At 44.8% G+C, this 118,680-nt stretch overlaps 1 protein-coding gene and 1 long non-coding RNA gene across 3 annotated transcripts; one reads left to right on the forward strand and one right to left on the reverse strand.

Annotated features, from left to right (window-relative positions):
- The first annotated feature begins 1,432 nt into the window (after positions 1 to 1,432).
- Positions 1,433 to 111,071, forward strand: FIGNL2 (fidgetin like 2). 2 transcript variants are annotated; one of them, XM_077328612.1, is made up of 3 exons: positions 1,433 to 1,555; positions 15,314 to 15,482; positions 100,477 to 111,071. In XM_077328612.1, the coding sequence occupies exons 2-3, from the start codon at positions 15,344 to 15,346 to the stop codon at positions 102,645 to 102,647; spliced, it is 2,310 nt and encodes a 769-aa protein (XP_077184727.1). In that variant the 5' UTR covers positions 1,433 to 1,555; positions 15,314 to 15,343; the 3' UTR covers positions 102,648 to 111,071. The 2 variants fall into 2 exon arrangements, with proteins under 2 accessions (XP_077184727.1, XP_077184729.1); XM_077328614.1 differs by lacking the exons at positions 1,433 to 1,555; positions 15,314 to 15,482 and adding an exon at positions 41,281 to 41,520.
- On the reverse strand, positions 5,367 to 21,907 carry LOC143833149 (uncharacterized). Its single transcript, XR_013229540.1, has 3 exons — positions 21,747 to 21,907; positions 16,975 to 17,087; positions 5,367 to 5,516 (listed from the first exon to the last, which is right to left on the reverse strand). It is a non-coding gene; the product is annotated as an uncharacterized LOC143833149 (long non-coding RNA).
- Positions 111,072 to 118,680: the final 7,609 nt, after the last annotated feature.

The following is a 118,680-nucleotide window of genomic DNA, read 5'->3' on the forward strand; positions in this document are numbered from 1 at the left end:
ATCAAATTACAATTGAACGCTTTTCTGATCAATGACAAAGATTGGCCATTGGCCATAGTTTTTCAGCCACCATATAATTTCTGTAGCTATTATTTGAATGTCCTGATTTCTGTTCTAATATTGGCGCTACTTTAAAGGAAAGCTGTAGAGGTGTTGAAGAGGCAGCCAAATGAGACCACTGAAGGACTGGAAGTTTCCAGTTATATTTGTGTGGGTGGATCCACCTCTGAATACAGGAGTCAAAGAATAAGGTGGGGAAAAGACTAGAGAGCCATTAGGTTCAGGTTGGTGCTCCTTGGAATTAAACCCAAGGGAGGACAGAGTTGCAGCTGTTCCACCATGTTAAGAAACCGGGGAAGCAGTAGACTCTCAACACATCTTCAGTATCCTACCATGCATTTCTGAAATCCTCGTTGGCAGCCAGTCCTGCCTTTGAATTGCTCAGACATTTCCTCCCTATATCAGCACACATCCAAGACTGTGGAAATAAAATTCCTAACATCTAATTATTTCTCTCATTTTCATGCTCTTCCCCATTGCATTTTCTGGCAGCATCTTACACTGGGGATTTCTCTGCTTTTTAGAAGTACAAAGTTTAAAACTTTTGAAATACAAGCCTCAGGACCTTTAGATACGGCCAGTGTTTTTAGAGTTCACAAAATTATATGTTTGTTTGGTTTCAATATTTCCAAAAGCAGAAGGCTTGTTCTCATGAGGGCATGGTGATTAATGAACCAGCTCCTGGCTAAAATCTTGTGAACAATGGTGACTGATGGCTGGAATTCGAGGCTTCGCCAGCCTCCTTGACACCCAAGCTCAATTTTCTGCAGCAAATTAATAATACCCATTAAAATGGATTGATTGTCCTTGTCAGACGTTTTTCCTCCCGTGCTCCCATGTGCTCTCTTATCAATGGCCCATTAGGTGAGTTACCCAAGGCATTTGTGTCAGCGCCAAAGAATTTGCTCCTCTTCTTGGCCAGATGGAGCTCTGAATGATCTTTCCATGCCAGGGACTGATAACAAGCTTGCTCATCAATAGGTCCCAATGTGAAGGTGTCTACAGGATTTGTAATCATTGACTGTCAATAGTTCCTCTCCCTGTAGCATTATTTATTCCTCATGGCTGCCAACTCTCATTTGGTGCAAGGAGAATGTCGCTCTGCTAAGATCAACAGTGTTGATTTGCAATCTGCAGGCTTTAAAATGAGCTAATCCACAGGCCCACTCATAAAAAGCCCGAGAGAAGGGCTGTTTATTCATGTGGTTTTAATCTCATGTATGTTTTGGTTTGGGGAGAAATGCATTTTATGGGCCGGCTTTCTTTACCAACAAAGCAATGAACTGAAGGGTGGGAGTGGAGGACTGTTTGCCAAGAACTAAACTCCCCTTCCGTTGAAGTGCTCCAGGGCTGCACTGTCCGCTCTTTCTGCCTTCTTAGAAGGGTGTTGGCTTCTGTGGTTGGAACAGAGGTGGAGGAAAGACACTTGGAAAAGCTCTGTACTTGGGAGTAAAAGCCTAGTACAAGGGTGCTGGTAGCAAGAGCAAGGGAAGAGGTAAGATTATGAACAGCACAGGCTGTTGTATTTTCTCCCTTCCTCACTTGAGAGAAAAGGGAGAATTAAGGGGGCAAGGAACTTGTTCTCAGCAGCTGTTACCTGAGATCCTTTAAAGGAAAATGGTATGAACTGAGCCTGGGGTATTCAGTAGGCAAAGCGTGTGTTGAGTCTCCCCTTCATCCCATCTAATGCTTGACCAGGAGAGTGGCTTCTATTGTTCTAGGATCAGAGTACTCACCTATCTTGCTTGGCATCTATATAAAGCCAAAGAAGAGATCATCATGTTGTGATCGTGATGCTGAGGCTTCTGAGGGAGAACATATATATGTCTACCTTGGCTTTGGCTTTTCCAAACAACTGTGAGTCAGTTCAGTCCCATTTAGTTTCCCCTCCCTCTTTATTATTTTTGAGCTATCCTAAACAGGAGTTGAATTTGCCAGAAGTATGAATAAGAATGCGAGGACTTTGTGCATTTGATGGATCTTAAAAAAAAAATCTTTCAGCACACAAATCTTATGAATGTTTAAAGTTGACACATGAGTCTTTTACTTAGTCATTTGTAGCTTTTTATCCACTACTGCCTACCAAATAGTCCAAATAATCCTCAAATGCTCCCCAAGTCACAAATTAAAAAATAGAGACTTAAAAACATCAGATAATGCAACTGGATGGAATATTTATGGATATGAATGTGATCGACAGAGCACAGGTCTTGTGGCTGATGGACCTCTTCATGTTAGGCTTGGTTTCTGTTTACCGTGTCCCACCTTTTTACAGATTTATTGGAGAAATCAGGGATCTGGAATTTCATCCCCCAAGTCAGATGATCGGTATGACAGCTCTCCTCAGCTGACGACCAGAAGCTATGACACAAATAGTCTGCATACTTTTAATTCACAGAAGTGCAGTCTATTAAGACAGCAGTTCAGTGGCAACTGGAAGTACAGTCGGTACTGGGAATCCATTAATAGTACCTATTTATTAGAATTGAACCTAATCTTAAACTTGATTTTCTTTCTTCTTCTTATCTTTTTAAAATCCATCAAAACTAAGAAAAACGGGCCAAGTAATACCATTTTCATTTATGCCAGAGATCTGTCTGGAGATCTGGACATGGAGCCTTTCAGCTGGGTTGTAAGGCTTGCCGTGAGATCTGTGGGTGGCCAAGTCCCTTCCATATTCCTCCTGTTTAGCATTAGGGAAGGAACCCATAAATGTTCTTCTGGGGGTTGTAACGGAGCATCTGGTACTCTGTGACCACAGGTCCCAGCAGCTGACATAACAGGTAAAAATTTATTCCATGGCTGACTGGGCATCTGTCTTTTTTACTGGGGTGTGTAGGAGACAGGCATATTTCTGTAGTCCCCAGTATATTTCTCATGGACTCCGCAGGTGGGCTGGAAGAGTGTTCTTGGATGCCTCAAAGCATTTGGTAGGTCTACGTTCTCATTGTTTTGGGAGATAAACACATTGAATTCATTTTAGGCCAAAGGGTAACCATTCACTGTATAAAGGGTTTTAATTTAATGTATTGCACTGTTAGAGTAATTCCTCCTAATTAAAAGAACTAGTAGATAATTTGTGGAGGCCATATTCATCTGCTGCGAACCAAGCAATACTGTAGCAAAGACCAGGTTGTCAAGCGGTAATTATATCCAGAAATAACTAAATAAATATGCAGCAGACTTGTATTATGAGAGGAAAATGAAAATTGTGTTCAGATAGAATAAAGGCATTCATCTGAAATTCTGCGCTGTATTTTAGAAGCTTCTTCTCATCTCTGTGCTACTACAATAGCAGCTTAGATGGCTTATAAAGTCAAATTAAAACGGGACGTAATTAGTACAATGCAAGATTAGAAATCCTATATTGCAGTGCCAATATCCAGTCGGTTCTACAGTATAGGGAAGAAAATAAGGCCACACCGGTGGAGGAAGCAGGTGCAAGGGAGATTAGTTTATTTGACCTTTTAGATCCCAACATGTTTCGTGATGAGCTTCATCAGGGAACCTACTAAAATAAAAAAAATAGATACAACCACATTGATATAAATACTACGTAATACACAAATTGTAATACAAATATTTCATTATATCAAGAACAATTTAAAATAAGCTTATAGATGATTATTCCCTGCATTTTATGGTAGTGGTTTTGTAGCAGTTTCCCGCCTTGCTTCACTTCCAAGGCTAAGGTAATTCAAAAGCATCGCGCTTTCCTCAGATTTTCCTTCTGCCCTTCTCCCGTCCCTCAGAGGCCGTTCCTCCACCACCCACATTGTGGAACATGGTTGGTCTCTTCTTATTGGTCAGTTTTGTGCTGGGTGTGGTTTTTAAAAACAAAAATTAAGAAGGGATTCTTCAAGCTGTACATACCATCTGGTAGCCTTCATAAGAGAAGGTCCCCCCTTGCATTGGTCTACAAGCTCCAGTATTGCTTTCTTTTCCCATCTTGTCAGGTTCATTTATTTAATTTAATGGGATAAGTCTAATGATATATGGGTGCCTCACCAGACTTGGATCCCTGATGAAAAAAAACATTGTAAAGGAAAGGAAAGGTCCGTGTGTGTGCTGTTTCAATTTTAAAGAGATGTGAGCCCGCTTTGAAGAATGCTTATTGCGAAAGGGGCAACCTACAGGAGGGAAGGGAGTGAGGTGGGGGTCTTTCCCCTGCAAGCATCTAAGCAGCAGCGTAGAGGGGTAAAGCCGCCTGCAGCCGGACGCCTACATCTTGGCCTTGAAAGGCTTCAGTGCCTTAGTGACTGTTTCCCTCCCTCCCGACCTGGCCAGCCTCCTCTCAGAGAAGCCATCCCAGTGGTGCAAAACCCGTGTGGCTGCTTGGGCCTGCTCTAACACTTGTGCATGTGAATGAGTCATGATGCAGCTCGTAAGAGGTGCCTGGGCATGGCCTGCTTATGTTCCGAGAGACCATGCCCTGCCTAAACTGATTGATAAGGAGAGACCAACCATGTTGCCCCCTCAAAAAGCCCTCAGTGCTACAAGACTATCTGCTTTTCGAAAGAGGAAATAGGATTTCAAAAAAGAGCCGAGTGCAGGCACAGGACTCCAATTAGAGGCACCCTGACTTGAGTTCAGTTAAAATCGAAGGAGCCTCTGTCTGAGCTGCGTCGGAGAAGGGGGAGCGAAGGCACTGCCACTGCTAGAGGAGCCATGCAGGCAAACAGGCAGAGGAGAAGGGGAAGTTGGAGCCATGACGATCCCTGAGTCAGCCATGAAAGCAGGCGGAGGAGGAGCTAGAGCCAGTGCCCCTTGAACCAAACAAATTTAAGAGCTTATTTTGGGGGGAAATATTCTTAAATGGCCTGTTCCTTCTCCCCCTAGCTACAGCCATGGGAGGCTGGTCCTGAACCTGAGAAACTTTATGAGGAAAAGAGAAGAAATAAAATGCATGTCAATTGGTGGCACATCTGGGCCTTCTTGGTCATTTTTTTTTCATTCCAAAGAATTTATTTTAAATTATTGCACTCTATTGGCTCTGTCCAGACAAAGACCTTTCAAATGAAAGGTACATCAAGCCAATATATCAAATCAGGGGCTAGGACAGTATATAGTATGGCTGTGTATTGGTATTGTAATGGAAGGAATAACAAAGCCACCGAAGCACACTTGCTCCAGGCCACAGAGGTATTGCATTGTGTGTGTGTGTGTGTGTGTGTGTGTAATCTCTCCTTCTTTTGTCCATTTTTAATTCTTATAAAAAGGCATTTGACCCTGAGGCCCACGTGTTTTTTTTTCTTTGCAAAGCAGGCTAGCTGCTGAGTTAGAAAAATTACCATCTTACTTCAGAAACCATCTCATATTCCTGTTTGAACAATCTTCCTTATTTAACTGGAAAAGTGGTATATGACAAAATCCTTCATAGTAATGTACCGGAATAACTGTTTTATGGATCCTTTTACATTTCTTTCATAACGTCCAGAAACAAAGTTATTTTATACCTGTGGAAAGAGAGAGGAACTGAATTTAATTTGGTATGAATGGTCAGTATGGAGCCCAGGGGCTAGTTGATATACACATAATGCTTAATATGGGATTTCTTTGGATGTGAAAGACAGTGGAGTCATGCAGTCCATTCTGGGGTTCAGGGGCCTCAATAAGAGGCTATACATAAACGAGCATGGCCAACCTAGCTGGGGGGGGGGGCAGAGGCTTTTTACCCAGGTGGCCTGAGGTTAGTCAAATGAGGTTGGCACTCTTTGCTGCCTCCTCCCCCCCACATAGGTCACTTCCTTTTAGTGATGGGCTTCAATAGGCAAGGGGATCCACGCTCTTGGCTGGGAACAGTGGTGATCCCAGGGTGCCTCTGGACTCCAGGAGATTTTGTGCAGTTAATGGACTGAAGAAGAAGAAGAGTTCTTATATGCCGCTTTTCTCTACCCGAAGGAGGCTCAAAGCGGCTTACAGTCGCCTTCCCTTTCTGATCCCTTTCTGACCCTGTGAGGTGGGTGAGGCTGAGAGAGCCCTGATATCACTGCTCGGTCAGAACAGCTTTATCAGTGCCGTGGCAAGCCCAAGGTCACCCAGCTGGCTGCACGTGGGGGAGTGCAGAATCGAACCCGGCATGCCAGATTAGAAGTTCACACTCCTAACCACTACACCAAGCTGGTAGGTCAGACTCCCTCTCCCATACAGCGGAGAATAAAGCTGTGGCCATGTTAATGCCAACCAGTGTGTTGCATTTTATTCCAGCCAAAATGCCCTCCTACCAGTCAACCCATGTGTACAGAATCAGGATAACCATTACAAAATGATGAAGATTACTTAATACAGACCATGTTTCAAGGCATAAATAATATGTGTTGACAACAAGATTACACACACTAATTTGGGGGCATAAAAATACATTTCTCAATCAGACCAAGGTTCAGCATTCTACACAGGAATCCTAGTCCACTGCAAAATGGTCAGGGTTCTCCCAACTAACGGTGGTCTATCTTACAACATCCTCTGGTACAAACTGTTGGTCTCTGTAAGGACCTGCCGAATACAATTTACTACATTTCTTTTCAACAGACTCTCTTGCCTGATGAAGAGGTTCTGAATGTGAGTAGCCATACAGTCACATACTTTGTGTTCCCAGCACATGTAAATTTATTGTCCCTTGAGTTAAGCATTGACCTCAGCTTTGACTTGGTTAATATTTACCTCTCTGGTCAATCAATATTGATGTTCTCTTTGACAGTTGTCAATACTTGCTTAGTGTTTGTCTATTTTCCCTTGTTGCTAATTTTCCTGAAAGCTTTTATTTATTCTTTTAAAGTTAAATTAGCGGAAATGGCCTCATTCTTTCTGGGGAAGTAGATGTAGGTGACTTTCTTCTACCACTTAGCATAATATACATGAATGTACTTTTCTGGAGAAAGAAATAAGCTCCACGAGCATATAGTTACATTTGTATTGTGTTTCATGTATATTAGTGGATGTCCTGCCCTACTTTTTCATCAGTTAGGCCCTTCAAAGAGCTTACAGGAAAACTGTAAAAACATACTATTAAAATATGCGCCCAACCCTACTTGGCATGCTACAAAGCATGACCTGAACCACATTTTACCAATTCATACTCATCCCTACAATCTTTGAAGGCCCTGTTCTGGGTGCCCATGTCTTTTGGGATTAGGCAGATGGCAATCTAGTAGAGTGCCTTCTTGGCCATGGCACCAAAACTCTGGAACTCTGTCCCCTTCTGTCACTATCTTCTGTCAGCAGGTGAAGACTTCTTTGTTATTTATTTATTTATTTATTTATTTATTTATTTATTTATTTGGTTTGTATACTGCCGCTCCCAGCAAGCTGGCTCAGCAAGCTGGCTCCCAGCAAGCTTGATCTGGCTCTCTTCATATGACAAAAATTTGTGTTAGTCTGGTTGCAACTATGTCAATATCACAATTTCAGGTTCCATTTTCTAGTCTGATCTTAGCCTCTATAGAGTGGGAAAGAACAGGCTTCCCATAACCAAAGCAGTCTCTCAAACATGGCATCCAGGACATCAGATTTCTTTCACTGCACCTCATGCATAGCAACCACCAAATCCCCAAGCAAAAATTCCTTAAATACACCCTAATGTGCCTGTGTGCAAGCACACACACACACACACACATACAGAGAGATACCCAGCCAGCCTTTTCACCTCCTACAGCACCTTCAATTAATCTTTGTCAGGGGGTAATCAAAAGGAGAGGGGACATGGGTGAATATAGATGTGTCAGCAATTAATCTAACTCAGTTTAATGGAGAGGGGGTGGGAGCAGTGGGAATGAGGAGGTATGGTTGGGTGGTAACAGGATGGCCTTCTTTATTGGGGGAAGGGGGAAAGGAAGCGAGATTATACATTACAGGAAAGAAACTATTCAGGCTGCCATGAGGATCCCTTGCCAGCGCCAAGCTTGGCCTGAAGAGCTCAGTTTTTACAAAAGGATTTCAAGGGGGAGTATCATCTTTTGGGAAACAGAAATCCTGTTTCTGCATAAACTTTCAACATTTGAAAACCCCAGTTGCTATTTTAAAGTTCCTTCCCCAGGCGAAGACATCTCATGGTCCATATATTGAAAATAAAGCCACTGGAATGCAGTCTGCTGTTCTTGTGTTAGGATTCACTGTGACTTTGAGGGCTGGTTCACACATTCAGAGTCTATGCAGGAGACGTAGGTTGATGACAGATGTAGTCTGAGAGTTCTGTGCTGGGAGCTCATTTGGACTGGGACTGTGGCCTGTGGGGAGAGGGTGCTTGAGCCTCTCTCCACATGCTAATTTCCCAATCTGAAAGGGTCCCCCCCCAAGAAAGGAAATAATATAAAACTAATGACAATACAGAAAAAAGAGAAATACCAAACAGAATACAAATAGCCTGAAACTTCACTCATTGTTTGAATTCCTATAAAAACATCATTTCAATTGCAATTAAAATCCATTACTTATTATCTCAATTCTCTGAATACATTATCATTTAAAATACATTACAGTCTGAATTTTTCTTTACCATGTTAACCCAAATTTTATTCGAATCTTCATTCAATCCCTTGAATCACTTTAACATTATTGGTTAATCTTTATTCATATGTGGTGGAAATGTCCAGCAATAATGACATTCTGGGAGTTCCTTAATTTATTCTTGAGTGGAAATGCTTAGTCTAAGTAGATAACATTGGTGAACTTCCTTATTGTAGCAGACCGATTTAATAATTGCCATAAACTAGAAAAATGCAGAAAATATTTCATTAGATAAATGGCAAAATAAAATAAGGCAATTTATGATTTTGGAAAAATTACATCTGATTGCTCTGGTGCATAGCCTGTACTCTGGACAAGAGGCTACAGTTAGGACAGTATATGGAGAAACTGAATGTTTTCCAGTTGGCAAAGGTGTCTCTTTTATGTATTCACAGAACATATGAGGAAAGCTGGATTCGTTTTCAGTTCAGGGGGAGTGAAAACTAGGAGGAGGAATATTAAATGTTTGAGACATGATACCACATTACTGGCAGAAAATATGGCAGTTTACAAAATCCAACTAATACCCCATTAAAACCCCAATTCCCCCTTCAAGGATCGCTGCCTTGTTGTGGCAAGGGGGCTTGCGTAGTTCAGTGAAGCTATGAGCTATGCCGTGCAGGGCCACCCAAGACGGACAGGTCATAGCTGAGAGCTCTGACAAAAGGTGATCCACTGGAGAAGGAAATGGCAAACCACTCCAGTATCTTTGCCATGAAAACTCTATGGACAGTTCCAATAGGCATAATGATATGACGCTGGAAGATGAGCCCCTCAGGTCGGAAGGTGTCCAATATGCTACTGGGGATGAGCAGACGGCTAGTACGAGTAGCGCCAGAATGAATGAAGCGACTGGGCCAAAGCCGAAAGGACGCTCAGTTGTGGAAGTAACTGGTGGCGAAAAGACAGTCCGATGCTGTAAAGATTTTTATTCCATAGGAACCTGGAACGTCAGATCCATGAATCAAGGCTAGCTGGATGTGGTCAAACAAGAAATGACAAGACTGAACATCGACATTTTAGGAATCAGTGAACTAAAATGGACAGGAATGGGTGAATTTAATTCAGATGACCATCAGGTATACTACTGTGGACAAGAATCTTGCGGAAGAAATGGAGTAGCTTTCATAATCAATAAGAGAGTAGGAAAAGCAGTCTTGGGATACAATCCCCAAAATGACAGAATGATCTCAGTTCGAATCCAAGGCAAACCATTCAACATCACAGTGATCCAGGTCTATGCCCCAACCACTGCTGCTGAAGAGGATGAAGTTGATCAGTTCTATGAAGCCCTACAACACCTTCTAGAAGCAACGCCAAAAATTGATGTGCTTATCATCATGGGGGATTGGAATGCTAAAGTAGGAAGCCAAAAGGTAACCGGGATAACAGGCAAGTTTGGCCTTGGAGTACAAAATGAAGCAGGGCACAGGCTGGTAGTATTTTGTCAAGAGAATACAATGGTCATAGCAAACACTCTTTTCCAACAACCCAAGAGACTACTCTACACATGGACATCACCAGACGGTCAACACAGAAATCAGATTGACTATGTGCTCTGCAGCCAAAGATGGAAAAGTTCTATCCAGGCAATAAAAACAAGACCAGGAGCTGATTGTGGTTCAGATCATGAGCTTCTTGTTGCAAAATTTAGGCTTAAATTGAAGAAAGTAGGGAAAAGCACTAGGCCACTCAGGTATGAACTAAATCATATCCCCGACGAATACACAGTAGAGGTGACAAATAGATTTAAGGAGTTAGATCTGATAGACAGAGTACCTGAAGAACTATGGACGGAGGTTCGCAACATTGTACAAGAGGTAGCAACTAAAACCATCCCAAAGAAAAAGAAATGCAAGAAATCAAAATGGCTGTCTGAGGAAGCTTTACAAATAGCTAAGGAGAGAAGGGAAGTGAAAGGCAAAGGAGAAAGAGAAAGATACACCCAATTGAATGCAGAATTCCAGAGAAAAGCTAGAAGAGATAAGAATGCCTTCTTAAATGAACAGTGCAAACAAATAGAAGAAAACAATAGAATGGGGAGGACCAGAGATCTTTTCAAGAAAATTGGAGATATGAAGAGAACGTTTCATGCAAAGTTGGGTATGATAAGGGACCAAAATGGTAGGGACCTCACAGAAGCAGAAGAGATTAAACAAAGGTGGCAAAATTATACAGAACAACTATACAAGAGCGAGCTTAACATCACTGATGACCACAGTGGGGTAGTTACTGACCTGGAGCCAGACATCCTGGAATGTGAAGTCAAATGGGCCTTAGGAAGTCTGAGCAACAATAAAGCTAGTGGTGGTGACAGCATTCCAGTTGAACTATTCAAAATCTTAAAGGACGATGCAGTAAAAGTGCTACACTCAATATGCCAGCAAATATGGAAAACTCAACAATGGCCACAGGATTGGAAAAGGTCAGTTTACATTCCAATCCCAAAGAAGGGCAATGCCAAAGAATGTTCAAACTACCGCACCATTGCACTAATTTCTCATGCTAGCAAAGTTATGCTCAAAATCCTACAAGTTAGGCTCCAGCAATATGTGGACTGAGAACTTCCAGAAGTACAGGCAGGATTTCGAAGAGGCAGAGGAACTAGAGATCAAATTGCCAACATACGCTGGATCATGGAGAAAGCTAGGGAGTACCAGAAGAACGTCTACTTCTGCTTCATTGACTATGCTAAAGCCTTTGATTGTGTGGAGCACAACAAATTGTGGCAAGTTCTTAAAGAGATGGGAATACCAGAGCATCTTATTTGTCTTTTGAGAAATTTATATGCAGGTCAAGAAGCAACAGTGAGAACTGAACATGGAATCACTGACTGGTTCAAAATTGAGAAAGGAGTTCGGCAAGGCTGTATACTGTCGCCTTGCCTATTTAACTTGTATGCGGAGCACATCATGAGAAATGCGGGATTAGAGGAGTCACAAATTGGGATCAAGATTGCAGGGAGAAATATCAACAACCTCAGATATGCAGATGATACCACTCTAATGGCAGAAAGTGAAGAGGAACTAAAGAGCCTGTTGATGCGGGTGAAGGAGGAGAGTGCAAAGGTTGGCTTGAAACTCAACATCAAGAAAACAAAGATCATGGCATCTGGCCCTCTCAATTCCTGGCAAATAGATGGGGAAGAAATGGAGATAGTGACAGATTTTATTTTCCTGGGCTCCAAGATCACTGCAGATGGGGACCGCAGCAAAGAAATTAAAAGACGCTTGCTCCTGGGGAGGAAAGCTATGGCAAATCTAGACAGCATCCTAAAAAGCAGAGACATCACCCTGCCAACAAAAGTGCGTTTAGTCAAGGCTATGGTCTTCCCAGTTGCAATGTATGGCTGCGAAAGTTGGACCATAAGGAAGGCCGAGCGTCAAAGAATTGAGGCTATTGAACTCTGGTGCTGGAGAAGACTCTTGCGAGTCCCTTGGACTGCAAGGCGAACAAACCGGTCAGTCCTAGAGGAGATTAACCCTGACTGCTCTTTAGAAGGCCAGATCCTGAAGATGAAACTCAAATACTTTGGCCACCTCATGAGAAGGAAGGACTCCCTGGAGAAGAGCCTAATGCTGGGAGCGATCGAGGGCAAAAGAAGAAGGGGACGATAGAGAATGAGGTGGCTGGATGGAGTCACTGAAGCAGTAGGTGCAAACTTAAATGGACTCCGGGGAATGGTAGAGGACAGGAAGGCCTAGAGGATCATTGTCCATGGGGTCGCGATGGGTCGGACACGACTTCGCACATAACAACAACAAAAACCCCAATTAAAATGGACACTCACAGCGTCAAACAACAGCAACAATAAACATGGCAGAACCCTCAATTCCCCCTACCCTTCTACGAATTGGCATTCATTGTTAACATCAGGGGGATCCAAGTTGCTCTTCCTGCACTATCCTGGCCTCAACCGTAGACCTGGTGGAAGAGCTCCATTTTGCACGCCCTGCGAAAGGTTGAAAGGTCCCGAAGGGCCCGCAGGTCACCCGGGAGCTCATTCCACCAGGTCGGGGCCAGGACTGAAAAGGCCCTGGCCCTGGTCGAGGCCAAGCGTGCTTCTCTGGGGCCAGGAATGACCAGTAAATTCTCACCTGCAGATTGTAAAGCCCTGTGGGGGGCATAGGGCAATAGGCGGTCCACCAGGTATGCGGGGCCAACCCACGTAAGGCCTTAAAGGTTAAAACCAAAGTCTTGAACCGGATCCGGACAACAACTGGCAACCAGTGTAGCTGTCTCAGCACAGGCTTGATATAGGTCCTCCATGATGTTCCAGTGAGGACCCTAGCAGCTGCATTCTGTACCAGTTGGAATCTCCGGGTCAGGTACAAGGGTAGGCCCTCACAGAGCGAGTTAAAGAAATCTTTTCTGGAGGTGACCGTCACATAGATCACCGTGGCCAGGTCTTGGAGGGGTTGAGTTTCAGGCAGCTCAAGCCACTCAGTCACTGCTTTCAAACATCTGGCAAATGGCTCCAGGGGGTAGTCCAGGCAGCCATCCAAAAGGAAAGCAGCCAAACATGGGAGGGTCTGATGAAAAGGGTTGCCTAATCCCTCCATCCAGTATGGCACCTGTGCCTTTGCAGGCTGTCTGGGGGGGGGGGATGGGGGGCAGGCTGAGCTGTCCCTAGCACAGCATTAATCTGCGTGAGATGAGGGAGGATTCTCCAGGAGCCAGGCTGGAACAGATGACTAATCAGAGTGGCAGGAAATGCACCAGTCATGCTCCCAGGTCTCCCTTTTGAACCATCACCTGGCAGAGATGCTAAACTTACTATGCCCAGCCATGACAGTGGAATCCTGTAAGAACCTGTGATTCCACCCCAAGGGGTGGGTGCTCATTTGCCAAGAATGCCTCCTCCCAGGCTTATGCTGTAATCACCCAGATAACGCTTCCCAATCCCATGAGGAAGTACTCTGCAACTGCAACTCTCCATTTACGGTTGCTGCTGCATAAGGTCCTAATCCTGCATGTCTAGGGGTCCCAGGTTTGCATGGCCAGCTGATCCCCAGGACAACTGCCAGGCACAGCGAACAGCAGGGAGAGAGGAAGAACCCTGGCAAAGGGCTATATTAACAGCCAGTTATGGAGGCTGCCAGGGTCCCTTACCTCCCATCACAGGTGGTGTCTTGGACACACTTTCCTGGGGGGATGCCAAATTGCATGACATGGGTCATAGTGAGGGTGGTCCTCACTTGGCTTGCCTCCATACATACATACACACACACTGCTGGCACCGCCAGGATGATGGTGTTCCATCACTTCCATCAAGTTTCAGATAGTACTGAGAGAGAAAAGTCAGCTCTGGATTTTTATCACAAGCAACATAATACCATTGAGCTGTTGGAATTATTTTAGTTTATTTCTCTCCTGCTGGTTGACAAAACAGGAGTGGGAGTTGCTGGGGGAGGTCTCCCACCATAACTGGAGACCTGCCAACCTAATTATATCATGTATTTGCTCCCCTACAACAACCTTTTCTAAACTTTTGATTGTGGAGGATCCTCTGAAATATTCTTCAGACTTCGTAACCCCAGAAGTGATGTCACGTGTCCCTGCTAAGCCCCGGGAATTCACATGTTTACAGTGTGCATGGCATCACTAATAGAATAAAATGCTTGTTAAATAAGAAGTTAGTTTCATTTTTGTGTGTGCAGTATTCTAAATAGCAAACCTTGTCTGAGCAAAATAAGGAAGACTTTGTCTCAGCTGACATAAAGCCTACCATGCAAAGCTCCAGTTCTCAGGGGAAATGATCAGTGTGATTTGGAGATAACTTGTAACTTTGGGAGATCTCTCAGCACCGCCAAGAGGTTGGCAATCCTAGCAAGATCTGAGAATATATTTTTCTAGGGGTGGAAATGGGTGCCAGAGCAAGGGGAAACCTGGGAAGGAAGGAATCCTTGTGTAGGCTGCGCACAGTCCTTGCATTGGACCCAGGTGTAGTAGCTCTCAGCTAAGGATGCCAGCCTCCAGTTGTGACCTAGGGATTCCCTGGAATTACCACTCATCTCCAGATTACAAAGATCAGTTCCCCTGGAGAAAATGGCTACTTTGGAGGGTAGACTTTGTGGCATTAGATACCGTCCTCTCCTGACTGAATATCTGAATCTCTTTGCTTGCAACAGCCTTCCTCCAGCCATTTCCTGCCAGGGGGCTCTGGGAGGAACCAAAGGAGGTGTCCAGCAGATCCATCTCTTTCCTCTTACTCCTTTTCCACTGTATGTAAATTCAACAAGGTCACTGCAGAAATTCCAAAGGACCTCCACCCATCATTGGCCACTTTTGGAGGGGGTGAGTTGACCTGCCCGAATAAGGAGAAAATTTACCCTGGTAATTAAAAAAAAAATTAAAAAATATATTTTAAAACAATTAAATCGCCCCCAACTGGAGTAACTCCTCTGGGGCTCTGGAGCAACCCCAGGGGTGCATGGAACCTTGGTTGGGAGTGGCTGCTCAACAAGAATGCCCTCCTGAGCAATTCCGTTTTGCTCTGTTATTGACTAGGTGCTGTTTATAAGCCACAGAGCACTGTGATCCCCAAGAGTGTTCTCCCTTATGAGACTCAAAACCAATGGCGAGCATACACATGTAATTCAGTAATGTGGGACAGAATATGAAGGGGTGTTCTACAGCCACTTTTATTATTTATTCAGATTGCATTTTGATTTTTCCAAATGTGTCTCCACCTTTCTTTTGCCTGTCCTGACATTAAATCTATGTTGCCGTTGTCCTCATTTTACAGAAGGCACCCTGGGAGTGGAATGATCATCTGATGAGTCCCTGGCTGTGGAGAGTTCTGAACACCACACTCCCAAATTTCAATCTGTTGTCCAGTGGACCTCACCACCCTTTCCTCAGCTGCACAGATTCTATGACCAGGCTTAAAAATGAAAGACAGCTTCCGTTCAAAGGTAAGTAATTGTACGTATTGAAAACATTAAAGTACAAAAATGTCTTGGAATGTCACTTTTTGGGTCCCCAGCCAGTGCAGTGTTTGTGGCAAAATGTTAGTGGCAGTCACACTGTGCCTTACATTTCTGGCATGATTTCAGTCTTGGTTTTGTGTAGCTTCTAGACAGATTGATCATTTCTCATTGCATAAACCAGCTGTTTTATATGGCTCTGATATAAGGGCCTGGCGACAGAATTGCATGCTTGCATGCATGTAACAAAGGCCCCATAACTGGGTTTTTTTTCCCCCTAAGGAAAAACAGACACCCCACTGCATGGAGTTTCTTCACTTCAAATTGCCCTTTCCCAAGAATAGAAAAGCAGCCCCCAGGCTTTTGCCATTCGTGTGTGTACATGCGCACACACACAGAGCCCTTCGTCAGCCTGTTTGGTTCCTGTAAGCCTTCCCTCTCTTTCCCTAACAAACTCCTACCGCAATATTAACTTTCCCTGATATATTTTTATAATCCTTTCTTTCTTTGATCTCAACTTCTCTCTTCCAGAAAGGGAAACTCGGGTTTTCAAGAGAGAAAAGGGCAGATTCCGACATGATGCCAGCAGTGATTTTAGCATACTCAAAAAATTTGCACTGGAATTCACAATTCTGTTTGAAAATATTGACCCTCCAAACACACAGTGCGATGTGCAACAGTAAATCCCACCGACCCTGGGCAACATTTGGTCCTCTTCCTTTGAAATACTGATGAATATGATCTCCTGGTGCTGGTATACCCACAACGAATTTCGCGTTTTCAGTTAATGTTGGCTGAAATCCCACCTCCACCCCACCCCCTTGCAAAGCTTATAGGCTTCTCCCCCCCCCCCCCCCGCCCCGACTGCCAGGAATGCTCTCGTAATCCCTAGTTCCCCCCACACTCCCTGTGTGGAGAACGATGCAAGATTTAGCTCCCATCTCTGTGCTTCTGACTTGGACTTTTAATATTTTAATTGAGTGAATTGGCCCGGAGTAGTCTATTGAACTCTAGCTGACCTCTTAAATAACAGGTCAAGGATTTAGCTTTTGCGGCTTTGACCCTTTCCCTTATCTGCTAATGCTGCTCCTCTCTCAATTAGCTGCCTGCCCCGCACTCAGCAAAAGTTTGAACCTCTTTGCAGGCGCCTGAATGGCTTCCCATCACTTGCACGTGGGTTATGGACAACTGTGGCCCTGCAACAGAGATAATTTATGGAGCTTGGGCTGCGGGTTGCTGCCTCCTAGCTTTGGCAGGCTGCATCTCGCCTTGACTGGTGGCTGCCAGAATCAGTCAAATGGAGACTCAACGAGAAAATCACTTGATTCCTGGAATGTAGCCAGCTGTCCTTCGCTTTTGGCTGGCTAGGCTCCATGCTGTTAAGACTGCTCCCACTTATCAGTTACGGAGACCGAGACTAGCTTTGGAACACTCATAGTCTTGAGTTGCAAGTAGCAGAATGCTAGAATTAAACAAGTACCTTGGTGAAGGTTTCTCCTTGCTAGTGGTGCACCCTCCTACTTTTGCAACCAAAACAAGTTGCTCAGTCCTCGGCCCTGAATCAGTTCTTTGGCAGTTTCTCGAACTCTTGACCTGTATTTTACAGTGATGGAACACCTGTTGTCATTAGTCACACATACTTTGCCTGCAGTATCGTATCGTATCGTATTGTATCACGTCATCATATCTTATCATTTCATATTGTCTCTGTCTACAGTCTGTGCCCTGGGAGGCATGGTGTGGCATAGCAGCCTGTGCTTAAGAAAGCCAACAAAGAAAGGAATTCAGCATCGAATCCCTGCCCCCACATACTACCTATATGGAGGCTTGTTGTGGTTTGGGAAGGGTAATGAAAATACTCTCTGCACCTGCTCAAATGTCCTGTCTTAGATTTCTAATAGCAATGGGCAGCCCGCTGTATGGATTAAAGGCCATGAAGCAGGATCTGTTTTTCCCCGGGCCAGGTTAGAACCAATATATCAAAAGTTGAAGAAAAATAATAATTGGGTCTTTTAAAAAAGTCCAAAGTAAAAAAGCCTGGCCTGTGTATTGGGTTGCCTAGCGCACCATGGTTACCTAGCAGTCCAAAAGGCTGTGTAGTTTTTTTTTAAATCATGGAAGTATGGTTGAGTGAGGAGAACCAAGAAATGGAGCAGGTTGGGAAAGGGGAGGGGGATAAAAGATGATTGGGCAGGCTTGTAGGGAGAGAAACCCGGGAGATCAGGTGGATTGGGGAGCAGAGTAAAAGAAGAAGAAGGAGCCAGAAGGGATGAAATTTCCCCATACCCACTGGTCCATCCTTTAGTGGTATACCTGCCAGAAGGGCATCTGTAATGCAACAACAGGCCATCACTGATGATGTACAAATCGGTGGCGAGTGTCTTCCATGGGGGGCGTGGGCATCCGATCTATACCCTACACTGGGCTCATTTGTAGACCTGACAGAAGAGCTCCATCTTATAGGTCCTGTGGAACGCCAAAAGCTTCTGCAGGACCTGCAGCTCTTCCAGGAGCTCACTCCTTGAGGTAGAGCCCAGGACTGAAAAGGCCCTGGCCTTGGTCGAGGCTAGGCGAGCTTCTCTGGGGCCAGGGATGACCAAGTTGGTACAATAAAATCAGAATTCAGTAGCACCTTTAAGACCAACAAAGATTTATTTCAAGGCATGAGCTTTCGAGTGCAAGCACTCTTTGTCAGACAAGTTGGTACTAACAGAGCACAAGGCCCTGGGGGGGGGGCATAGGGTGACAGGCGGTCCTGCAGATATGTAGGTCCCTGATCGCAAAGGGCCTTAAAGGTCAGAACCAGAACCCTGAACCTGATCCGGGCTGCAACTGGCAACCAACACAGCTGCCACAGCACAAGCTGGATATGGGCCCTCCAAAATGTACCTGTGAGGACCCTAGCAGCTGCATTTTGCAGCAGCTGCAATTTCTGAGTCAGGGACAAAGGAGTTTAGTGAGATACAGAAATCAGTTCTGGAGGGGACCTTCACATGGATCACCATGGCTAGGTGTTCGGAAAACAGATGCGGTACTAGTAGCCTTGCCTGATGAAGATGTAAGAACACCTGGTGAGCTACCTTCTTGACTTGTGCCTCCATGGTCAGTGAAGCATCCAAGGTCAACCCCAAATTCCTGGCCAGGGGTACGGTGGTCAGTTGCATCCTGACCAGGATGGGTAAGCATGCTTCCTGTTCTGCCCTCCCCCCCCCCCCCCGCAACCATAGGACCTCTGTTTTGGAGGGGTTGAGTTTCAGGCGACTCTGCTCAAGCCATCCAGCAACAGCTTCCAAACATCTGGCAAATGATTCCGGGGGAGGGGTGGGGAGTCTGGGTGGCTGTCCATGAGGAGATAGGGTTGGGTGTCATCAGCATATTGATGACAGACCAGCCTGAAACTCTGGACCAGCTGTGCCAGAGGGCACATGAAAATATTTAAAAGAGTGGGGGAGAGCACCGCCCCCTGAGGAAGCTGACAGGGACGCAACAGCTCATCCCCCACTGCTACCCTTTGGGTCCGGTTTTGGAGAAAGACTCCTTTGCTGGGCTGAGAGCCACATTTAAATGTTCTCCATGACCAACCTCTTTGTATTGCTTTAGAGCAGGGGTAGTCAACCTGTGGTCCTTCAGATGTTCATGGACTATAATTCCCATGAGAATGGCAATTGTAGTCCATGAACATCTGGAGGACCACAGGTTGACTACCCCTGCTTTAGAGGACCCAGGTTTAATCTGTTCTCTTCCACTTTGCAACAATATGCTGCATGTTGTGGGCATGCCAAGGACTTTGGCAGCTATCTTGGGTTTTCCGCTTAGCGTAAAGAAACACTTGTAGAAACTTCATTGTGGTTGTTTACTAGACTGGGGGGACTAGATGCCCAGTTAGTGAAACCGCGGCATTAGCTTGACCAAAAAGTCCATGTCATATGAAGCTCATAGAACTGTGCATGCAGCCAGAGGCCAGGGTCACAGAGTGACATCATAGCCCCTCCTCTCAAAAGTCATTGCAGCTTCTACCGTCACTAGTGCTGGTACCATCCAGACAGGGGCCTATTCTGTGGCCTTCCAGTTAATCTGAGCTAGGCCAGAAGGTCCCAGGTGACCTCACTGGAAAGGCAGCATGTAACATCTGCAGCCTGCTTGCATGCAGATATTTTTGCAAATCGAATGCTGCATCAGCTCTCCATCTTCTTCCTCAACTCCAGGTAGGCTGTCTTTTGAAGGTTTGATGTCAATGCTGAACATGCACTTGGTTCATTTATACACACATACAAGAAAGAAAGACGGATTCGTACAAAACTGGTCTGGGGTAATTGTGTGGGATGTATCCTGGTGACATCATCAGCACTAGACAGTTGGCAATTATTCAACCTGACTTTGCACCCCATGTAATGGAAATCTATAAAAATGTGGATTTCCCCCCCCCAAAAAAAAAAATTGGGAGGAAAACCCTATATGTATATGGATAAAGCTGCCTTATACTGAGTCAGATCATTAGTCTATCAGGTTTAGTGTTGGCTACTCTGAAAGGCAGCGGTTCTCCAGGATATTAGTCAGAGGTCTCACACATCACCTCCTACAGTATCCTTTTAACTAGAATGTCAGGCTGAACCTGGGAATACAGCTCATGTATACAGGGCATTTCTCCTACCACTGATGCATAGCATTGGGTGGTGAGCTTGAGATTGTTAAAAGGACATTCCTACCCCTTCTGCCACATTTAAAGTGTAACATGTGTCTCCATTCTTAACAACTTGCCTAGTGACAAGTGGATGGAAAGCAGAAGTAACAAGGAAATAAGATGTTTCTTTTCTGAGCCTGTATAAAGGGGCCAAAACCAAAACATGTATCCTGTAATCTGATCATGCCTAACAGTGTTCCCCCTCCCTCCCCCCATCATCTTCCTACACTGGATAAAGAATCAAATTTGGGCCATGCTATTGTGTAGTCATGTGCACAAAAGATGCTGTAAAGCAGGGATAGTCAACCTGTGGTCTTCCAGATGTCCATGGACTACAATTCCCATGAACCCCTGCCAGCATTTGCTGGTGGGGGCTCATGAGAATTGTAGTCCATGAACATCTGGAGGACTACAGGTTGACTGCTGTAAAGTCCTCAACATACGGAGGCAAGCTTATAAATTCCATGTTTCTCTGATCCCAACATGGAGACTAATCTGGTAGGTAAAAGCTCTTGTTGGAATTTAATTGTAATTTAGTTCTCTTGTTCTGAACTCTCTGGAGTTTTTCCAGTAGAAAATGACCATAGTATTAGCCATGCCTCTTCCTAACTCTGAGCTCTTTAATTTCAAAGTGGAAATCCTCTGGCCATCAGATCTCTCTCTCTCCCCCTCTCTCTCACACCCGCCCTCCCTCTCCCTCCCTCCCTCCCTCCCTCCCTCCCTCTCTCTTGGTGTAGTGCTTAGTGGTTAGGAGCAACAACATTTACTCTGGTGAGCTGAGTTTGATTCCCCGCTCCTTGTCCATATACAGCCAGCTGGGTGACCTTGGGCTCGCCACAGCTCTGATAAAGGTGTTCCCACTGAGCTGTAATATCAGGACTCTGTTGGCCTCACCTACCTCACAGGGCCCCTGATCCCTCCCTCCCAGAAATTCATCAATGCGTTCTGCCCCTGGACCTGTTTGCACTGTTATAATTACCATTGTTACAATTATCAGTGTTAATAGTATTAATGTTATGGTTATCAATATGTTATGGAAAAACTAAATTCCTTATATAGTTTTCTACCTCGGGAGAGGGTGGTATATAAATATAATGAATGAATGAATGAATGAATGAATGAATGAATGAATGAATGAATGAATTGAGATATTTTGAAAAACAAAAAGATAGAATAACACATCTGAAATATGGGAGGGGACCAAATGGACAGGTGGCCAAATGGCAGACTTGTTAGAATATAAGTGAATTGGCCATAATGTAGGGTTGCCAAGTCCCTCCCCCCCCCCCAACAGCCACCAGCAGGGGATGGGGGTAAGGGTAGGGTTTCAAGATCCAATTTGAGAAACTCCTGAAGATTGGGTGATAGAGCTTGGGGTGGACAAGACCTCAGTGGAGTACAATGCCCTAGATCCCAACCTCCAAACCATCCATTTTCTCCGGGGGATCTGATCTCTGTATTCTGAAGATAAACTGTAATTCTAGAGGGATCTCCAAGTTCCACCCGGTTGCTCACATCCCTAATGCAAAGCCAGAAGAAAACTTGGGTCAACCAGAAAGCAAAGATCTTACTGTGATTTTTGTGAACAGAGGTGGAAGTTGTTATGCTCCATCATAATTTTTCTTATCTCTGTGGAACTCTGTGGTTCTGTGGTATGTTCTGAGCAATAGTTCTGATTTTATGTCCTGAAAGAAACTACCCTACCCCCTTGTTATGAGAGGTGTTTGATAGTGCAGGTTCTCCAGGTATGAACTTTACCTCACAAATGTCTCCAGTACTTGTTGCTCGGTGTCTGTGACATCACAACTGGAACATCTCAAGCCCTCTTCCTCCACTGCTGCTGTTGACTGAGGGGATGATATCGTTTCCGAAATGGGAGGTCCTTTGGGGAAGGGAATGTGGAGGCTCATCCATCTTTTGCGTTTGGTAAACAGACCTTGCAGGATTTGTATCCTATTGTTTCAAAACCTGCAAAACCTATGGATCAGTGGTGACAACGGGACCAAGGAAGCAACGCCTCTCACACATTGCTTCCAACTCACAATTGATTGTCTGTCGCCAGCATTTATTTCTTAGATTGCCTTTCTTTCCTCCCTAGCCTCAGGCAAGAGAATTATCAAAGTTGTGTACACTTTAAATCCCCACCCCTGGCAAATGATAAAAAAAATTCCAAATGTATTAAATTTAAAATTCAGTAACTATATGGGATTGGATGTGACTGACAATGGATTGAAACGCATACTGCTGGAAAGTGCCAATGGCTGGGCAAGCCTACATTAAAAAGAGAAAATATCTGGGAAGGCAGAATTGCTTCCTCTGCTCTCATGGCAAGCCAATTGGCCCATTGGCTCTGTTCAGTTAGCAGGACTCCCATTCCCGCTCTGAAGAGGCAACAAAGAAGAGCTGCTGTGTAAGCAAAGCAAACTCTCATGGCACCTCTGTGAGAAGAAGCTCTCTCTCTCTCTCTCTCTCTCTCTCTCTCTCTCTCTCTCTCGCCTTCGGCTGTCCAGTCATGCCACAACATTTCCAATTTTGCCTCCACTGAGATTCGCTGCCATTTCACATTTCTCATTAGCAGCAGCTGGCTTGTCCATTCAGGTGGCCAGTGAATTTACAGGGATTGTCAGCTCTGCTTTTTATGAGAAATAGAAGGGAGAAGAAAAGGACAAATGCCAGGATTTGTAACCCCCATAAAACCTTGCCCAGCTCCAGATTTATCTCTGCTCCGGCCCAGTGAAGAGAGCAGCTTCTGGTTACCACAGGCCTGTTAAATTAGCACTGGGCCCTGCATTCCAGGGTATAAATATCTGCCATTGTAATGCTCAGGAATGCAAGCATGTTGGGGTCTAAAATTAAAGAGGCAGGAATAAGGCTTCTCAAGTTACCAGAAACAAGACTCCATTGTGTTCCCATTGGGCTCCGGCCTGGTGCAGGAAAGTTGCCTGTTAGTATTTAGAGACCACTTCAGGTTAAATGCATGAGCCAGGCAGGCCATTCAGTCGAAAATTATGATACCCTTCTTTAATTGAAACCCTCTTGACTGCACGGTTATCTTGCGCCAGAATTCCAGTCGCTTGGCTTGGTCAAGATAGATTCAAGTGGGTAGCGGTGTTGGTCTGAAGTAGCACAACAAAAATTGAGTCCAATAGCACCTTTAAGACCAACAAAATCTCTCTGCTAGTAAGACAAAGAGAACCTGGAAAATATGCTTGAATAAATCTTTGTTGGTCTTAAAGGTGCTATTGGTCTCAATTTTTGTTGCCTTGGTCAAGATGGAGAATGTTCTGGGGAAGCAGAGTCCAGGATCTCAGAAGTTTGCCACCAAGTCTTTGGTATTTCGATAGCTGACATTTATGCATGTATTTTTATGGGTTTTTTTTAAAAAAGCTCTTCCTGCAGAATGCCACTTAGGATTGCCAGTTGATGAAGTTACCAAAACAAAGACAAGGCCTCATATCTCCTCAATACCTCTGCAATCCTGAGCCACTCAAGAAGAGGGTATTTCTCTTTGGGCAAGCCCAAATGGAAGCCTGCTGTACCCTCAGTTCCTTGTGTTAGGCACAACCAGAATTGTCCTTAGAAAGGCCTGGGGCATCATCATCCAAGACACCCCTGTGTTTAAAGTAGGAAGCCAGTGATTCAGATGGCTCACATTGGAGCTGCCAATACCCAGCTGTAGCTGGGTTGTGACTGAGAATAAGAGAATCTGCCAAGTTTTTATTGGTGGTTGTTGGTAGAGGGAGGGGACCACTGGGTCAGCAACATGCATGTACACAACTTGTGATTGGTCAATAGTCCATTGTACAGATAGTGAATGGGTTTGGTCCTTCCTTGTGCAGGTCATTGCTAATCAGTAAGGAGCTGTGCACTTGCAGGATGCTGTCCCAGATGTTCCCTGCACCCAGAACCACCTTGCTATATCTATTCATCACCATGAAAGGCCCAGGATGGTTATTTCCAACCACCCCCATCCCCCTGGCCACAATTGCAAATTAGACTGTCTGACTTGATGGACAAGTAGCACTTATCAGGTTTGGAGCGCAAGGTGTGTGGATTGCAACAGTCATTGAGCCCTTTTCATTGCAGCTCCAGAACCTGAGAATTCAGAGGAACTGGTAAATCATGGCAATAGGCTATTACAATGTTTTTGGGCTACAGTGCAATAGTAATACCGATTTAAAAACAGCAACAACAAAATCCCAAAGCAATCTGGTGACACATCAGAGAGGAAATGCAGGGAAAACTTGACAATTGCCTGGTGTCATCCCGCAGTCATACTGTCCTGCAGTACAGTTAACAAAGACAAGGTGAGAGGCAATGCATTCCTTGGTGCTTCGGTCCCAAAATTCATGTATCCCCTTTTATTTGATCACATTAGACCTTTTTGGAATTCATATACTAGGAGATGTGACTATGCCTACTATTGGGAACGAAGAGTGACCAAAGCGACAGAAGTCACTAACTGGATTTCACTTGTACAAAAATAAACCCACACTTTCATTGTAGAGGCTGCCCAGATTGTTTACCCACTCCTATGACTTGATCCTTTGATACCGAGATCGTAGTAGCTGAACATGTTCTCCATGTTGTGAAAGTCTCTCCATCTGTTGATTCCTGCATATTGAAACACTGTTTAAGGCACAGGAACTGGCCACGGGGTGTTTCCTTCCAGATAAGTTGGCAACCATATTTTAAGGCAAGCAATGAAGTGTTGAGTCTAGTTGCCAGAAGTGTCTCTGCTTTGCAAACTGCGATGTGGAACTGGGAAATTCACATACATCTTTGGGATTCTCCCCCCTCCCCCGGTATTCTTTCTTTTCAACTGAGCTTCATAATGGTTCTATTTTTTCTTCCCCAAGCAGTGCAGCTTTGGGGGTCCTCCTCTCTACCTACAGGGCCTCTAGCTCTGGCATTCTCCTTCATCCATCTGATAGGCTTTTTAAAGAAGCCAAACCCTCCCCCAATAGCTACATGAATTTTAAGCACAACCAGATGTTGGAGGTGAGGCTGATGAACCCCACCCTGCTCCTTTGTGCTCTCCAAGGAGGTTCTTGGGGGGAAAGTTATAATCTCAACTTCTCTTCTTTTACCTTGAAAAAAAAAGTTTTTAAAATCAGAATCTTTATTCATTCCAGCAGGCGATGGAGCTGGTTTATATATTGCTTTGACAGGAAGAGAATTGGTTCAGGATGTTCCAAGTAGCCGGGAAAGGCAACGGCTTTGCTTGTGTGATGGATAAATCTCACCTTGTCTGGTTTCAAACCCAGAAATGTGTAAACGGGACTGTATGCAGAACATAATACTTTGGCTCTGTTCTCATCATCACCAAGGAAAGGCATCTCAGGATGTAACTCAGGAATGATAGCAGAAAACTTGTTGGAGTTAATTATCCATCTTTCTGGAGAGCAAATTCTAGAAGAGTCAAGGATCCTATGAGCTGGGATGCCATAATAGCTCTAATCAATCCAGTTTAAAAATGGAGCCCAATACAGATTAGAATCATCATTTCATGTAGTAAGTCCTGAAACACTTTAGTAAGATCCCTCCACACCAAGGTGCTGATGGTGAACTGTAAACCACGTTCAGGTTTACACAAGGGACATTGGTTTGATGGGATGCTGATATGACTGGTTTGATGGCCATAATCTAGGGGAGCCATTCTCCTGAGTTCTTTGGTCTGGTACCAAAGGGCTTGAGTGGCTTGCAAACTGATATCACTGTTAGGTGCATCTTGTTTGGTGGTCCATAACTTGTACCTGGAAGTCCAATCTTCACCCACCTTCGTTGGTAGGTAAAGAAGAATCAGCTGGAGATGCCGTGTGATTTTGTAGTCTCTAGGGCCCCGGGGGACTACCCCACTGCATCTTGAACTCCCCAAAACAGTTCAACAGAGCAACTGACTTCAAGTTCAGGTTTGGGACATGTCCTGAAGGCAAACCGGGTTTTCCCAGTTTGTGCTCACCCCTACAAATCACAACTATCAACAACAATCTATTTAAAATAATCATACAATCGTTTATAACTATGCAAACAACTGGCTTGCCTCTATTTGGGGCTTTAGCAAGGAGAAAATTTAAAATCTGCAGGAGACATTTTAGATTGTTTACAGATGGAAAGGTAAACAGTTTGGACTCTCTCTTACATTCTTCTCCCCCCCCCCCCAATGGCAAGCAGAGTGATATTAGTGAATCCATGTAAGTGTACACACTTACATGCACACTTGTTGGAAGTAGAAAAACCTATCCATGTTTTCTGACAGGGGAGTAATGGGGACTGTTAAATCAACCCAGCCAACATAACTTTATGTGTAAGATTAATAAATCAGGCAAATGAAATTAGCTCAGGCCATGTAAGGCATTCATCACCTTGCCACTTTGGCATGCCACTCTCAAATGAATTGGCAGATGGGGGCCGACCTAGGAGACTGGACTGGGAAGACTTTAATTATTATTGTACTGTGAAATCCCTCTCTGGCTGGTGCTCTCCTTATCCCTGGCTTCATAATCAACCTGGTGTAGACACCTAACTAGTCCTAGATCTGTACCTTGCCTCTCTTGCTAGAACATTCTGTTTAATACTAGGGGTAGGCTGGGAGCTGAAAATGGCTGTGGAGAAACCAAGCTGATGAGTGCCTGCAGCACAACAAACCTGTGTTTCAGGAACACCCAGCTCAGTGGGAATACAACAAAGGACCCACTTCACTCTTCCTCCAAGTGGCCTTAGTGCAGCAGATGTCAACTAGGGAGCTAACTGTCATTACTGACGAAGGATCGGAGCCACAGGGCCCACGAGGCATTGTCAGAGCTGTGGTACAGTGTACGTATCCCCCCCCCCCCTACACACACACACACACTGTAAGCATCCTGCTGTTGCATGGAGTGTGGTATTGCTTCCAACACACCACATAAAGCAGATTACAGCCTTGGTCCAGGCACATCTCGTTCCTTTCTTTCTTCCCGGTTGGATTTTTGGGCATTCAGTGGACATTTTCACGCGTGCTAAATAATGCAGTTTCAATCCATCCAGTGACTGTTTGCAAGTGTATTTTGCCCTTTCACACCGTAAAATCCAGTCGCAAAGTGCATTGAAAGTAGATGGAAAGACATTATTTTGTGTGCACGAAAGCGATTGTCTCTTTTAGGAAATTTATAAGTGGTGCATAAGCCCGAGCTGTCCCATAGCTGCTTGTCACAGCAGTTAACCACCCTCAATAGTTTGGAGACTCTACGGGATTTGCGCTAATCAGAAGACTTGCTCATTCATACTCGCTCTTGATTTGCCCCGGAGTGACAGCAAGCTGAGCCTCTTTTGATTTTGGGGGAGGCGGAACATGCCACTGTTAACTTGTGAAAATAGCAAGTAACAAAAAGGGAAACAAAAACCCAACCTGGAATACAGGCAAGAACCAAAAAGGCTAGGGATAAAATCAGTTTCACAAAAATATAAACTGTTTATTATAGGAGCTCAAATGTTTAAATCCACAAAAGATTGCCCAATAGACATTCTTTGATGGTTTTTAAACATTTGAGTTCCTATAATGAAGTTTAGATTTTTCTAAAATTGATTTTATCCCAAACCTTGTTGTTTTTTGTGAAAATAGAACAGAAACTGGAAAGCTTGGGGGGGGAGGTAACTTTTGGAACTGCAACCCAGTATTTTAATTGCACTTTGAAGTGAGTAAGTTGTGCTGGTCACAATAGTCGAACGACATTGGAGTGCAATAGCACCTTAAAGACCAACAAACATTTCCAGGGTATAAGCTTTCATCAACCAAAGCTAACTTTGTCAGATCAAGGTTTCTTCTGTTTTAATAGCAAAATAGCTCCCTTCAGTTAAAAAAAGAAAGCATCTAACCTGTATTTTAAATGACTGATCTCTCCAACATAAAAATGCACCAAATTTCTTCATCGGCATAAAGGAGAGATTAACTATTCCAAAGTCTACATTAATGAGTGTTTTGACTAGAAGCTGCAAACTCTTGTTCCATTCTCCAACTCTCCTGTGTAGAAATTCCAGTCTTACATTACATATCTGTCTCTCTCTTATATACGCTTTCAATCCTAAACTAACATCTCCCCCCCTCCCCGCAGCCAATTTATGTGGAGAGTATAGGCGGGAATGTGGAATGAAATACTACAACTGTGGGGAAATGGATCTCTTAATTGCTTTCATAACATGTTCCAGCAGGGATAATCCTTCGGGCCTTCGAGTTTTCTTCTTGTGCACTGGACTCTGAGTGGCATTCCTTGGAATCGTTCATGTTGAGGCCATAACAACAACAATGCAGCCATTTAGGGTGGTGCCCCCTTTAATCTGTATTTGTGGGCCAAATTCCATACCGAAAGAACAAGCCTGTCATGAGTTGCTTGGTGGGATATTAAAATGGAAGCTTTCCTTGACACCTCATTACACTGATGAGTACAAAGCAGTAAAAATGGACTGCAGGGTTTTGGTGCTGCTTTAAACTCCTTCCATTTGTTTGAACTTCTCCTACAGCCCTCGACATTAACACTGTCCTTGCAACACAGTCTTTGGAGAATTTGCACCCATCCACAGGACTTGCTTGCTGATGCAGCAAACCTTGACGATGGGGCAGCTTGATTTCCTCCCTACTGGAACCACCTAGGAAAGTTGAGAAAGAAACATTGGCGATGGAACAGATTATTATTTGTCAGGAAGCTTTTGACAACTGGTAGTTTAAAGCGTGTCTTTGTTCGTGTCAACTGGACCATTCTAGAGTAGCTTGTAGCAGCATCTTAAACCTGAGAGTCTGCAGTGCAGGCTTGATTCCACATGAAGATTTTCCCATGCAGAGATCAGGAAATCCCTGCGTTCAATGGGAAGATCTACACAACCGTCATGCACATTTGGAAGATGGTTGATGGCATACTGGGGGCTTCCCTCTTTAAACTAGAACAAACAATATTAACCCACGTTGTTCTGGTTCAAAGTGGCCATGGGGGAGGATCTGTGTGGATGCTTCTTCTAGTGCCATGGGTGAGTAGGTGGGAACAGAAACTGAGAATGATACAGGACAGCTTGGCTCTGCCCCAGCTTATCCCTTTAAAGCAATCCCCCCCATTTCCCAACAAACAAACAAACAAATAAACCAATCAATCAATCTTTATTCTTTTAACCTGCCCTTCCTGGGCAGCTCAGGGCTGGTAACATCACTATCCCTAAACATTAAAAAGTTGAAGTTGCATGCAGATTACCTGATTGGCCCTCCCTGGAGATGTGCAGCCAATAGGGAGAGAGCACTCTTCCAATGAGGGCCAATTGTGTGGTTTATCTGGCTGCATCTTCTTCTTCCTGCTGCTTGCTGGATGGAAGAGGTGCTGTCCTCCCTGAAAGGCCCTGCTGCTGGTAAACTGCCACATCCTCAGCCTCTGCCCACCCTCCATCTCCCCCAGATAAGGGAGAGAGGCTACCTGCTTCCTTTGCCACCTGTGTTGGTCTCAGGTTTCAACTCCTTGCTGGAAGAAAACACAGACGAGCTGCCAGGAAGGCAGAGAGAATCAGTATTTCAAAAACAGAATGCCAAGGGACCGACAGAATGGAATGGATAACTTAACTCAGTCCAGTGAGTCAAGGGTTCGTTTAGGCAGTCCAAGGGCATCAGTAGAAGGAGCAGTTCCACAACTCAGGACTTCCAGCCTTAAGTTAATATGGGCTGTAAGCAGCCTCTCAGTCCTCACTCTGTGAAGACTCACTGTCTTCTGCAGTCAGCAGCTGTCTTGCTAACATGGTGTGGTGCCTTTTAGATTGGACTTGTCTTCCAGCACATAGCTGACTTGCTTAGTTGGCTCAGGTAAGGTGAGGTGACAGGGTAGGGAGCTGCAGCTGGAGGCTGAACAGAGGAATGAGGATCTGCTCAACAACTTTGGAATCTAAGCCCTGGTTTGTCTGCTGCTCCATTCCCTCCTGATGATCAGAGCTCTCTGCCTGTTGAACATCTGGCTGGGCTAAGCTGTCATCCAGCTGAGGCTCAGGTGAAGTTGGGAGCTCCTGGCCAGACTTTTCCACTGAGGAGTCCTACCTAACTAGATCTGTGCTCACAACACCTCCCTATGGCCCCGTAGATGGCCATCAGAACGCTCTGCTTTCCCCGGTCCTCCCTCTCAGAGGGGCTTGGGGGATCCAGCAGCCTTCCCCACCCAGACTGGCCCTTGGGAGATGTGGGGGGATGGGAAGGAGGCAATCCCCACATCCTTCCCTGCTTGGCCTGCTGTTTGGGAGATGGGGGGAGGGACGAGAAGGAGGCAGCCCACCCCTCCATGGCCTTCCCTAAAGGAGGTAAAGGTAAAGGAATCCCCTGTGCAAGCACCGAGTCATGTCTGACCCTTGGGGTGACGCCCTCCAGCGTTTTCATGGCAGACTCAATACGGGGTGGTTTGCCAGTGCCTTCCCCAGTCATTACCGTTTACCCCCCAGCAAGCTGGGTACTCATTTTACCGACCTCGGAAGGATGGAAGGCTGAGTCAACCTTGAGCCGGCTGCTGGGATTGAACTCCCAACCTCATGGGCAGACAGCTCCAGACAGCATATCACTGCCTTACCACTCTGCGCCACAAGAGGCTCATGGCCTTCCCTACCCAGCCTGAAATTGGGAGGTGTGGGGGTGGGTGGGAATGAGGCAGCCCACCTTTCTCCCGTGGTCTTCCCCACTAAGCTGGGCCTTTGGGAAAGTTGTAGGAAGGGGTTGGTATTCCTGGTGAGATTTCACAATAGTTTGTATTAAAAATACTATCATGTATTTCAACATAATCATAGGAGTGGTGTATAGTTCCCCCCCTCCCAATGTTTCCTTTTGTTCACATACCCTGTAACATTGTTATCCCTCCAGTATTTATGGTTTAACCTCTTTCCCTACCACATTGTGGTTGGCTCTGCTGTAGCAGCCAGTCTGTGGTTGCACCCACCACCCAGTGTCAGAATTGCCAAGGTGCCCATGTGCTCCAAAAGACTGAGGAGCACTGGCCCATCAAGATCAGCACCATCAAGTCTGACTGGCAGTGGCCCTCCAAGCTCCCAGATCAAGTCACATCACCTCCTGCTTCGTCTGTTTAAGTGGAGATGGCAGGGATTGAACCTGGGCTGTTCAGTAGAGAAAGAAAGGCCATGGATAGGCAGCACTACTTCAATTATTCAGCTTTATCATTTTCCATTACTGGCCACCACAAGGTCATTTGAATAAAAATGCCCCCACGGCTTCTGGAAGATGCACAGGGTTGGACTTTAGTGGTTCTCTGGGGAAAGAGAGTTCCAAAGTCAAGTGATAACCACTGAAAACATCATTCCTTCATGCACTCGCATGCCCTGATCTTGCTTTGATGATACATTTAAGAGAGTTCCAGGGCTGGCTGAAAAATCATGATGGAATATAACTTTACAAGTGACATTTGATGCTGGAACTAGACCATTTGGGGTTTTGCAGGTCATCCTGTCTTGAGAATTTCCCTTCCTTTTCCCGACTAACGTGCACTGCAGCTAGATGTTTTACGATGACACCCTAAGCAGTGATACTCTGTTATAATCCCACTGAAGCCAGTGGGCTTAGAAGGGCATAACTCTGCTTGGGATGGCGCTGTTATTAAGCTACCTGCAGTTAACCCCAAGGTATCTTTCCTCAATAGCTGCACAGCTATAAAGTGATGCTTAATAGGGCCATCAATTAGCAGGAATGACTGTTAAGTGTGGCCGTTCCTTGACCAACATGCGAGGAACTCTCCTGCTGAAAGCATTAATGTTTGTAGGGAGTCAGGGGCTGTGACAGAGTGATAGGTAATCCCGTGTCTCAAGCCCTTGCTGTCACTTTCTCAGGGTGTCATGTAATAGGGATCTGTGATGCTTTCCTAAGCAAGAAAAAATGATGTTCTTAACAAGCCAGAGCCTCATTTTTCATGATATTCTTGGTGTCTGATAAGGCCCCCACCCCCATCCCCAGGGAAACAAGGCTGCTTACCTGTCTCTAGCTCACCATAAGAAGTAATGAGCTCGGATGAAAGCTGCCACTGAAATAAATGTTGTTAGTTTTAAAGGTGTCACCGTAGCACTTTTTTGTATGGCTACTACAGATTAATCCAGCTATTCCTCTGGAATTATCAGGTGTACGCCGTTTGTTAAAATGTAACCCCAATTGTTGATATGTCACCTCCAGGTAAACAAATAGACCAGGAGGAAAAGAGGAATGTGGTGTCACATGTTTTTACACACACAGAAAAAGAAATCCTGGACTTTGGGATTATCATATTTTTGCTGTTAAACCTCTAATGAGCTTTGAGAAATGTCAACTTCCCCATGGGATCAACCGGGTGTTTTAACAGGGAGGTGTCAGCATGGATTTCTGCTGATGGTATCTATGGCTGATCAAACAAAGAGGTAATTAACCAGCCAAGACTTTTTGATCATTGTGTTACTTTTGAAGGGGGATCAGAGAGGGGAACAGAGGCAGGGGGAAGACGTTTCTTGATCACAAAGCTGGTTCAGCACCTGTGCTCTAGTGAATATTTTTTAAAAAACAATAGGAATAAATCAATATATGCTGTTAATAATATGGTTATATCTGAATCCGGATCCCAGTTTATGGGATCATCAAAGCACTTTGTGAAATAAAATTCCATGTACATACAAAAAGATGCAAAGGCACAATAAAAATGGCAAATGAAACAAGAAATAAAATGGTTAAAATCACACAATGTGTTCCAGTGACTTTGTGTAGTATTTCTTATATTCCATGAAGTGTTCCAATTAGTGTTTTGCTTCTAGGTTAAAATCAATACCTGCTAAAACAGGCTTTAAACTTGGCCTTGTTTTTATGAATGTAAATTTGGAGGGGGGGAATCAAGATGTGGATTAGTTTAATTTATTTACATGCCTTCAAGCTTACCAGACCCTTACAGGATTTCTTGAATTGTGTTCCTCTTATTATTTACTTCCAACATTACCATATAGCTACATTTTCCTATGCCATTATGCAACTCCCTTTACAAGGTACTGTGCAGCACAGTAAAATTGCAACCTGGGTGCCCAGCAAAGCATTCTCACAATCACTTTTTCATGTAGCAAAAAATCCAAGCTCCCTTTATTTACCACCCAAAATAGGGTGCCAGCTCAAGGTTGGAAAACACCTCAAGATGGGGGAGGGGTGGAGCCTGGATAGGGCAGAGTTTGGGGAGGGAACTGAATGGGGTATAGTGCCATAGAGTTCAACTTCCTAAGAGGCATTTCCTTCAATGATTCCTGAAGATTGGTTGGCATTCCAGGAGACCTCCAGTCACCACCTGGAGGTTGGCAACCCTGACCCAAAGAGAAGTGCTTTGGGCCATACTATGTTCGTATGGTGTGGCTTTGGAACCGAAGTGGTTTGGATTCTGCTATTAGTACGTGGTCTTTTCCAGGAGCATATAGTATTCTGTGTATACAACTCAAGTTGCATTCTGCTCATTTGAAATATAGAAATAATAATTCCAGCCTCCGCTGTGGATTTGCTCTCAAATTCCTAGCCATCCTGTTTAGGAAGCCCCTCCCTTGGTTGTGCACCTTTAAGCTCAGCTGCTTCCATATTGTTTGCAGTTGGTATGCTGGTTGTGCAGTTGCCTCTGCAATCCACTCTTGCTGTTTGTTGTTTTGACTCTGTACTTGCTTCACGGGCTAAGAACAACATTCCCAACTGCCCGCTCAGCCCTGAAGCTGCATGCTGGTAGTAGATGGTGACTCTGATTCTTTCCCTCCGGCACAATTCTTCCCCTCTTTCCTGCACTTCCTTCTGGGGATCTACTCCTTCGGTTTCCATGGAGACACCCCATAAATGTGAAGCCTGATCCTTCGTCCATCGAGGCCAAAGGCAAAGTGGCCACTAATTTTAATTGCAATGGTATATGAGAATCTGGGCCGGCATCCTTGCCTTGTGGTTATTAACAATTTATTGGAGGAGGGAATGTTTCATATGACATAAATACGGAGTGATGTATTATTCATAAATGTCATGGAACCCACAATAAATAAATTCAAAAGCTTGTCATAGACGCTAAGGTGCATAGTTCCCCTGAAAACTCTTCCCCTCTAGCCCTAGTAGGAATATTTTGAGGAAATGTGTTCATGATGTGACTATAACCATTCCTAAAGTGTGTATCCTTTGAAAGGAGAAAGGGAGTTAGTGATTAGAGATGATTAGATGCTCTGTTGCTCTATTCCTAACTAGAAAATAAGCCCGCTGTAGAAGAAATACAGCGGGCCCAAACGGAAGTCAGGAAGTAAGAAGGAAGAAAGGAAGGCAGGCAGAGAGGTAGGTGAAAGGGGAGGGGACAGGGAGTGTGTGAAGGGGGGGAATCACGAGGGGGGGCTGAATCGGGAGGGGGAGGTGGCCAGGGAAGAGGGGGGTAGAGAGGAGTGTGTGCGTGGGTGTATGGGGTGGGGGAAGGGGTGGGAGAGCGCGGTGGGTGGGTGGCTGTGTGTGTGTGTGTTTGTGCGTGTCTGTGGGTGTGGGGAAGTGGGGGGTGGGTCGGCCAGGGGGGTTTGTGTGTGTGTGTGTATGTCTGTGGGTGCGGGGCAATTTTGGGGTGGCCAGGGGGGTTTGTGTGTGTTTGTGTGTCTGTGGGTGCGGGGAAGCGACGGTGGGGTGATGGGGGGGCAGGGTTTGTGTGTGTGTGTGTGTGTGTGTGCGTGCGTGTCTGTGGGTGCAGGGAAGCTCCAGCAGGGTGATGGAGGGGGTGGTCTGTATGCGGGGAAGCGGCGGCGGTGAATGGCCATTGGGAAGGGACCCCAGGCGGGAAAGGAGCAGGGACGCTGCGTCTGTGATGCAGCGTCCTTGCTCCTTTCGCAAGGGCGAGGGGAAGCCAGCGGGTGTACTCACCGTTGGGGAAGGCTGCTTCTCCTTGTGTGCGGTGAGTCCCCAGCCGGGCAAGGCGAGGCTGGGGCAAGCAGCCAATGGGGAGCTGTGCTTCGCGCAACTCCCCATTGGCTGCTTGGTCCTGGAGTGACACTCAGAGGGCCCAATCAGGAGCCGCTTTGCGGCTCTTGATTGGGCCCTCTGAGTTTTTATCCAGGACAGAGCCTGCCCTTTCTCCTCCCCCTTAGGGCTTACTCTTTTATTTATTCTGCTCCGCAGGAGCGGTTAAAGATGCTCAGATGCTTTGCATCAACATCCACATGTATCTGTGTGTATGTGTATACACGTGTATTCATACCCAACAAACATTAGATACTGGATACAAAGCCTACTGCTAAAAAGACTAGCACTATGGGCCTTTACGCACGGGGATCTTTGTTGCAAATTGTTTGCGGAATGAAAAATCGCCATTTAAAATAGTGGAATTCGTCGTTATGCATACCTGCCTTTGTAGTGGAATCAGTTGCGTTTTTTAGCGTTTCCCACAGGCTTCCGGTCTCGGCAGAAATCACTAGAAAGGAAGCGCTATTGCCAAGCTCGTCCCGCCCCTGGCCGTCAAGCAGCCAATGGGCAGCCGTTAGCATGCTCCCAAACAGCCCCTTTCCCTTTAAGAAAGGTTAAAAAAAAAAAAAAACAGACCCATAGCAACGAATCTAGGTAGATTCGTTGCAACGGAGAGACCCATCCAGCTGCCTAATGTGAGCTGTCGTTTGATTGTATGATCGTTGGCACGCTGCCTCGAGTGATAAAAAAAAAATCCCCCCCCCCTCTCACGGGCCCGATTTTTGGCTGAATTAATGTGTAAAAAATAAAGGGACTTTATTTCAGCAAACGGGCTTTTATGTGGTTTGTGCTTAGTGACTAAAGGTGAAGGACTGAAGCCAGGGAAGCCTCTAAACAGAAAGAGGCTCGCTGGTGCGTTTATCCCCGCTCGCTCGGAGAAAAAAAAATGGGGATCGCTTCGCCGGAAGTTTGGAGGACAGGCTCAGGAGGAGGGACTTTGAAGAACCCGCAACAATGGTAACGCACAGGTCTTTAGCGCTAGTGTTGCAGATTGGTTGCAGGAGTGTATCGCTATCCGGAGGGTGAATCCACTTTTCTGGATTCCCCTAAAAGCGCTACAACGAAGCGCTTTTTGCTGATTGGTTTCAGGAGTGTTGCAGATTGTCTGCGACGTCGTGCGTTAAGGCAAATTAGTAGCGTTTTCAATTAGCAACCATTGTGCTATTTTGAAGCCGTGCGAAATGGCCCTATGACTTATCCTAAGACTTCTTAAAGAGTACATAGATCTCCAGCATTTAATTAAATGAATATATGTGAATACTTGAAATAGAGGAGGGAGAGCAAAGGAGGATGTTTCATTTGTTTCTTCCCTCCATAATGGGCGGTGGGGAAGCAAAGCCACATCTATAGACTCTCCCACTCTTTCAATACTGAAATAATTTTCTTGTTTATTTTTGGCCATGTATGCCAGTGTGGGGCCAGGGATCTTCCCTGGGCCTGTGGCAGCTTGGAATCTCTGTAAGCTAAAACAGGATTTTGTGGCCCCTCTCTATTTTTCAGTCCTGGTGTTGTGGTCCCCGATGGGCAGGCACCCTCATTTATCCCACTGATACGGTCATCTACAGCTGCCAACCTCCAGGTGGTGACAGCACTTGTGTGACCTCCTGATGGAGGCTGATGGTCTCCCACGATTATCAATTCACCTGGAAAAAACAGCTGCTTTCGAGACTGGACTCTATGGCATTGTACCTCAGGCTCCACCTTCCTAAATCTTCAGGCATTTCACAACTTGGAGCTGGCAACTCTGCCGTCTCCCCAGTTTTGCAAAGAAAAGTCTTGATAACTAGATGTGATATGTTGTGCAGCTCAGGGTTTGAACACAAAATTTTAGATTCCAAATACAAATTCACCTGTGTGATCGAGGACAGGTCAAAGCTGTTAGAAGGTCAATATTCACACCCTGTTTGGATTTGGGTCCTGGGGCACACTGAGATGATGTAGTCAAGATGGTCTGTGTGTCCAAACTGGGGAAAGCTGAGTCTGAAGAAGATATCTTGCTGGAACTCTAGGAGAGACAGGACAAGGTGCTCTGTGTGTGTGTGTGTGTGAAGCAAACTAGGCAAAAAGGAAAGAAATACCATCATATGACAAGCTTGTGATGACCAGGCACCCTTGCTACTGACCCTTCACTGAATATTTATTGTTTGTAAGGTTTGGAGTTGGGAAATTTTGCTGTTATGAATTTTCTTTGGGTTGCTGCTCTTGGTTTATTTTGACATCCTGCCTTGTTATGCAGTATTTTATGTTTTTCACTTAGTGATGATTTCCTTTTTAAACTTAATACTTGTTTGGGGCTTTCATGATGATGACAATAATAACAATGTTTTTTTAAATTTATAACCTGCCCTTCCCTCAAGGCTCAGGGCAAACCTATGAAATAATAAATAATACAATAATCATTAATATCATACCATTAAAAAGTACATTAAAACCACCTCAAGTCAAAGCCATTCCTTAAACAAAGCATCATGGTTGAAGCATCTTTTGGCAGCTGTGTCTCTGTAGAATTCAAAAGCACAGGTCTCTGATTAAATTCTCACCATAGCTTCTCCATTCCAATATCCATTCCATGGTAAAGGCTACCAAAGGCTTGTGAAACAAAAGCCCTGTCACAGTCAAAAGAACACCAGTCACAAAGTGGTGTCTGAGATTTACTTTGCACCTTTTCATCTATGGTATGACTACACTGTTTTTATGTACCTCTCTCTCTCTTTTTTTTGCTGGTTTAGCATCTTCCTTCCTCTTTTGGTGAAGGGGTGGGGGAGTCTTTTTTGCTTTTGCTATTTTGTCTGTTATATATTCCAATGTGTTTGATTTATTTTAATATTGTATAGAGTTTTAATGACTAAATATATTTAGCAGATGTGTTGCATTGAGAACTTTTATTGTAGCTACTTACTTAATATATGTACAACAGTAAGACTAAAAAACTTGTCATGTTGAAGCACTGCATTCTATTTTTTGTTTTAATTAGTATCCTGCCTTTCCCAACAAGGACTGATTCTGCATTTACTTTGTTTTTCCAGTAGTGGATCCTGCTGAATTCAGATCGATTTGAACTCCGGTCTTCCTCTGCCCCCCCCCCCACACACACACAGACTGAAACAGAAAGTGTTCTGCACTTGATTGGGAAAGCTCAGAGTAGGGAGGGGAGCCAAGCACAGCAGGAGTCTTTTTCCTTTCTTGAATGGGGGAGGGGGGAGAGGATTGGAGACAACAGAGGAGGGGGAATAAATCCAAGAGGCAAATCTCTGCTGAGAGAAGTTAGGGCTTTTGGAGCGCAGTCACTTTAAGACAAGCCTTGCAACTGGGAACCAGGAAGTGTTTGAACTGACACCCTGGCCAATCAGGGAAGACTGTTTTGCTACATCAGAGGCAGGAACTTAATTTGCAAAAAGCAGAGATCTGCACATTTACTGATGCCAATTTTTCAAATATCAAGGCTTATATCCACTTCTGGATATCGTGGGGGAAAGGTAGGGTCACTCCGGATCAGTCATGCATGTTGCAGACTCAGGATAACCAGAAGGTTCATGCCCACAGAGTGAAGTGCCCTGTGGGGAGCATAGGCAGACAAGCAGTCCCTCAGATAGGCAGGACCCAAGCCGCATATAGCCTTAAAAGCCAAAACCAAACCCTTGAACTTGATCCAGAAACAGACTGGTAACCAGTGCAGTTGTCTCAGCATAGTCTGAATATGGGCCCTCCAAGGTGTTAGTGAGGACCCTCGCAGCTGCATTCTGTACCAGCTTCAATATCTAGGTAAAGGACAAGGGTAGGCCTGCACAGAGCGAGTTACAGAAGTCGAACCTGGAAGTGACCACTGCATGGATTACTGTGGCCAAGTGCTCTGAGGACAGGTAGGGTGCTAATAACCTTGCCTGGAGCAGTTAGAAAAACTCCATCCGAATTACCTTTGTGACCTGAGCCTCCATAGAAAGAGAGGCTCATTACATAAGGTAGAGAAGGATTGGTAAAAAGGGGGCAAATAATTTCATTTATTTTTGCTTCATTTATAGTTCACTCTATAAATAAAGTTCACACAGACTTAATTAAAGGAATAATCTGATACAAGTGATGTAATGCCGTGTTAAAAGTTAAAAGTTGCATTTTGTTCTTAAGCCTGTGATTTTGGAATGTTTGTAACAGGATGGGAACCTCCTACAAGAGGGGAAATACCACTCTTCCCATCCTTCCCCTTTGTACTCTGTATTGGTCAAATAGTAGAAATAATGCCTGTGCCAACTTCTAATCTGGTGAGCTGGGTTTGATTCCCCGCTTCTCCTCCCCATGCAGCCAGCCGTGTGACCTTGGGGTCACCACAGCACTGATAAAGCTGTTCTGATCTAGCAGTAATATCAGGGCTCTCCCAGCCTCACCTACTTCACAGAGTGTCTGTTGTGGGGAGAGGAATGGGAAGGCGACTGTAAGCCGCTCTGAGACTCCTCCTGGTAGAAATGCTGCATATAAGAACCAACTCTTCTTTTACTACCTCACAGGGTATCTGTTGTGGGGAGAGGAAAGAAAAGGCGATTGTAAGCCGCTTTGCGACTCCTTTGGGTAGAGACAAGTGGCACATAAGAATCAACTCCTCTTCTTCAAACCTACACAAAGATCTTCAGAGACCCTCCTCTGTACTTCTCGCCTTTACTGGCTGCTTAGAAGGGGCATTATGGCATTATGCGCTGGAGAGTCTCACCTGTGGAAGCCCCTACCTGTATTCATTCACCTAGTGCCTGTGAAGTTTTTACACAGGTAATAGGGCTGTACTGGAATGAAGTGATTCAGAAAGATGCTTTGGTAAAGGGACAGCAACAGTGGACTATACTATTGTGTACTGTCACACTGTAAGTATGCTCCTGTTATGTCTTCATTGTTTGGTTCATGTTTAAATGCTTATGCCTTGTTTCAGCCCCATTTCAGATTTCTGCTTATTTTTTAAGATTTCTAAATTGGTAATCCAAACCTTACTATTAGCTGTTGATCATATTGATTTACACGTTGTAGTCTGCCTTGAGTCTGAGAAATATGAATAAACAGATGCTGAATGAAAACTATTTTATCTTTTCCTACCTTTGATCTCTTTTGATCTTACTTTGAGTGTTTTTATATTTGTATAATTATTGGCTGCCCTGAGACCCCTGTGACTAGGAGGCCAGATAGAAGATTTCATGGAAATCTTTGATGAATTGAACATTTAACAAACATTTAAGGTGCAAAATTGAGGCAAATCCCCTGCTCCTAGTGCCTGTATGGACTGTTCTATACAAGAAAACACTGAAACGTACAGCCCGAAATGGGCAGCTTACAGTCCACTGCCCCCTCTATACCTTCATTCTGCCTGAATGGATCCTGTGTCACTCCGAAGGAGGAGTGGCACAAAGTCTGCTCTGAGAGGGCACTGTGTAAGAGAGGCTGAGCCAAGGAAAGCCACTGCAAGGCCTGCTTTCCAGACCCATTCTGCACACCTTGGATAATGCACTTTCACTGTGCTTTTGCAGCTGGGTTTTCCTTCGCACTGAAAGTGTATTATCCAAACTATGTGGAACGGGCTGGAGAGGAAAGGAAGAGGTTTCTTCACTCATCGGGGACCAGACAGTTTCCCACCCAAAAGTAGCAATGCGCAGAAAGCAGGGAGGGGAGATGCCTGCCTGTCCCTTCTCCACTTCCACCTCTGTCCTCAAGCCATTGGGGGGGGGGCATCACTCGAAGCAGTTAATTACCCTTTTAATAGACTTTGACCGCCCTTTTGTCCTCACACTCGAGGTGGCTCAGAAGGGCGCGTTGTTTGTCCCCTGTGCTTTCCATGCCTGTTTATTTCGGGCCCACTCAACCCGCGGCCCTGGGGACAATGCCCGGGGGGCTGGCGAACACGCACGGGCAAGTTGCGAGAAGCGGTTGCCGGCCCGGGTGGGACGGACCGAGTTCCCACAGCGGCGGCCGGGGCGGGGGCAAGGGGGGGCGTCTTCTTTCCCCTCGGCTTTGGGCACCCTTCGGCGCGCCTCGGCTCGGCTCTGAGCGGCGGCGCTGCACAGGGGCGGGGCGCGGTGGGGCCGGCCTCGGAGGAGCGGCGGCGCTGGGCAGGGGCAAGGGCGGGCGGTGGGGCGGGCGCGTCGAGCCAGGGGGCGGGTCCGGGGGCCAGGCGAGCGGCGGCCGCGGCAGAGCCTCCAGCTCAGCTGCCTGAAGAGGCCCGCGGGTCGCAGTCCGCGCTCCGGCTCTGCCTCGTCCCGGCCGGGCGGCGGTAGGAGGAGGAGGAGGAGGAGGAGGATGCCGAGCCCCGCGCCCAGCCCCAGCTCACCCCCCGCGCCCGCTGCCCCCGCCGCCCCCGCGCCCGGCCCCCGCGGACGATGTGGCTGCGCCGGGTTCCGCTAGGGACAGGCAGGGATGAGTAGGTGAGTGCGCGCAACTCCGGGGCTGGGGAGGGGCGAGGGGCTCCCGAGGGTGCCGGAGGGGGACGGGGCGAGGTCCTGGTCCCGGGAGGAACTTGGGGAACTTTCCCTTGGCGGAGCTCTGGCGGGGAGGGCTGAATCGCGGCGGCAGAGGCGGACAAAGCTGCCCGGGAGCGGAGCGGGGCGGGGGGCGTGGAGGAGGCGCTCGCGGGCTGCCTGGCTGACAGGGCTGCTCAAATCTTCTTAATTGAAAGCCCGGCCGCTGTTTTGTGGGGCCGCCTCCCCCGCCCCCCCCCTGGACGCCCCCTGGGGCTCCTCCTCATTAGCCCTCATTTTCGAGAGGCGGCTCAGGCCGTCTTAGTCCCGGGAGGAGGAGGAGGCGGCAGCAGCAGCGCGGGGGGCGTCGTCGCCAGTAGTTGGGGCAGAGTCCTTCTCTGGGGGTCGGAAGGGGGGGGCGTCGGGTCTTTCGCGCACAAGCGCCGAGGCGGGCGGCAAACCGAATGGCCCGACCGGGGCCCGGCGAGTGCCGCGTCGTCCCGCGGGGAATTGTCGCGCGTGGGAAGGGAGCGGCGGCGGGGCGAAAGCTCGGCCAGAGAGAGGCAAGTTTTCGCCTTTGCGGGCCGGGCCGGGATGGAGGGGCTCGTCGCTCGGGCCGGGCCGTTGCCTCCTCTCCCGAGAGGAGATCCCAAACCGCGACCCGGTCCCGCCGCTGCGTGTTCAGGCCGCCCCGAGTTGCCCGGCGACTGGCGAAGGGTCGGGTCGAGTGGGGGCGGCGGAGAAACCCGCGCGCGCCCTTTGTTCTGCCGCTGCGCCTGCCGAGCCCCCTGGGGCGAGCGAAGCGGCCGTCTCCGGAGGAATTTTGATTCGGCGTGGCAGCGGCCGGTCCCTTCTCCTCGGCCGCCCGGGGTCTCTATCTCGCTCGGGGAGGGAGGGAAGGGGGAGGGAGGGAGGCGCAGGCGGGAGCCTCCCTCGCCGCGCATGCGTGACCCATCGATCGCGCCTGCCAATCTGCGCCGCTGGCCGGGGGCTGGCCGGCCGGCTGTCAGTTCGCTGCACTCGCTTGGAGCCCCGGGCAGAGCGCAGTCGGGCGAGGGCCGGGTCAGCCGCTAGGTCCCTCGCCCGGCATCCGTGCCATTGCTTTGCACCCTCTCGCGGGGCGACCGAGGCAGACCGGGAAGCTGGGGCAGGAGAGTCCGCTTGGGGGGCTGGGGCTGGACGGCGGTGTGCAGGCTCTCTCCAGCCTCAGACGACAGCCTTCGAGAAGGCGATCCGAGCTCAGGCGCAGTGCAGGTGTTAAACCGGCTGCCCGGCAGGTGATCTCTGTCCAGAGCAAGAGCTTCGGGACTCCCTGAAGGCCAGCTCGAGCCCCTCCGACACGGCCGTCCTCAAGCCCACGTGAAGGCCACCTTGCCGCAAAGGGAAAGGGTGTGTGTGTGTTTCTAGGTTGGCTGGGGATGCGCTGCTGCCACAGCAGAAGCTCTACCTGGAATCCTGCACGGATTGTTCCGTGTTTCTTGGGGAAGAGCACAGGGGACAAACCTGAGCCATAAGAAGGTGGCTTTCAAAACAATGGCAGTGATTAGCCCTGGTTGCCTTAGGAGCTGCCTCTCCTGCACCTTCTCTAACAAAACAACAGGCTGTCTGGGAAGGGGTGTGTTGGCAGGACACCACGGAAGAACTTGATTTTGCTAGGATTCCGCTGTGCGCTGCTAGGTCAGGCGGATGATCTCAGTGGTGCTGCTGATGCTACATTCTGGACGGGTTAGGTGGAAGGCTTGTCTGCTTTCTGCTCATTGCAGCCTTCAGCACCCGTCAGCATATAATACTCATCACTGTTTTGTTTTCCCCTCCTGGTTGCTCCCTGGAAGGCCTGGGGGTAGTTTGAGCTCAGACCCCAGCGTCTGGTTTGCATGGCTGTGTGTTTAAGCCCAGGCATTGTTTCTGTTTAACATGAGCCTGGACTGAAGGCAAGTCATCTTCCCAGCCAGGGTGCAAAGAACAGATCTCCTATGTATTTGTTACTAGGTAACAGGAGCTGAGTATTTTATTTTAGAATCTATACATGCACATGCATGTACAGAATATGCGTGTGATTGTAGCAGGCTTCAGACTGAGGTGTCCGAGTGGAATGCTTGGGAGCCCGCTTTCTCTTTTGCTACCGCTGGAAATTGCTGTCCCCCAACTGTACTGATTGGAACAAATCTTTCACCATGGCATGTTTTTAATCAATTGGCAATTGGGTCTCCGAGTTGCTGTAGTTAGATTTGTGGGCACAAATGTCCAATGGGTGAAGTCTTCTTTTGGTGTCTTTTTCCAACTGGGTAGAAAAAAATGGGACCACAAGCTTTAAGTGGGTGAACTGGATGATTAATCAACAGAGAGTTTAGTGGATTAATTGACGGGGCCAGCTTTAGTTGGTGGGGCTCTGAGTTAAGGTCACACTTGTTTATTTTAGAGACGGAGTATAATAAAGAATGAGTGAATGGTGTCTTTCATTCTGACAAGGAGGGCTAGCAACATCTTTATTAATTTTTGAAAGTTAGGCTATATTTCCTTCAGTTGCTTGATAGACAACTATTGAGGCCATGGTGACAACAAATTGTACATAAATAATTTTTTAAAAATATATAGATTGTAAGTAAAGCTGTAAATTGTGTTTAAAAACTTTAATGAGCAGATTGGTTCAGTGACACCCCCCCCCTCATAAAAGGATTGGACACAATTTGGTGTGTAATCCCGAACACCCCTTTCTTGGGAGTAAGTACCATTGATCTCAAGGAAATTTATCTGTGAGTTAATTTTAATAGGGTTATACTCAGTAGAGTGGTAGGTATATTGCATAAGTAGAAACTTTCCTTTAAAAACCTCCCACAACAGCCTAAAATGACAAGAAGCTTCATTTTATCTTTTGATGTGGAAGAAAGTCTGGGATTCTTATACAGTTTTCATAGTTCACAAAGCAACGTTTTAAAACTGTTACCAAAGGCGTAAACAGACACATTTTTGCCTTTTCAGTCTTTCTTTGAATTCAGCAATAGACCAGGACGGTGTTAAGGGATCTAGTGTGCTTATTAAATTAAACGTTTGGCCTCAGTTCTCTTTTATTTAGTCACAAGCATGTTTACACTTTCCCTCTCTGCTCTTGGGGGGGAATCCATGACAGATACTGTATTGTATCCTTGAAAAGGAGTTCCCTGGGCTGGCAAGCTCTCGCTCTTTCTTCCAGGGACATCCTTGGAGGCAAAAAAAAGGGGGGGGGGAGAAGGAAAAAAAAAGGTCATTTTGTGCCCCTGATTGTTTGGAACAGTGTATTACTACAGTTAAAATATATGGTTGATGAGTTACATGCACTGCAATCTTTTTCTCAAGCTGATATCCTTTAAACAAGGCATCTTGCTAGAATTTCACTTAAAATGCTCCTCTAAGGGAGTGTATGGTAGGGGAAACTTGGTTTTGGGGACTTAGCATTTTGGACGCTCTGGGGGAGTGGGGGGTGGGTGCAGTTTGTGCTGCTTAAGCTGCAAAGAAGCAGAAAGCTGTGGCTTCATTCACAATGAGTTTCCTTTTAACTCAGCTCCAGGGAACGCTTTAGCTAGCAGGCTTTGTCCTGGCTTCCATTCTCTCTTAGGAACCCCCCACCCTCCCCTTCCCGTGCATTCTTTCCTTTTGCCATTATCATTTTGGTTAAACAGAGAGGCAACTTGTGTACCATATGGATCATGTTAACAATTGCTTATCTGGGAGGCTCTCCACTTTCTGCCCCCTTCTCTGCACCTCCCTGGCAGGTCCCTAGAGTTGGTATTTTTTTAATAATAGTATCTTCAGTTTGAGGCGACAGAGTTGCCTGTAGAGTCAGGTGGGCCATGATGCTGTTAGAAACACAAACGTCTTTATCTATTTATTATGTATTTCATTTGATTTCTGGCTGTGCTTGTCACTCTCTTCCCCACCCCACCCCTTCCATGGAAGCATTTATTTTAGGTTTCTGCTTCTCAGCTTGTCACATGGAGTTGGTTAGGAAGAAATGGGCTGTTTAAAGTGTTCAGTTAGTTCTAGAAAAAAATATGGCAACAGCATTACTTTTAATTTCTGAAAGCTACATTTTCTGCTTGAAAACTACACAATAATATTTTTGTGTGGAGTTTAGTTTGGTTTACAAAATATCTGTGCCTCCCTGAGTGCAGGGTTTGGTGATTCTCCTGTAGCCTCATCATATTGTTCACTATACAACTAGGGAATATAGGGGGCATTCCCAATTCAATCCAGTAAAAATCCTAATGTCACAAATTTTGTAAGCAGGTTGTAACTTGGTAACACAGAAAAGTTCAAGTCAGCGTGCTCCATTTATGAAAAGAACAATTCAGTGTTTGGAATTATTAGGAAAGGAAAATAGAAGAGAAAATAGCATAATGTCATTATACAAATGTAGGATGTGGCTACATTTGAAGACACTAGTTTGGATACCGGGGAAAATTTCCATTAACAAGGGATTTCTGTCTCTCGAGTGGACTTTCAACACCTCTGCAACTGGAGTCCAAGATGCCTCCTAAAAGCTTATACTTGAGGGCAGGGGACCCACAAGCTCTGCTTGTATGGTAGAGGAAACTTGGTTTTGGGGACTTAGCATTTTGGACGCTCTGGGGGAGTGGGGGAACAAGGAAGGAGGAACAAACCCACTGTGTAGGGTGCTAATCACCACAGTTCAAAACAAAACTTTAGAACCATGAAAGGGACAGAGAATGATTTGGTTTAGTTTTTCACTTGCACTTGTTTAATTTCTTCTTAGAGAAAGGGTTTGAGTGTAACCCATATGAATGTCCTGACCAAGCGGTCTCCTCTGTCTTTTTCTCTCCTTCAGTTTCTTAATCCTAGTGAACATGGTCAGTAGTCCTGTACTTCCAGCAAGATGCTCATCCCTTGCACTTTACCTTTGTTTCCTGATCCTTGGAATGAACCCTCTTCCCCCCTAAATTGCCACTTGTCTGTGTGTGACTTGTATGTAAGATTCACCAGGTAACTCAATGGATACATTTCTTCCTTGAGTTCTTTCACACCCTGTCGATGTGGGTGGGGATCATATTCTGTATGCTGCATGCAGATGGACCTCTGACTACATTTCCAGAGGCTGGTCTGTGGTCAGCACATCCTCGTTGCGTCCATGTGTCCTGTCCTACGACTGAAGCCACTGGGATCTGCATGGCTTGATGATTGATCCAGGACCCCTAAAGCAAGAAGTTTAGCTATGGTACAAGTGTAGCTTGATTTGACTCAGAGGTGGGCGGTAGATTGTATCAAAGATCCCCTTTTTACAGCAGACTGATCTGTGGCAGCTACAATGGAAACTGTTCTCTGTTGTGGCACAGCATCTGCAGTATCATCTGCGAGAGTTATTCTGAGTGGTGAATAGCTGGGTAAATGCCACAGTTTTCACTCAAGAGCTAAAGATATGAAATTGATGTATTAGGTTGACTCAATGAGAGCTCAATAATCAGTGTTTTGACTATAGACGCAACAAGGTAGCTTGACTAATTTTGTTTCACTTAAGAGAGCATGTGGAAGATGCTGAGTAGTTTCTATAGCTTGGAGACTTCTCTTCTTACTGAATGGTGAAAGCCAGCCCAGAGAGTCTAAGAACATTGCTTGCTGTTGTGGTCAGAACTTCTCAAGGGGGGCAGGTATGGGATTACTGGTTGGAGTTTATGTGCTTCTTCTCAGAGTAATTAAGCTGTGAACCTTCTAGAACAGAGGTAACCAAGCTATGGTTCTCCAGATGTCCATGGTCCAAAACTACCATGAGTATGCTATCAGGGGCTCACAGGAAATGGAGACAATGGACATCTGGAAAGCCACAGTTTGGTCACCCCTGTTCTAGGAGTTAACCTGGAGACTGCCTCCTGAGGCACTTCCTATGTGCTATAGCAGTGGTCCCCAACCTTTTTATCACCGGGGACCACTCAACGCTTGACAATTTTACTGAGGCCCACTGCCCTAATGCTCTCTGACTCTGGTCGCTATGGTAATATTTAAACATCCCTTCAAAATAAGATACAGACACGCCACAACAATGAACATAAGGAACATTTTATTTTCATAGGAATTTTAACTCATGACAATGACAAATCAATGGGAACCCTGAGCTTGTTTCTCTGCAACGAGATAGTCCCACGTGCGCCTGCCGAATCGTGGATGAAGTAAAGGGGGGGGGGAAAGGCGTCCTTCGCAGCCCACCTCCAGTGAGTCGAAGGACCACATGTGGTCTGTGGCCCACAGGTTGGGGATCGCTATGCTATAGGATTTCTCCTTAGAGGATGGTTTGGGCTTAGCAGACTTGCCCAGTTGCCACTGGAGGTGTTCTTTTCTCTGCCTCCAGGTTTCATACCTCTGTGAAACTTTCCCTAGATTTTTAGCAGTGTCATTCACATTACTTTCTCTATATATACCTTACTTATCTCTCCTGGGAGAGAACTGCACTGTGTCACTTTGACTTAACAGTTCTGATCCATCCGTCCGTTAGAGGATTAACACTATTTTCTCCCTCCTCCTGCACTTGGAGAGACCCTGACTGTTTAGTGTGTGTGTGTGTGTGTAAGGGGGGGGAGCATACTAATCAAGAAACTGTCTCTTCTCACTTATTTCCCAGCTACTAAATCTCTGAAACTTGGGAGGGGTATTGCTTTTCTGTTTTAGGAGTAAGAGTGATTGTTGTACAACACTAAATGCAGGGGATTCTTGCATCTATGTAATTCTGACCAGAAAAGGAGGGTGTTGGACTACTTATTTTATATTTTGATTTATACTTCAATTTATATACTGACACTCTCTTTAAGAACACTCAAGGTGGTTTATGATGAGACAAAGCAGGGTCTTCTTCTCTGTAATCCCAGGGTAAGTGTGACTTCATGTGCTCCTTTCCCACTATAGATTAGCTATTGTGTAGAGGGAATCATGGGAATTTCAGAGATTTAGAATCATAGAATCATAGAGTTGGAAGGGGCCATACAGGCCATCTAGTCCAACCCCCTGCTCAACGCAGGATCAGCCCAAAGCATCCTAAAGCATCCAAGAAAAGTGTGTATCCAACCTTTGCTTGAAGACTGCCAGTGAGGGGGAGCTCATCACCTGTTTAGGCAGCCTATTTCACTGCTGAACTACTCTGACTGTGAATTTTTTTCCCTGGTATCTAGCCTATATCGTTGTACTTGTAGTTTAAACCCATTACTGCGTGTCCTCTCCTCTGCAGCCAACAGAAACAGCATCCTGCCCTCCTCCAAGTGACAACCTTTCAAATACTTAAAGAGGGCTACCATGTCCCCTCTCAACCTCCTTTTCTCCAGGCTGAACATTCCCAAGTCCCTCAACCTATCTTCATAGGGCTTGGTCCCTTGGCCCCAGATCATCCTGTCACTCTCCTCTGTACCTTTTCAATTTTATCTACGTCCTTCTTGAAGTGAGGCCTCCAGAACTGCACATAGTACTCCAGGTGTGGTCTGACCAGTGCTGTATACAATGGGACTATGACATCTTGTGATTCTGATGTGATGCCCCTGTTGAAATAGAGGAGACAACAATGCAAGCTTCTTTGGGTGTCCATTGGGGATAAAAGTGGGGCATGAATGAAGTAAATAAATAAATGTGGACAAGCTTTTCTAAGTATGAAGTTTTGAGCAAGAATACTTTTATCAGCCAAAGACAACCCAGTATGTTATCTCCTTACTGGGTATTGATATCTCTAGTGAACGTAGCAGTAACTTTCTGCACCAGGCAGCTTTGAACATTTACACCTTCAGCGTTCTCTTAATAGATCAGGAGTACATATCTAATACACACCAAATCTAATCCATCTAGTCCAGCAGTCTGCCAGCAAAGGGCCTGTGGGATGCTGAAAAAAAAAACTGCTTTCTTTTGTTGTTTCTTCCCAGTATCTGGTTATGAGATATACAACCTCAGGACAATGAGGGTTTCACTTAGCTATCATTAATAGTCATTAAATCGCTGTATCCTCCACAGATTTTTTAATCTAATTAAAAAATCTCTAGTGTCCAGCATCATACCCTATGATGGTGATTTACATATATTGGCGAGGTGGTGCATGAAGAAGTATGTCCTTTCATTTTGTCCCAGAACCTGTTATTGATCAATGCCATTGGGTGACGCGCAAATTCAAGTATCATGGGAAAAGGAGATTTGTTTCTCCACATTTTTCATAATATTTCTTTCTTTCTCCTCCAATGCAGTCAAAATGTTGTTGATTTTAAATCCACTAGTGCTGTAACCTTTCTGTGCTGGGGAGAAAAATGCTCCACTCTCTTGATGATTCTGGTTGCCCTCTTTATGTCCTTTTCTAGCTTTCTGGTTTCCTTCCTGAGACTGGCCGGCCAGAACTGTACACACTTCCTAGTCTTATCCCCTGTCATCAGCTGCAGTTTGGGTGACTTAGATGGATCAGCCAGCTTGGATGAGGTGTCCTTGGACAGTACAGGACCTGGTAGGCCTCTTATCAATACAAGCTGAGCTTTATTGCCCCATTCAAGTCCCTCCCATGGACACTGACTGCATTGCTTTCGCGATCACAAAGCATTGCCTGTTAAACATTGCCTTTCCAGCTCTAAAAATATAGTTGTTTCCTCAAGCAAGTAAACTACATTTTTATTGCTGGTATGTCACTTAAAATCAAATTTTCAGTCTTGCTGAAGGAAGGACTACCATGTCTTTGATTTTACACTCCACCTTGAGAACTAGAGTTTGATTTACTTCCGGCCTTTTATTTTCAAAGGGGCTACTGGTTCTTTCACTCAATATGTTTTGATGCAGCCCAAGATCCTTTGCACATTTAGTTAGTTTTTGTAAACTGCAAAGAGTGAATCTCCATCTTGTGGATTGATCTCTGACATGCCTTTTACCAGCAATGCCTTTTGTCTATCCCACCCTTTTTTGTTTAACATTGAACCTGAGGAAGATTGCTGTGATACTCTGAAACTTGCTCACTGTTTTGTGACTTTTACTTGCTCCTTATACAAGTATTCCTCTAGTGTAGTTTGGATTTGGAGCTACACAGCTAATTATCTTTTAAACGTTATACTGTTACTGATCACAGAATTTGCCTCTATTGCTGCTCCATGCTGCTATTCTCCTTTCCTTCTCTCCCCTTACAGCTTCTGCAAACAAAACCAATTCTCTCATGGTCTTTGAAAAAAAGAACACTTTGAACCATAATTTAACTGTGGCTTTTTTCTCCTTGGACAAAGGGCACTTCTCTGCAGTGATTCTTGTGACAGTAGTCTGGCCAGATTTGGTAGTAATAGATGACTGCCCTGCATTGGAGGGAGACTAGTGGGCCAGGAAATACTTGGTGTTAAAATATTGGGATGGATTTTTAGTTTTTTAAGGGGGAAAGTGTCGAACCGTGCTGATTTTTCTTCCCAGGAATACTTAATCAATTTTTCTTGGAATAGGAAGTCTTGCCACAATTCAAGATCTAAGTCTGCCAAACTGTCGTCAGGAGATTGCAGCAGAATCCAATATTGTGGCTGTTTGGGTGCCTCTTGAAATGTGATGAATTAGTTTCACTTTCGGACGTTGTGTTAAGAACAAAATATTTTAAGGATTGGCATCTGTTAACAGAGTGTTATTCAAATGTGATTCTTTGCTCATGGAGATGTGTGGCACAAAGTATGCCTGAAGAAGTCTCTGAGTTTTTCAGATCTTTGAGGAACCTTCCGTGTGAGAGTTAGAAATGTACCCTTTAAAAATACATTTTAAAAAGAAAGGAAACCAAGGAAAACACGTAGGGTTAGTGGGCTTGTTTGGATGTTGCTTCTTCCTTCTCATTCTATGGGGAGATAAATAGGCCTTGTATGTTTGCTTCACTCTGCCCACCCCATACAAAGTGAGAGGAGGTGGGGGGAAAAGTCAGAAATGGGTGCACAAAGAGGTCAGGATTATTGTACCCAATGTGTTGTTCACATTTATAGTTTAATTTGCCTGCCACACCAATCTCTGGCAATACCCACCTTGATTTTAATAGACCGCTTCTTAATCGTGAATCGGAGCCACCGCAGGGTCATTCCTAAACAGAGTTTATACCCTTCTTAAGCCCATTGAAGCCTAGGATGCTTAGAAAGGGGTCACCTCGTTTAAGATTACCTTATAAATGTGCTGTCATATTCTGGCGTGTGCTGTTTTCATAAGGGAAGGGGTGTTTGGCCGTAGTTCATACGGCTTTGGCCATAGTATTGTTACTATTCTATAGTATAGAATACATAGTATTCCATGTATTGTTCTTATGTTATTATGTAAACTGCCCTGAGCCCCCGGGGAGGGCGGTATATAAATATAATAAATAAATAGTTCATATTGTGGATTTTTTTCAGTAAGAAAATAATGTTGTTGTTTTTTTTACATAATAAAGACTTATGTTGGGATCTTCCGTATCTAGCTATATTCCTTTAGTGTCTGCCTTGGCGTCAAGATAGCATAGATCAAATGACCTTTGGAATATGATGTGCTGTTAAAACAGACTGGGCTACAGAGGTGGGGGAAATAATAAAGGAATGACTCACTGCATAAGCGTGTGAAAGAGAGACTGAGCACTCTAATGTGCATAGCAACATAGGTCGGAGGAGCGGAGATGCGCTGTAATTGACAGGTAGAGCAGAGGAGTACTTGACTGCTTCCTAGGTTCCTAATGCTTTTTTTAGTGAATGGGATAAAGCTCCAGTAATTGATGGCACCGGGATTAATGGTTGCAGAGATGTGTAATTAAAGGGCCAGGGGTGATGCACTGCTAACCCGATCAGTGCAGGGGAGGTTAGAGAGGTTGAGTGTTTGGAAGGTGATGTGTCTTCTTGAGAGTCACAGCTTGGGTAGGACATTTCTGTGCTTGTTCCAGTTGCCTGCCCCTGGTCAACCACTACATGATAGTATTAAAAACGCGCAAGAACATTCTTAATTAAAAGCTCGCTGAAATTCTAAGGTAGTTTATTTGTACTCCTGCAGAACTACAGTCCCCACTAAGAGCTTTCTGTAGCAGAGGGGATGTATTTCTGAGGAAAGAAATGGCAACCAAGCAACCTCATAATTGGGCATGTTGTGTTGAATGGGAAGTATTTTGAATTCTGCAGATGGGCAGGAACTTATTTACAGATATTTAATATTTATAACCTGCTTTCCTTGCCATTAGAGACCCCAAGTGGCTTATTCCTTTCTTCTCCCATCTTCATATCATCTTCATAAGAACCCTGAGAGGTAGGTTAGGCTGAGGGAAAGTGACTGGCCTCAAACCAACAAGCTTCCGTGGACAGAGTGTGGATTTGACTCCTGCTTTTGTGTCTGAAATGCTAATCATTGTTCTATGCTGGGTCTCCGGCATAAGCATTATTTTTTTAAATATTAGGATCATCTGAACTATTGGCCATTCTGCTGGAATAGATGCTTTCTAGGTGGAATGTAATCTTATGAAGCAAATTTGTAGTTCCTTGGAATTTGAGGATCTTGTTTAAGAAGGAGCTTGAACAATGATTCTGACTTGGGATTTAATTTCCTTCCCACAGCATTAGTGGATTTCCTTGTGCTCTAAGACCTAACACATTTCTGCTGTGATGCACGTTGTCTGATTGATACCCATAAAAATATATATACTGATTTTGGCTTAAAGGTAAAAGGTAAAGTTATTCCCTGTGCAAGCACCGAGTCATGTCTGACCTTTGGGATGACGCCCTCCAGGGTTTTCATGGCAGACTCAATACGGGGTGGTTTGCCAGTGCCTTCCCCAGTCATTACCATTTTACCTCCCAGCAAGCTGGGTACTCATTTTACCAACCTCAAAAGGATGGAAGGCTGAGTCAGCTGCTGGGATCGAACTCCCAGCCTTATGGTCAGAGCTTCAGATAGCATGTTGGCTGCCTTGCCACTCTGCGCCACAAGAGGCTCAAGTAGTAATGGTGAGCCTGTTTGAAGTTTGCTAATCTTTTTCTCCCCAGAACTAGTGCTGCTGTAGAAACATAGGGTTGGAATAGACCTAAAGACCATTTAGCCATGATTGCTGTTGTGAGGCTGAGTTTGTCATTTCTACAAGGCATATGACTGTTTCCTCCGTCAGTGTCACAAAAAGCAATTATTTGTGGCCATATCAACCAGGAGGGGATACGATACAGGCCAGGTCATCCTACTATTGCTCACTTATCTCCATCTCTCTACAGCGGCTAGATCAAGATGATTAAGCATGCCCCTGTAATCTACCAACTTCAGTTTCTGACAGCTATTGCTTTTCTGCTAGTATGAATAGCCATCCTTTCCCTAATTTTTGCCAATTTATGTGGAGGAAACTGTAAGAGGCACTTCCTTGCACACAAACCTCTTGTACACTCCAGGCACAAATGTGCAGGTGCATCAGAATTAGGGATGTGACCATGGATACCTGGTAGCATTGCAGTATTTTGAGTGCATTCCTGTAAACATTTTGCTTCACAATTAATGCAACTAATTAGACAACTACAGCTGGATCTGAGTAGACATCAGCAATAGGCCAAAGAGTTCTTTTGCTTCTGTAGGTGGAGCTTTACAGAATAACCTGCACTCTGAGCCCATGTGCTTGAAATTCGTTTTTTCTCTTTCCTTCAAATTGTGTACATGAGGCAATGGTGCAAAATTGAATGAGAGTTCTGGCTCCACCAGCAGGATTGCACAAGCAAAATTGTGATGTGGGGTGCCAGCTTGCTACCATGGCTTTTCAGTGACTTCGTGCATGTTGGCAGTCAGAGCAAGGATATCTAGGATGCACTGTGGCCCTTCCATGGATATCTGAGTTATGTGGGGAAACAAATGAGAAAACTCCAACTTTCGGTCCTGGCCTTGACTTGGTGGAATGAGCTTCCAGGAGAGTGGTGGACCCTGATGGAACTTTCCCAGTTCTGGCTCTTCCACCAGGTCTGTGGGTGAGGCCAGGTGATTAGATCTGAGGCCCCCCAGAGCAGATTGGCATTCCCCCATGTGGTCACCCCCCTCTCTGAGACAAAGTGGAAGTTGTGCGGTGGAAGAGTTGGCTTTTGCCACGGAGGGGTTTTAATGGAAATTTTAACGGGGTTTTCCTTTGGGTTGTTGTTTGCTAACTGCCATGAGCCGTCAGGTACAGGATTGGCAGGCTATAAGTACAATGATAAATAAATTTTAAAAAATAAACTAAGGAGGCAGATCTCACGCAGCCCTAAAAGGGACATTATTAGGACTGTCAAAGAAAGATCTACTCTTGAAAGTGGTACAGCTGTGAAGCAAACACCCTTGTGTTTTTATTCTGGGGATAAAGCTTGGAATTAGCTATGAACATTTAGATTTATCAGAATTCACAATCAGAAAATAGTAACCCAGAGTGAGGCTTTGTTAATTTGAACTCTTGTCACATTTACCCAAATTGCTGATCATTTGGACTTTGAGAATGGTTCCCCAGATTGCTGAGATACAGGTGATTGTTGAGATGGAGACTAAAAAACCCAGAACTCCCTTTAAAGTCTTTAACACTCTGCATTTTCCATGTATGTAAAAGGTATTATGAGTGGTGCTTTAGCCAGGGGTAGTCAACCTGTGGTCCCCAGATGTCCATGGACTACAATTCCCATGAGCCCCTGCCAGCAAATGCTGGCAGGGGCTCATGGGAATTGTAGTCCATGGACATCTGGAGGACCACAGGTTGACTATCCCTGCTTTAGGCAGTTTACATCCCATCATCTTGCAAGGTGACATTTATTTAATGAGCTCCTGCTGAAAACTGATAAAGCCAGTCCTGGGCAGAAGGATTGCACAGGCTGGCCAGGGAGTACGGTGCTGTTTTGTAGAGAGCTGACAATGCTTTTTGTAACCTTAACATAACACCTCAAGATTCTTACAATCTAAAGAAGGTCTGTGAACCTTGAATGGATTTCTTTCTCTGAGGCAAGCATCTGAAGAAACAGAAGAATAGTTGGCTTACTTCACTAAGAGGAAATCATTAGCTTGTGGAGCTTTGAGCCAAGGAGATACTTGCAAGAGGAAGGATTCAAATATCATTGAAAAAAGAAAAGATCTGGTGTACATACTTGGCTTCCACAGCTGAAGCTGTGTGCATGGTTGCTGATTTCTGAAACCAGGGGGCATTTTCTATATTTCTGGTTTGAGATGGAGAGATACATGACAAATGCTGTAGCAGCAGAACCAAGTGAGAAGAAAAGTGAATTTCCGTGACCTGTATAAAGTATGCAAATCAAGCAAATTGCCACCCTTGTTCCTATTTTACATCATTCTTGCTATTTTGCATAGTTCTGCTTCTTGCTGACTGGAGGGAGAGTTAAGGAAATATACAAGAGTCTGAGACACCCAGCCTACAGAAGACTTCATTACTCTATTACAGAAGTCTCCTCCAGCTTCAGAGATGTCAATAGGTGTTAGGGATGCTACCTTCCAGGTGGGACTTGGGGATCCCCTGGAATTAAAGCTCATTTCCTGACTGCAGAGATCAGTTCCCCTGGAGAAAATTGATGCTTTGGAGGGTGGGCTCTATGCCATTGTACCTCACTGAGGTTCCTTTCCTCCCCTTGCTCTGCTCCCAAATGTCTAGAAGTTTCCCAACCTGGATCTGGCAGCCCTAACCTCATCCCCCACTGGTGGTCAGGGCAGACCTGGAAACTCCAATGGGTATACGCTTTCAAACATAACTTTGCAATCATGTGGGTTAACAGAATTCTGTACTCATTGGTTTATGTGTGTGTATTTCTCTGAAGCAGTGGCCTGTATAGTCTCTTGAGTATGATGTGAACATGAATATGAAATATTTGCATAGGCACCATGAAATGCATGAAATTCAGCTCGCACCACCGCAGGAATATTTGACTTTTCCCACTTATGGTCTTTTCCCAACACGGTCATGCATTCTTCTGTTTTTGAGTTTCAGCAGAATTGATTACCTTCTAGTGCCTCCAGTGCTTTTCCTGGAATGATATTGCGCTGGCTGCTGCTGGAGCCGGCTGCTGTGTACGATGGCCTCTGAGTAGTTAAAGCACAGTGCATAATTCCAGTGATGGTAATGTACTTTGCAATGCAGCACATACTACAGAACTACTGGGGAGGGGGTCATGGTGTGTAGGGAAATCATCTGTGGTTGCCTAACAAAAGAGAACAGATTGCAATATGCTAATGTACTTCTGCAGATGGATTTACATTCATAGCCCTACATGGTTTGGGACCAGGATAGCTGAAGGATCGTCTTTTTCCATACATTATGGCTTAGGAATTAAGATCATAGGAAGAGGCTGTTTTGCCCCATTGACCAAAGAAGCTGGTCTGATGACAGCCTCTGCTGTGGTTGCCGCATGAATATGGAATAACCTCCCCAGGGCGTTGTGCTTCCCTTCCCCTCACTTTCACTCTTTAAGATGCAGTTAAAGATGGTTTTATTTAGGACAGCATTTGATTGGCTTAGTTTTCTCTGCTTATTGGCAGTTGTAAATTGTAGGTTTTGTTTGTGTTTTTTAAAAATGTATTTTATGCAATTTTTATGTTTTTGGCTCTTTATTTATTAGAAAATCAGCTAATAAATGCCTTAAGTGCTACACTAAAATACGTGCTACACTCAATATGCCAGCAAATTTGGAAAACTCAACAATGTCCACAGGATTGGAAAAGGTCAGTTTACATTCCAATCCCAAAGAAGGGCAGTGCCAAAGAATGTTCAAACTACCACACCATTGCACTCATTTCTCATGCTAGCAAAGTTATGCTCAAAATCCTACAAGCTAGGCTCCAGCAATATGTGGACCGAGAACTTCCAGAAGTACAGACAGGATTTCGAAGAGGCAGAGGAACTAGAGATCAAATTGCCAACATACGCTGGATCACGGAGAAAGCTAGGGAGTTTCAGAAAAACATTTACTTCTGCTTCATTGACTATGCTAAAGCCTTTGATTGTGTGGAGCACAACAAATTGTGGCAAGTTCTTAAAGAGATGGGAATACCAGAGCATCTTATTTGTCTCTTGAGAAACCTATATGCAGGTCAAAAACCAACAGTGAGAACCGGGCATGGAATCACTGATTGGTTCAAAATTGAGAAAGGAGTTCGGCAAGGCTGTATACTGTCGCCTTGCCTATTTAACTTGTATGCGGAGCACATCATGAAAAAGGCAGGATTAGAGGAGTTACAAATTGGGATCAAGATTGAAGGGAGAAATATCAACAACCTCAGGTACGCAGATGATACCACTCTAATGGCAGAAAGTGAAGAGGAACTAAAGAGCCTGTTGGTGCGGGTGAAGTAGAAGAGGGCAAAAGTTGGCTTGAAACTCAACATAAAGAAAACAAAAATCATGGCATCCGGCCTTCTCAGAAATGGAAGAAATGGAGATAGTGACAGATTTTATTTTCCTGGGCTCCAAGATCACTGCAGATGGGGACTGCAGCAAAGAAATTAAAAGACTCTTGCTCCTGGGGAGGAAAGCTATGGCAAATCTAGACAGCATCCTAAAAAGCAGAGACATCACCCTGCCAACAAAAGTGCGTTTAGTCAAGTATTCCCAGTTGCAATGTATGGCTGCGAAAGTTGGACCATAAGGAAGGCCGAGCGTCAAAGAATTGAGGCTTTTGAACTCTGGTGCTGGAGAAGACTCTTGCGAGTCCCTTGGACTGCAAGGCGAACAAACCGGTCAGTCCTAGAGGAGATCAGCCCTGACTGCTCTTTAGAAGGCCAAATCCTGAAGATGAAACTCAAATACTTTGGCCACTTCATGAGAAGGAAGGACTCCCTGGAGAAGAGCCTAATGCTGGGAGCGATTGAGGGCAGAAGAAGAAGGGGACGGCAGAGAATGAGGTGGCTGGATGGAATCACTGAAGCAGTGAACTTAAATGGACTTCAAGGAATGGTAGAGGACAGGAAGTCCTGGAAGATCATTGTCCATGGGGTCGCGATGGGTCGGACACGACTTCACACCTAACAACAACAAATGCCTTAAATGAACTAAATATATATAAAATGTATGCATGTTTATACACAATTATAGTAATTCAAATAAAAATACTACTCACCGAGGGCTCAGCTTGTGTTCTTTCCTCTTAGCCAGAGGCTGGGCTCAGGCCAGACTTAGCAGTATACTGGAGAGTTCTAGGAGAGCCTCCTCCACCCCTGTAGCTAGGAAGCCTAGTGTTCGCCATATTTTCGTTTCAGAAGAGTAGGTTAATGCATAATATTAAACTAAAACACTAGCTGAAATCTTCACTATTTGGAGTGTGCGCTAGGGTTGCCAGCTCTGGGTTGGGAAATACATGGAGATTATGGAGGTGGAGCCTGAAGAAGGTGGGGTTTAGAGAGGGGGGACCTCAGTGGGGTACAATGTCATAGAGTCTACCTTCCAAAGCAGCGGTTCTCAACTGCTGTAATGCTGTGATCCCAATTGCGGTGGCAGCAGTGTGCACATGCGTGGGGGTGGCATGCAGGTGCACATGCAAACACACAATCATCTGGAGGTGGCCAGTGCCATGGCTCCACCACCACTGCCGGCCGCCACCTCCAACCTCTCCTGGTGACCCTGCGGAAGGGACCAGGCAACCCCACGGGGTTGGGACCCCATGGTTGAGAACCACTGTTCCGAAGCAATTGTTTTCACCAGGTGAAGTGATATTTGACACCTGGAGATCATAGAATCATAGAATCATAGAGTTGGAAGGGGCCTCATGGGTCATCTAGTCCAACCCCCTGCACTATGCAGGGCATTCACATCCCAATCGCTCAACCTGCCACCCTTTTGTTATCCCGGGAAAAATCCAGCCACAACATGGAGGTTGGCAACTCTAGTGTGTGCTGGTGAGGGAGTGTGCCCATAAGAATGAACAGAAGTGGTGAATTGTGGCAAGGGCAGAGCAGAGAGCAAGGGATCCAGGCTGCACAGCTTGCTCCAGTGGTCAGGAAGGGAAAGGCTTGGTGCTTCTGGAAAAGCCTTTAGCGAATGGGGCAGAGCAGGCACTTCAGATCTTTCAGCCCATAGAGTTGGCATTTAGAAAAGAGCTGTCAGTCACAGAACAAAGGCGGCCTGGAGAGGCCTAAATGGCCCTAACATGAGCCAGATTGAACATGTCGTGCTCTGAGGCACTTCTAAGGGGAGGGGTCTCCAATAGGCTGCAAGCTTCCTCCTCATATAGGGAGAGCCCTGGGATGCTGGGAATAGGAGTTTCCTTTTGAGCTTCTCTCTCAAGTGTGCATTACTTTCAGGGCGAATCTTCATTAGTGGGATCCAGCTGTCTTCCAAACACAAGAACTATAAAGTATAGGGCTTGGAATGGTGGGAATGCTTTCAGCTGTTATTCTTGTTTTTTAGGCTACCCTAATTGAGTATGGCCTTGATGGGTCTTGGGTGCGTTCTGAACCTTATTCACCAGTAGGTGCAGTCTCAGCCTTGCTCATGTATGGCAGCTACCTTGAGGTCATTGCCCTTTGCTCCATGGTGAATCAGGCATGTTCACACAATGCTTTTGTTACCCCTGGGTAATTGCATAGATTTCACAGAGTCCAAGGTCAGAAAGGACCAGTGGATCATCCAGCCTCACGACTTGGTATGCAATCGCTTTATATTAGATATATATATATAAAGGGAGCATTGTCTTGTTCTGTTATACATTCACAATTTTAAAATTGATTTTTGTAATAGAATTACAGCCAGTGACAAAGCCAATTGAGCCAGTTATGAGAACCAAACTGTTTGGCTTAATTGCATTTAATAAGTGGGGCAGGGGAGTTAAAAATGGAAAGAGATGAAGAGAGCCTGTGAGACTGACTCCTGATTTGTTCAGTGCAGATAGTGGGGAGATGCTGCCTTATATCTGCACTAGCCCTCAGGAGGAAACCAGGCTGCAGGCAGTGGGGAGTGGGGAGGAGGGGGTGATGTGTTATTGGGGTCGGAGGGTTTAAAGTGGTCCAGCCCTGGCTTTTCTTTTCTTTTGGCCCATCAAGTAGCAACCAACTTATAGTGGCCCTGTGGGGTTTTCAAGACAAGAGATGTTCAGAAGTGGTTTGCCTTTACCTGCCTCTTGTATTATGACCCTAATATTCCTTGATGGTCTCCCATCAAACTGCTGACCAGGGCAGGGCTGATCCTGCCTAGCTTCTGACATTTGATGAGATCAGGTTAGCCACGGTTATTGAGGTCAGGGTCAGCTTACAAGCCTGTAATGTAGTCCATTGGTGCCATTTCAGAATTAAGAGACATTTTTCTTTTATGGCTCATAAGATAGTAAGGATGAGACTGGGTGTAGCATGGGTGTTGTGACTGTGTGTGTAACTGCCGGTCTGTCCAACCCACAGGGCCATCTGTATGCCATAGTTGATTCAAGGTTCTTTCCATTGTTCTACCCTTCTAATATGTTGTCCACTGTTACCATTGTATTATCATTGTCACAATTATTGAGTTATCTGTATTTTTCCTGTTTTAAACCACCCTGAGCCTTCAGGGAGGGCAGAATATAATTATTACAGACAGACAGATAAAAAGCCTGTGCCAGAGAAGTTAGGCTTGAGTTCTAAAGAAAGGAATTGGCATTCGTGTGCATAAGGACGAGTAAAAGTGCAACCAATTGTAACTTCAAACTAGCAAAAACTTATACAATAAAGGCAGTAATGCACAATTGTACCAGAATGTCTCTGTCTGTGTATGTTTATGAGTTTGAGTTCTGTTGGCATAACACCAGTCCTACTGACAGAATGACATTTCTGTTGGAGTAAAAAAGGCCAATTGCTCCTAATTCCGTCCCAAAGAATCCAAGTTTACCCCACATTGTTGACCCACAGGGGTACAAGTGAGGAGGTACAGAAGGCTTCAGAGGCTGAGGAAGAAGTTGTCTTATCTGTCTTATGCTACTTAGGATCTAAGCTTGTGTAAATATATAAGTGATCACATTCAGCATTCATGGGAAAGACTATAATACTTTTAGCATGAGTTTAGCTGGCTTTGATACAAGTTTTACATCCAGAGACATTTAGGTAGACCATGTGAAGCCCTCAGATCCCCTCACTGTCCCTCTCCATTTTGCACCGCAGACATGTTTCCTCCTGTGAAGTCATCCTGTTTTCCCCACATCTTCACAGTGCCCTACTGACAAACAGTTCTGCTGTTGATTCTTCCGCCATTCGTCACCTTCCCACCATATTTCAGGCAGGTTGTCTTCCTTTGACCACCCCCCACAATTGTAAGCTTAAAAGTAATCAAGAATTCATCCATTGTGAATGAAAAAACAAAATCAAAACAGAATTGAGTTTTAAAACCCAAAATTCCTGGAGCCCAACTATGTAGTTAGTGATGTCACAAGACAGCAGCCAATCAATGGTGTATACAGCCAACTTCGGCTGCTGTCTAACAGAATGGGTTTTCCTCATTCTAGGGCAGGGGTAGTCAAACTACGGCCCTCCAGATGTTCATGGACTACAATTCCCAGGAGCCCCTGCCGTTGGCAGGGGCTCATGGGAATTGTAGTCCATGGACATCTGGAGGGCCGCAGTTTGACTACCCCTGTTCTAGGGCTTTGAAAAGTTTAGGAACATGTGACAAAACATGATGGGCACACTTCTGGAGCACAGCAACTCCTGTGTACATCTGCTGTATTTTGTATCTATTCCCACTGTCATGATGGTCAGTTCATAGTCCGAGGAAGAGTGCTTGCACTCGAAATCTCACGCCTTGAATAAACCTTTGTTGGTCTTAAAGGTGCCACTGGACTCTGATTTTGTTTTGTTGGGCTGTTTCAGACCAGCGTGGCTACCCACTTGAATCTACCCTTGATCCTGTTAACCTTATCAAAAATCTCTGTGGTTAGATGACTCTTTGGCTGCCTCTTCCTTCAGGTTCCTATTCAAGGTCCATCTTTTCTGAGAAGTGTGAAGTCCAGTGCTTTTGACTGTATCACCAGTTGAAATGTAGCCACGTTCACTGACATTCATTGCCTCTCCCATCCCTGCTCTGCTCTGGTTTTTCTCCCTGTTACAATCTTTATTATAAGCTACTTTATGAACTGCCGTGTATATTCACAGTACGACAGAAGTAAATGTTAAAAGTTGTGCAGGAAACATCTGGGACCTTTTCAGTCTTCACGTGAGCGTAGTTTCTAACTGTTTAATCTTTCCTACAAATCATTAAAACATTTTTGTTACACTGAACTAGTGGGATTATCTCTGTTCTATTTGTTTTATATATTAAGCATATGAGACAACTAGTGGCCCCAGGTGGGTGGAACATGTGGCCTTCTCGGGTTGCCATCTCATCCCCAGCATACTCTGGTCCCAAAAACATCTGTATATGGGCACAATTTACACCTTAGCTTTCCAGGTGAGCTGGCAAATCAGCATGAGTAGCCAGTGTCATTCACACTATTATGGTTTTGGGGCAATGTACCCCCAAGATATCCCCCATTTTTAGCGTCATCACAGCTTAGGTACATTAGACTGGAAAATAAGGAAACTGGCCAAAATCACCTAAGCATCCCCATGAGTGGGGGAGGATTTGATGCTAGGTCTTCCTGGCACTAACAACTCCAATGCACTGGTTGTCATTCTTTGCTCCATTAAAAACCCAATGGTTTTAAAAATTAATGCTAACCAGGGGTATGAGCATTCTAATGGAATGTCTCTGTGCAATTTGAATACTTCCTGAAGGACAGCAGGGAGATTTACAGTGACAAATCCATCTGGTGGCATCAGTTATGGTGGATATCCTCCTGAACAGGAGCTAGGAGTGTAATATTAGATACCCAATAGGGGCGTAATACTAAAATTACCAGGCAGCATATATCTTGCTATCATTCTGACAAAACAGAACTGGTGATATAAAACTCTCCATGTACTCCTATCCTTATCCATTGTGGTTCCTCTATATATATATGAAACAGCCTAGGGGGTGGGATGTGTCTGGCTGTCCAAGTTAGAATAGGGCAAATCAGGGTGCAGCCAGCACCCTGTCCTGATTGGCCCTGCCCCTGCAGCTCCCGCCCTTCGTCCCTGGACTCTAGCGTCTTTGCTCTCAGACGCCTCAGTGCCTGGAGCCAACAGCAGGTAAGGAGAGAGGCCCTGGGCATAGGGTTGTGGTGGAGAGCCTCCTAATGAGGACCTCTTGGCCTGCTAGGCTGGGCCTGCTGACAAGGGCCTCCCGGCCTGCTGACTGCCTGCTAAGGAGCTCTGTCTAGGCCCTGCTAATGAGCTGTCCAGCCCCCGCCCGCCCTACTTGATCTGGCTGCGAGCTGTGGCCCAAAGCCACCTTAAGCTGCCTGGCTAGGGGCCACGGGAGGGGACCCTTTCTTAGGAACAGGCTTTGAAGCTAGTAGTAAATAATTACAGCTAAAAATTACAATTGCAGTTGGATATGCATTGCATTGCCCATTAGTCACAGTTCTGCAGGGCCTGCCGCTAGGTCTTCAGTTGAGGCCAGTGCCAGTGCTAGGAATACCATGGACCTTTCTCAGGCTTAGCTGCTTGGGGGATAGGGATGTTTTCCAGCTGCCAATCTTTGTGGTTGTAGGGGGTCTTAAGGTCCTGGGTGCAATTGGTTTTATACAGGGATTTTATGGGGTTTTTATATCTTTTATATGTAAGTCGCTGCGAGTCTTTAGAAAGCAGCAAGATATAAGCTTATAATAAAAATAATACTAGAGTTAATGCCAGTGGATGCCATCAATGTTGTCATAATGCCTGTCAACTGCTTGTATGAGACCTGGAGGAGGTTCTCCCCAACCCTTGTTTGTTCTTTTCCTTTTGTTAACTTTCTGCCTTTGTCATTTGCAGGTTGAGTGGCTCAGATGTGTTAATTTGTTCCCTTGGGGAACACGTGTGTCTGTGTGTGTTTGTGTGTGCAAATTCCCAGAGACTACTTGGTTATCATTTGTGGGGAGCCCCCCAATGATCACAGGCTGCTTCGCTGCTTTCTGTACAATGCACAGAGAGTTATAATTCATTACAATCACAGAAGCGAAACCCAGCATAGATGGGGACTTTCACCCTTGCTGTCTCTGGTAATTCCCAAGTTAAATTGCTAGCTATTGGCTCCATTTCACTATTTAATATTTTGTGTGCTTTGATGTGACTTTTTGCCGAAGTTGTATTTGAGTACTACTGTGGGGTGAGGGAAGCTGGAATATTGGTTTCCATGTTTCACTGCTTGGTGCAGCACCAGCGTGGTGTGGTGGTTAAGAGTGGTATCTTTGTAATCTAGTGAGCTGGGTTTCATTCCCCATTTCTCCCCCACGTGCAGCCAGCTGATGGAGCTGTATTTTTACACAGGAGTTCTGTCAGAGTTCTCTTACCCCCACCTACCTCACAAGGTACTGTTTTGGGGAGAGGAAGGGAAGACAATTGTATACTGCTTTAAGTCTCCTTCAGGCAGTGACGGCTTCGGGCGGCTGCCCTCTCATTTGTGAGGCAGTGGCGGGCCCACCGTGTCCGTGTTGTTGGAGGCAGTGGTAGTGGCTCCTCGCAGGGCCCTCCATAGGTGTGGTCTGAGGTGCCACAGTGCCACCCCTTGGCTGCAGCAGGCAGCCCAGCGCCGCCTCCTCACCGGCTGTGCAGGGCAGCACTGCCGACGGTGGGCAGTTTGTTGAGGTGTCATGGGCACCTCCAGGGTGGCACTGCCATAAGGAGCACCTCTTCACTGTGGCAGGTGGCTGATGTGCCCCGCTGCCGGTGCCTCCTCTGTGGCCACCGAATCTGCCTCTTCAGCAATGCTGGCACAGGTGCCCCCTCCTTAGCGGTGCTGGCGCCTTCTTACCTGCTCCTCCTCTAGTGCCTCGGCCCCCACGGGTTGTGCAGCAGCTGGTCAGGACTCAGGGGGCAGAGCAGCTGCTGAGAATGCTTTGGGGGTGAGACATCTGCTGCCTTAGCCCCTGCAGGTCACGCAGAGGTTGCCTCGGACCACAAGGCTGGTGCATTCGCTGCCTCGGCCTCGGGGGCAGGGCAGCTGCTGCCTCTGCCCTGCAGGTCGCACAGCGGCTGCCCAGGTGCCAGGGGGCCCGCACAGCTGCTGGTTGGGCCCTCCATCTTCTGGTGAGCTTTGTGGGCAGAACGACGGACATCACGCCCATCTACATATCCATTTTACAAGGCATGCCAGAAGATGTGTACATTTTGATGTACTGGAGAACTTTCACCCCTTGCCTCTGAATGGACAGTTGGGCAGTTTGTAATTCAGTTATCTTTTGGGCCTTAAGGTTGGCCTTTCATCTCTACCCCTTTTGGATATTAGAGGGCATAGAGACTTAAATGGTTTTAAGACTGGAAGAAGCATGACACAATGACGTCATTCATAATGATTGAATTAGACATTACAAGGAACAAAGAGAAAAGAGACATGGCTCTGAAAACATTTAGGGAACAAGCCTAAGCAGGTCTATTTGAAAGTAAGCCCCATTTTATTCAGTTGTCCAGGAAAACGTTCTTAGGATTGCATCTTGAGTGTCTGCTGGCTTTGATGAATTTGGCCTAAACATAGGCGGTGCTTCTGTAGCTGCCAAGGCTGAGAATGGTAAGGGTTAATTCCTACTGAAGGCCAGTGCAGCCTGCAAGGCAGGTTTTACAGGTGGGATAGGCCTGTCAAGTTAGCTACCCTTCTTTCCAAAGGAGTTACTGATGCCCTGAGGTACAGTTACCAGATGTCACTTATTTTTAAGTAAAGTTCATTATTTTATGAAGACTGCCTTTCATTCCAAAGCTTCTTAGGACATTACAGATTCTTCTCTTCAGAAAGTGTTGCTTCTAATTCGCAAGTTCCAGCTTTGCTATTGGCTGGGCTACTTTGACTGTCATAGAATGTTTAAGAACATTCTGATCGTTCAGAAAGAGAATCAGTATAAAGTGGGAGAGTTCTAAAGTTCTCTCGGGCTGAAGGACAAATTGCATACAGATCCTAAGAACCACAGGACTAGTTATGGAATTACATTATACATTTACTTTTTTAAAGTTGATTGAATTCTGTTGACAGGAGGGTGTTGGAAATGGCAAATTTACAAAAAAGAGTATGTTTGGCTGCTCAAATCATTTACCAGCTGAAATATTCACAAGTGAAAATGGGAAGTGCTTTATTTATGAAGTTCAGAGGACCTTTACATTGCTATGATAAAGTGATCTGAGTCCTGTGGAATTTGCATGCAGGAATTTTCTCTTCATTTTCCCCCATGATTTTCACAGCTGTTACAAAAGAAGGGCACAGATATAAAATGTCAAGTACCACAGTCTGGCAGCCAAGATGATCAATGGCCCAGTGGATCTAGCAGATGACCTCTCTAGTGTTTCAGGCAACCTTTTCTGATTGAAACATTTTGGAAGCAGCAGCCATAATGCTATGGATCTTCCACATTTCTTCATTATCTAGTGCATGCCTCCTGCTTTTCTTGCCTGTTCAGTTCAACACCTCTTTGTTTAAAACAATGCTTTTGAAATATAAGAACATTTTTATCCATTTTCGTTTATTGTCTTTAAACCTTTATGTAGGTTTCCAAGACAGCTCACAAAAACCTTAATAAAACAAGATAACAAGTAGCAACCGATACAGCAGTCAGCATAGCTCATGAAAGGGGAATCAAAGATTTTAAGGGTTTTTTTTTAATTGGCATCTACAAGGGAAGCACCTGATTAAAACACCTGGGAAGGCAATTCCAGAATCTGGGTGCCACCATAGGAAAAGATCCTGTTTCCAGCAGTTGTCAAAGGTGAGGTGCTTGGAGCAGCACCTCAACAGACATTCTTAAAGCATCATAAAGTATCCAAGCCCTAGACCAGGGGTAGTCAAACTGCGGCCCTCCAGATGTCCATGGACTACAATTCCCATAGGCCCCTGCCAGAATGCTGGCATAGGGCTCATGGGAATTGTAGTCTGTGGACATCTGGAGGGCCACAGTTTGACTACCCCTGTGGCCTAGACAATTCAAGGCATTGGCTTTCAACCCATGGGTCAGCATCCTCAGGTTGGTCCATGGAGTTCCACTGGCTGAGCCTTCATAAAGCTGCTTTTTGCTGTTTTTGGAAGGACTTGCTTGTAAGTGCATATGCTTAGAGGGCAAGAGTGCCTTGTCTCCCGCCTTCCTGTGGACACCAACTGAGAAGACTAGCAAATTGGTGAGAAGAGGTCGCTCAGTAATGAAGAGAATATTGCTGTGCTCTGACCCATTATTTTTTTCCTCACCAAGCTCCTGAATCTTGGTTTGTATGTTCTGTCCCCATCTCTTTGGGTCTGCTGCCCATGGTCCTGGACTTGACACTGGCAAGGTCATACCTTTGTCTCTCCTTATTTCTGCCTTCATGTAATTTCATGTCCCATGCTGGCAGCTCAGTGGACCCTTGGTGTGGATCGTCTGAAGAGTACGGATTTCAGCCTTTAGGAATCAGCACTTTAAATTGGGCTCAGAAAACAAACTTGTGTGGGTCTTTACTGATGACTTTGTTTCCCCCCCTCCTCAATTACTAATGTGACTGCTGTAATTTGAACAAATTCAAAATTAAAACATTCTTCAAAGTCAAATCCATGTATAGATCTGGGGCCAAGGGACCAAGCCCTATGAAGATAGGTTGAGGGACTTGGGAATGTTCAGCCTGGAGAAAAGGAGGTTGAGAGGGGACATGATAGCCCTCTTTAAGTATTTGAAAGGTTGTCACTTGGAGAAGGGCAGGATGCTGTTTCTGCTGGCTGCAGAGGAGAGGACACGCAGTAATGGGTTTAAACTTCAAGTACAACAATATAGGCTAGATATCAGGAAAAAAATTTTCACAGTCAGAGTAGTTCAGCAGTGGAATAGGCTGCCTAAGGAGGTGGTGAACTCCCCCTCACTGGCAGTCTTCAAACAAAGGTTGGATACACACTTTTCTTGGATGCTTTAGGATGCTTAGGGCTAATCCTGCGTTGAGCAGGGGGTTGGACTATATGGCCTGTATAGCCCCTTCCAACTCTATGATTCTATGTATAAACACTCAGTTCCGTTCCATTTATTAACAAGTATGTCTATACAGCTCTTAGGCTTTTAGACACTATAGTTTTATATAAAATGCAGAATTATAAAAAAATACAGGGTTTCATGAAAAATCAGACACCCCAAGCTAAACTTCTGTATAGTCTCCAAAACTGCACCAACAGATGATCAATAAAGCTAAAATTATAAACCATTCTCAAGTAAAATAATTCCAGAGTAATGATCAGCCACTGTTTAAATTATCTCAAAGCTATAGGGCCATAAATCCATCCTTGACAGCTGTCAGGATGATGCCTCTGTCATTACCTGACAGGAAAGTAAGCAGGTGGTAGTCTCCAGAACAAGTGGGGAGGGATACTATAAGAGGAGGAAGCAAAGATGCTCTCAGTTCTGCATACATCTAATAAGAGATGGGAAAATGTAGGATAATTTCCTGAGTCTGAGTCACCCTGTTCATTTGAGATATTGGAGAATCTTCCAGATAGTTTTACAGTCGGCAAAGCATTGAACCTGGTCAAAGAGAAATAATAGTCAGTGAGCTGGAACCGTAAGAGTATCTGCTGCCAGTGAAAGGGAGCGAGGGTAAAAAATGCAAAGCAAAAGGTGAACAAATACAGCTTAGCATCAGATGTCAGATAAATCTTGCATCCCAAGGTCATTTCTTATTAGAGCAAAAGCTGTATTAAATCTCAGAACAAGCGGCTGGGGACTAGAGCCAATCTCAGAGCCGTGTGTCATGGCAATCATTACCAAAATGTGGGTAAATGGAGTTGAGCTGAGGCTTCCTCAGGAAGGGTTGCAACTGAGAATTGCCATCAGAATTTGTAGAATGGCTTATGAGCCACAAACACCACCTGGGTAACTATCTGCAATGACATTCCCAGCTGATCATGCAAGTAGAATGAAGCCCCAGTTAAACCAGGTTGGACATCAGCACCTGGATTGGCTTTTCCGGAAACCAACATCTTGGCAGATCAGAGGGCCAGTTTGTCAGCCCTTTACAAATAAGTCTGAGGCAGGCTTCCTCAACCAGGGTTTCATGAATTTTTAAAAATATATATTTTAAATTTGTTAAACATTTATTTGGTGATATGACCATATCGACCTGCCCCTCACTCCTGAAATGACCAGTGATAGGGCTGGAGGGGATGGGAAGGGGAGGAGCCTCAGGTAGGCATAGACACAGCTGTGCTTCCCAACCATATTCTGCATGATTGTGCCCCTTCTGGGGTTTCTCAAAGCCTGAAGAAGGTTTCAGGGGGTCCTCAATAATAAAACAGTTGAGAAAGGCTGGCACCATAATTCTGAAAATAAATCAGCATGGCTCCATTGTGGCGTAACGTCTAACATGCTGAACTGAGACTAAAAGATCTGGTGTTGAGTCATTGATGAATTATGAATCTTAGTGGGGTCCTGGGGTTGTCACAATGTTATCTGTAGGGTTGGTGTCAACATAGCTTTAGCCATGGCAAAGGCCGGGTCCTGGGGCTGCCAGTGGGGCCCTCTGCTATGTGACTGTATGCCCTTCCCGTGCCCGCCCTCTTGCTTGCTAGTCTACTGCCATCCGCACTATAGACACATGTGCTGCCCAGTGCTATCAAAGGGAGTGCATATGTCCGGGAGCACAGATAGTAGCAAATGGGTGGGGAAGGATGCATGGGCAACCTGTGGGCAGAGGCCTATGAGCAGGTGGGCAACTTTAAGATATGCAGAGAATTTATTTGTTTGTTTGTTTATGTTTGGATTTATATAACCGCCACTCTCAGAGAACTGGCTTGCGGCAGTTTACAATCATATAAATACATATCCAAAACAACATAATAACCATTTAATAATCTCCAATTAACAAGAAGTCTAAAAACTCAACTACACAGTTGATGGCGGTATTAATTAATTTAGTTAAAAATGCACCCCACACAGTGAGACCACTGGCTGATCTAAAAACAAGCAGATGTAACAGTGGGCTGATATCACCAGGGGATAGATCACCGCATGGATTTGAGGCAGTTCTAATACCAGTCCCGTACCCTAAGGGAATGGGAGAACCCAATCTTAAACCCCAGGACCACCTCCCGGCCTCAGACAAACACCTGGCAGAACAGCTCAGTTTTGTTGGCCGTGTAGAACTCAGAAAGCTACATCAGGGTCCTCAGCTCTTCAGAGAGCTCGTTCTGCCAGGTGGGGGCCAGGACAGAAAAAGACCAGGTAAGTGAAAAGCGGGATATAAAAAATGATTCTTCTTCTTCTTCTGGATCAAGGAAGAGAATGAAAGAGTTCAACTTCTGCCCCCCCCCCCAACTCCCAGTGGAATTCAGATATTCAGTTTTTCTCATCTCCAGTACTTCTACAATCCTAAACACAGTTAGGTCCTTCTAAGGCCATTGAAGACAATGGATTTAGAAAGGACTAACATTGCTTAGGACTGCTTGCTCCCCCCCCCCACAAAAAAAGTATCAGAACCCTGGAATCCGGAGTAGGATGGTCACTGTCCAGAAGTGAAACAGTATGGCCCATTATGCACGGGTCATAATGCCCTCGCTGGCGATGGCAGCGCTTCAAGGAAAATCCCCGATAATGCTCGCCGCCAGCGCAGGCGCATCCTGGCCCAGGGCTACGGGAGGCCCGTGTTAAGCAAATACGGTAACTTCTGCAGCTTCCTGGGTATGCCGGGGGCCGGCAGGGGCTAAGGCGGGCTGGTGCTGTGCATAATTGCCAGCGCCGGGTCTTTTGGCTCACCCGGCCCTAATCTGCGGTGTCCCTTAAGGGACACCGCATGCCCCTGCGGGCTCCGTGGAGCCCATGGACCTTAAAGTCCATGCCATCTGTTACTGTAGTGATGAATTTGGTAGGCTTTTGTTTTTTCCCCACATTTGCAAGTGATGTGATAATAATAAAAACATTATTTTTCTTGCACATGAACTACCTTTATTTACCTGCAAGATTGTATGTGCAGAAACACTAATAAGTACTTGTTCAGGTAGGTAATTTTAGGGAAGGAAAATAGCTGTTACAGATATATCCCAACTTTTCTTCCTGAGCTCAGGACAGTGTGCGGCCTCCTCAACAATGCATAGTGCAATGTAACAAAAATTTTGAATGCTTATATGAATTGTTATGTATAACTCCTTTCTCTTTTCGGCATCCCTCCTATATTTCCTTCTTATTTCTCTTTTCAAAATAAAAAAAAAACCACAACATTTAATTTGAGAGGAGAAAAAAAGCAGTGCAGCGAAATAGAAGAGGCTGACAGGAATCCTGCTGTACTCCCATCCGCCATCTACGAAGCCTGACAGCTGAATTTGAATCTGTGCCTTCAAAATCCTGGTGTTGCTGCGGTACCACATTAGTTCTAATATGGTATCCATTGGGTTATTAATCCAGTTCATACAGTTAGCTTTATTGCCAGTTCGATTTGCTATTCAGTTTTGAATTCAAAATTCCCATAACACTGAGGCAGGTCCTCATTTTGAAAAAAACGTATTTTCAGTAGGATAAGGAAAAAGCCTCGTCCAGTTTTCTGGAGAAACTGACTAACTGAAGCACTATAAAATCCAAGTCCAGTAGCACCTTTAAGACCAACAAAGATTTATTAAAGGGGTGAGCTTTTGAGTGCAAGCACTCGAAAGCCTACGCCATGAATCAATCTTTCTTGGTCTTGAAGGTGCTACTGAACTCTGATTTTATTGTGCTACTTCAGACCAACATGGCTACTCATTTGAATCTAATTGAAACACTGTTGAAAGGGAGGGGGGGGATCATGATTAACATTGTGCCCCTCTGTGCAACAATACCGCAGTCAATGACCTTGGTAAATTCACAGGGAACAGTCGAGCGTCGTTTCCTAGGCCTTGGTTCCCATCTAATCTGCTGATGTTTGTATAACATTTTATTCGGTACTGTGTGCTCACGCAGACATGGCTCCTCACCTTCTTTTGTAGGGCCCAGAATGATAAAAAAATAGAGATTCCTGCTATTCACAATTCTGTTTCACTGGCGCGATGGGGTGAATGCTCGTGCCACAGCCCTCGTAGGCATAAAATGGAGAGGTAACCCTCTTTCTGGGCTGCCCCACTTCAGATTGCAGGTGGGGGTTCAAATGCATGAAAGCTTTTGCACGCTGAAAATCCCCCGTCTGTATGAAGGAGCGCTTGTGTTCACTACCACTGAGCCCTTACCTTTTTAGCCTGATGTAACACTTTACTTTCTGATCTGCTTTTAGGAAAATCGGCCTCCAGTCAGGTTTCTAATAAACAAGATTTCTTCATTTCTTCTCCAGATTGCTTGACAGAATCTGCTACCTCCTATCACTCATGCACACACATGGTTCCTATTAGTTTCCCTGGGAGCTGTGAGGCCCTTGGCAGGGGTGTGAGGCTCTCCACAAGAATTCACTGCGAGCGGCTCTCTGCCACATTGCCGTTATCCTTCTAAGTTCTCAGGGTTTGTGGAGTTTCGTTTGTGAAACGCTTTTTGTTGTTGTGTGAATTAGCAGAGTCTTCTATTGCTCGGCTGAATTCTGGCATTGTTTTCTTCTTCCGCTCATGTCCCCTCTTTTTTGGGAGGAATTTATGAAATATGACTCTTAACTGACCACATTAGCATTGCAAAGGGAAAAAAAGAGAGGCAAAATATCTCCATAAATATAGAGCTACTAATAACATTAGGAGTTTTTGTCCTGGATTTAAATCACTTGCGCTTCTGTCAAAAAGCCTGCCTCGTGCTCTGAGACCTCCTTCTGAGCATGTTAGAATCACTCCCATTGGAATAAGGTGACTTCTGCTGTTTATAGATCTCTGTTTTGTGGAATCTCCTGAGTGCCTCATTGATAAACAGAGGCGGAAATTTGAGCTGCGCTGGGCGGCCTGTCTCCCGGCCTTGATCTGCCACTTTCCTGACAGGGAATCCCTCCCAAAGCTTTCATTTTAGCTTTCTAAATAGCTGCTTGTCAATTGAGCTCTGGCAGACAAAGGCCGAGTGTCTATCCCAATCATAGATTATCTGGCGATCTCCGCTCACACTTGCTACATTTTCTCCTTGCAAAGAGGAGGGAAGAGCGAATCTGGACTCCTTACAAAGTTATTACACGCCCCAGGGGCAGAAATTGATGCATAATGGGCAGTTAAGGTCGTTTTGTAAAGGGTGCCTGATTTATTGGGATACCTCTCTTCTCAGCAGCACTTGTAAATGAAACCAAATTCTTGTCGAAGAGGTAGATGTTGATTAAAAAATTCCTAGGTTGCTCTTCATGGGAATGGCAGCTGTCATATTAAACTGAAATATGCACAATTTAGTGTTTTGTTATGGTGTCTGGGCCACTGAGGGATAAGTGGGGAAAGGTCTTCACCACAAATGGCGCACTTACATGAATAATATGGGATGGCAAAGAAGGGCTTACAGTTTGCTGGACTATTTTCGTGTTGGGTTGGCCTGTGCCTTTATTGTATAAAATAATGGAAAAGTCTTTTCGGTGCTTTTGGAAGGGCACAATTATTTTTATGTCTTTACTGCATTTATAGCCCCCTTTTCTCATTGGGACTTAAGGTAAGGTAAACAAATAAATGCAATAGAAGAGTCCTGCTGAGTCAGATCAGTGGTCCAGCTGTAGTCTAGCAGCTTGCATCCCACAGTGGCCAACCACTTGCCTTGAAGCAGGGGTAGCCAAACTGTGCCCCTCCAGATGTCCATGGACTACAATTCCTATGAGCCCCTGCCAGCAAAAGCTTTCGCTGGCAAGGGGTTCGTGGGAATTGTAGTCCATGGACAATTGGAGGACCGCAGTTTGGCTACCCCTAACAAACAGGGCATAGAGGCGAAATTCCCTCAAAAAAAGGTAAGCAATTTTTCAATTGCCATCCTGCAGGACAGTAGAGAAGAATAGGATTCCCAGACACAAACATTTGGGGTCAGGCAGAAAACTAATTTAGAACTACAAACTCACTCACCAAGACTCAGGCTCATATGTATTGTTCAGAATTACTGTTTGAACACTTGCCATGGCTTCTTTCAAAGAATCTTGGGGTTTGTAGTTCCATGAGGAGCTGATATTTCTAGAGGACCCTAGTATTCTACCTGCACTACGAGTCTCAGGATTCCCTGGGAAGAAGGAAGGACAGCTGGGTAGTATGGCTTTGGAGCTTCATACCCCCCCCCCCCAATTAAAGGTATTCTGGCTGTTTTTCCAGCTCCTTGAAATATCATTTAGCAGCTGCTTCTCCTGAAGAACTGAATAGAAGAAACTGACTTTGTAGATTTACGTATGTATAAGTCCTATAGATAAGATGATGAAAAGGTAGCCTCCTTTTCACATTTTCTTAAGGTGCGCCAACTGAGAGGCTTGTCTGTTGGTCTTGTAGGAGCCAAAATAAAGATATCCTGTTTCTTTGCAGTGTTTTTCCATTCTAAAATAGTGGTTTTTTTCAGAAACCTTTTGAAGACTCCTCCGTCGATATGAAATACCTTTTTTCTGTGATCTTCATTAAAAATGCTTTCAACATGAAAAGGTTTTGCGGCAGGTGCTTAGGAGTTCCTTCTGCTTACAGGTTGCTGTGGAAAGTGCTCCACCACAGCCAAGAGACTTTGGAAACCACCACTCAACCTTGCAGAGGTTCAGAGCCTGAATGTCTACAACCGTAAACACGAAGCGGCTTTCTTCTATCCCTTCTCAGTCTTTATTTCCATGCAAACGGAGGATTTCCACTCTTTATTCCTGGCTATGCTTTGGAGGGGAGAGTGTTCCTTATCCTGGGGAGTGCCCTGGATGAGTTCATGGGGCATGCAGAACACTCTCTCATCTCTCTCCCGCTCACATTCAGCTGAGATTATCTGCTGTCAGTCTGACAGATGGGTGATACTCAGCTGCTCACCACATACAAATGGATACATATTAATTTTTCAGTTTACTAGACGGACACCAAAACAGCACAGATGGGAAATGGCCTATCGGTCATTCTGATGCCCAGCTGCTCTGCCCTTGATATATGAGTGGACAGAGAGTGGACATTAGAAAGCCACAGGGCTCGTGGAAACAACAAAAAGAACTGAAACCTGATTCCAGGCAGTGGATGTTCCAGAGGGTAGGGGCAGAATAGGGGCACCGTTGAAATTAGCCTCAATCCTTTTAACATATGTACATTGACCTCACTTTGATTGCAAAACCATCCTTTTCCTTTGTCAACAAGAGTCACAGGTTTTGTGCTGGGTGTAGTATGCTAGACAAAAGCGGGCAGAGGGGATTTTTTTTAAACTTCTTTCCCTAGCAATGTGACCCTCGGGACTTTTTCCCTTAAAAAATGGACTTCCAGACCAGCAATCACTTCTGCTTCTTAAATTTGTGTGTGCTTCTGTCATCTCAGTACAAGATGTAGTAATTTTAGGGCATGTCACTATGCAACAGCTGTCCAAGTTCCTGGCTGGACACTGTGGAGCTCTGCTGGAAATGCAGGAAGCTTCCCTGGAAAGCAGAAAGATGGTTCTATAGATTCGACAGGCTTGTCATTGTTTACCTCTGTGATTACGCATGAGATACTTAAATTTCATCGCTCCAATGGAGCCTGTTTCATTCCAGCAGCACTCAAACTCTTCCAAGCCAAGGTAACAACTCAGATGTTATATAGGACCTTTTAAGGCCCACCAACCTCCTGCTTTCCTGCACAATCAAAATTCCTCAGAGGTACATTACAGGTACCAGACTACCTCTAATTCATGGATATGACTAGAAATAGGTCTCCTGAAAATCAACCCCAAAATTGTTTTTGCATCCAGCTCACTCTGGTTAAGGGCTCATTGGGCATATGTCAGTCTGATACCAGCTTGGTGTAATGGTTCGGAGTGCGGACTTTTAATCTGGCGAGCTGGGTTTGATTCCATGCTCCCCCACATGCAGCCAGCTGGGTGACCTTGGCTTTGCTATACCACTGATAAAGCTGTTCTGACCGAGCAGTAATATCAGGGCTCTCTCAGCCTCACCTACCTCACAGGATGTCTGTTGTGGGAAGAGGAAAGAGAAGGCGAATGTAAGCCGCTTTGAGACCCTTCGGGTAGAGAAAAGCAGCATATAAGAACCAACTCTTCTTCTTCTACCCTCTTCTACGCTCAGTCTTCTTCTACCCTCAGTCCTATGTGACAGTTTCAAATCCCAGTGACTATTGGGAAAAGCTTTGCTTTTCCACACTTGCATTATTCAGAATGGGAAAAGATGAGGCAAAACCAGCAATTAAACAAAGGATTGAGGACAGAGCACCAGATAGATCTTTCATGCTCCCTTAGGTAAGTTGCACCATTAAACGTTTGATATATTTATGCCCCAGCTGAGTATCTCCTGGGTGTAAACTGCACAGAGCTTTTATTCCAATCCCAGGTCGATTCAGTCCCTGCCATCTACACAGAATGCGATTTCCGTTTTGATTTTGGCCGATTTAAATTTTCCTTCTGCAGCAAGAAGGATTGATCCGGAGTGACCCTACCTTTATTGTGCAATATCTTAGAGTGCTTTTAATGCTCAATATTTTAAGAATCGAATTGAGAAAGCAGGCTGTTTTGAATCTGGGCTTTCGTCCATGGTAAAGAACCCCCGATTGGCCAAAGCTGCTCATGTAACAAATTTGCCTTAAAGTAGAAACCCCTAATTTCTCTCAACTTCTGTTGGTCTTGGATTTTTTTCTCCCTCCTCTGCCTTCTTTGATCCTCTCCCCCCCTCCAAGAAAAGAAAGAGACTCCCTGCTTGGTGCCTTTCCCTCCCTTTCAAGAAAAGAAAGAAAGAGGCTTGGCTCCCCCCCTTCTGAACTACCCTAACCACATGCAGCACACTTTCCTGTTTCAATGTGGAGGGGGGGGGAGAGGAAGACCTGAGTTCAAATCAATCTGAATTCAACAGGATTGACAATGGAATAAACAAAGTAAGTGCAGACTCTGCCTTGGTTGGAATCTAAATGCAATAGGAGAGTATTTATATTAGCAAGGTGCTCTGTGTTGCCTTTTGCTATTCTGGTAGGCCGTTTTAACAAAGTCTCATTAGCCGATAGGCTTTGTTTATGTAACTCTGGGGAGGTAGCGTCCATTGAACAAGTATTTCCTAGGTGTCCTTCTTTTACATTGGCAAGGACCAGGTTTGTTCTTCCACTCAGAGATGCCCCTGAGAGCACAGACATATTCTTCCTGTGGAGTGGAAAGGCCCTATAGCCAAGCAGGTTGCCAAATACAGTGTACACATATATAGCTCAAGGGGAAGACTGCTGAAGTTATATCAGTGAAGATCTAGAGGAGTTTTATTATTAAATTTTAGATTTGTCACCTTAAACTTTAAATTTGTATTTTGTGGTTTTAAATTTGGAGATTCTTTTACTTTTTTGTTTTATTTTACTAAAAGCTTATATCACTGTTTTAGAAAATGTTTGTATCTGGCCATAGTGCTGTATCAAATAAACTTACTTACTTACCTCTGTGAATATAGGAGGGGCAATGGTCAAAGTGTCAGAGTGGGACTGAGGTGATAAAGATTAAATCCCTATTCTAGGACCAGTCATTCTCTGTTAGCTTACCTCGCAGGGTCATTGTAAGGATAAAATGGAAGAGTTGTCCTATCCTGAGCACCTTTAAAAGAAAAGCAGGACAAAAGTGATTCATTAGATAGAAAGTGGGCCAAAGCCTATACAATATGCAACAACAACAACAACAACAATAATGATAATAATAATAGTTCGTATATGCCACTTTTCTCTACTCGGAGTGTCAAAGTGGCTTATAGTTGCCTTTCCTCTCCTCACGACAGACACTCTGTGGGGTGGGTGAGGCTGAGAGAGCCCTGATATCACTGCTTGGTCAGAACAGCTTTGTCAGTGCTGTAGCGAGCCCAAAGTCACCCAGCTGGCTGCAATTGGGGGAGCGTGAAATCAAACCCGGCTTGCCAGATTAGAAGTTGGCACTCCTAACCACTACACCAACCACTCCTAATTACTACATTTAACCGGTACAAGTGCATCTACCGTATTTGCCGGTGTATAAGACGACTGGGCGTATAAGACGACCCCCCAACATTCCCACTCAAAATATAGAGCTTGTTACATTAAATTACAGTACTATGGGCCACTATGGGCAGCTATGTCTATCCCAACTGAAGTGCACCCGGCGTATAGGACGACTCCCCCACTTGGAGGCATGTTTTTCAGGGGGGAAAAGTAGTCTTATACGCCAGCAAATACTGTACGTCCAAAATAAATGTACTATAATAAAATGTGCTCTAATAAAATCTTCTCAGGTAGGTATAAGTGTTAAGGTAAATGTCAGGACTGTCTAATGAAATCATCAATGTTTGGATTCTCTTATGGCCTCAGATCCATGCAATTAGTAACTGCAATAGACATCAGCAGCACCCGTTGCTCATTCTGGGTTGCCAACTAAGAGGTCATATGTGGAGCATGCCAGCATAAGATTTGTTAACTATGCACTTGCATCTGGTCCTGAATTGCTACCCTCTGACCCAAGGAAGGTTCCTACATAAAATTGGCTCACCACATGTATCAAGGGGCTGCATGTCATATTTATCAAATCATGTAGGCAGTGATTTCCAGGGGCTATTTTGTCAGGGAAACAGTGCATGGTGGAAGCTTTAAATCCCTCCTCTCTGTGTTTCATGACTCACTGGCTTCATTGGGCCTATTTCTGGTTGGGTAGTATGGAACTCCAGAACACAACTAAAAATCTGATCTGAGAATATCCTTGGGTAAGATGTAGCATGTAGTTAGCCCCTGGTCAGTGACACAAGTTGTGCATAGATTCAAATGAGTAGCCGTGTTGGTCTGAAGTAGCACAATAAAATCAGAGTCCAGTGGCACCTTTAAGACCAACAAAGATTTAATCAAGGCGTGAGCTTTCGAGTGCAAGCACCCTTCTTCAGACTAAGTTGTGCATAGTGACCCTTCGTCAGACAAGTTGTGCATAGTAAGCAGGAATGGGAATAGAAAACAAGGTGTGGTCTTTGACAAGGAATGTCTTCACAAACAGCTTCTAAAATGGACCAAATAAGATGAGCCTTGCTTCACGTTACATCAGTAACACACATACCCATATCAAGGTGGAGAATTACTTTTCAGTTTCACCCTTGGCAATAAGTGAATAAGATTTATTGTTAAATCCCATTGAGAACACAACTATTCCATGTACAGTTATAGCAGCGATACCTTAGGGATGGTTTTTGTGTGTGTGTGTGTGTGGGGGGGTGTTATATAGTTTATCTGGATTGAATATGTGTATTCCACCACAAAAGCAAAATCTGCAAAGTGGCTTATGCACACAGTCATTTAAATGAAAACCAGCAGCATGAATATTTCAGCAGCAGATATCAACCTCATCAGTAAAGACAACAGTCTGAAAAACAAGGGCACGAGAACTAACAACTATAATTGCAAACTGAGAACCGTGGTTTCCTTTATTTGATTCGATTCATTGTATATTGGCTCTTCCTGTTTTCCTACTGTCTTCAAATTTTCCTCAATTATGATCTTTTTCAGTGAATCTTGTGTTCTTATGATGTAACTAAAGCAAATTAGCATTGGTTTAGTCATCTTAGCTTCTGGGGGAGTTCAGGCTCCATTTGATCTAGAACTCACATATCTGTCTTTTGGGTGATCCAGGGTGTTTATAAACCTCTCTTCCAACATCACATTTCAGGTGGATCAACATCCTTCTGTCAGCTTTCTTATTGTCCAACTTTCACACCCATACAGGGTAATGGGGAGTACTATAGTATGAATTATCTTGATCTTGGTTGTCATACCAATTCTGTATGGGGTAGAAAGGCTGAGCCAGTGTTCTTATGGCAGTGGAGCTAATCCCTGTTGTCACACAATATCAGCACTGGCCTGACCCCAATCTGGGCCTGGCACCTTAGGGCCTCCATTGCCCCTGGGCACAGGAACGTGGGTGTTTCCATGTTCCCTTTTCTACCCTGAGCGCCAACCAGCCCTATCCCAACGCAGGCCTGTGTGGCCGGGGAAGAGTTGGGCTTTCCAGGCCTGGCTCCTCTGCTGCTTACGGTGTTCTAGCAGGCATTAAAAATGCCTCAGTTAGCTCTGCAGGGCTTCGTGGAGGCACAGAGCCTACTAGGGCATTTTAAAATTTGTCATGCAATCCCACCTTCATGTCCCAGCTGTTCTGTATGGAGGCAGTAATCCAGGACGGACCTGGTGCACTGCCCAGAAAGTCCCCCATGGGGACACAGGAAGCAACGGGGAGAACTGCCCCACCACAAACTCTTGGCGGCAGCCCGATGTGGTTGCTGCCATGCAGAATCAGTATTAGTGACACATTCTTGAACTTAAGAATTTTTTGGTTGATGATAGAACCAAAGATTAGAAATCTTGAACAATTTCTTCACCATCAATTTCTTACAGTTGTGTATTTCCTCAGTAGTAATTACTTTTGTCAGCTTGATGTTCAAGTGTAATTCTGCTTTTGCACCTTCATCAGCAATCCTTTGAATCTTCACTGTTCCCTGTGAGTAGTGTGGCATCATCGGCATATCTCAAATTGTTAATGTTCCTTCTACCAATTACCCATAACCAAAAATTGGGATGTGTGGGATTCTTTACAGTACGTTAAACTCAAAATAGTAGGTGCTGAATAATGTTTCTGTGTTTATTAATTTATTCAAGCGTTTATTTATACCCTAATTTTTACCCTTAAAATCACTTACACATTCATACACATGCACTTGTATACACAAATATCCGGATATAACCAAGGTTTTTGAACTTAAAAATATTAAAAATTGGAATAAATGCAAAACTAAATCAGTGGCTCCAGTTCACAGATGTCGAGTTGTGTGTGTGTGTGTGTGTGTGTGTGTTTTAAACAATGGGTCAATAGATTCCCTGTAGCTCAGTCTTTAGAATGTCACATTTCTGGATTTGTTTCTCAGTTCTGCAATCCAATCTTATGTAATAGCTAATGGTTAAGTAGCTCAAAATGTCATAAAAGCCAGGTATGGAATGGAGGACAAAGTGTATTGTTGTCAATAGAGAAAAATGATCTTCCCTATCTTGAGTTTTTTCAAGAGTCAAGCAGTAGATTCAAGATAGGCCAAAGAATGTAGTTTTTAATGCAACATGTGAATCAACTATTGGTATTTATTGTCCCTGTTGTCAGTAACTAGTCTTTTGAAAAGGGTTAGCAATGTATTTGAAAGACATTTAGGGTTGGGCTCAAAGGTTCCTTTCCTCTTATAGTGGATCTTTCTTCTGGGAGAAAAAGTCTGTCCTCTCATTCAGGAAGCCTTCACTGGAGGAACACAACAAAATGTGAGTCCAGTGGCATCTTTAAGACCAACAGAGATTTATTTAATACATGAGCTTTCATGTGCATGTACACTTCCTTCTTCCATTGGCGGAAGGATCCAGTCCCCTGTCAATGGCAAGTAACAATGTTGTGTAAATCTCACAGTTCTGTACATACACAGAACTTAGTATTGGCCATGAATCTAAAAAAATCCGGCTTTTATAATTGTTTTTACATTTCTAGCTGTAAAAAAAAAAGCGAAAGGCAGGATTGTCTTTGGGCAGCACCTGAAACAATTTTTCAAGTTGGGTGGGAGGTGTGATGTGGGACTTCAATGCAATAAATGGATAACTGCTTGTCCCTCCCAATAACTTGAAACAAAAATATAAATGATGGAAAACAAGCATAGACATCAGTTTGCATAATCTGTACAGGACGCACAATTCTGCTCTTGTGATAGATCTTCATTTTAAAATCATTGGACAGCTGTGGCTGTTAGCCATGGTAGCTAAAGTAGAACCTTCATGGGTGGAAGCACTGTGCTAGGGACCAGCTGGCCATCAGATGCATAGCACCTATAGTGAGATGGCAGCTCTCTTGATTTTATGTATGGTCAGAGGGCTCCCTTCCTCAAGCTATAGCAGTTATGAGTCTGGATAGTGCATGGAAGGGAGACTTCCTGGGAATCCTATGTAAACTGTGTTGAAAACATGAAGCTACCCTGTACTGGACCAGACCGTCGTTCCATCATCAGAATTATATAGTCAGACTGACAGCAAAAATCCAGGGTTTCAGATAAAGGCTTTTCATGTAACCTACTGCCTGGTCCCTTTGGCTGGAGATGCTGGGAACTGAACTTGAGACCTGCATATGATGCAAGTGTTCTTCCACTGAACCACAATCCCTCACCTTAATTTCATGAAGGAGGAAGACTAGGATATTCATCTAATGCTTAAATGCCTTGCCTGTGGCACTCACTCCCTTTCTGAAAATTCTGAAGGTGCTCAAGGGGTCAACAAGGTAGGGGTATTGTACCTGTGGGGTGACACCAGAGTAGTTCCTCTCAGAATGTATAGTAGAAACTGTGTGTCCTGCTCTAGTAGACGTCTGGAGAGGAAATACTGTTAGCCAAGGGAGGAGATGATCAACAAAAATATTTTAAGTTCTTTGACAAATGCAATTTTCAAGATTGAAGATTTTCAGTTTTACAGTCATAAAAATCTACAAGAAATGCCGTTTAAAGGGGAGCATAGAATGGATAGGGGGAATTGAAAAATGAAGCTGCTTTTCAGACAAGGACTAACTTGGTTCATGGTAAATATGAAACTTTTGAACAGCAGGGTCTAGGAGCAATATGTATTAAACAAACATCTGCCATTATAAAGGAATGACTTAGAATTAATGCTGTATTTTGTATATAGAAAAATGATAATACACACCAATTAACATGGGCATTTGATTGTTTGTATGGTGTTCTGAGAAATATATAGCTTATGAAGGAAGATCCCCGTTTCAGGTATGCCTGACGTGTGAGGGTATCATTCCACTCCTCTGTGCAAATATTGGAAACCAATTCCTAAAAGAGCCCCCCCCCCCCCCCGTTTAGGCTTGGGCTCAGCTCAGAAATCACATGGAACCCATGGCTTATTTTAACTATGTTTAGTTTCAGAAACTAGGATTCTACTCATAGATGATCACTCAAATTCTGGCTTGTCTTGACCAATGCTGGTGTCCTTCTCTTCTCATTGTAGTCTGAGTGGGAAGAACTCATTACTGCCCCAGGATTAAATATGAGGCATATTATAAATGGAGACACTGCAGATGTGTATGTGTTTGTGTGATTCTGGTTCTCATTTTATAACAGGGCATGAGCAAAATGGAGAAGGGAATTGGAGTGATCCTCGCTTATTCTTAAAGCTGAACTTCGATTACATTAATACAGTCCTTCAAGCTGGCAAATATTTTCTTTTTACTTTAAATGTGAGCAAAGGGTTCACTGTAAATAATTAATGTTGTTTATGCAAAGCCATGCTCAGCCAGATCACACTAGGCCAGGGGAGAGTGTCGTGGCTTGCTGGAATATATTGGCAAAATTTCTCCTAATGACTAGCCTTCCTCTCTCGGTGTGACTTGCAAAGTATATGCACGTGTCTTATTGCTCCATCTTCGTGGATAACAGTCTGGGGGTTGAAAGACGGAGCGGAAATGGTGCATGCAGTCCTGTTACCTTGACATAGATGCTTCTGGAGGAGCTTGCAAGAAGCAAGGTGGTCTGAGAGGAGAGGTCGAAAAGGTCTTTGCATTTCTTTGCTGCTGCTGGAAATGCGATGAGAATAATTGTGAGTACGAATGCTTCAGTGGTCTACAATCTTTTCGGACTCAGGAACTTCCTTCAACACAGCAGGAAGCAGTGTGGGCTAAAACGACATATAGGAGTATGGCAACATCGCCACTTGATAGGATGAGCTGAGGTATGACCTCAGTCAGGGAGGGCTTGCTTTGTATGGATGGATGGAGCACTGGAAGATCAAATGGTGGAGGTGGCTGAGCCTGGCTGGGGGAAGATGGGGAAAGGGGAATTTTCTCACATGTTTGGGGCACCAGTGGACCAATTGCTGTGTATAAGGGAAGGGGTGGGGGGACTACACAAGCAGTGTCTTGGGACTAGGTGGCTGGAGTAAAGACAAGGAGAGCTTTTGTGGGGAGGGTGCTTTCTGAACCTGCCCCTCAGCTGAATTAATTGCCTCACTGTCCTGTTGTCCCCATCATACATTTTTTTGGGGGGGGGAGTAAGCCCCATAGAAAAGACCTGAGTAGGATTCTGAGTAGATCTGCTTAGATTTGTTTTCCAAATCAAGTTTCTTTTAGACCATGATTCTTTTTTTTAAAGTTAAAATAGCTGTAAAATTGTCACTCTTTTGAAGTATAGCACTGGAATCCATCTCTATAAACCAGTGTGACATAGTGAACAAAGTGCCAGGTTACAGTCTTGAGTCCTACCTGCCCAGAAGCCTGCTGGGTCACTTGGGCTGGTCATTCTCTTTCACCTCTGCCTCAAGGGTTGTTCTCAATGGGGGAAGGAAACGCTGCGTCAGCCACCCCGAGTTCCTTGGATGAAAGGAGTTCGGGATAAAGCAGGAAAAGATTTTTGTATGTGCTGAAATTTGCTAAATCCTCGGAAGATGGGTATAAACAGATTTGGAATGTTGCACTCCTTACCAAGTTGGCTTAAAAGAGGGAAGCATGAAACCCACTGTCGGGAAGCTGTGTGAAGAACTGGGTTTTTTAAACAGAACATTGCAATAGAACGTTTTCAGATAGCATATAACCAAATGTGATGTTTTCTTTGATTTAATAAATGAAAAATAAAAAACAAGGAACGATCCTTGCCAAGTTAAATGCTGTGAATTTTAATGAGAGAGATTGAAGGATATGTTTAACGTCATTGAAATACATGGGTCTTAGAACAGTTTAACTTCGGCTCCCTGTCTTCACACGACTTTCCCCAGTGCTTACGATGAACCATTAACTTGTGCTGTTCAAAAGGAGAGAAGTCCCCCCCCCCCCGCCATCATTCATTTCTAGATGCAGGCTAGATGCCTTTCCTTAAGCAGCTAAACAAGAGGGACCAGTTTTGAATTTAGTGTTGTTTTGTTTGTCTGCTGCTGTAGGGCAGGTCTGATCTCAATCCTCTTCCCTGATTTTAAAAACCCATTTGCCTCTGTCTAAGACAATACTATGCACTTTGGTGCAGGAGTGCTGTGTGCAGCAGGATGGCACATTAATGTTTCATTGGTGCGTTGGGTTTAAAATGCACACTGGATATGTATCCCGTGCATACATGTGCATCTGGGCAGAATATATGACGTGCCAATGAGCGTTCTTTGCAAAATGTATCTGTGTTGTGCAGGCTCAACAATGGCTGCTGTGTCTTCTTGCTAGAAGCAGCACTTTGCCTTCTGATGGCTTTAGTAATAGTCACCAGTGTTGTTGTTACGGGAAATAACAGAGAGAAGTATTCTCAAGTGAACAGTTGGAAACCTTTTGCTGTGAGCTTGAGCTAAAAGAGTCCCCCCCCCCCAAACCTCCAGTCCATAGTTGCTCCTGAATAGATTAACCAGATTTCCATAATTAGAGGGCGAGAGGACAATGGGATTCTCTCCTGAGCAGCCCCCCTCCTTCCTTTTGTCTTGCGCTTTAGATAATGGGCAAGCCGAGAGGGTGGGAAACTGACATACCATTTGGTCACTGGACAGTCATTTTCTCACACTGCCAAGGGAGAGCATTGAAACATCTGCCTTCTCTGTAGCGCTTATTCACGTTCTGTTTCAAATGTTTGACAACTTCTCCTCTCTCCCTCTTGGCCCCATTCCCCTCTACTCCTGGTCGTCCCTCGCTCCTTTTTCTTATATTTTTAAAGGGCATTTGAAGGGTTTTGGATTTGTTTTTATTTATTTGTTTGTTTGTTTATTTGTTGGACTTCTATCCCGCCACTCCCCAAAGGCCCGTGGTAGGTTACAGAGTATAATACATAAAACCCCAATAAAACACCACTAAGAATATATAAAATCACATAATCTAATCACATTTGGTTTTGTTTTGCCTTTGGCCTGCATCAGCAATAACCCAACCCTTGCATTCACAGTGTTCCTGCCCTCCATTAGATGTGATTTCCCTGAAATTCAGCTTGATGTTCTTGGTACCCGAGGGGTTTTATTTGCTTATTTGAAATACCTTCCCTGAGCATCTCAAGACCTGAGGCGGGTCTTTTTGTAAAGGCCTGTCTGGGGCCGTATGCCAATGTAAGAAGGAACAGCAGAGAGCGTTTTTAGCCTGAACTCATTAGACATTATCATCTCCACAAATGTGTGTTTTGTTAAAGCATAAAGGAACACTTTTAGAAGGGCAGCTCATTCTCGGCTTTCTCCCTTGGGATGCTGTTCCAGTGGTTAATTACCTGCATTGTTAATGATGCCTACGTAAATTCCTCCTTTATTTCTAACCCAAGTTCAGGATCCCTGCTCTCCCCCCCCCCCCGCCAATCTAAGAGTTTTATTCAATTTAAACATTCATTATCTGTGAAAGGTCTTGTCCATCCCTAGGTCATCACTTCATCTTTGCTTTATAATATAAACTGAAGAGAGACAGGGCTTTGTAAGGCTAACCATAAGTTCTTTCTGTCACCAGTGAAAGTAATTTTCTGAACCTCAGGGACAGATATTCCACAGCGTGCTTGGGAAAACTGAACCCTCAGGCCCTGGTCCAGGTAAAACCAACATGAAAGCCAGGTCTTCTTGAAATTAATAGCACAAGTGCCAATTCACAACAGTTGGAAGACACGTGGCCGCTACAAGGACTTTGGATCAGATTGTGCCTGGAATTCCATATGTAGAGACCCATCTTGGATTGGAATCACACCTTAAGAGTTGCCCCACTGATTCCTCAACCTGAAACTGCCCTGTGAGCCACTCTTTGCCCCACCAGGATACCTTATGTATACTGATGGCTATATATAGCTTTACCAAAAAGCAAATAGCAGTTCTCAGGGCCATTTCAGGACCTGCAAAACATGGTGGTGGTGGGCACTTAAGCTGCGTATTGCTGCATGCTGCGGTCCCAATCTAAACCATGTGCCTGGGAATTGTGGTCCCAGCAGAGATCTCCAGGTCCTTGTCTGTTGATAGTCCATGTGATTGACAGGGCTCAGAGTTGCAGCTTATTTAACATCCCATTGTTGTTTTCAGTCAGACACAAATAATTACTGAAGTTGTTCCGGGGCCAAGTAGGGCGCTAGTAGTTTGGCTTGGCGAAGGTGGTAGAATGCCAGCCGTGCTACCGTAGTGATCTGAGCCTCTATTGAGAGGCAAAAGTCAGAATTCCTTGGAAAGTTCCACTTTTGAGAATTTCTCTTTTTATTATTTTAATGTCTGAGCAGGGCCTTCTGCAAGGGCCACCCTGGGAATAGATGCAATCAAGAACTACCCATACACATGTATTCTGTGTTGAGCCTTCTCTTTATGAATGGCCCACCTGATGGGGTCAAGAAGGCTCCCACTCTCTTGGCTTTCTACAAATTATGCAAAACTGAATTATTCAAGAAGACTTTTTACTCAGAAAATAGGGCCGTACTTTAACAAAACGGTTCAGAAAGAAGCTTGGGGTAAGAGATTAGGAATTGTGGACTATACCACTGTATGTAGGTTGTATCATGTAATACTTCATGTTAATATTTATGCTTTGCTTCACCTTTGTCTGGTTAGTTCCAGATTTCTGGAATTCTAACTCTATTGTATTGTTTATTCGATGTCCCATTTTGTTGATTGTGTTGACTTATTCTGTGTAATCCTCCTTGGAACCGAGCGAGAATGAATGAATGAATGAATGAATGAATGAATGAATGAATGAATGAATGAATGAATGAATGAATGAATAAATAAATGGCATTCATTATATTTAGTCCCTGATTTGCAGCCAAGATTAGCTCCCTATGGCAGGAATTAGAACATCTATGGTAGAATCTTACATGTAACATGATAATTAGATGATGAGTAACAAGCCTCAACAGACAAAAAATGATAATTTAAGCAAACAACAAATAATAAAATTCTAAGATGAAATTGTTTCCTGGATCTGTTCTTTTCAGTGGCAGAGTAAAGTCTTAGGTCCTCATCATAACCTTCCGGGTGTTCTTATCTGTATTGCTGATATTCAGGTTTTGTGGCCGCCATGAGGGAAATACCTCCACTTTCTTCCCAGAAATATGCATCTGAGAACAGGTCCACCAGCACCTGATGTTTGTGTTCCATGGGTTTCCCTCATCCTGAGCAAACTGGATCATCTCTCCAGTAGCAGCAAACAAGAGGTCTGAAGATATAGGCCGACAAAGATGTGGTGTTGTAAGGAATGTTTGCTATATTGCCCACTAGCCAAACTGGTGCTTCTAGTTTCCCACAACAGGAATTTGAAAATGGTCAGTTGTATACTCAGTGGTTTATTACATAGCTAACTATACTGGAAATTCTGGGCCACTTATGCATTTTTTTATAGGAACTTCATGGCAAATGCTGATTTTCATTTATCAGGGCAGGCTTGAGCAAAGTCACTTCAAACCCTATGTCTCTTGGTCAGTTGCTTATTTACCATTTGCAGGTACAGGGTCTATATATTCCTTATTTAGATCTTCCTGCATTTTCTGGACTCACAGGGACCTTGCTGGTCTCTCTGCACAAAAAATAATATCTGTTGCTGGAAAGGGCTGGCCAGAGCCCACAGCCCAAGTGGGTCATATCTGTACCACTCTATCCCAAACTCGGTCTGCAAGCCTTTGCTATCGTTGCTTATCTCTAGATCATAAAGATCAGCCATGCAGGCAAAATCTCCTGTTTTGGGAGATGGATGTTTTGAGGCCCCTCCACCGAACCTCAAGGAATATTTCCAACCTGGGGTAGTCAACCTCCAGGTGAGGCCTAGAGATCTCCTGGAGGCTTACTGCGCAGGGGTGCTGCGTAGATGAAACGGGAGACAAAAGAACCCCCACAACAGTTTCATCACGCTGCCTGGTAGGCCTCAAATGTTCAGAGAGTGGTGGAGAATTGACATGCAAGGTTTGGCTGCATCTTTCATCCAGCAGTGAGGACGGCCACAGCAGTATTTTTAATGAGATGGAGCTTTCCCCCCTCAAAAGGAAAGGATGCACATACCCGCAGACATAGAAACATGTCCTGCACCTCAGTCAGTTAGAGGCTTCCTTCACAGCAGGCCAGAAAGGGAAGGGTGTGTGTGGAAACCCGAGCAACAGCAGCAGTTGGAGGCTTAGGTCAGCTTTGGGACAGCCTACCTAATTGGCTGTTTGTTGGATGGATGGCCAGTCAGGTAGGTGGTGAGTTAGTCAAAAACTCCTCCCACAACCTCAACCATATTTTATATATGTTCCAGATGTGTAGGCAGCCCACAATCACTTTCCAAAGAAGTTGGAGGAAAAGGTGAATTAAGCTTATGTTTAAATTGTGTTGTATACAGATCACTTTACATTATATATAAACCTGCTACTTCCATGACATCCTTAGCCACAAAAAGGCATGAATCAGTACTGTATGGGATGGCTTTGATTGTGATGTGGGGTCAGACTATTTCTTCTTTTGCTTCACACTGGAATCTAGCATATTTCTTTGAAATTTGATTAGATCTGGTCCCTCGCTACCAGTGAGAGAGAACTTTTGACCCATGGGCTGAACAGGGGGGAGTGGGAACTTAGAACTCTTAATAGAAATAGATCACCATCTGGTCAATGTAATGTGGGGGTGTTTTTAGGTGGTTTTATTGTATTTTACCTACTGTTGTGAAGAATTTTTGGAGATCAATGGTATAGAAATGCGAAAATAAACAAACAAATATTTGATGTTGTTCCTTTACCAGAGTATTTTACATTAATCCCATTAGTGGCCATTTATTGATCACAAGATGCTTGCATTTCATAATCTATTGCTTTCACAATTGTAGCATTAGACAGTAGGAAATGAATTATAAATTTCTGAAGTTAGTGATATACTAGTATTTCTGTAGGCAATGACACCAACCAGCAGGTAGAATCAGGGTATAAGTTTGGGAAAGCTCCAGAGTGGGATGGAATCTCTTCAGAACTTACCAAAGTATTCAAGCACTGGTGGGCCCCCTACTTAGTGTTGGTATTTACATATATTGATAACACTTGAAAGATCCCCAATGTTTGGGGAATGGCAGTGGTGATTCCCTTTTTTTAAAAGAGGGAAGAGAGACGACCCTGTCAATTATAGACTAATAAGTTTGTTAAGCATTATCATCAAATTGTATTCCAGACATCTGTTGGTCAAATTTATTTCATAGCTATATTTGTCCAAGCAGGCTTTAGGGAGTGCAGAGGTACTGTAAAGAGGTACTGTCTAGCATTACAAAATCTTGTCAAAAAATACACTTTGTGGAGCATAACTTCGTTATATGCAGCCTTTGTAGATTTCAAGGCTGCTTTTGATTCCATCTCGAGGCCCCGATTATGGGCGAAACTGGAAGCATCTTCAATCGACAAAAGACTGCCTTTCTGATACAATCCCTATATGAGAAGACCACACTCAAGAGTCAAGTGCAAAACCCACAAAGATGTCAAACAAGGCTGTCTATTAGCCCCTTTACTCTTCAACTATTACATCAATGACTTAGTAGGCTGTCGTGAATCTGTAGACTGTCACCCTCCCGTTCCTGTTCTCCTCTATGCCAACAATGTGATACTATTATCAAGAACTCCTGTTGGTTGGAGAAGAGCCCTAGCTGGCCTGGTGAAGTACAGTGAGAAAGAAGCCCTAGTAATAAACAAAACAAAAGCTAAGGTTGCCCCAAAATTAGGACCTGGCATTTAGCGGGAAAAAGGCTAGAGCAGGTCAAGTCTTTTAAATACCCAAGGGTAACTTTCCAGGCTTCCGAATCAAGGTACAAGCATTGGAGACAGCTTTCAAACATAGGGGATAGATCTGTGCTCAACATACTTACATTTAATTGCTCCAATGGAACCTATTTCATTCCAGCAACACTTAAACTCTTCCAAGCCAAGGTAACAGCTCAGATGTTATCTGGGACCTTTTTAGCCCCACCAACCTGCTTTCCTGCACAATCAAAATTCCTCAGAGCTATATTATAGGTACCAGACTGTCTCTAGACTAGACTAGAGATAGGTCTCCTGAAAATCAAACCTGAAATTATTTTTGCATCCATCTCACTCTGGCTAAAGGCACATTGGGCATCAGACGGTCTACCACCCACAATCCCATTGCGACAGTTTCAAATCCCAGTGGCTAATGGCTACAGAGAAGGAAATTAAAAGACTGGACTTTTCCACACTATTACTCAGAATGGGAATGTTGTTAGGTGTGAAGTCATGTCCGACCCATTGTGACCCCATGGACAATGATTTTCCAGGCCTTCCTGTCCTCTACCATTCCCCGGAGTCCATTTAAGTTCGCACCAACTGCTTAAGTGACTCCATCCAGCCACTTCATTCTCTGTCATCCCCTTCTTCTTTTGCCCTCAATCACTCCCAGCATTAGGCTCTTCTCTTCTCAGAATGGGAAAAGACCAGGCAAAAGCAGTCAAACAAAGGATTGAGGATGCAGAGCACCAAACAGATCTTTCATGCTCCCCCAAGTATGTTGCACCATTGAATATTAGATATATTCAAGCCTCTGCTATCTCTCTTTTGGAAGCAAAGTACTATAGGAGAGCATTTGCATTAGCCAGGTGCTCTGCATTTCCTTCTGCCACCCTGCTGGGCCATTTCAAGAAAGTCCCAATAGCTGAAAGACTCTGCCCTTGTAAATTGGAGGAGGTAAAGTCCATCAAACATGTCCTCTTCAGATGCCTTTCTTTTACACCAGCAAGAACCAAGTTTATCCACTCAGGGATACCTCTGATAGCACAAACAGAGGAAAAGTCATATTCCTCCTATGGAGTGGAAAGGCCCCCATTGTCATGCAGGTTGTCAAATATTGTGCTCACATTTATGGCACATGATCAAGACAGCTGAAGATACACCAGTAGTAATCTAGGCATTTTATTACAAATTTTAAATCTGTAACTTGTAATTGTTAATTTTTAAGTATCCTTTACTTTTTAAACTCTATTTTTACAAAATGTTTGTAATTTTTATTGCACATTGTATATTGTCAAATAGTTCCTCTGGCTGCACTGCTGTATTAAATTAACTATCTAACTAACTAGGGTAAAAGTCCAGCCTGGTCTAGTCTCCTGTCCCCTAGGTCTGAAAGCATATTCTGGCTATACATTAACAATGCTTCTCCATAGGAAACATTTTAATATTTGTAACTTTGTGAATTTTATGAATAGAAAAACCGTGCTAGCATCTTCTCAAGGTACAATTCCCAGATTGCATACACACATCATTAAGTACAACATGATCATTGCATGATAACAATCATTCCCAACTGGATTGACTTGTCTACATAGGAAAGTCCAGTTGTACATCTTTAAACATTCCGCGGCGCGGGACACCGCGGACTAAATAAAATAGTAAGGGCTTGTGGGGAGGAGTTAGGGCGGGACCCGTCTGGGATAAAAACTCAGAGAGGGCCACTTGGCCCACCCCAGACTCCCTGCACACACTCCGTCCCCATATGGCTCGCTGCCGGGAAAGGAACAGGGCGGCCGCGTCAAAGACGCGGCCACCCTGCTGCCTTCCCGGCAGCGAACCATTGCCCTTCCCTCCCCAGCACGACTCCCCGCCGCCTCGCCTACAGATGGCCACGCCGCCCTGCTGCCTCCCCAACCGGCGGCATGCCAAGCCGCTTCCCCCCATCTCCGCGGCCTGCCAACGACCTCCTCCGCCGCCGACTCGATCCGCCATGCCACCAATGCCAACGGGACCATCCTCGCCCGGCCTCTCCGACGCCGACCCACCCACTCGACCCCATCGCTCAAAACAAGATGGTGGCCTCACCTCCTCGCCCCGACGCGCCGCTAACGCTCCCTCTCCCTCCCACCATGGCGATGGTGAGTCTCCCCTGCTCGCGACCGCTGCGACAAACGCCTAGCGCCCGCTGTATTCGGCCTACAGCAGGCTTAAAGTTCTAGTACTTTATATAGTAGAAAGATGCTGTAGTATCCAATAAGTATAGATACAGATTTCTGAGCTAAACTGGAGTCAAGATACAGGCTATCAGTACTGTTTTATGAATGGGAATCAATTCATAATAGGAATGGGAATCGATTCACAGGGGAGAAATATTAATGTTTTGGTTGTCAGATTTTTGGAAGACAGGCTCAACTTTTTAGCTGCTAGATCTTCATAGGACACTTCTGATCCTAGAGCTGCAGCATCCACTTCATAGAAGCGTAAGGATCTAGGTTTCATGGCACCCTAACTGACGTCTGGTTTTATTTTAGCAGGAAATACCGCAGGGTGCAGTTATGGATATCCACTCGTAACCAACCTGTCTCTTCTAATATTAATTGTAAGCTGTATAAAATCCTTTGGTGTCAGGCAAGTTAATGCCTTGCAGCCACCAAGTGTCATGTGCATTCCATGCTGTATGCCTTTCACAATTTTTGTGTGTGTAAATCTCTCTCTCTCAATCCTCAGGGGGGCATGAAATTTGCTCCTCTTTAATAGCTTCCTGCTGCACACAGGATTCTGGTGCCATTGGGACATCATGCCCCCCCCCCCAGTTTTTCCCCAGACCAATGTAGGCTTGAAGCTGGATGTCCAAAGCTGCTGTTTACTAGAAGGCCCTTATTATTTTCCTAACCTCCTCCCCCCCCCCCCCCCGCTTTGAATTGAGCAGGGGACAGAGATGCATTTTTCTGTAGCTGTTTACTTATGGTGGTACTTTTCATATAATGGTGGGTAAATGAAGGGAGGATGTTGGAGAAAGCCTAGTTTAAAGTTGCCATTTAAATCCTCTTGTGTAAGTTTGATATCCAGAGTGGAAGGACAAATGCCCTATAAGTCAATTAAAGCATTAGGTAATCTAATTGTACTCTGGCCACAAAGTGGCTTAAAGGCTGAATGGCAGCTCTCCCCGGCCTCCACTTCAGCCTTCCCTGAGGCCTTTGTGAACGAGAAGAGGAGGAGGGACATTAGAGAGTGAATGGGTGTGTGTGTGTGTATGTGGTGGGAGGCGGAGGTTTGAGAAAATACATATACAAAGAAACACATACCAACAATAGAAATTAAGGGACATGCAAGAAGAGCAAGGTTGGTGATCACAAAATCGTGCCATTGGCAGGAAACATTTATGGCTGTCTCTCTAATGTGGTAGGTGCTCCTGGTGGGTCCCTCTTCTCGCTCTCCACATCTTTTTAGAATTGAGCCCTTCAGCAAGACTCCCGAAATGTCTCTGCTCATTAGATCAGAAGGAAGAGAAAGCCACGGGCAGGGGTAAAAAAACTCTCCGGCACAATTAAAGTTACTTGAAGGGGGGCGGGGGATAACTGGTGATGCGCTGTTAGCATTCCACCAGCTCTGTGCTTGATTGCTTCATCGTGTGCATTCCTCTGCCTGCCTGCTATGGAGCAGCTGAGCCCAGGCCAAGGGGGGGAGGGGAGAAGGCACCTTGGGGCCACTTGGCTAAGTTAAAGCAGAGATGGCTGCCTTCACTGCAAGTGATCCAGAATTGGAAACCCTTTTAATGGAGAGGCACAGTTGCAACCACAGCCAGTTCAGCGCTCAGTGTAGGAATGCCCTTTGGAAAGGGGGGGTGGGAATCCACATGCATCCTTTCCCAAACTGACAAAAAAGGTAGCTGGTGGTTTAGTAGTAATAGATGGTCTCAAGGATAATTTGAATGTTCGGCGTGCCACGTTGGATGGTTCCGTGGAAGCTTCTCAGGGGTTCTGTCATGTAAGAACCAGCAACAGTGCACAAACTTCTGTGAGAGACAGGTACCAGTCTTCCCCATTAATGTTTAGCTATAAGGTACTGTTTGGTATGTATGAAGTGTGTGTGTGTGTGTGTGTGTGGGGGGATCTGAGGGCATTTCTGCACATCTAAAAAAATAGCATCATGCCAGTGAAATTGCGTGATGCTATAAAACACACACACACACCCCACCATTTCTTACCTTCTTGCTCTCCTGCTTTCTTCTGCTGCTTTTTGGTGCTTCCTGTCACTCTGCATGGCTGCTGAAATGTTGGAGGGGAAGAACGTGCAATACATGTGACTCCCCCTGCCTGTCACTCATGGCAGGCAGCCAATCACATTTCTCCCTGTTTTAAAGAGACTGTGATGCAAGCGTTTTTTTGAAAGTTAAACTTATCTGTTGGGACCCATATGCATCTATTCATAAATGCACAGTGCTCATTTTAATGCCAACCCTCCCCCCCCCCCAGCCTTGAAGCTCAAGAAAAAAATATTTTGCAATATTTGGGGGGGGCATGCTTTGTGTGTCAACTGGTGGGGGGAATTTCTGTTTTATCTGCCTAGGTTAAGCAATGAGTATTCGTTGCTCCAGGCAATTTGCCCCCCCCCAAAAAAAAAGCCCTGTTCCGGATAGAAGGGAGAGGGAGGCGGGCTCAAGGGTGGGCACTGGAGACGAAGATAGCGTTACTTTGCCCACTTTGAAAATGCACATGTCCTTGGCCTTTGGCTCGCTGGTTGCTCTCCTCTCACTTGCACAACATGGCTGGGGGAATCCACTTTTTGGGATTCCACAGCTATCGCTTTAAAATGGAGGATGTATGTGTTGGTTTGCTGCTGGAACACTGGGTGTTAATGATGTCATGCAAAACGCCAAAAATATGGTGTTTGCATAAAGTGAGTATTTCACTTAATTTGGTATGGAATGACCCTGAATGTTGTTATTTTAATCTCTGCATTTTCAACCTGAAAATCTCTGTCATGTAAAGACCAGCATGTATCTCTGTCGTGTAAGGCAGTGGTCCCCAACCTGCGGGCTGCGGCCCGGTGCCGGGCCGCGGCTCCCTCTCCCCGCCCCCCCCCCCCCGCAGTAAAAAACTTCCCAGGCCGCAAGCTTGCGTCCCGGGAAGCTTCTTACTGCGGGAAGGCGGGGAGACGGAATCAGGGCCGGGCCGTGCATCGTGCAGGCGCGGCCCGCGGGCGCGGCCCGATGCGCGGGCGTGGCCTGCGGGCGCGGCCCGATGCCCTGCCGGTCCCCAGCCTCAGAAAGGTTGGGGACCACTGATGTAAGGAGTCAGCTTCTGTATATCTAATGGTTGTCACCAGTGTGACTCAGAAAATCTATACAGTTAGAATATCCTGGCTTGTTGGTTTCTGCAAACCTAGGAAAAACCCAAGTTTGCAGAAAACCCCAAAAGAAAAAAATGGGTGAGAAAAGGACATTAAAAATGATAGATATCTGAGCAGGCATAGATATATTATCTCCCCCAAGGGGAAATTAAGCACAGGCAGGCAGAAGGGGCAAGGCAGGGGGGAACTGAGACAGATGGCAGAAACAAGCAGTGATCAGTGGGGAAACAGGATTTCTCCTGTACTGCAAGTCTTTGCAGATCCCCATCTTGTTTTATCACATTAGACCTGTGAGATCTCATGAGAAGGCCTCTCAAGATCATGGCTGCCATCATGGATTGTCCTCTCCCCACAACAGACACCCTGTGAGGTGGGTGAGGCTGAGAGAGCCCTGATATCACTGCTCAGTCAGAACAGCTTTATCAGTGCTGTGGCAAGCCCAAGGTCACCCAGCTGGCTGCATGTGGGGGAGCGCAGAATTGAACCCGACTCGCCAGATTAGAAGTCCGCACTCCTAACCACTACACCAAACTGGCTCTTGATGGACAAGATTACTGCTAAAACCAATTTTTCCTTCAGCTCCTAGACCTAGGCTCTACTATAAACATGAAACTCTATATTTTGAGGAAGACATCATCTGATGCTGCACACTGCATATTCCAACACGCCTGCCAGTCAACCCCCTGCCTAACAGAGGGTAAGGCTCCCTGTGACAAGAAACAAAGCCAGATCAGCCTGCAAAACAAAGTTTGTGACAACTACAGCACATCAGTCACTAGAGGAGCTGAGCCCTTACCAACTCACCTCTCATGATGTCACTGAGGACCAATGGATGCTCAACATCTTGACAACTGGCTATACCACAGAGTTCACTTCTCTTCCAACCTACTTACACCTGCCATCCAACCTTCCTGCCTCTTCCCAGTACTCCTTGCAGAGGTCAACACCCTCCTGAGCAATATAGCCATTGTGGCAGTGCCAGCAAAATATCAGCAGTCATGGTTTTACACCAGACACTTTCTGGTCAAACAGAAAGAGGGGATGAGATGTAACCTAGATCTGGGATGGAGGCATCCATTCCAAATGTCTTTCCTGTGTTATGTCAATGCTAGATCTACTAAATATATATTTCCGTGTAAAGATAAGGCTGGACCATCAGAAATATCTCCCCTTCCAATGTGGTTTCCACCATTTTCAATTCTTGGTCCTGCCCTATGGCACTCATAATATTCACCATGGTAGAAGCAGTGGTGGTCGCCAACCTGCAAAGGCTAGGGTGCGAGATGTACTCTTACCTCTGTGACTGTGTTCAGTATCAAGACAAAGCTCCAGGCACACTGGTGCCACATGCTTGGGGTACTTGCGACATTTCACCTATGGGTCAATTCAAAGAAATCCAAGTTGGGACCCCATATAAATAGTATCATTCATAGGAGCCATGTTAGATTCCACTCTAGCCAGAGCTTTTCCAGTGTCAGAAATGGTTTAGTTGTCTATTGTTTATTGATACTGTACACCGCCCTGAGCCAATATACCAGGAGGGTGGTATATAAATAACTAATAAAAATTACAATCAGACTAAACATTACCAGAAATTACATTTTCAGCCAGCCATTATTAATCCAAAAATTTAAATCCTGCCTTGAATGTCGAAAAATAACACATACTACTGTCGGAAATGGAAATCTATCAAGAAATCCAGTATTGTCTTTTCATTGCAAATATGACTCTCTTCATTGCAACTATGACCTGTGTCATTCTGTGCCTTATTAGTCACTACTGTCTCTGCATGCCTTGTTTGAGAGCTAGCTTGGTGTAGTGGTTAAGAGTGGCAGCTTCCCATCTGGAGAGCCAGGTTTGATTCCCCACCCCCACTCCATATGCAGCCAGCTGGGTAACCTCGGGCTAGTCACAGTCCTATTAGAGGTGTTTTCACAGAACAGTTCTATCAGAGCTCTCTCAGCCTTACCATCTTCACAGGATGCCTGTTGTGGGGAGAGGAAGGAAAGGTGATTTGAGACTCCCTTGGGTAGTGAAAAAGGGAGTAAAAATCAACTCTTCTTCTTTGTCGTCGTCTTCTTGATTGTGGCAAAAATTAATGACAGTATTGCTTTCTTTATATTAGTAATACACAATTGTAGCGAGAGAAAGAGGGAATTGTTTTCCATTTTCAAAGCATGAGGCTTTTAAGGCAAAGGCAAATCTACTAGTTTTATAAAGTTGCAAGGAACAATTTGATTGACACACATACACCCCACCTCATCTTACCACTTTTTTCATGCTTCAGGTACAGTGCTTGCTTTCTCTATTTGTATAGAAGCCCACATGCCTGTAGATCCAGTTATCCTTCCATTTATCACCTTATTAATGTGAGATGTCCTTAAAATGCCAACTCTGCTTTCGGGATTCAAATAAAGGAAATTCTTTGCTGGCATCACAGAATGGCAGCCAACCAGAGATATGCATAGCCAACTTCAAATCCCTTAAGATCATCAACAAATATATAAGAGATTATCTGGTAGATTTTTTTAAAATAATAATTTTTGGACTACAGTTTTTGATGAGTCCCTTATCAGAGGCTCCTGAATAGAGTCAGCAGCATTGACTTACAGACAGAGAATCAGTGTTGTCTAGTATTACAAGTGTTGGACTAGGGTTGTTGTGAGGCAGGAGAATGATTTAAGCTGCTTTGGTCCCCATTGGGGAGAAAGGCAGGTTATAAATGAAGTAAATAAAATGAATGAAAGGAGGTTCATTTAGAGACTGCAAGTAGAGAACAAGAATAAGCATTTTTTGCAATGGAGAGAAGCAAGACAGGTCATCTTCAAAATCACTACTAATACTTGGAGTCTTTTAACCGGTTCAGAAATGGCCTGTGAGATGGGAGGAGGAGAGCATTAGAAGAAACCCAAGTTCGTTATCAACCCCGGGCTGTTTGCAGTTCTGAAAACCCATGTAGACTGTGTACCTCTCAAAGGGCCCCTGCAACAAAATGGTAAATGAGATTTAATATAACTGTACAATGATGCAGACGGTATCCCTCCCCAAAGCCATCCTAGTTTACACTGAGAGAATCTGAACAGGCCCTGCGCAACTAGGAAATAAATCTTAGGGTTGCTGTGAATAGCTCAAGGGAAGGTGCTGGTGGTCAAGGATTGTTGCCATGCTTTATCCATATTTTGGACATATGTCTAAAAGGATTCATCTCTGCAGTCTTGTAGTCTGCATGGAAAGATGCAGTTTTTCAAAATGTTTCATTTGCTGAATGAATTATAGGGAGGCCGATTGAGTACTAATTGGAAAGAATTCATTGGTCACCAGGTCTTCAGCTATGAAATTCACTCTGTAGCTTTGGACAAGTAACTCATTTTCAGCCTAACTGAGCTGTTGCTAAATGTTGCCATGCGTTGTATGCTGGTAATTCTGGGGAAGTGATCAGTGACAATAAGATGAAGCCAATGGTTATCCCCAGTACTTATTACCAAGGGACCAAGGTCCAAGGGACCAAGGTTCCTTCCATAGGGACCAAGCCCTATGAAGATAGGTTGAGGGACTTGGGAATGTTCAGCCTGGAGAAAAGGAAGTTGAGAGGGGACATGATAGCCCTCTTTAAGTATTTGAAAGGTTGTCATTTGGAGGAGGGCAGGATGCTGTTCCCATTGGCTGCAGAGGAAAGGAAACGCAGTAATGGGTTTAAACTACAAGTACAACGATATAGGCTAGATATCAGGAAAAAGAATTTCTCAGTCAGAGTAGTTCAGCAGTGGAATAGGCTGCCTAAGGAGGTGGTGAGCTCCCCCTCACTGGCAGTCTTCAAGCAAAGGTTGGATACATTCATTTCTTGGATGCTTTAGGATGCTTTGGGCTGATCCTGCGTTGAGCAGGGGGTTGGACTAGATGGCCTGTATGGCCCCTTCCAACTCTATGATTCTGTGATTTTGTAGGACTGTTTTCCTACCAGACAACATCTGATTCTTGTTTTCTTTCTTCCTCTTTCCCTAGCTCTGTCAAAGATGCACTGGACACCAGAGCATGCTCAGCCTCTGAATCAGTGGCCGGAGCAGCACCTTGATGTCTCCTCCACCACCTCCTCACCTGCCCACAAGTCTGACCTCTACCACAGCAGCCGGCAGCGCTTCAACTATGCCTGGGCTAATGATGACATCTCTGCTCTGACTGCTTCCAACCTCCTGAAGAGGTATGCTGAGAAGTACTCTGGAGTTCTGGACTCTCCCTATGACAGGCCATCGGTACTCAACACCTATGGGGATGGCGCTTTTGGGCCACTCAATGGTCAGAAGGGTGAGATGGAGCCTTGGCCGATGGCACACACCTCAGAAGGGGCCTACCCTCTGACTCCAATGCACGATGGATTATCTAGCTCCAAAGGGATTGTCCCTCCTGCTGTTGCTCCGGGGAATGGTCTTGGTACCTCCCCTGTAGTTCCTAGCAATCTCTCTGATTCAATTTATCCCAGTAACTCTTGTGGAGGACCCACCACTTCTGGAACTCTCGGGGCATCTCAGGAGTATCCCTCAGGCTACACTGGGGCCTACCTGCCATCAGGCTACTGCGGCCAGACTGCTTCAGCGCTTCCACCTCCTCACCCCTCTACCTTGCATAGCTCAGGCCTCCTACAACCTAGCCATCCTTCCACAACTCTTGTTCCCGGCTACAGCTCCTCAGGACCTATGTACAACTATGCCTCAGGCAGCTACCCGTCCCAGCCTAGCTATGGCACCATCCATCCTCCTCATCCATCAGCCTCATATTTACCCTCAGGTATTGCTGCCCCTACTCCCATTCCCCCATCCTCTCGACCCCCTGTGGTCCCTGGATACAGCTACCAGAGCCCCCTCGCAGTGCCTCCGCTCAGTGGTGAGTCAGGGAGCTCTCTGAAAAGGAAGGCCTTTGATATCACTGGTAGTGAGGATGATAGTGAAGGCAGGTATCGGAAATACAGCTATGAGCAACCAAAGTCCCCATATCAGATGTCCGACAGTGGTGAATGTAGAGGGAATGGATTCAACCGAAGCTCCGAGGTGCCTTTCAAAGGGGGCAAAAGACCAGCAGGATCAGGAGTAGCAGTGACAACAGTGGCTTCAGAGGAACCTGTAGGGAAATACAGCAGCCAGCCCATGAAAGGACTAGTTTCTCCAGCTTACAATGTTGGGGAAGCCCCACTGAGACCTGGGGAGAATTTTGAGAAGTTCACTCCTCCAGCTGCCAATGGTGAACATGGGGGAGATTCCTTTTCTCTCAGGATGCCGCCCAAACCACCAACATTTAACAGTGACAACAGTGACCAGACAGTAGAAGAGCAGCCAAAAGCAATGGACCCTTTCATTCTGGAGTTGGTGAACAACAAAATAATTGACTGTGGCCCACCAGTACAGTGGACAGACATCGCTGGGCAAGTCCCTGTCAAAGCTGTCATAGAAGAAGAGCTAGTATGGCCCATCCTGAGGCCAGGGGCTTACACTGGGGTAAGCCGCCCACCAAAAACCATCTTACTATTTGGGCCCCGTGGTGTAGGGAAGAACCTGCTGAGCAGGTGTATTTCTACACAACTGGGATCTACCCTGCTGAAGCTCAGTGGGACAGCTTTGGTCTCCAAATGGAAGGCTGAAGCTGAGAAGATCCTGCAGGCAACTTTCTTTGTGGCCAATTGTCGTCAGCCTTCTGTCGTCCTCCTCACAGATGTAGAATCTCTGCTGGAAGACTCTGCCATCTTGAAGTCCCAGCTCCTCTCCTATCTTGATAACCTTGCTACCTCAGGCGAGCAGAATGTGGTTGTCATAGCAACAACCACCAGGCCTGGCAACCTCGATGAAGCCACCCAGAGGAGGTTCGCTAAGCGTTTCTATATTTCCCCACCAGATAGCATTGCCAGGCGGCAGATTCTGCACCATGCTCTGGCCCAGCAAAACTACTGTCTCAGTGAGAGGGAGATGGCCTCCATTGTACAACTTACTGAGAGTTATTCGGGCAGTGAACTTCTCCAGCTTTGCCAGCAGGTTGGGGCAAACAAGCTGCACAGCCTGCCAGGCCAACTTCAGCCCACGTCCTACAAGGATTTTGAAAGCATTTTCTGCAAGATCCACCCTGCTGTCTCTCAGAAGGAGCTGGACTTGTATATGGAGTGGGATAAGATGTATGGTTCTCGACATTAGCGGCTGCTGCTTGTTGTCTGACCTTGAATCTCTCAAGTGGAAGCTGTTAAGGGCTTTGAGGTTTTTTTAAATTTTCCTTTTGCTGGTGAATCTCTGTGGTGCTGAGTTTCCAAGAAATGGCATGCCACCTGCCAATGAAAAACGGAGAAGGGTGAAGAGCCATTCTCCTCTTTTGGAAAGTCACACGTTTTGGATGCAAGAACTTCCCTGTATTGATTAACATACTTTCTTTTTTGTTTGTTTTCTAAAAATGTCTGAAAGTTTGACTGTGTGGTGGTTGTTGGGTCTCTTATGTTAATGGAAAGTAGTTGCGCAATGAACTCAGGATAACCTATTTATTATTAATCTGTTTTCCCAGTCAGCCCTTTCCATACCAGCATTGTAAAGTGTTCAGCCAGGTATTGTCCCCCTTCCCCATTCCTTTTTAATACCGTACCTCTTGAATATTTCTCTTTGCTCCTTAACTTCCTTTGGAATGGCACTATGGGTCATTCAGTGCCCCATACCATAATAGACCCATTCCTAGGGCAAGTTGAACCCTAGATGCTCTTTAAAGCCATTGAGAGCAGTGTTATTAAAGCAAATGGCATCAATGGGTTTTGAGGGAAGGGGTTTTGGAATTTTTGTTTTTAAAAATGTAGACCGTTTAATGTACTAGGCCTTTTTTTGTAATGTATGTAGTGATTTTTTTCTTTTTTAACTACTCAGGAAAAATAATTTACCTCAGAACAAAAAAGAATGTTTTTGTTTAAAGAAAAAAAAACTCAAGGAAAATTAAAATGATCTGGAGGGATTACAAATGTACTTTAATGCACATTTTAGTCCCAGTTTAAAGGAGAACAAGAGTAAACTTGAAGTTGTTACAAAGATGAAAGTTGAATGTATTTCAGGGGCTTTTCACAATATGTTATGCCATAACTTTTTATTTGTTTTGTAAGGCAAACATTTTTACCATAGCATTTTGGTGGAGTAACGTGTCTTCAAATGGTAAGAAGTTTTAGTGTTGTAGTTTATAAAGCCATGGCTCGTACCACTTTTTGAAGGAACCTTTCTATTCCATGTCCAAATTCTGAGCATTTTCCTTTGTTATGTTCTATAATAACAGGAACTTTCCAATCTGGTCCTAATAAGCCAAGAAAAAAACAGTTTAAGCTTCCCCAATTTGACGAAAAATGAGTATTTATGGCATATTCCTGTCTACAGTGATATTTGTAAAGGGTGTGAGGGAGACTGTGAAACTGTACTGAACACTTTTCTTCTCTAAAAGGTGACACCCCTGTTTAAACACTCTGCAGATGAAAATCGTATTTTGTGTATCTGGAGCAGCCCTCTTCTCACACTAAGGATCTCTGGGCTGACCCTGTGCTATTGTACCTGGCAACGGCTCTTGTTTCCTGTTGTTCACACTGCCAGTTTACCACACAGTAGTCTGTGTTGCTTGGCTGTTGTGGAGTCTCTTAAAACCCATTACCTGTTTTGTGTGCCAAGGTAGGACCTGTCAACTTTGTAAGTAGAAGGCAAACGTTTCCTTAAGGAAGTCTTCATTTGACTAACCTTTCTCACTGTGATTCACATTCGAACTCCCAACCATTGTTCATTCAAGTGCAAATGGCCTTTTGAGGCATTATGTCATTCAGGTTAATAGTTTCGAGTAATACAAGTATAAACATTGCTTATGAAAATAATAATTGACAAAATTATGCCTTCTAAGTCCATTGGGCACAGAAGAGTAAAATTCCACTAAGGACTCCACTGATAGGCTTACTGAAGGGCCAAAGTTCTCCTGGACCTGCTTCTGGGGTGGTGCTGGAAGTCCTGTCCCCCTTCCCTCTCATATTTTTGAGCCTGGATTGTTGCATCTGTGGCCAGTCGCAAATACCTCTGACTCAGAAACTGTGAGGTTCTTTTTGAAGCTTCTATGTAGATTAATTCTGTTTCAAAAGGTTATTGCTATAGAGAGAGGGCTTTTAGATAGACTTCGGGGAAGAGGAGTGGAATAGATGCCATCTTTGGGTTCTGTTTCCTATTCACAGAGTTCTGGTAGAACTGCCAGTGGGGTTGGCGTGAGAGAGTGCAGTCCCATTCAGTATGCAGAGAGTGTGGCTGCTTCTGTGTGGTGATTCCCTATTGTGCCACAGCAGCAGACCATCCACAAGAGGCTATTCTCCACGTCTTCTTTAGTATCCCTTCATGTCCATAAGTTTGTTGCATCACTAGAGAACTTTTTGTTGCCTTTCTAAAACGGTAAGGGGAGAAATATTTGCTGAGAGGGGCAGGGAGGTTCATGAATGCCCTGAATGACACCAGCCCCTGGGAACCAAGCCTGCTTCTGTCAAGGTACCTTGTTCTCAGTTCTCACTTATGTTTGCACATGACACCACAGTTCTCCCCTCGGTAGCTTCCACTGTAATTGAAAATGCTTTTAGAAAATGGCGGTGCTAGAGCCATGAGTATTGATTGGTAAGTGGCTGGCTATGACAAGTTGCGTAAACTTGCATGTAGTTCCTGTGCCATTTTACATACGTTTAAATTTATTTTTAAAATGGGTTGTGGAATTTTTTACTCTATTGTACATAGTAAACCATGTTGGCTTGGGGACCTGTACATCTTGCTTAGGAGCCATGCAAGAACATTCTTCTTGACAGGCCATTGTTGGTTGCTTCTAATGCCATTTTCTAATGGTTTCTATTGAGAGCCGGTTTCTATTGAGAGTGTAGTAGTTCTAGAGAACTGGCTTTGATTCCCCACCCCTCCACATGTGGCCAGCTGGGTTATGTTGGGCCAGTTACAGTTCTCTCAGAGCTCTCTCAGACGTACCTACCTCACAGGATATTTGTTATGGAGAGAGGAAGGGTAAACAATATATTCCGCTTTGCAGGTTAGTCACTGTCAAACTACATCCAGCAGAGAGACACTGGTCTGAATCTTTTCTGTGCTAGTGGAAAAGTAGTGAGGGTGGAGCATGTTTGAACAAACAAATGGCAGAAAGGGTTAAACAGCCCTACCCACTCCTGATTCTGATTTTCTATCCATGGCTGCTTTTTCTTTAAAAAAAACAAAAATGTTTGGGGAAAAGAGTATTACAGAGAACCTTTGATGCTTGTTTGGCCTTTAAATGTATACCTTAAAAATGTGATTTGAAAAGTGACCATCCGCTATAAACCTGTGATTTCACTCCAGTCTCTTTAAAAGTCATCAAGGGAGCTGTGCTAACTCTTCAGTTTAATAAATAACCTGCTTTGCTTCTGAGATCTGATAGGATCGGGCTAGCCTGGACTATTGGGACAATCAAAACTATGACATTTTGTCCACTTAAATTATACTTCAGGGGAAATGTTGGGTTTTGATTTGAATGTGGTGGGTACTTCTTTGGAGCATGATCTTTGGAAGTCTTCTCCAGGAACAAATTGACCTTGATGTTTTGTTTCTTGTCGGATATCATTAAAAAAAGAAATCAGGCATAAATTTTGGGTGGGTGGGCAGGTGGGTCGATTTTTAATTTTTTTATAGTAAGAAAATATGATAGCACTTTATTTTGGAATTATATACCTCTCATCACTGGAAAAGTACTCCCCCCCCAATCTTTCATTTTCATAGGAAAAGATTGTCTCCTTAGTGTAGGAATCTCTCATTCATTCACTCTTGACTGCTTAAGATAGACCCATTTTCTGCTTTTTTCTTTCTGACTTGCCTCAAGGTGTTTAATTACTGGGTCCGATTTGTAGAAACTGTTTAATGCTTAAGAACACATGATTCTGCTAAATGCTTGAAAATGGGAGCCTCTGCATTTATTGAATTTTTTGAGGAAGTAGCTTAAAACTGGGCACTTATACTTACGCTTCCCAGAATTACAGATCAAGCGCAGAATGGCACATCTTTGTGGCAAAGACCGATTTCCTAAGTGTATTCGCCAATGGATGGCAATTTAGGCATGTGAAGGAGGCAGGACATTAGCAGGGGAGACCAGCACTTTTGAGTGGGGGGACTCTTAACCCTTTTCACTGATCATACACAGGACTATCTTCTTCCCAGACAGTCTTATTTCCAGCCATAGATGGGAGAAGGCAGGGGGGAAAAACTGCAAGGGGAAATTGGGGAGAGGAGAAGCTTAAACCCGCCAAAAGCCACATATTTTTATTTATTTATTTTACAAATTTTATATGCCATCTTTCTCCCCTCACAAGGGCCACCAGGCAGCTGACAAATTGAAAGTAAACCTGATAAAATCACATTTCAAGATTATTGAAATAAACCTTCTAAAGAACACACACCATTGAAACAGTTAAGAACAGGGGCAAAATATGTACAAAGACATAGAAACAGCAATGGAAACCTTGGACAGGAAAGAATTAACATTGCAGAGCAAAACTGGCACTTGTTTTCTTGCTTGCTAGTGTCTTTTAAGCCTCCTTACCTCTCCATGAACTTTGAACATGAACATTTTGGGCAGGCCCATCTCCGTAATTCCATACTTCTACATCAACTCAGTTTTGGTCAGTAAGATTCCACCTTCCTTGTTGTGTTTCTGCTTCTGTGACATTTGTTTAGCCCAACCTCATGCCAACCATTGAGACTTTGGCTGCTTTCACACCCGTTAAATAATACACTTTCAATCCACTCTGGAATTGGATTTTACTATGTGAAATGGCGAAATCCACTCACAAAGAGTCACTGATGTGGCGTCAAACTGCAATATTTAGCGTGTATGAAAGCCCCTGTTCCTCTGGGGCCGCGTGGCAGTATGCCAGTGTCTTGGAGGTAGGGTTGAAGCTTTCCTTTATTGACAAGACTTGATCATAAGCTTCTAAATTCAGCTGAAAGTAGTTTTCCGCCCATCTTCAGCCATTTTTATATACGCAATTGCATGGGAAAGTATGTGAACCCAGAAGAATGCAGAACCTTAGTTGCTAGTGACATCCACTTTAGGCATAGACTAAGAATTATGGTCACTGTTGCTTTTCCATCTATGAAAGAGGAGAACACGATTTCTTCCTGGTCTCCCTTATGACCGTTTATGCACTGGGAACTTCACTGCCCCACCTCCCATGCAGGAGCACAGATTGGGGTCGATGGAGGTACACCGGGCCAAATGCTCCCCCATGTGGGTGCAGGAAGAGGTGGGGCTACCTGCCACGACTAAAACTCCAGCCTGCAGCCTGGCATGAAACCTCCAGTGCATAAATGGTCTATGACACACTATTTCCAGGGTTCTCAGATTTCCTCAGAAGCAATGTCACTGGACACAGAAGGCTGCAGTGAGGGAGGGGCCTTCCTATAGTGCGAATCCACGCTCATTGCTTAATGTGTGGTGCAGATATCTGAAAATAATGGCTTCTGTGTTCTGAACAAGTTTCTAGCCCTTACGATTTTATTCTGAAGAATGTCTGCAAAAGACCTACCGTTGATTGTTTATGCCTTATCCTGCAGAAACCAAATCACCCCTTGCAAGACAAGCACCCTTGAAAATAAAAAAAATCTGCCCAAACAACATCATTAAATTATCTGCAACAACTTCTGTGAGTAAAAAGAAACCTAAAGGTAGAAGAATTGCAGGTTGCCTGAATCACTGGTTGTCCCATGGCTTCACAGTCCTCTGATGAGAGAAAGATGACTATTGGCTTCTTTTACAGAGTGCTTAGCAATCTGCACTGCCATCCTAAGGGGAGGTAAGAAAAGTACAAGCGCAGGTGTATTGCTTTTGCTGAAAACTTGAGGTCTCCTGTTCCTTGAAAATGGATGCTGGCCTCTGATCTGGTTCACCCATGAAGGAGAGTTAGTTGGGAATAAGGTTATAAATTGCAGAGGCGGCAGAATGGACTACACCATCATCAGACAGCAGTCTTGGAATGTCTCTTCTATGTTAAAACTCCCTGCAAATAGAAAGCCAGCAAAAATAAAGGCAGAGAAACAGAATCTTTTTCCCTTTGGTGCTAGTCTTATCTTTGCATGGTCTTTCAAATGCATCTGTGTCTTGCATGGAAGGCTGGGGGAAGGAGCCTCACTCTTAATTGGCAAGAGGGCAAGAAAGCAGCCCTGGGGCTAATGCAGGATCAGTCTGCATAGGAGAAATGCTGGTCCAGAGGGTCTTGTTGACACAAGTGAGGGGAAGGGAAACAGTGGTGGGGAATCAGGTAGGAATGAATCAAAATGGAAGTGCTGTTGGAGGAGCTGATTGAAGAGGGACTCAGGGAAGTCTGCTGGTGTTTGGGGTTCAGATTCCACTTCCGCTGACTATTCAGTTTCTGGCCTATAAGGACAACAGTGTTGCCCTGTTGCTTGACCTCAGCATTTAAATATTCAGGTATGCTGTCTCTGGATAGGGATGTTCCATTTAGCTATCTTGGATGATGGGACTGGCTTCCATGGGGCGGAGGAGGTAGAAGGAAATTGTGGCTGTACAAATGGAGAGCCTGAGAGTAGTTCAGAAGGTTAGAAAGGTTCAGTACTTCCTCTTTTTAGGGGGGGGGGCGTGTGCTGTTGAAGGGCTGTGTATTTGCATAATGCTCATGAAGAAGGGAGAGCAGATCAGGCTGTTTACACTTTTTCAGGGTACGTTTGCTAAGCACGTTTATTGTCTGTATGCTTTTGGCTCTTAACAGCCTCATTTCCACTGATCTGGATTTCTGGTCCACTTTGGTAGCTCCATCTAGGAAGCTGTACAGTGGAGCGTTCTCAAAAACAAATCTTTTAGTTCACTGCAGCTAATATTTTCAATCCTTCTGTTAAACGATGTCAGTGTCTTCGTGTGTGTGTGTCTTTCTTTCTCTGGCATTTCAGGCTCACTTCACTGAAAAGTCCACCTTTCTTTTAAAGTTGTGGAACAACAACTGTTATGTCTACTGCCTGTTGTTTGCAGCTAGTATCTCATTTATTTTTGCATATAGTTAGTTAACTGCGTGTTTACTACAAGTGAGCTCTTCAAAAGAAGCACTTCAGTGCCTGATATAGCATACTCACATCTCTCATGCCAAAGTCTGCAGGCCACATGTTTAACTTGGTAGCTCTTGCTTAATAGTGTACTTTAAGCCTGTTACCAGAAATAGCCCCTTTGAACATGGATGAATCTATGGTGGGGAGCATAGAGTCACTACCAAATAGTATTCAAGCATTCCCATGCTCCAGTTACAGAAAACTGTCCCAAACAAAGCCATTGACTTGCCTCACCTTTTAAAAAGGAAATCCCCCCTGGATGATAGTAGAAGGAGTCTAGAGGGAGAACCCACTTGTGAGTATATTGTGAGGGTCATTCTGCTCAGATTCGCAGTATTTTAAGATTAATTTTAAGATTAAGGTGACCAGATTTTAACATTGGTAAAGCGGGACACCGTTGACCGGGGGGGGGGGGGCGGTTCTTGATTAAAAATCTGGTCTATATGGAGCAACAAAAAGTTTCATAGAACACATAGAATGCAAAAATAGTATTGTAATATATATGTTTCAAATTTCAACATTTCAATTTGCCAGGTACCCCCAGATGTCCCTCCAAAAGTGGGACAATCTGGTCACCCTAAATTAAGAATCTTAAATTAAGATTCAGGTTAAAGTCACATGCTGTCAACACTGATTTAAACAACCCAACAAATAAAAACACATGCTGTGTATTAAGGCATACCTTTTTCTCATGATGTGGATCAGTGACTTTTGGGCTGTGTATTCTGGCAAACTCTAGGGTCTTTCTGTGTTTATCAGGGTCTCCTCAGTAAGATAGTAAAGGTGAGTAATGCCAGGTGAATGCCATGGGGGGGCACTCTGCAAGGCACAGGGGAGTGGTGTTTGCAGTTACACTTTGCAGTCATTCAGAGCTACAAGGAGAACTGACCAGCTCACAGTATCCCTTTGGATCACATGGGGATCTCAGCAGACCTACCTCTGCTCCTCTGAAACACTTCCCTGAAGGGAAGTGCTCCTCTGAAACACTTCCCTGAAGGGACAAACATTAAACCATTTCTGTAAATAAAGCTAGAGATCAGCAAGCCACTAGCAGACTAGTGTGTCCATACGTTCATCATCCAAGCTCAACTGTTGCGTGGATATTAGTAATTTTGGATACTCAAGGTCCTGTGATACCAGTAGAGTTTAATTTTAAACAGGTCATAGCTGTGGGTATACTCTCTAGATATCATGCTGGTACTGTCACTGGAAATTCTCACAGAAAGACCGCTCCTCTCTTTTTGTCACCTCCCCCTTCAAAAAGTGGTACTGGAATTTTTGAAGACTTTTAAAAATAAATCGTTTTTGACTTTGTACATCCTCTGTAACCATTTCTACCTCATTTTGCAACATATTGTACATGAAAGTATTTAATTCATGTCTTATTAATGTCTGAAAAAAATGCGTTTGAACTGTAATGGTCTACCTCAGAAAATACTGTATTTTAAAAAGAGAAGTATTACACAGTATTAAAGAGATTACATGGAATGAAAAGCTGCTGGAGAAGTTTTGTTTTTAATCCTACCCCAAAGTCATGGGTCTTTGTGATCTCACTGACAATTCTGACAAGCATACTCAGGGATCTGGCTTATTAAATCAGTAACAGTTCTGCGAAGTCATATCCAGGAGATCACTGGCATAGGAATGGGAAAATGGATGATTTTTCATATTTGAGATGAAGATATATGGTTCAATCTGTTCTTTGACATGCTTGTAGAGAACCATGTACCCTTTGTTTTGTAATCTTTATAAATGCAAACCAAATAAACAAATATTCAGGGCATTTCTAGAAATTAATGAAGCTGTGAATGTACCGGCACACGAAGAACCTTATAGTCAAGGCTGAAAGCTGACAAAGTCGTGTACAATTGAATAAGGGTACCATATTTTGCAATGCAAGAAAGAGGTCATATTTTCCAACTACTTCAGCCAAGTGATCATTAGGACAAATCTCATTTTAAATACCCCTACTATTTAATCTGTGATCATTGCTACTAACTAGGAATATTTCAAGCCTTTCACCGTCAAAGAGGATATTTTCACTATTTTTTTTAAACGAGCCCCAAAGACCACCCACCCACCCACACAAACACACAAATACACACAAGAACATCTGGTAAACCTTCAGTTGAAGACTTTTGTCCTCAAGAAATCAGATCATGTGAAGGAAGTTTCATAGGCCATCCTGCCTGTTCTTTGTGCTTGCAAAAGGATGTAAACATTAATTAGACCACAAACAATGATGTTCACCCCACTTATTTGTTCTTCCAGCGCTATTAGCCACATGGACTACGGTTCTGTAGGTAGCTCTAGTCTAGGTCAATACCCTTTCAATTGAAGTGGTGGCTCTTTCCTTTTTCTGTGAACAGCAACTTGTATCTCTAAGAATGTATCAGGTTATTTTTCCCCCTTAAGAGCTGGAATTCCGATGATCCCCCTGTGCAGTGGTCTGATTGGCTGGTACCAGTGATGTCACAGTCACCCATCTCCATCCCCAGAATAATTCTTGTTTCCAGTGTTCTGGAATTAATAAGTATGTGTGTGCTTTTCAATGTTTCATTCTCCCAAGCAGCCAACCAGATTCTGGCATGGGGGAAGGAATTTTAAAAGTTGATGGAGCCAGCATTGGATTCATTAGTCTGTAAATTCTCTTGTGCAAATCACAAAATCAAGAATAAGCCAGATAGACATTTGTTGCTTTAAAATATTGATTCTTCACTTTCCTCAGTCAAACATATCTGTAAAGCTATTAAAACAGCTATTAAACCAGGATTGCCTTGCTGCAGGGGCTCAGTTCTTTCTGAACATCTACAGCAAGGTAACCCTCATTACTCGGATAGACTCCTTCACATGTTGGGCAAGCAACATACAAAGCATGGGCTTTGTCACGGGTAGAGTGTATAGCCCAGGGATGGAAAGAAACAGAGCAAGAGCATGGTTTCATATTGGGGTAGAGGCCCTTCAGATATGTGGGTTCCAGATTGTGAGGGGCTTTGTGCTAATTTTTAATGAAAGGACACAGTCCAAGCACATAGTCCTGCCATGCACATTTGCAATGGTCATACCCACATCAGCACCCTTTTCCAGCTGACAGCCTCTTGCTGGTATTGGATTTCCCACAGTACCACTAGAGGGCTTTTAAGAGCGTTTAAAAATGCTTTAACACTACAATGCTATAGTGCAGCCTTTCTCAACTTTTTTACCGTTAAGAACCCTCTGAAACATTCTTCAGGCTTTGAGAAACCCCAGAAGTGGTGTGTTCATGCAGAATGTGGTTGGGAAGCATAGCTGTGGACACCCCAACCTGGGATCCATCCCCTTCACACTCCCCTCAGGCCTATCATTGGTCACTGGGGAAGGGGGCAGGTCAACATGACCCTTTATGGTCATATCACCCAATAAATGTTTGACAAATTTAAAAATATGTAAAAATTAACTCCCACCAATTTGGGGGGCCCTTCCAGGGCTGTGAAGAAACCCCAGGGTTGCACAAAACCCTGGTTGAGAAAGCCTGCTATAGTGCTATAGCAATTACTACTGTAGCAATGTCCTCTGCAAGCCCTCTATTGTTAGAGTGGTCACTGTGAGGGGCTAATGCCAGGAAAGTGGAAGGAAAACTCCTGCATGGAGGATCTGTTGTCAGTATTTATTTAAATGAAACTACTCATTCAACCCAATGGCCTTCAGCAGCATCACACCAATAAAGGTTTTTTTTAAAGTCCCAGTAACTCAACTCTGAACAGCCTCTTGTGGCACAGGGTGATAAGGCAGCTGACATGCTGTCTGAAGCTCTGACCATGAGGCTGGGAGTTCGATCCCAATAGCCAAGGTTGATTCAGTCTTCCATTCTTCCGAGGTCGGTAAAATGAGTACTCAGCTTGCATGCTGAGGGGTAGAATGGTAATGACTGGGGAAGGCACTGGCAAATCACCCTGTATTGAGTCTGCCAAGAAAATTCTAGAGGGCGTCACTCCAAGGGTCACACATGACTCGGTGCTTGCACAGGGGATGCCTTTACCTTTAACTCAACTCTGGACTTAGACTAAATTCAAATTTATTTAATACAGCACTGCGGCCAGATAAAACATAGCAAAAAAACATTTCACAGAATTTACATAATCCGAGAACCCATACAAAATTTAAAATATTTAAAATTGCATGATTGATAGGTACATTATAAAAATGCATAGTAAAATTCCTCTAAAACACCTTTACTTAAGCTTAAGTTGTCTTTCCCATGTGCTAAGAACATGAGCACAAAATTTGGCAACCTGCTTAATAATATGGCCCTAGTATTCCACAGAAGGACTATTTATTTGTTCCTGTTATTATATTCTGTTGTAGATTGGGAAAAGGACTTAGCAACGGCCAATGTGATCTGTTGTCAGTGTTGTCAGCCTTTGTACTGAAAGCAACATAGAGAACTGAACTTCTTCCTGGATAAAATAAAATAACGAAGCCTGGAGGTTTCTGTGTTGGAACAGGATTCATTATACTGAATCAGACCACTGGCCCATCGAGGTCAGTATGGTTAATCCACACTGGTAGCAGTTCTCAGGCGGGTGCAGATGGAAATCTTTCACAAGACCCTTTGTCCTTTTAGCCAGAGATTGGACCTGAGACTTGCTGCATGCCAAGCTGATGCTCTGTCACTGAGCTACAGCCCTTCCAAAGGGTGCCATCTAGGAGTGAAATCTGAGTTTCCAGGAATTGCTGTAATTCAGTGCTTAGTCACTTTCTCTGCAATGGAAACCGTAAACGATTGATCGACTGATTGGCTGGCTCCTGCATCTTACTTCCGCTCCCACTTCTCTGAAGGGCATGCTGCCACTTCTGGGGTTCCTCAAAGCCTGAAGCATATTCCAGGGGCTCCTACATGGCCAAAAGGTTGAAAAAGACACCCATGCATTCACTCTAACATGGGAACAGGGCCAGCGTGGTTCGCTGCTGAGTGCACAAGAGTGTTTACTGCTGCTCAGACAGCAGTATGAACCTCTCTCCAACCCCTTCCAATATGTGTCATTTTTTGGGGAGGGGGAGTAATAGTTGGCAAGACCCTAATAACTGGGGGCTGTGTATCTTTGGACCAAATGAGATGCTATGTCTGCAAACGCTTCTCTGGCACTTTTGTGGAGGGAGCAAATGGCAAAGATGCAGCTGGAAAGTGATGGTCAGGATGGGGTTAAGATCTCCCACCTCGCCCTTGGCCGCTGCTTTACTGGAAATTGCTCTCTCCTGAAGCTGAAAACATCAAGGGTTAAATGCACATGTTTGTTTACATGTTGGAGCCACTACAAGGACAACGGAGGAGATGAAATCCTGCTGCCCTCTAGCTGTAGCTCTTCAGATAGGAACGGGAAATCCCTCCCTGTGCACAAATCCTCTGTCAATTCGGTTCCTTTTTGTGTGTCCCTTTTGGCTGCAGAGGAAAAGGCCCTTTTTCATATTACAATGTCCTCCTCCACCCCCAAGATTGTAATCTTGGCCTCTGGGGAAGCTTTTGCAGGTTGGAGTCCCGCAGATAAGAGCAGGAAGTCCATGAGTGTCTGGGCCCAGCTCAGTTTTAGGGGAGAAGTTGTGGCCCGGTGAAAGGTTAAAGGAAGAGGGATTTGAGACTTTATCCCTGGCACTTCCAGTGAAAGGTTTTCAGGTGCCAGGGAAGAGCTTTCTCCTTGTCAAGCTGGTTTCCTACATTCCTAATTTTTCTCTTAAGATCATTACAAAAACTATACCCTACCGTATAAAGAAGCAAGATGCAATCATCTGCTGCATTCATTTATTGTATCTAGAAACAGCTTCTAGACTGCCTTCAAACCATTTTACAGTTAAAAATAATAGCCTAAGATTCTGCATATTTTGGAGAACAGCTTTTACTGGCTTATAAAAACATTTCCACTTCTGAAATTCTAGGATTCAGTCCCAAGGCCAGGTAGGGAGATCCCCCCCACTTATCATTCCCCCCCCCGAATGCAATAAATCTGCAAGCTTATATAAATTAAGGGGATATGGAGACCCTATTTCTGGTAATTAAAAAACAAACACCTTTGTTAGCCCCAGGGGCACATATTTATGGCCTGATGCAATGTCCAATTAATGCCAGATGTGCAAAGGCCAGAAGTCGGTTCCCCACAGTATTCATTGAGGTACCATAAGCAAGGAATAGGGTTGCCACCTTCCAGGTGGGGTCTGGGGATCTCCTGGCATTATGGCTGCAGACCACAGATATCATTCTCCCGAAGAAAATGGAAGACTGACTGTACACGATCACATCCCTGCTCAGATCCTTCCCAAACTTCCAGAATCTCCCATCATGGGAACCTGGCAACAAGAACATTGAGCTTTGGAAGGATCTACATGTGTTATTATCTATTGGAGAACAATTGGGGAAGGGGGAACAAAACCTTGAGTGCAATTCAGTTATAACCAAAAAACTTCGTTCGTATAACCAAAAACCGTCGTTCACTTACACAGCATTTCCCCCTTTGTGGCCCCCTTTTGCGCTTTGGAGTCTATGAACGAAATTGAAGGAGCGAAGTAGGCCTTTGGCGGGCCTCTCTTCTCATCACAAATTGTGGATTATTTGTTTTCATTCCATAGCAAGGCATTAACTTCATAAAAGGAGGGAGTGTGTGTGTTCTTGCCTTCCTAAGGGAGAACAATGGGACCACTGTGCACTCCGAATGGGCTCTCCGTAGGATTTACGGGAAGGTGTAAAGAAGGCCTACTGCGAAAATAAGGAAGTGATTCATGTTGCAGCCTGGAAACCAAGGACAGTTGTCTACAGGCATCCTTAGGAAGCAGCAAGAGACCTGAACTGTAAGGTTCACAACTTTGGTTTTGTGTTCTTGTTAGCTGGTCTTCTCAATCTGCTCCGTCTATCAGTGGGCAAGAAACATACAGAGAGAACAGGAGTCTGGAAGACCAGATGATACTCCCCTCCCACCCCCAAGCAGGGGAAAAAATGGGGAAACAACACCTCCCGTGGCCATTTCAAGAACACAGACACAGGGATGAAGGCAGAAGCCCCTTCTTTCCCTTGCACCATGGCCCCAAACCCAGTCAGACCTCTGTTGTGCTCGGAAAATTAGGGTGTAGTCTGCACAGGGCTTTTTACCCATTCCCAGTCCAAATAAATCCCTGCTGTCTACGCTGAATTCGATTTCCATTTTGATTTTGGGCACATGCATGATTGATCCGGAGTGACCCTACCTTTCCCCTGCAATATCCAGAAGTGGATATAATCCTTGATATTTGAAAAATTGGCATCAGGAAGTGTGCAGATTCCTGCTTTGTGTGAATAAACACCCTTCTCTCTGCCTTGTAGCAAAGCAGTCTTCTCTGATTGGCCAGGGCATCAGTCCAAACACTTCCTGGTTCCGGGTTGCAAGGTTTGTCTTAAAGTGACTGCGCTCCAGAAGCCCTAACTTCTCTCAGCAGAGATTTGCCTTATTTCCCCCTCCTCTGCTGTCTCCAATCATCCCCCCCCCCCCGTTCAAGAGAAGAAGGATTCCTGCTGTGGTTGGCTCCCCTCCCCGCTGGGCTTCCCCAATCAAGAGCAGAACACTTTCTGTTTAATTGGGGGGGGGGGGGATAGAGGAAGACCCAAGTTCAAATCGATTTGAATTCAGCAGGATCCACAATGGAAAAAATGAAGTAAGTGCAAAATCAGCCTAGATCTCAGGAACTGTCATCCGAGTGGAAGCAAGTGTGTTGGGGAGCCATACCCAGCAAATGTAGTGTGGCCAGACTCCATGCTGAGGCAGTTCCAAAGAGTAGTCTGGCCATAACAGGCTGTTGAATTTAGACCAGCTGGACAGTGAAAGAAACCCCTTTCTATGAATACAGAGAGCAAATATGGCCCCTGGGTTTGCCAACCTGGAGCTCTTCTGGAATTGCAACTGACCTCCACGCTACAGAGATCCATTCCTGTGGAGAAAATGGCTGCTCTGGAGGGTGGAGTCTATGGCATTGCACTCCACTCAGATCCCTGTCTGTCCTCTCCAGGCTCCGCCCACAAATCTCCAGGAGTTTACAAGCCTACAGTTGGCAACCCTAATGCCTACCAGGGTGGATGGGGGGGGAGCACTGCCACCTTTATGTCAGATCATGTCCCCCCCCCCTGTTTCTGGTCGACTCATGTGTTTTACATACTGAAGCTATAAATGGGCTTAAATAAGAGTACAAAAGAAAGGCACATATCCCTGTACTTAAAAAAGGCGAACAAAGTTTGAGTCCAGTGGCACCTTTATGACCAACACAGCTTTATTCAAGGTGCAAGCTTTTGTGTGCACAGATACAGGGAGGAAGTGGGCATGCACATGAAAGCTTGCACCCTGAATAAAACTTTGTTGGTCCTAAAATTGCTGCTGGACTCAAACTTTTTTCTGATGCTTCAGACCAACACAGCAACCCAAGTGTGTGTTTTTAAAAAAAGGTGTGTGAGACTGACCCCTGATTGATTTCTGCCTTGGCCACCTCACAGGGTTGCTGTGATAATAAAATACAGAAGTGAATAATATAAGCCACTTTGGGTCCCCATTGGGAAGAGAAGGTGGAGTATGGATGAAGTAAATGAACAAATATTCCTGTAACAGCTATTAAAAACAAACAACTGTTTTTCAAATATTTTGTTGTTGTTGCAATTATAGAATCATATAGCTAGGAGGGACTTCTAGGGTCATCTAGTCCAACCCCTGCAGAATGCAGGAAATTTACAACTACCTGCCCACCCACAGTGACCCCAATTCTATGCCCAGATGATATCCCTCTCCCAACCCCCCCCCCCCCCCCGAATCCCTGGCCAGTTAGGCCTGGAAGAAATTTGCCTCCTGACTCCAAAGTGGCAAGTAGCATTCCCCTGGGCATGAAAGAAAGGGCCACAAGAGCCAAGCACCGACACAATCCCTTCTGCCTAAATTCACAGAAACAGGTAGGGAATGAAGGGGGGGGGGGCAGGTGATCAAGCAGCTTTCTCCTGATCATCCAGGCATGCGTGTCCCTTGTTTTAAAACCTTCCATTTACACAAAATGACTTTTGGGGCGCCAGTTTCTCATGTGAAGCCTCTCAAGAACCTACCCAGACATAAAGTCCTAAAAAATACAA

The sequence above is a fragment of the Paroedura picta genome, chromosome 3 (genome assembly GCF_049243985.1).
Source record: "Paroedura picta isolate Pp20150507F chromosome 3, Ppicta_v3.0, whole genome shotgun sequence".
Taxonomy (NCBI): Eukaryota; Metazoa; Chordata; class Lepidosauria; order Squamata; family Gekkonidae; genus Paroedura; species Paroedura picta.

What these genes read in the sequence shown, in the direction of transcription:
- FIGNL2 (XM_077328612.1), top strand. Translation starts at nt 15,344, where the DNA reads ATGAGTCCCTGGCTGTGGAGAGTTCTGAACACCACACTCCCAAATTTC. An exon ending in AAGACAGCTTCCGTTCAAAG is followed by an intron (nt 15,483 to 100,476) that starts GTAAGTAATTGT and finishes CTCTTTCCCTAG; the next exon opens with CTCTGTCAAAGATGCACTGG.